The sequence below is a fragment of the Nansenia antarctica genome (assembly GCF_963989245.1).
Source record: "Nansenia antarctica genome assembly, chromosome: 4".
Classification (NCBI taxonomy): domain Eukaryota; kingdom Metazoa; phylum Chordata; class Actinopteri; order Argentiniformes; family Microstomatidae; genus Nansenia; species Nansenia antarctica.
This window is the reverse complement of record NC_137689.1, coordinates 43,578,717-43,719,798: the sequence shown is the minus strand read 5'-3', so window position 1 is coordinate 43,719,798 and position 141,082 is coordinate 43,578,717. Positions and strand designations below refer to the sequence as shown.

The following is a 141,082-nucleotide window of genomic DNA, read 5'->3' as shown; positions in this document are numbered from 1 at the left end:
CACATCCAGTATTGACTTCCTCCAGAGTATTGTGATAGCCCACGGCGTACTTCCTGACAGTTTGACCGATGGAAATCTCTAATTTCCTCTCCACGCGTAATGGTAGCTCCAGCATTTCTTGAGTAATAGCCCCATTCATATTCTCACTTTCTGTTTTAAATAACAACATAATATGATTACTAGAATCTCATGCCAAAAACCTTTAAATGGAATAGTCTGTGTACTATTTTATGATCAACACAATGCCAAAGCACAGTTGTCAAGTTTATTGCGTTAAGTAATGGAAGATAACCCGGCTGCTACAATGGCTGCAGTACAGGCTTGGCAGAGCATCACCAGAGAAGATACCCAGCGCTCTGGCAGAGCATCACCAGAGAAGACACCCAGCACCTGGCAGAGCATCACCAGAGAAGATACCCAGCACCTGGCAGAGCATCACCAGAGAAGACACCCAGCACCTGGCAGAGCATCACCAGAGAAGATACCCAGCACCTGGCAGAGCATCACCAGAGAAGATACCCAGCACCTGGCAGAGCATCACCAGAGAAGATACCCAGCAACTGGCAGAGCATCACCAGAGAAGATACCCAGCACCTGGCAGAGCATCACCAGAGAAGATACCCAGCACCTGGCAGAGCATCACCAGAGAAGATACCCAGCACCTGGCAGAGCATCACCAGAGAAGATACCCAGCACCTGGCAGAGCATCACCAGAGAAGATACCCAGCACCTGGCAGAGCATCACCAGAGAAGACACCCAGCACCTGAGCTGGTGACTGGAGGGTTGCTGGCATCATAAGGTGCCTACTGCTGCCGATGTGCCCTTGAGCAAGGCACTTAACCCTTAATTACTCTAGGGTCACCGACTAGGGCTGACCCTGTACCTATACCTAAAAATACCACATTCCAACTATCGATTGACAAGTTGATTGAAAATAAATCATTTTTTCCCCTTTTTGTTTTCTAGGCCTATGCTGTTTTTTCTAGGCCTATGTTGTCAGTATAGAGACTGTGCAGTTTTGTTTTCTAGGCCTACGTTGTCAGTATAGAGACTGTGCAGTTTGGTGTCCTCTGGTGCGCTCTGGTGACACTGGTGATAGAGAAAGGTCTGCTGCTTCCGTAGAACATCTGGGACTTGTCACCAGATGGCCGGGAGCCCGCGGGATGGGCAGACAGACACCATACATAGAAGGGCCGGGGGCAAAGGTTGGGGGACTCTCACTCTCATCAATTAACAAACACTTCTGTCTGCTTGTCATTTAAAGCTGCCATAAAAGATTAAAGCTGCCATAAAACCCAGGTTCGGGAGCGTCATTATGAAACTCCCAAACGGTCAATTATGATGACATATGAGTCCGGGAGGTGAGAGATGAGAGCTCACGTCAGCTTTAGGGGAGGATAAAACCAGACGAATCAAAGATTGACGACTACGTATTTTAGAAAAGTGAAGTTACAGGAAATGCCGGGTTAAGAGACACCCCTGACAGCTGTGACGACGGAACCGTAGTGGCATTCCACATGGCACTGGGCCCTGGACCACGGGACAGGATGGTAAGACAGCTGTCGGAGAAACACACTCACCCTCGACTGACACACTCACTCGATGGGGCTAACTCATTCACATCTTCTCAATATTTCTGGATACAAATCACTACTGACGTTCCCTTTCGGTCGACACATTTCACACACGATTCCAATCATTTCAAGAAGCTTAAGGAGCTAACATAGAAAACAGTTGTGTTTTTGCATGCCAGCCCAACAGAAACCTTGTGGTTCTACTGCGGTCGTTGCAGTGTTCCTAGTAACCTGACCACTTGTTTCTCTGGGGAGCTCCAGGCCTGCCCCTGTGCCAGAGCTGGCCCTGTCTGTCGAGTAAATGGCTGGACCGCTGGACCGCACGGTCAACAGGGGAGACCGCGGTGTCGTCTCTGCATGACGTTGTCGAAGGGGGAGGGGGGGGTGGGGGGGGTCATTCACAGTGCTCTATGTCTTCATTCCCACGGAAATAAGAAACTTGAGCCCTGAATACGCTGCATCCGTTTCCCTCTGCAGCGATGTTCTTCACATGGCAACACAGCGACACTGGGTTGGACTGGTTTGTCCTCATAGCTGCATCATGAGACATGTAAACCCTCGTACCCGTAAGCTACAGTAACGCTCTATATTCAGTGCATTGCCATCATACACCATATACCATATATACAGTATACTGTATATATATATACATACGTACATGAGTCCTGGCTCCTGCTTGAAGCAGAGGCGCCAGATGCAAAAATTGAATGGCTTTCCGTGACAAAGAACAATGGGAACACAGTCAGGGGGACTTCAACCTTGCTCCTCCATCAGTGAGTCTCTGATCCCTCCAGCAGATGTCCAAGATGGCTTTACCTCTGTTCCAGTCGTGAAATTAAACATTGGGATTGAGGTTCGACTGCTACCGTTCATCTGAAATCTCATATGAAAACTCAGCAATTTGTTCACCCAAATTTCAGGCTGTGTTCACCGCCCCCAAAGGACCTCATTTACTATTCATTTTTCGATCTCACTTCATTTCCAGTAACCCGGCCACTGAGGGCTCAAGAGGTCAGAAAGAGAGAGAGAGAGATGGGGAGGGGGTGGGGGTGTTGGGGGGGGGGGGGGATTCCAGGAAAACGAACTGTGCTGGAGAGAAAGTTGGACCGCCATAACCCGTGACACATTCTTCTCTGGCTGTGAAGAACCAAGCAGGCAAACAACAGGAGGAATCCCATACAAGTCAGACACTGTCTGTATTAGCCCGGACACAGGATACTGATGAGAGTGTTGGAATGGGGACTTCTTCTTCTGTTTATTATCTTGAACATGATCGATGAGAAAGACATCCAACATTTGATCTTATCGTGTATTCACCCACTCGTGCGGCATGCGTTAACTGTGTAATCCGATTTGGTAATCGTTCAAGCGAAATATTTAGAGCAAGGAGCTGTGCTGTGTGAGATAGGCTGGGGACCAGGTTACATTGACAGCAACAACATGACAATACTAAATGTCTAGCATTTACTGTTCAACTTTCTCTATAATAGATACAAGTAGAGTTCATTTACTGTACGTTTGTTCCGCTCAGGCCTTCATAGTTGCCGTAAAAACACCCGTTCATACATGTGTCCACATTATCTGTGTCTGTAACACACTCTCCTCCTCCTCCTCCTCCTCCTTCTCTTATCTTCTCATAGAACATGACTCACACATATTCAAACAGCTCACAGAAACACAACAGATCCCATCAATCTAATACACACATTCCATTTCTACATAATCTTCACTGTGAGTCATATAGAATCATACTCCTGAGTAGGCGATACACAGCAGAATCTTAACGGCAGGTGAGTCCCATTCCAGGTTACATCATCCTTGGCAGAGGTCGGTATAGATTTCCTGATCTGACGTTGAGAGATGGTGATACTGATTACAACAAGAGTCATTACCTTACCCTAACAATTGATTGTCTGCCACGTTTAATCTTTCCAATGGAACGAATTAAACTCAAGCAACACATTGATGTTTTATGAACGATACTGTCAGTTACAGGAAGCTGCTTTCTGCTTGACTGCTCCCACATGTTTATCTGCCTTTGAGTATTTCGTCAAAAAACACCAATATTGTCCGATAAATATCTGATTGTGTCCGTCAGTAGAAACCGGGTTAGAAAACCAAAGCCAAGTGTTCACTCTTCTGAGGAACGTGTGTGTGTGTGTGTGTGTGTGTGTGTGTTAACCTCCCACTTGCTTCAACAGGAAAAGGAATGATTGTGATTAAATGACGGCACTTTATCATTATTTATGGGATGTGTCCGGTTATCCATAGTTAATGTGGTGTGATTCTACAACTGTCTCTCTCACCCTCTTCCACTACGCACTTACCCCCAATACAATAAGAATCAAAAGAAGAGATTTGGTGAGGCCGCATTCTCATTTTATGCACCCAGATTGTGGAATGCACTGCCAGTTTACATTAGGGATGCAACTTCAGCAATATGTTCAAGTCAAGACTAAAAACCCATCTTTTTAATATTGCCTTTAAATGACTAAATAATTAAATTATGATTATATAACGATTGGAGCACTTTCAGCTGCAACGTTTGCAAGAAAAGTGCTATACAAATAAAAGTTATTATTATTATGATTATTATGATTATGATGATGATGATGATTCTGATTCTGATTCATTTATTTATTCAAGGGACAGTGCATATTAATAAAACAAAATAAATTGTAAATACGCCAGAGTTAGCCCGAAAGCTAGTTTTCATCCGCAGTCCCTATGCCATGATGTTTTATACGGCTCCCTGGAGGAAAAAAGTACATTTAAAAGATAAAATATAGGTAGACCTAGGCACAAAAAAGTAGACAGGACAAGCATTTAGCTTAAGGGCATAACATAGGGGGTTAAAAGAGCATACATTAATCATAGGCGGTTAAAAGGAGGGTACATATAAGCAGAGGGTTAAAAGAGCATACATTAATCATAGGCGGTTAAAAGGAGGGTACATATTCGGTAAGCAGACTAAAAGCAAGCAACATATACGCACGGTAAGCAGACTAAAAACAAGCACACAGACTGTACAGGTAAGACATGTTAGGCGGTACACAGACAGGCGGTACACATGACATACAGGTATAGGACAGGACATTTCAATGTTGGCAGGTGTGTGTGTTGATCATCCACTGTTTTAGGTGCTTTCTAAATGATTTAAAGGTGCCTAATTTTTTGAGATGCCCTGGAATCAGGTTCCATTCTCGTGACCCTCTAACTGACCAGGCAGACTGACTAAAGGCACTCCTCCTAAACGGGATGGTGCAGTCCCCTCTGGTGACACCCCTTGTGGTGCGTGCTGTACTTCCTGGTCTAGAGATGAAGGTGTTAAGTGGTGGTGGGGCTAAATTGTGGATGGTTTTATAGACAAGGCAGAGGTTTGTGTAGGTTTTCAGATTGTCCCAGCTTAGAATGTTGTGTTAGAATGTTGTGTTTCTTCAGTATGATGATGATGATGATGATTATTATTATTATTATTATTATTATTATTATTATTATATGTTCACATCTCTCTAATAATTGTTAGTTTCATCTGTTGAAGTTTCATGTGTTGAAGTTCAGTGGCTGCCTGAGGAGGTCATCAGTAGGCTGAGGGTCTGAGGAGGAGGTCATCAGTAGGCTGAGGGTCTGAGGAGGAGGTCATCAGTAGGCTGAGGGTCTGAGGAGGAGGTCATCAGTAGGCTGAGGAGGTCATCAGTAGGCTGAGGGTCTGAGGAGGAGGTCATCAGTAGGCTGAGGAGGTCATCAGTAGGCTGAGGAGGTCATCAGTAGGCTGAGGAGGTCATCAGTAGGCTGAGGGTCTGAGGAGGAGGTCATCAGTAGGCTGAGGAGGTCATCAGTAGGCTGATGTGAGGGCTATATGAGGGTCTGAACCTGCTGACGGTCCTTTGACTCGTCTCAGTTGGGCCATACTATTGCGTCGGTTCTGCCGCCTCCTATATCTGTGACTGCACTTCAGTGTGTGTGTGTGTGTGTGTGTGTGTGTGTGTGTGTGTGTGTGTATGTGTTGAAGAAGCATACAGACAATGAGTTATACTGTACATACTGTAGGTACATGGTGTTTTTATAGGTACAACATGTTTTTATAACTTTATGAATCACGTTCATGTACACCGCTTTTGTCAGTGAGAAATGGCACTTCTGATTTTTGGCTTTGTATATAGGTACTGACAGGACTGTCCCACAATCACCTGACAGATATATATATATATCTTTTTTCTTTCTGTCTTTCATCTTTTATACCGTAGCGTACTTGAATAAGCCGTTCTGATTGGCTCTGCTGTGTCTCAGTAGACACAGAAGAAGAGCATGAGTTCTGGATATCAGAGGTCATAACCCTAACCCTACATACGTACATACATAATAGTCATATTAATACTAGTGTTTTTTCCACATATGGTATGGTGGGTATAGAGTAAAAACCATGTTTGTATTTAAATCTACATCTACATCTTATAAATCTGATAAACTGCTGTGAGGTTTACATTGTGTATCTGTTGAATATGCAACTGAATACCTCCCATAGCATACCGCTATGTAGTGTGTGTGTGTGTGTGTGTGTGTGTGTGTGTGTGTGTGTGTGTGTGTGTGTGTGTGTGTGTGTGTGTGCGTGCGTGTCCTTTTAGATAATGCATCTTTCCTGTTTAATTAAATAATGTCTTGCAAATTAAAATGCTAAAAAGATACGATCAACTATCAAGGTCTCAAACCTGGCTGAAAACCTTTTTGCAGATTAAATACTGAAAAAACAACTATGCGGCAAGATATAGAACCTGAATGTGTAGTCCTAAATCACTTCTTTTTCTTTCTTTTTTTTACATTGATGGTGTCAGAAAGTCACAGTAAGTCCTGATGTACTGTCACCACAAGTTACCTACTGTACTGTATATCATTATATATATATACTGTACTGTATATCATTACAAACAGAGACAAATAGTGATCTTGCTGGGGAATGAAAATAACCTTGAAATGCAAATCTAGGAAATGCAAATCATGCTGAAATCTGCTAACATCAAAACAACTCTATCGCCATCTATAAACCTGTTCTGGTTCCAGACAACTGCATTTACCTCATCACTATCTCCATCACTCAACTTATGATGATATTGACAGTCGTTTCCTTTCGAGCGCAATGAACCACTAGCACAGACGATTGTGTCAATCATCATTTCCTGCATCGTTTCCTTGACCGATCGATTAATCTGTTTACGACCCTTGGAGAGGGACATTCTTTCCACAGCAGATACTTGACAGGAACATTCCCCCAACAAACTCAAGGGGGCCCTATCACTGGGTGGCCGTGGGCCTGCATTTATTTATGCGAACACACAATTGGGAGATCAGACACTTGACACTTGACACAGGGGACGTTGCCATGAGAAACTGGACTTTCCGTTTCATGCCCTTCAACCGCACACAGCCTGTGAACTCTGAAACCAGAACTGCAGAGAACACATAGATAGCATGCTGACATGTGGTGATCTCATGTCCCGTTCACACATTTGACGTATGATGATGCCAGTGTGAACTGTGTGCTGATAAGGTTCCAGAGCGACCGTGATTAGTGACAGGTGCACTGGGAAGACCGGAGAGGAGATGAACTAGGAGATGATATGGGGTCAGCCAAGCTCCAAAACTTGCAAAACTATCTACATAATTTACCTTGCTGGAAAACACACAAACACAAAATGTAAAAAAACAAAAAACGAACTGTTGTTGTATTCAAATCAAACCAATCAAATCAAATGTTAACGGTACACTTACACAATATACAGGATACCAATTTGCAGCAATGTCATAATAATACCAAAATGAGGGAACGATAATAAAAGCAAAACAGTGGACAATTCAGTGTCATGTGGAAAGTGTCTGTGAGTGCATGGTTGTGCAATGTCTTGGAGTGGGGGTGGGTGGGGGGGGGCTGAGGTAGTGTCAGTTGAAGGGGGGTGTGGGGGGGCTGAGGTAGAAAAGGGCATTCCTGTCACCTACCGTAGGTGACCACATGATTAACATAACGCCTGACACTGCATTCGGCATCGCCCTCGTTTGCCCGCCAGCTAAAAGGCACTATGGACTTAAGGAAGTGGACTGTGAAGGATGGTTGAGATGGACACACTGATAAGCAGTGACATCGTTAGGCCTGGGCATCCAGGGCTCCAGCCCCCAATGTTTTAGGAATAGTCCCAGAGATCCTGGGGGGGGGGGAAACTGTCTGTATCTACCGCATCTCCATCCATTTAGCGCATCGCCACCGATTTTGCGCAAGCTACAACCCGTCAATCAAAAACTCTGCTACCTAAACTCTGAACATGGACTGGGCTAAGCCCTGGATGTTTCTAGATCCTAACAACACCTCTGCTGACAAGCCGTCCTAGCAGTTGGGCTACGTTCCCCGAAATTGCATCATGAGATGGAATGAAGGACCAAGAGCTTACGTGTTGAATGAAGGACCAAGAGCTTACGTGTTGAAATCCTGCTGTGACGGAGCAGGAAAGCACACTGCTCCTGCAGCCAGCTCTGGACACGCGTGAAGGAGAAGGAGTGGTGTGCTGTGAGAAGGAGTGCTGTGCTGTGCACTAAGCCGTGCGAGCACCAGCATCCATTTGTTTTCATTAATGGGACATTTGTGTTTGGAGTCTCGCTTTCTGATCCGTTCTAAGGAAGATTAATGATGTTTTCTTTCTGCACCCTGACCTTACACCGCTGCCCCAACAGTGAACCGATGGAGGGTTATGTTCCTGTCAACACACACACACACACACACACACACACACACACACACACACACACATACAGATGGAGGGTTAGCGTTCCTCTCAACTCAAACTGACACTCTCTCGAAAAGCAGTTCTGACACACAGGAAACTGGCAGCGTACTCGGCCCTACTCAAACAGGAAGTGCTTTGTTCAAATATTTCATCACTCCTCTGCAGGCCCCAACGGCCCCTGGCATAGCACAAAATACACACACACACACACACAGCCTGCATGGTTGAAATATTTGGTTGGTTGGTTACAAACAAAGAGTTAGTGAATTTAAAAAAAAATATACAATAATGTGTTTGTGTACGTTCCGGTCCTCAGAGGTAATGGAAAGCAGGATGACGGGGACAGAGAACCAGAGAACCGCCACAGGCCCTTTAAGGATCCCCACTGCAGGTCCAGTGGCGTGTGGTACATCAACACACATTGCTGCTTGAGCAATGTTTCACTTTGGTCCCAAAGTCAATGATTTCTGTTTCACTTTTCTTGCAAAGCGCAGTAAAAGTCTGAAAGAAAGATGAGCAGAGAGCGAATTTGTCTCCTTGCCTGCTCTCTGTGTCTCTCTGTCTCTCCCTTTCTCTCTCTCTTTCTCTCTCTGTTCTATATCGTTATAGAATGGTTTGGGATTCTATTATTTACCACTGTTCATGATCAGGAAACTGTTAAAGAGTGAATGAATTAGTCCCAATGGCATTTATGTCCTTGTCACCTCTCTGACTTTCCAAAGAATTGTAATTTTTTATTTTTAAATGCCAGTTTTCCATCTTTTAGTGGGTTTTTAGAAAGATGCATCTGTGGCGGGAGGTGTTCTGAGAGGATGTGAGGCCTAGCGCCAGCCCAGAGGAAACTCACCTGTGAAGACAGGAAATGAGGTCGCCGTGTGATGGAGGGAGCAGAACATTCCCTCCCACTCACGGCAAACATAGCTTCACCTTCAACCTACACACACACACACACATGCACACACACGCACACACACACACACACACACGTGCACACACACGCACACACACATGCACGCTCCTGCACACACACACACACGCGCACACGCGCGCATGCGCACAAACACACGCACGCACACACACACACACTCATACACACACACACACACACGCATGCACGCACGCTCCTGCACACACACACACACACGCACGCACGTGCACACACACACACACACACACGCACGAGCGCACACACACACACACACACACGCACACGCACACGCACGAGCACACACACACACACACACACACACGCACACACACACACACACACACACAAATCTTCTCTATGGCTACATCATTATTTCCCAGTGGACTCCTGACATCTTCAACATGTGCAACAAATAATAAGGTTAATAACCAACGTTGGTTTCAGGTTTCACACATATTTTCATATTTTCCTGGTGACATTTAGAAAAGGCAGTGTTCTCATTCAGTAAGACATCATTTGAGTAAATGTGGTGTATATGTCAAGGAAAATGGCTACCTCAAGATTATTAATAGCCAATTTCTTGGTTGAGTGACAGTACACTTGGAAATATTTCCAATTATATTTCATTCCTTATGCCTCTATGCAAATTGATAATGGTGAATAGTGAATATGTTTTATGTTTAATGGGATGGCTTTTATATGACCTCATTTACTGTAAGATAATTGTACTTTGTACAAAAAATGTATATAGACTGACTTGAAGTGTAATGATAGTAATAGGGTAAGCTCTCATATATAAATCATGGTCACGTTCAACTGCTACTTTAGCATCAGATCAGCAGTTTAGGTTCAAGTTCAAATGAATGATAAAATGGCTACCAGCTAAAGAGCAAGGCACTTAACCCCTATGGCTGACCCTGTGCCTATAGAGCAAAAAACACATTTTGTAATAATGATAATAATAATAATACCTTTTTAATAATTTGTTTATTTGTATAGCGCTTTTCCTGCAAACGTTGCAGCTCAAAGTGCTCCAATCATTATATAATCATCATTTAATTATTTCGTCATTTAAAGGCAATATTAAAAAGGTTAATGCAATGACTGCAATAAGGTTGAATCTAATCTAATCTACACCAAAGACTGGTAGACATCCATTTAGATGAAAACTTACAAACACATTGTAATGATTGTAATGAGTAACCGCATGTTATAATCTAAAAACATGTATTGGATTACTCTCTTAAACAGTTCAGAGCAGCAGAGTGGTTACCTGGAGAGAACACAGCCCTCATGTCTGTGTTGGTGGATAATGACGGTGTGGAACAGACATGTGCCTGAAGCGAAGAGAAACAACATTCATGAAATCGCAACAATTATTTTTTTGACGAGACACTTTTTACTTGTTTATTTGGACAATGGAGTAACTGTATCCTTGTAGGTGGCTGTTTTGTCATTTTTGTTTTGATGTATCCTGTTAGTCTGCCCCTGGGGATAGAGGTGAGGGATAGTGCCAAAATGGAAACAACAGCTCAATGGCAAGACAGGTGTGTGTGTGTGTTTGAGAAAGATATATAGGGAGAGAGAGAGCAAGAGAGAGATAGAGAGAGAGAGGAGGGAGTGGGTAGGGGGTAGGCGGTGGCAATATGTTCTCTCTGCCATCTTTGTGGTTCAAAAAGATTTTTTAATGAAGTTTGATATTGCTTTTATCTACCTACAAAGCTAATACAGGTTACTGACATGCACAACAGCGTCTGTCTAACGCAGAGAGAGGTGACTTCCGCAGGTCAGCACACGTACTTCACACACACAGTGTCACATCCAAACACTCACATCCTAGATCACATGCACACGTACACACACACACACACACACACACACACAGTCAGACACACAGACAGACAGACAGACAGACACACACACACACACACACACACACACACACACACACAGCAGTAATTGACAGTTGCAGTTGAATTTGATGTGCATCTTTCTTCAGAGCACATCTAATTTTGAGGAATGCAAGAGAGGACAGGTACAGAGGAGGTATGTATGAATGAATGGTCTTTATTGTCATTGATATAGTACAGGTACCAAACAACGAAATTTGGGAGGGGGGGCTCCCCTGGTGCTAGGAGAAAAAAAAAGGGAAAAAAAGAAGGGAAAGGAGCTGGTTTACATAAATAAAGGCTATGTACACTATCCACTATACTATACTATACAAATAAAACACCTGTAGTACATGTAGAGAGGACAGGTACAGAGGGATGTAGAGAGGGGACAGGTACAGAGGAGGGATGTAGAGAGAGGACAGATACAGAGGGATGTAGAGAGAGGACAGGTACAGAGGGATGTAGAGAGAGGACAGGTACAGAGGGATGTAGAGAGAGGACAGGTACAGAGGGATGTAGAGAGAGGACAGGTACAGAGGGATGTATAGAGAGGACAGGTACAGAGGGATGTAGAGAGAGGACAGGTACAGAGGGATGTAGAGAGAGGACAGGTACAGAGAGATGTAGAGAGAGGACAGATACAGAGGGATGTAGAGAGAGGACAGATACAGAGGGATGTATAGAGGACAGGTACAGAGGGATGTAGAGAGAGGACAGGTACAGAGGGATGTAGAGAGAGGACAGGTACAGAGGGATGTAGAGAGAGGACAGGTACAGAGGGATGTAGAGAGAGGACAGATACAGAGGGATGTAGAGAGAGGACAGGTACAGAGGGATGTAGAGAGAGGACAGGTACAGAGGGATGTAGAGAGAGGACAGGTACAGAGGAGGGATGTAGAGAGAGGACAGGTACAGAGGGATGTAGAGAGAGGACAGGTACAGAGGGATGTAGAGAGAGGACAGGTACAGAGGGATGTAGAGAGAGGACAGGTACAGAGGAGGGATGTAGAGAGAGGACAGGTACAGAGGGATGTAGAGAGAGGACAGGTACAGAGGGATGTAGAGAGAGGACAGGTACAGAGGAGGGATGTAGAGAGAGGACAGGTACAGAGGGATGTAGAGAGAGGACAGGTACAGAGGGATGTAGAGAGAGGACAGATACAGAGGGATGTAGAGAGAGGACAGGTACAGAGGGATGTAGAGAGAAGACAGGTACAGAGGGATGTAGAGAGAGGACAGGTACAGAGGAGGGATGTAGAGAGAGGACAGGTACAGAGGGATGTAGAGAGAAGACAGATACAGATGGATGTAGAGAGAGGACAGGTACAGAGGGATGTAGAGAGAGGACAGGTACAGAGGGATGTAGAGAGAGGACAGGTACAGAGGGATGTAGAGAGAGGACAGGTACAGAGGGATGTAGAGAGAGGACAGGTACAGAGGACAGGTACAGAGGGATGTAGAGAGAGGACAGGTACAGAGGGATGTAGAGAGAGGACAGATACAGAGGGATGTATAGAGAAGACAGGTACAGAGGGATGTAGAGAGAGGACAGGTACAGAGGAGGGATGTAGAGAGAAGACAGATACAGAGGGATGTAGAGAGAGGACAGGTACAGAGGGATGTAGAGAGAGGACAGGTACAGAGGGATGTAGAGAGAGGACAGGTACAGAGGGATGTAGAGAGAGGACAGATACAGAGGGATGTATAGAGAAGACAGGTACAGAGGGATGTAGAGAGAGGACAGGTACAGAGGGATGTAGAGAGAGGACAGGTACAGAGGGATGTAGAGAGAGGACAGGTACAGAGGGATGTAGAGAGAGGACAGATACAGAGGGATGTAGAGAGAGGACAGGTACAGAGGAGGGATGTAGAGAGAGGACAGGTACAGAGGGATGTAGAGAGAGGACAGGTACAGAGGAGGGATGTAGAGAGAGGACAGGTACAGAGGGATGTAGAGAGAGGACAGGTACAGAGGGATGTAGAGAGAGGACAGATACAGAGGAGGGATGTAGAGAGAGGACAGATACAGAGGGATGTAGAGAGAGGACAGGTACAGAGGAGGGATGTAGAGAGAGGACAGATACAGAGGGATGTAGAGAGAGGACCGATACAGAGGGATGTACAGAGAGGACAGGTACAGAGGAGGGATGCAGAGAGAGGACAGGTACAGAGGGATGTATACCAGTGGAGGTCAGGGCACAGAGCTAGCTCTCTATTCCAATATTTCCAATATTTCCAAATTTTCTTTCTAAGTCCTGGATTGATAGTCTAACCGACGAGGGAGGAATGGAGGGATGGACCCAAGCCCTGAGGACGGTGCCAGCGCAGCGCAGCAATGTAAACACCGACCTGTCATGTTGTCAGCCCAGTGTCTGCTTCTGTACCGAGCCAGAGCCGCCCTCATGCCTGTAGTCTACTGAGCCATGTGGCCCAGCCTGGGCAGGGCCAGCCTTACAGGGATGTTACTGCCTGGGCAGGTTCAGCCTTACAGGGATGTTACTGCCTGGGCAGGGCCAGCCTTACAGGGATGTTACAGCCTGGGCAGGACCAGCCTTACAGGGATGTTACAGCCTGGGCAGGGCCAGTGTTACAGGGATGTTACAGCCTGGGCAGGGCCAGTGTTACAGGGATGTTCAGCACACACACACACACACACTCACACACACACACACACACACGCACACACGCACACACACACACACACACACACACACACACACACACACACACACACACAGACACACACAGAGAGACAGACACAGACACAGACACACACACACACACACACACACACACACACACACACACAAAACAGAGAAATGTGAGGGACATGTACTGTAGAACTTGTTGGTTGTTCTGAAAGCTGCCTGAGGGGCAATACTTTGCAATTGTTGAGACTTGTTCCTCTAAAGCTTATGTTAAAACCGCACATGAAAGCGATGAGCATAATTTCAGCTATAACTGTCTCCAAGTCATTGTGAGAGAACCAAATGTCCAAAACAATATGGCATGTATGTACACACACACACACACACACACACACACACACACACACACACACACACACACACACACACACACACACACTCTTAACAGAAAGAGGCCTACTTAATTGCAAACTTAAGCTAGATTTTGTTTCAGTCAATTGAATTTGAGTGCAATACATCTTGCTACTGAGCAGTACAGTAACTACTCCAATGTTTGTTGAATGTTGCAATACCTCCAAACAACCGTAACAGCCCACTCTTACACCTAAGTCTGTTTAATGACTTCTGACTGAGAAACATGAAACGCTATATTCTCCAACAGAATCAGTGAAAGGTTGGATGCCGATGCAGAGAGAAACAAGTAGCGCATCTTATCTTTTAACCGAACCGGAACCCTACTCAGCAATCCAGGATTTCCCTGCAAGTATGTGCTATTAGTGAGACGCACATGTACTATATTAGGCAATCTGCACCCTGTAAGGACATTGGATTTCATTTAAGGGGTTGAAAGACTTTGTATGATTGCCATAGTTCGCCTGCTGTTTGTTTGCTTCAGCTAATCGTGATGTTATGGTCAAATGCAAACAATTTTCTTCTGATTTATTTAAAAATGTGATCTTATTTTTAACTATGACGTACTGTACAAAGCAGTCCGATTTAGGGTATGAAAAACTAAATGTGTTCATCATCGATACTCTCTCACTTAGCCAACAATGCTAGGTCTTTGTTAGAGAGATCTATCACTGGACTTATGTAACGCCATGTCATAACGACCGTGGGTCTTCGTGGTAACTACAAGCATATGTCAAGGCTGTGATGACTTAGTAACAGTGAGAAGTCACTAAAAAAAGACTGTGACTTGGTTGAGTTATTGATCATGGTTGTTCGAGCGGGTTCTGATAAACACACCACAGAACCCTCACGTTTCAAAATGGCTGTCGCTGCTGTCGACCACTGTCCATATTGATGTATTTTCCAGAGAGTGGTCCCACTCCTGATCTGAATGGTAGGAATGTTTCCAGTGGCCCCGAAGCGGATTCACCTCCCACCCCAGAGCCTCACATCTGAGACCTGCCCCCCCCCCCGGCCCCCAGAGCCTCACTCCCTATTCAATGACATGGGAAGTATGTGTAGGAGGAGGTGGAAGCCCCCCCCCCCACACACACACACACACATGCGCGCGCACACACACACATGCGCGCGCACACACACACACACACACACAAACAAACGCACACACACACACCCACACACATGCGCGCACACACACACACAAACGTGCACACACACACACACACAGACACACACACACACACACACACACACACACACACCAATTGACCAATAGATGGAGAGAGTCTATTTTAAAAGTGCTTTGTAGCAGGTTCCAGGAGTGTGGAGCAGCAAATAAGAAGGCAGTGTTTCCATGTTCGGTACGCATGCAGGGGACCTTTAGTGTAAGCCAGTTATTTGATCGGGTGAGGTAAGGGCCGAGATTCTGACTTAACAGTGAATAAATATACTGTGGCAAATTTCCAAGAAGCGCCATATAAATAAACAGATACCAACGCCTATTACGCCTCATTTCCAGGGATGACCAACCAACCGTGTTATATCAAAGACAATGGTGAGTGTTTTAATTAGCACCCGTGACAAATCTAAGGGTAGAGTGAGTCAAGTGGCTTTAGCGTTGAAGACGCAGCATGTCTATAGATCACATCACCATAGTCCAAGACAGACAGGAAAGTTGCTTCCACAATTATTTTTCTGTACAACAAAGAAAAAATCAATATGATGTCCATGACATGTAGATATCAATATGATATCAACAGCATTTTTCACCTTTGATTCCCCTGTAGTATGACCATCACTTTATCACTTTATTACTTTAGTATTACTTACTTGATTTCTTTTACTTTACTCTATTACTGTGATTTTGTATCTTGCTCAAATGCCAATGTAGAAGAACCTAAGCCAATTTTTTTTTACTCTTGTGTACTTTTACATTGGGTGTACTTGCCGGCCTCGTCCCCCTCCACACCCCCTCCCGTCTGCCGACCAAACCACCCTCAAGACCACCAGGACCAAGCTCCGGACCTGAGGCCTTTTCAGCCTCCCAACATTTAAACATGCCCTCAAAACCCACCTCTTCAAGCTCGCCTTCACCAGTTAACCCTCTCCCCCTCCGCTTCCCATGTGTCCCCAGCACTACCTTAATTAGGCCCTTATACTTTATTTTTTTTATTTTTTTGTTTCTTTTTATTATTACTACTCGATCTTTTCAGTTTGTAAAGCATCTTTGAGTGTCTAGAAAAGCGCTATATAAGTGTAATGTATTATTATTATTATTATTATTATTATTACTATTATAATAAAAGATATCCACAGCTACAGTATGTGCCTCATCATTACCACATCCTGAAGGAGGATGCACCTTGCTTACAGCCCACAGTGTTTCTCCTGGGGGGCAAACAGAAGGAATTGGCCAATGAAAACATCTTCAAATTGTCCTGCTCATTGTTAAGTTGGCATCTCTCTTCCTTTCTTACATTTTCAGCGATGTGCAACGACGGCTGAACAGTGTTTTATGGATTAATTAATTTGAGTGATTGAAGGAATGCAGAATTGAGTGAGCATGTACAAATCGGGACTTGTCTGACAACTCCCTTCCATCTTGGACAGATTGAAAACAAGAGGGTCTTTATGGTTTTACAACCACGTCAAAGACTTGGCAATGAACACACACTCAAATTGTCACAATAAAAAGTGCCCTGTCACCACTCACACACACACACACACACACACGCACACACGCACGCACACACACACACACACACACACACACACACACACACACACACACACACACACATACACACACTGTTTTCTTTTAGTATTAGGTTTAGTGGCCCTTGGGGTAATCTCACTGGATCTGGGGAAATTACAAAACATTCTGTGGAAATTAATTTGAGGAAGGTGTAAATATCCTTCAACAGCGAACAGGATTGACTTTTTAATGTGTTTTCATTGGCTCTCTGGGGACAAATCAAACCAGCTCTGAGAAACCTAGGTCAATGTCCCAATCACATGACCAGAATCACAGTGACCAGCCCTGTGTCTAGGAGAGAGTGAGGGGGGGTTACTGCGGGAAAGCTCTCCAGGGACTAAAACAATTTCTCTGACTTTCCCAGGCTGGTATGACTTCTCCTAACATTTTCTTCCCTTACACATTTCTCCACTAATGCAACCCTTTCATGTGCTCGAACCAAGGTTAATCTGGCTCAGGAACTGTAGTAAGAATGATAATCATGGATCACATTTCAGACCGTAATGAAAGTAAACAAACATTCTTAACTTTCAGCGCTTTCCGCACACTTTCACGCACGTGTGACTTACATAAGTCATTGTTTACCATGGAAAGCCAGGCTGTGGCTCTTTCTAAGGATGAGGGATTACTGCCTGGGATGTGAGCCAAGCACCTGCTTGTTTTCCAGGTGCTGGGTATTGTCTTGTGTAGTTGTATACGAAGGGTATATATAGTCACATGATGCTGTCAGTCCTAGAGTAATAATAATATTTAGATGGAGGAATTACACACATAGCACACATATATAACATTCAATAGGGCCTTTCTTTCTTTTTTTTTTTTTTTTTTTTTTACATGTGAACAAATCACCCCTGAAAACAACCAGCACAGCCTCTCAGGGGTAGAATCTCGCCCTAAGACTGGCATTATTCAACCTGACTGTCAACAATGGCGACTGGCTGACGACTGATGTCCTCTCTAGGAACTGTCCGGACCTGTCTTAGCTGTCTGGGCAATATCTAGGTCTTTGATGATATTCCCATCCTGCATCTGGGAACACACAAACATCCTTTGAGGGAGGAATGCACCAGCAGTGCGTGGATGCCGAGCAGAGTCAGTGATTGAGTGTGGTTGGATTCTCCACCACGGCCATGGCCAGCATAGGGAACAATGACTCACGTAGACTCCGCCTCCATTCTTCTCTTTCTACTTAAATTGAGCTTCATTTCGTCTAAACCCTACTTCAATAGAACATCTTGCGGTAATTGTTAGCACCTGGTAGTCATCTGGAACAGCCACAAAGCATTGGTTGCTGTATAACGGTACACATAATGGTGGTTTAAATCAAATGCTTTTGGTCCTGATGAAAGTAAAAGCTCTGACCATTAGCCAGGTCACAAGGCTACGATTAGCCACATTAGATAGTCATCTACAATTTGATCACTTGGCACATTTGACACTAAGTTCATTAGTTTCCTCTACTTAGTTAGCCTTACCGTTTCTGATGAGACAGGAAGTCCAAGAGGCACAGGAAGAGATCACAGAGATGGAGAGGAATAGAGTGTGTGGTGTAGGACCCAGGAGCAGAGAAGAGACCAGACGAGGGAATGCAGATGAAAGGCAAATAGGCCACTTTACTAGTTATCCACAGGAACAAACTAAAGAAACACTAGAGAATAACAATAACCAGGAAAACTTGAGACAGAGGAACAAAAAGTATAAACTAAGGAACGCTTCAGGGGCTGGAGCCTGAACAGAAAATAGGGAAGGGTCCTAATCAGTAATGGGCAACACCTTTGAGCCAATAGTCTCTGGGGGCGTTCTCTGTCTTCCTCTAGTGACCAGATGGAATTGGGACAGTAACCTCCCCAGCCACGGGACCCGAGTGACCACCACGCAGTCGGTCGGTTTGGCGACCGCCGAATGGAGGTAACTCCGTGGCATCTTCCATCTCAGGAAGATGAGATCCCTCATCCCTCTTCTATCTCAAGAAGATGAGATCCCTCTTCCCTCGGCTGAAAAAGTTTGGCTCTTCTTCTTCTTCAGAGGCACAACCGAGAGCATCGTGACGGGATGCATCACTGCCTGGTACAGAACTGCACTGCCCAAAACCGTAAAGAGCTGCAAAGGGTAGTGCGGACAGCTGAGAAGATCAGTGAATGTGAACTTCCCTCCATCCATGACGCCTACTAGGACCGGTGTGTCAGAAAGGCCCCAACTGTTCGAGCTATTCCCGTCGGGGAAACGGTACCGGAGCCTTGGGGCTACAACTCAGAGGCTGCCAAACAGCTATTTCCCCCAAGCACTCAGGCTCCTGGTGAAATACACTGGAAGGATGCAAGGGACTGTCACCCACCCATCCAACCCCACGCGCACTGCGGAAATGAACATATGTTGTGTACCGTTGGACTGATTCACTGCCGTGCTGTATTGTGTTGTATTGAGTATCATTTCATCATGCTCTGCACAGCATTTTTGCACTTGAGGCCACTGTGAAATTACCACTTTACCAAAAGGCCACTTTGCTGGGGCTGGGGTTGGGGTTGGGGATCACGTTACTATAAGAGCTACATGGGCCATATAACCACCTTTGCTCAGGGAGCCGGTTTGTGGCTAAGGCTTAGGCTGTAAGTCAATGCAACTGGTCAGGGTCTCCTTTCGTCCTTACGGGCCTTGGCGTCCTCCCGACAGCTCCAGGCAGGTTGAATGTAAATGGCCGAGGCCTCCACAGTAGAGACAGCAGCCTCCACAGTAGAGACAGCAGCCTCCACAGTAGAGACAGCAACCTTCACAGTAGAGACAGCAGCCTCCACAGTAGAGACAGCAGCCTCCACAGTAGAGACAGCAGCCTCCACAGTAGAGACAGCAGCCTCCACAGTAGAGACAGCAGCCTCCACAGTAGAGACAGCAGCCTCCACAGTAGAGACAGCAGCCTCCACAGTAGAGACAGCAGCCTTCACAGTAGAGACAGCAGCCTCCACAGTAGAGACAGTAGCCTTCACAGTAGAGACAGCAGCCTCCACAGTAGAGACAGCAGCCTTCACAGTAGACAGCAGCCTTCGCTCATGCGCCAGTCTCCTTCCTTTCTCCGTGAGAAATGTAAGGTTTCACCTTCGCCAATTTACAAATAATGAGATAAATAAGGGGCTAGCTGGTTAAATTTGATTACCTTATTAACATTGCACTGTCAACATCCTTACGAATGTTCTCACAAGCATCTAAATATTGTCTTTCTTGCAGATGTTTTTACCGAAAACAATGGATTAAGTGAGCGTCGTCATATTTGGACAGTGAGTAACATCCTTTGAGCTTAAAAAACACAGAGACTTATACAACACTAAACAGTTTACAGCCGAATGGAAAATGACAGCACGGAAGCATGAACCCGATGAACGTCTTTCTCAAACCCTGTGTTCCCGTTTGAATCTGTGTGATACAAGGGACGGGGAGAAGGGAGGCGCATAGAATTCACAATCAACAACATTTATTTGTTTTCACAAATACACTCTTTTCACTTTTAAACTCTTTTCTTGGAACAGGGGCTAGTTCTCCTTATGACTCCACTATGGGTAGTTTGTTACATGGGACTTGTACTGGAGGTTTCATGTACTGGAGGTTTCATGTACTGGTGGTTTCATGTACTTTCTCAGCAGCAACAGAGATATTTGCGACCTTTGTGAACTTCCTCTTGCCTTCTTGTGTTTATGTGGTTTCTCTTTGACCTTGTAGATATATAGCAGACAGAAAATAAACAAATCTATATGTTCATATTTCTGTGAAGTAACGATTCTGAAAAGGCTAATCTTGTATATGTGTTGAAATGTTATCTAGACCCAGACATAAAGCAGCTTGTTTTTCACACTTTGAATGCTACTTCAAATGGGAATGTCTCATCTATTTACTCTACTTCTATGATCGAGACAAGAATGGGTTATGAGTAAAAAGTTCCTCTTCCTTTTTCAATCTTGCACTGTATGTTCAGTGTTTGATCTGAACTCGTTTTCACACCTCTTTCATGGTTCTACAGACCTCAAATGCGCAGTTCTACGTCAGCTGCTTAAACATAAACGCAAACACTTTTCATTATGACGGGCCATTGGTGTCATTGATTGACTCATATATGTAAATGTGTAGTTTTTTTCTGTCTGAGACACAACAAAAATAATCAACAGAGCTGATTTGCATATAAGGTGACAACAGCCGTCACAAATGGTCGTCATGTACAACAGTCTGAAGCTAAATGTAGAGACACAGGCTCCTGAACTTCTTGTTTTGTTTGCTTTCTCATGATACTGAGAAACCTACAGTCAGCATTTCCCTATTCTCTGGAACTTTTTACACTGTCATTTTTAAACATTGCTTAACCCATGGATTGCATATCTAAAAATATGAATTATCATATACATTACATCTATCAAAGTCGGTGATAGAGCACGTGAAATGATTAATGATTCCATGATGTTGACCATGTCCATGAATCAGAAAGGCCGCTGTTACAATGAACACTCTAGTTTGCTATTATGTGGATATGGTTCGGTAATGATTTTTGATGGCACTCTTACTCATTGCAAATGATAGTGAATCATGTGAGAGGTGTCTTGTAATGTTGCTGAGCTGGCATGTTCCAAGAGTGGAAATATAAGGGGCTGAGCTCTCCTCTGTACATACCTAAAGAGATGGATGATGGTGCCAGACTAGGAAACTCAAGGTTAACACTCACAGCCTTCAAGTCTAATGGAAATTCGACATTCAAAGCACAGCAGGCCTGGCACTCACAGCTACTTTGTGTGTGTGTGTGTGTGTGTGTGTGTGTGTGTGTGTGTGTGTGTGTGTGTGTGTGTGTGTGTGTGTGTGTGTGAGTGTGAGTGTGTGTGTGTGTGTGTGTGTGTGTGTGTGTGTGTGTGTGTGTGTGTGTGTGTGTGTGCTTTTCCACATACAGTATGTGGCATCTAGTGGGACTTCGGTGTAGTTCCTTCCCATCCCATCTGGGATCAAAGCTGTAATGACAAAAGAAGACAGTACATTTAAAATGATTGCCCACTGTTACCAACACACCACTTTTACGAAATACTACTATGTTCATAAAATAGAATTGGTTATACAATGACAATGACAAATACCTGAAGTGCTGGTGACTCACATCAAGGTGTCATCTCTCAGAACCTCTCACCTCGTCATTCTGTAACACAAATTTCAGGTCAGAGGTGTGGACACTTCTTATCTCTGGTGTAGGTTTTCCATAGACTCTGAGTGTACTGTACTTGTACTGTAAGAAGTAGGCTAGTGAAATCATTTCAATCCAGTATTATTCTACAGCAAATCTACAAATCAATGAATGAATAATTATTTTTGATTCCACACAACATTACCTGAATTACAAAAGCATTAACTTTTTCTATAATCTATTATATCTCTAACAAAGCTAGCTAGCTAGCTAACAAGCTAACACACTAAAATTGTGCATGAAACATACAGTATGTTGCATGTTTAGTAGGTCTGCAACAAATATATTTATTCATTATGTTTTATCTTTGACAACCTATTTCTTCCTCCCACCATCTTCTATTAGTTTTGTAGAGGGGTGGCATAGCCTAATTGTGTTGAGCAGTTTTAGTGGTTTGATAACTGATGCTAACAAAGGCGCTATCTACCTTGTTAACAAAACAACAAATAACTGTGTCTATCCTAAGTAAACAACACAAAATCCTAGCAAACAACACATATTCTCACTCACTAAAAGTTCCCGTTATGTATAGTCCAATATGAGTTCTTAATTGTCCACTGTCGAGATTTCTGCCTGCTTATGACATTCTGTTGATAGCATTAGCGAGAGCTTCAGCATCCATTTTGTAAACTTGTCAACAAACAGGTCCACACGCACATGGCTACTTACATACAGCTGGGGTGGGTGTGGCTACACATACTGCCACACTAATACCCCCCACCCGACTTTGCTAACTAAATGTAGGTATTTAGTGAATGTAAAACTATTGGTTATGATATCGAGTGGGTTCTTCATCGCTTCATTTGTCGTCCTATGCCAAAAACCGGAAAAATATTTTTTCACAACAAGACTTGTTTGGCTCGATTGCAAGGTTTCACAATTCCCGACATGAGGACTGTGGTATTATGTTAGTTAGAACATAATGATAATAAATATATGGTGTGACGCTTATGCTGTAGACCAATGGGAATGAGTTGGGGATAGAGGGGAGAGCACGCGCAGTGGGGAAGCTGCAGATTGGATTGAATGGTGGAACTGTATGGTTAATAAAGTACGAGATATATTTAGTTAACAGTTGTCTCACGCGTTTATATTACGAAACACGACATGGTGTCAGAAGTGCTGTTGAACTAAATCAGTACAGAGAAGATCTACCAGTGATGTGCCTAATCGACAGGCTGTATGAGCGATTCCACATTACATGGTGAAGGCGAGCTGGCTAGCGGACAAGAAGACGAGCAGCTGGCTAACGGTAACGTGCCGCATGAGGAAGAGGAAGCTAGCAGAATGGCTACTACAAATGCGACGTTCAACATTCGGCCGCTGGAGCCTTTTGATTTTTCTAAGCCGCTCGAGTGGACAAAGTGGATACGGAGATTTGAGAGGTTCCGACAGGCAAGCAATCTAGCCGCCAGCTCTGATGATAATCAGGTGAACACTTTGATTTATTGTATGGGAGATGAGGCCGACGATGTTTTGAGGGGTTTGAAACTCAGCAAGGGAGTGTCCTGCCAATGAGGTGAAGTGTCATTCCTGTGGAAAAATGGGTCACTACAAGCATGTGTGCCTTGCAGGTAAAGCTGTGCACGGTATTGTAGAAGAGGAGGAGGGCTGGTTCATTGGTTCTGTGACGTCAGATGCTGATCCATGGATCGTAGAAATAGAAGTGATGGGAAAACAGGTCACCTTCAAGCTCGATACTGGAGCCGATGTCACTGTTGTGTCACAGGCTGTTTTTGCTAACATGTTTTCTAACACACAGCCACCCATTCTCCACAAAGCAGAGAAACCTTTGTTTGGTCCAGGACGAATGCCGCTGGACGTGGCAGGGTTCACCAAGCTGCAGCTGGGGAGAGGAGGCAAGCAGACCACGGAGAAGGTCTATGTGGTGAATAACCTGAGCACGCCTTTGCTTGGGAGGCCAGCCATCGTAGCCCTGGGCTTACTCCTCCGTGTCAACAGCGTCGACATGGAGACCCTCAAGACGACCTACCCCAAGCTGTGCAGTGGCCTGGGTGAGGTACAACAAGCATACACCATAAAACTCAAACCGGGTGCTGTGCCATTTTCCTTGAAAACCCCCAGGAGGATTCCGCTGCCTATGATGGGGAAAGTCAGAGATGAGCTCCAGCGCATGGAGAACCTGGGTGTCATCAGCCGCGTGGAAGAGCCAACCGACTGGTGCGCCGCCATCGTGGTCGTCCCCAAAAAGGACGGTAAATCAGTGCGTCTATGTGTGGATCTGACCGGCTTGAACGAGTTTGTATGCAGGGAGAAGTACATTCTGCCGTCGATAGAGCAGAGCCTCGGGATGCTTGCCGGAGCAAAGGTGTTCAGTAAACTGGACGCAAACATGGGGTTTTGGCAGGTTCCACTTGCAGCAGAATCAGCCAAGTACACTACGTTCATCACCCCATTCGGAAGGTTTCATTTCAACCGCCTTCCTTTCAGAATTGCCTCAGCACCTGAACATTTTCAGTGCATGATGGCGGAGGTAACCGAGGGGCTGGAAGGTGTGATATGCCACATCGATGACCTGCTGGTGTGGGGGCGGGATCAGGAAGAGCATGATGCTCGACTCCACGCAGTACTGCAAAGGGTGGAAAGGGCCCACATCACCCTGAATATGGACAAATGTGAACTCTCAAAGAGTGAGGTGGTCTTCCTGGGCCAGATCGTCACGGCTACAGGGGTCTGCCCAGACCCGAGGAAGACGGAGGCCATCATGGAGATGAAGGAGCCCGCAAACGTCAGCGAGCTGCGAAGCTTTCTTGGAATGGTCAATCAACTGGGAAAATTCATTCCCCAGTTAGCAGAAAAAGACAAGCCGCTCCGTGACCTTCTCTCAAAAAGAAACAGCTGGGTCTGGGACGTGGCCCAGGTGACAGCATTCAGAACACTGAAGGAAGCCCTGTCCTCTCCTCCAGTGCTGGCGGTCTATGAGCAAAAGAGAGACACCAAAGTGTCAGCCGACGCATCCTCGTTCGGCTTGGGAGGTGTTCTGCTCCAGAGGTGGGGGGTTGAATGGAAGCCTGTGGCTTACGCGTCTCGGTCCCTCACTCCCACAGAACAACGATACGCACAGATTGAGAAGGAGGCCCTGGGCCTCACATGGGCCTGCGAACGGTTCCAGGATTTCCTCATAGGAAAACACTTCTGCCTGGAGACCGACCATAAACCCCTTCTCAGCTTACTGGGAGGCCAAGCCCTGGATCTTCTGCCGCCAAGAATCCAGCGTTTCAAGATACGGTTGATGCGCTACTCATACTCTATCGTGCACGTGCCAGGAAAATCACTCTGGACAGCAGACACGCTGTCGCGCTCCCCAGTGACAAGATCCAGGTCTACATATATGGAAAACCTGAGGAAGGAGCTAAATGCTGACAGTGTCTGCTCACGTGTTATGATGCTGTGCACAGAGGGATGGCCTGACCACGCAAGCCAGGAACCTGTGCTGAAGAGCTACTGGCGAGAGCAAGCTACGCTCACAGTGGAAGACGGTCTACTGCTGAAAGGCACACGACTGGTGATACCTTCAGTAATGAGGAACGACGTGCTGGCCAGACTACACGAAGGACACCAAGGTGTTGTGAAGTGCAAGGAGCGCGCCCGCCAGTCTGTGTGGTGGCCTGGACTCAGCCAACAGGTAAATGAAATGGTGCTCAATTGCAGGGCATGCATTCAGGACCGACAGAATCCCAGAGAACCTCTCATGCCGTCAGAGTCCCCTGAAAGACCATGGCAGAAGTTGGGGGCCGACCTGTTCGTCCTGGGAAAAGACACATACCTAATCGTCGTCGATTACTTCTCCCGGTATGTTGAGATTGCCCAATTGTCTCACACCAGGTCCACTGACATTATTGTACATCTGAAGTCCATGTTTGCCCGCCATGGCATCCCGGAGGTCCTGATGTCGGATAATGGGCCTCAGTTTTCTGGTCAAGCCTTCACCTCCTTTGCTGCTGCGTACGGGTTCAGACACATCACCAGCAGCCCAAGGTTTCCACAGAGTAATGGTGAAGCAGAAAGGGCAGTCCAGACTATGAAAAACCTCCTGAAAAAAGCGAGCGACCCCTACCTGGCTCTACTCGCCTACCGAGCCACACCCCTTCAGAGTGGGTACAGGCCAGCCCAGCTCCTCATGGGCCGACGTCTGCGCACCACGGTGCCAGTGCTGCCCTCTCGACTGGTCCCTACACTGCCGGACAGCGACGCGTTCGCGCAGAAAGAGGAGGTGAAAGGGAGGTCGGATGCGGTAAACTACAACCGGCGACACCGTGCAAGACCCCTCTGTGACCTGTCATCGGGAGAGCAGGTATGGGTCACGGATGCTAAGACGTCGGGAACTGTGCTCCGAAACCACTCTACTCCGAGGTCCTACCTGGTGGGCCTGCCCCAGGGGGTGGTGAGACGCAACCGACAGCATCTGATACCCCTACACACACCTACACAAGACAGGGGCTCCCCGCCGCAGCAACAAGCCCCGGAGCCGGCCCCAGATCCGACCCCTGGGCAGGCTCCCATGTCACCTGCAGTCGGAACACAGGCCCCACCTGCAGAGACTCCCACGCTCAGAACAAGGGGGGGGAGAGCAGTGGTTAAACCTAGGAGGTTTGACATGTAACTGAGAAATGTGGACAAGTGTTTTTATAAGTTGTTTACCCCCCAAATATGGGTAATGTTACTGTTGTATTTAAAGAAAAGTTATTCCATGTTATGTTGGATGGGGTCTAGTTTGAGCACTTTTAGTATGAATGAATGAATGAATGAATGGACTTTATTGTCATTGCTACAGTACAGGTACCAAACAACGACATTTAGGAGGGGTGGCTCCCCTGGTGTTAGGAAAGGAAAAAAAAAAAACACTTTTAAAAAAAATCACAAGAAGGGAAGGAGCTGGTTTACATAAATAAAGGCTATGTACACAATCCACTGTACTATACTGTACAGATAGTCGACTAGGGTTGTCATATTGCACAATAGTATTTTTTCACGTTATTTAAAGTGTCACAGTTTGCAGGCTTGAAATGTACATGTTTGTGCCTCAGCACTACACCTGATTTTTTCAGTCCAGCAGCTGCCATACAATCCGTCCAGACTGTCCAGGGCCCAGAACTTAGGTCTTTGCTGTGTTCAGGGCCTGGACGGCCCTGTGGTAGAAGCAGTTCTTCAGTCTGTTTGTCTTAGCGGCCAGGGTCCTGAACCTCCTTTTCGAGGGCAGCCTGGTAAAGTGTACGTGCCCAGGGTGGGTCGGGTCCCTGGAGATCTTTGAGGCCTTCCTGAGACAGCGTGTGTTGTACAGCTCTTCTAGTAGCCCTGTTAGTTTTGAGATTTATGGATCACAAACCGCTATAGTTATAACTTATGTTCAGGATTTACACAGGGACAGACCTTTACAACAAAAGAGGCAGAATAATCCTCTAAGGTCTGACGAGGCAAAGGCAGTCTACCCTTTGTCTCTAGAAAAGGGGAGATGTGGTATTATGTTAGTTAGAACATAATGGGGAAGCGGCAGATTGGATTGAATGGTGGAACTGTATGGTTAATAAAGTACGAGATATATTTAGTTAACAGTCTCACGCGTTTATATTACGAAACACGACAAGGACCTTTTAATGAAACGGTGTCACATATGGTATGGTATGGTGGACATACATGTTTGTATATACATCTACTTTTAGACTGATAAACTGCCGTGAGGTTTACATTGCAGTATCTGACATGTTTCTGCATACCACCGTGTGTGTGCGCGAGTGTGTGTGTGTGTGTGTGTGTGTGTGTGTGTGTGTGTGTGTGTGTGTGTCTGTGTGTCTGTGTGTCTGTGTGTGTCTCTTTGCCTGTGTTGTGGGGTAATGGCAATAATGCAACTTAATCAACAAATACAATAAACATGGACCATTGCTTAAAGCAACATTCGTTTTTGTAACCAGCTAAATTGTATGGATGGAGTGGAGAGTATAGCCTACACGTTAATAGAATGTTCACTTTTTTTTTTTTTTACTAACATGCACATCCAAAGTTCAGTCCATTACTTCATCACTAACTTCTACATCAAGACACTCTATTTGTGTTGAATGGTAATAATCGTCACTTAGCTACTGGAGACTAATGCCTCAGGTCTTAATGACCTCTCACTCTGCATAAACTCCATGACAGGCACTGTATTAACAAACTCAGCAGAGAAGTAGTATTGAATTACCACAGGTTTATGATTCCTATTAATGTCTCATTGCAAATCATTAAGGGGATAAATAATAGCGTCAATTGGAAGCAGATGTCCGGGGTTCAGAGCCCAGATGACCGTGGGGCTGCTGCCTGCCGTAGACTGCGGTTACAGTTTAGAAACACATCATTAGTATGCACCTTTCACTGCTGTGGAGAGAAGGAACCGCAAAAAAATGTGTTCCCTCTCATTTGATTAATGACCGAGATCAGGAGCTTGTGACATCACTGCAATTCAACAACAACAACAACAAAATCTGACTTATTGCGTGAACTTATGCCTTTTCAGACATAGTTGTCTGGGAAACCCGACTACAGCCAAGGAAAGTGGACAAAATAGCAGGAGAAGGTGAAGGAGCCCCTCATGGCGTCTATAAATTCACATTGTTATGACCTTCATATGATGTCTGTGATTAATATCTGGCCTTTCTCTGTGTTTCTCTTTAATGACGCACAGTGACATTGTAAACTTTGTTGACCGTTAAAGGTGTGGGCTGTGAGGAATGAGAGTGTGATAAGGACTCTAAACCTATTAATCAAAACGAATGGTTAGGTAGGCCTATGGGTAATACCAGAGTGGTCTCCATAATACACCCTGAAGCTAGACAACTAAATAAACCATAAAGCGGGCATATACAGTAGGTAGCCTATAAGGTTATTGTACGTCGATTCGTAAACAAGCAGACACAAACTAGGGATGCTATGATACACGTGCTTGGGGAGACATCTCACGGCCCTCTGACGTATGATTATCTGCTGCGTAAGGTAGGCTACAGCAGGAGTGCGGAGCTTTTGCTTCAAACTTACTGGTGGAGCGACGGAGGAGGAGTTGATCACCAGCCCCAAGAAGAAACTCCACTTGTCAGGGGACTGAACAGCGCTCTGAGTGTGCAGCAACACCAGAAGTCAAAACCTGAAGCTTGGCAATATTAATGTGGAAATTGCAACCTATCAACAACATATTCAAATACAGAAACGTTTATTGGAGTTGCTTCAAGAGCGTAAAGTTGGCAATGAAAATGGAAATTGGGGAAGTATGGATTTGCGCTTTTTTGGTGACTGCGCACAAACGGAGGGGGTAACCACATGCAAATTGACGGAAGGACACTTCTTTAGTGACAATTTCATTATTCAAAGACAGTGAGAGAATTAGTTACCGATATGAATAACGGCACAGTGACAGGTCAGCCTCGGGATCCCACTATTCCGGTCATTATGTTCATATTCGGAGTGGTTGGAAATGTCATCGCCATCGTGGTGCTGCGAAAGTCTCGAAAGGAACAGAAAGAGACCACCTTCTACACGTTGGTGTGCGGCCTGGCGGTGACCGACCTCTTGGGCACGCTGCTGGCGAGCCCCGTCACCATCGCCACCTATATGAAAGGGTCCTGGCCCGGGGGTGAACCCCTGTGTCAGTACTCCGGATTCATCCTCCTGTTCTTCTTCCTAGCCCAGCTCAGCATTATATTTGCCATGTCCATTGAGAGGTACCTGGCAATTAACCATGCGTATTTCTACAACCATTACGTTGACCAAAGACTTGCCGCGTTGACGCTTGTGGCCATCTACATTTCAAATGTCTTCTTTTGCGCGTTGCCCACCATGGGACTGGGAGAGGTGAAGCTTCAATTCCCGAAGACCTGGTGTTTCATTGACTGGCGGACTAACACGTCCACACACGCTGCGTTCTCTTACATGTACGCTGGGGTGAATTCGTTTCTTATCCTTTCCACCGTCATATGCAACGTGATGGTGTGCGGGGCTTTGATCATGATGCACAAACGGTTCATCCGCAGAACATCGCTTGGCACTGACCAGGGACGCATAGCGGACCTGAGGCGCAGACGGAGTTTTGGACGCCTGGCCGGCGCAGAGATCCAAATGGTCATTTTACTCATAGCAACCTCAGCTGTGGTTCTTATCTGCTCCATACCTTTAGTGGTAAGTTAACTAAAGAGGTATTGCTACAATTGACATGGTATGGCTTTGTGCAACATGATGGTTGTACTTGTCTTTATGCGCGCACAGAAACCTATATGGATTAATGGGTAAAAACACGTGTTCAAACATGCAGCTTTCAAAACCATCAATGTTTTCTTGCCTGTTTACGTTTAGGTTTTGGTGCACAGTAGGCCTATAGCTTACTGCGCTACACCTGCACGCGAGCTACACTTCCAAGGAACGCGCTGAACGATTCGGTTAATTAACTACCAATCGACAATTTTATTATGCTGTTATTACTGTGTCTCTGTCTCTCAGCCGCTTGTGTGCATAACTAATATTATATTAGGCACAATAGGCCCAGGTTATGATATGATATTCTACATTCAATTGTATTATATTATATTGTGTTATAGTATATCATATTATAGAAAGTGTAAACATGTAAAAAAATAAATACATAAATAAATAATAACAATAATAATAATAATAATAATACAGATACATTTCAAACGAGGGGTAGGCAACTTATCCAATGACCAGAGGTTATTGCAGATATCCCCAGCTTTGCGTTTGCGTTATTTGGTGTAACGGGTTTCTTTTAGTGTTGGTGGACTACATTTGAAAGCACTGTTTTATCGTCTATTTGAGACAAACAGAAATAATAAACATTTAACTTAAATGCAAAGTAGTTTATGGTATTACATTAGAGTACTAAATAACTAAGATAGAGACTAAAGAAAAGTTTCATTTGGATTCATAAGAACTGCAGTGTGTATAATTATAATAAGCCTTTATAATACTGATATCAAACGAGGTATACTTACCCAATGACAAGAGGTCATTGCAGATACCAATCCGCAACTTTGCGTTTGCGTTATTTGGTATAACGGGTTTTTTGAGTGTTGGTGGGCTACATTTGAAAGCACTTTTTTATCGTCTATTTGAGACAAACAACTGTGTGTGTGTGTGTGTGTGTGTGTGTGTGTGTGTGTGTGTGTGTGTGTGTGTGTGTGTGTGTGTGTGTGTGTGTGTGTGTTGCATGTGTATGTTACATGTATGTGTGTGTGTGTGTGTGTGTGTGTGTGTGTTGCATGTGTGTGTGTGTGTGTGTGTGTGTGTGTGTTGCATGTGTGTGTTGCATGTGTATGTGTGTGTGTGTGTGTGTGTGTGTGTGTGTGTGTGTGCGCGCGCGTGTGTGTGTGTGTGTGTGTGTGTGTGTGTATGCTCTCACCTAAACACCTTCAGATAGGCTATGCAAATGTGAAAATGCCATTAATGGTAGTGGTAGCACATACTGTCAGCATCGTTGCCAGGTAGAAATAAGTTTTAGCATAGCTAAAGAGCATCAGAACACTAAAAAAAAGTGTCAGACAAGAGTCAGACAATCTGGATTCTGCTGTTCATTAGCAGCCACAAATGACATTTACATTTACATTTTGGACATAGCAGACTATGCTGAGAGCTACTCAGTATATACTATAAATATACTATATACTATACAGCTGGTCATATAATTAGAATATCATCAAAAATTTGATTTATTTCAGTAATTCCATTCAAAAAGTGAAACTTGTCAAATGTATATATTCATTCCACACAGACTGATATATTTCAAGTGTTTATTGCTTTTAATTTTGATGATTATTACTGACAACTAATGAAAACCCCAAATTCAGTATCTCAGAAAATTAGAATATTGTGAAAAGGTTCAATATTGAAGACACCTGGTGCCACACTCTAATCAGCTAATTAACTCAAAACACCTGCAAACGCCTTTAAATGGTCCCTCAGTCCAGTTCTGTAGGCTACACAATCATGGGGAAGACTGCTGACCTGACAGTTGTCCAAAAGACGACCATTGACACCTTGCACAAGGAGGGCAAGACACAAAAGGTCATTGCTAAAGAGGCTGGCTGTTCACAGAGCTCTGTGTCCAAGCAAATTAATAGAGAGGCGAAGGGAAGGAAAATATGTGGTAGAAAACAGTGTACAAGCAATAGGGATAACTGCACCCTGGAGAGGATTGTGAAACAAAACCGATTCCAAAATGTGGGGGAGATTCACAAAGAGTGGACTGCAGCTGGAGTCAGTGCTTCAAGAACCACCACACACAGACGTATGCAAGACATGGGTTTCAGCTGTCGCATTCCTTGTGTCAAGCCACTCTTGAACAAGAGACAGCGTCAGAAGCGTCTCGCTTGGGCTAAAGACAAAAAGGACTGGACTGCTGCTGAGTGGTCCAAAGTTATGTTCTCTGATGAAAGTACATGTTGTATTTCCTTTGGAAATCAAGGTCCCAGGGTCTGGAGGAAGAGAGGAGAGGCACAGAATCCACGTTGCTTTAAGTCCAGTGTAACGTTTCCACCGTCAGTGATGGTTTGGGGTGCCATGTCATCTGCTGGTGTTGGTCCACTGTGTTTTCTGAGGTCCAGGGTCAACGCAGTCGTCTACCAGGAAGTTTTAGAGCACTTCATGCTTCCTGCTGCTGACCAACTTTATGGAGATGCAGATTTCATTTTCCAACAGGACTTGGCACCTGCACACAGTGCCAAAGCTACCAGTACCTGGTTTAAGGACCATGGTATCCCTGTTCTTAATTGGCCAGCAAACTCGCCTGACCATAGCGTGAAGAGGAAGATGCGATGCGCCAGACCCAACAATGCAGAGCTGAAGGCCACTATCAGAGCAACCTGGGCTCTCATATCACCTGAGCAGTGCCACAGACTGATGGACTCCATGCCACGCCGCATTGCTGCAGTAATTCAGGCAAAAGGAGCCCCAACTAAGTATTGAGTGCTGTACATGCTCATACTTTCCATGTTCATACTTTTTTTGGCCAACATTTTAAAAAAAAACTTGTTTTGTATTGGTCTTAAGTAATATTCTAATTTTCTGAGATACTGTATTTGGGATCTTCATTAGTTGTCAGTAATAATCATCAAAATTAAAAGAAATAAACATTTGAAATATCAGTCTGTGTGGAATGAATGTATACATTTGACAAGTTTCACTTTTTTTTTTTTTTTTTTTTTACATTTGTTTTTCAGATTTTATCCCTTTTTCACCCAATTTGGTAGCCAATTTAACCCAATCCAATTATCCCCTGCCTATTGCATGGGATCCGCCGCACGACCCCGTGGCCGGCAGTCCCAGAGGAGGGCGCCAGGCAGACTAGGCTGACTGGCTCCTCGAGCCCAGTACCGTTATTCCGGCACCCAGGGGGCGGTGTTGCGCGACGGATCCTAGTCCAGAAATACTCCTATACCCCCCTCGGAAGCGGCCGGCCAATATGCCGCTTCCCGTGTGCCTCGGCCATATCTGGATCTGGCGAGCCGGGATACGAACCCCGGCCCCGGTGGGCAGCATGCACTAGCGGCCAGTGCGTAGACCGCTACACCACCGCGGGGCCCAAGTTTCACTTTTTGAATGGAATTACTGAAATAAATCAACTTTTTGATGATATTCTAATTATATGACCAGCACCTGTATATACTATTAATGGGAGCTATAAAGGACCAGCAATGATGGAACATCCCATATACTTGAAAAAGCACACTAACAAAAAAGAAAATAAGAAATAAACTGAAAGACAGAAATTGGGAGAACCATGGGAGAAAAAAATCAGTGATTCGAAAAGAAAAACACTTCCCTTCCGTATTATATTTAAAGTTCAGTATCTGCCACCTTTAATCCATGTCCCTGACTGTGCTCTGGTTATTTTGGCAATATATATATATATATATATATATATATATATATATATATATATATATATATACAGTATATATATATATAATAACAGCAATGGCTGTTGATTGGACTTTAGACTTTGTCAATAAGGACATACTAGTAGAGGCTAGTAGTATGCTCCAATGCCCATGTTATGATATGCCAACATCACACCATGGTTCATAGCCCATATTGTATTGTACAATATTTTATATTGAAACAGTATCTTATATGTTCAGCATTAACCTCCTACAGTTATTGATGTTTGAGATTAAGTGCTCGAGGTGAATCCCTGTAAATATGTGAAAAAAGTAGATTTCAGGTCAACACCCTGTAGATGCTGTAACCAGCCATTTTGTTTTCCTTCCTCATCAGCTTCGAATATTTATGAACCAGCTGTACCGAACCCGGGTCATCAGCCGAGACCTACACGCTATCCGTATGGCGTCAGTCAACCCCATCCTGGACCCCTGGATCTACATCCTGCTGAGGAAGACCGTGATGCTGAAGCTGGTGGAGAAGATCAAGTGTCTGTTCTGCAGGATGGGCGGCCGGGGGCGTGGCCAAGGCCGGGGCCAGTTCCGCTGTGGCGACGGCCGTCACAACTCCTCCATCGTGTCCCGGGACTCCCCGTCGCTGGCCTCCCGCGAGCTGAGGGAGGTCATCAGCACCTCCCAGACCTTCCTCTACCTGCCTGAGAGCACTGGAGAGGCGTTCAGGCCAGGGGACCAGGGCAGACCCAGCCCCCAGACCGTAGAGCGCTCCCTGCTCCAAGACCTCCAGAGGGCGGGAGGCCTGGGCCTTCTGAGGGACCCTAAGCAGCAGGGCACCTTAGAGGTCAGGACGTCAGGGAGGCAGCATAGCCCGGCTGAGCCTCCACCTCTGAACCCCAAGGACCAGACACTACATGTGACCTTTACAGATGAGACCCTGAGTTTACAGGAGAAATGCATCTGATTAGACACACAGACTCAAGTTCTAGAGGAGAGATACTGTATAATAAGGACAACAGGCCTATGTGGGACTCAAAGGAAAAGTTTGTCTGAAAATGTGGTTGGACAATTCTGCAAACAGACTTGGTTAACTTGACTGGCAGCTGATATGAATGGCTTACCAGATATTTGTTGTGTTTTTCACAAAAGGAGGTAGTCAACCATTTTCCAACGTTAGCCAGTGTTGTGCTGTAGCCTCATGTCATGGTAGATTGTTCTACAGGATGGGATGGATTATATGAATCATACATCATAGGTCTATTCTTCATGTCACAGTGACAACAATGACAACACAACATACCAGTAGAATTAATACATCAATAGAATTAGATCTCATTACTTAACATTCATTTATTTTTTGTTATACACAAATATAGAAAATGATACATGGAGACAATAAGGAGATTTTGTTTGCACTTTTTCATAACTCAAAACCACTGCAAGGCCGTTAGAAGTAGATTGATCTAGCATGTCGACTTCAGCTTACCACTGGCCTACACAATACCATGATCATACTGTATATATTCTACAATGTGAACTGTGTCTCATAATGTTTCATTCATTTTAGAATGAAAAAGTATTTGTTTCTTCTCTGGGAGAAGGTCCAGTTAGTTTATACTCATTTAAAATTGTTACAAGGTGGATTGAAGTTGTGTACTGCTACATTTCAACAAACAATTGTATCATATTGGTTGACTTGGCAGCCGCACAATGAAGCCTGATGTAAACAAATCAAACAAGATTACTGAACATCTTAATCCAATGCATTTCACGGTCAGAGGCAGCCAGGACTGAGCTTTACTGTACGACATGGATGGTCAATATCTGAGAGGGTTTAATCATTGCTGTTGTCTTTCATTCGTGCATGCCCATTGCTTTAATTCCCCTAATTAAATGATATCATTGAAAATAAATGTGTTCCTGGGTGGGAAATATTTGTTGATGAAAGTGAAACTTTCCTTCGTTTATTTTCTGCTCAGTGTCCGCTGTGTTATATTCCCATCCTATCTTTGCTGTGGTGGCGACAGCTACTTTTATTACAAATCTTCGTTCCCACTACTACTTGTACAGTGGTGCTATACCTGTTGTACTGCAAATTTAGCTACGGAAATAAAAACCAAGCAACTATTCATAACAATGACATAACTATTCTATTCTCACATAGAGTAATACACTTCCGTACAGCATTCATCATCAGGTGGAGTATAACAGTACAGTGTGTGTTGCACCAACACACCACGGCTTTGAATGACATTGCATGATTAACCACATCATTAATATTATTAACCTTAATCCATTAGCCCTGCTATCACCGTGGGTTACCACACTGAGTATGGTGAGGTGGGTCTTTAGACGAGCCGACCTGAGCCAGGTCTGTGTAGATGGGTTATGGATCAGTACAGTCCACTAGCCAACAGCACTACTAGTTGTAGACAAATCAATGTGGATTTGCTGGAGGTAATCAGATGGAGGTCACAGATCCATCATATCAATTCAGCTGATTTATGGGAGAAAACGGTTCATTTTAGGATTTTTTAGTTTGCAGGTAAAATGTCTGGCACCACCCCACTGTACTATACATGCTAAGAGGTTTGACAATTTGCTCTGATGATTCATACTCTTAAGGCGAGTTTAGTCAGCAATTTTGGCTCAATCTTTTCCTGTGCTGTGAAGTGGAGACAGTAGGTTGTGTGATGGACAAACAATAAAAACGGGAACAAAGACCAATCAAACTTGCTACAGTGTTACTTACATTAATTAATTTATGTTCCTTTTACAGTTTTCATTTTAGCCAATTACATTGTTGCTTTATTTTAAAAGACAAAATATTAACAGCAGGGTCAATAATATTTTTATAACATTATATATTATATTATTATAAAAATATTACTTCTACCCGATAACCACATACAGTACAGTATGTGCGCTCATGGTCAAAACCCCTTATTCAACATTAACACCATAAATTGCGTCCAGACTTGTTTTGAGATAAGTGCCATTGTGTGTCAAGTATTTCAAATTATTCAGAGAGTTTTGGCAACATGTCTAAATGTTTGCGCTGTGAAATGTTGTCGAAACCTTGTAAAGAATAAGGTCTCTTTATGCCCGTGGTTGTAGTCTCCCATGGCTGTTTCTTCTGGGGCCTTCGTCATTCTTCTGGTGCTGATGACTAAAACACACTGCCTGTCAATGGCCAGTTAAGATGGCATGGGCGCTGCCAGGTCACCCATAGTTCTCCTTAACCAAGGACCATTTCTCTGTCTAATGATTCCTAATGACAAACTGTTTCGGAAGTCATAAAGCCTCGCTCTGAGACCAGTCATCTACTAACAAGGCATACAGTATGCACTCTCTGAGTCGGCTGTAAAGCTGTATATTTATATCAGGAGGGGGATGTGAGCAACTGTACAAATAACGATTCTAATAAATCACTAAATCCTCTCAGAAACGTGGCTCCTCTTTCACCGCCAATATTCCCCTACCTATCTGATGCTGCTTGTTTCAGTCACGCAAACCTCTTAAGTATCCCATGAAAACAATCTGCTATTAGAGGATGCCACTCAAATGCAATGACTGTTCAAGCTGCAGCCTTTCAGCATGGCCGCGTCTGACACAGCACGCATCTTTCACCGCTAGCATTCCTGACCAAAGTGAATATATTGTTTTAGCAGCGCGCCCCGTCCCCTACGGAGGGTCGCATGACACACCAACTCCCGATGCACTGCTGGAATTCTGGGAATACTCATGCAATATTATTTTCTGTGGCCGTTTGTTTCTCAGAGTAACAGTGGAGACCAAGTTCCCCAGCAGATAAGACACGACAGGAGTCATAAATAGAAATAGCACTCGCAACTGTAAATTGTATTAAAATGCAATTGAAAATGTTTTTTTTTTTTTACTGAGAGCATGACTGGGATAATTGAATCTACATTAAATCCGGAAAGATCTTTCCAGTCACATGTTCTGAACTTCTCATAAATTGTGACTGACTGACATATCCCAAAGAGAACAGCATCCTCGTTCCAGAAGAAGGATGAATTTAGACCTCTAATGGTGCCAAATACTCAAAATAACTATGCTATGCTCAGTCTTTGAAATGCCATAAGCAAAGAGAGAGAATCATTAACCGCCAAAAAACGATGAACACACAGACACTATGAACATACACATAAACCAAAACAACAGCATTAAATCCATCAGATCTGACCCCATCTCTCAGTTTTCATATTGTATGAACAAACAAAAAAAAACATAACTGCAAAAGAAAACAACATGCACAAAATGCACAAACAAAACCATAAAAGGGGGTGTTTCAGTTCCTAAATCCTTCCAGAGACCGTCTCACGGGCCCCGTGCTTTGACAAAGTGCTCCTTGGAGGGAGCGGCTGTGTCTCCGGGCCCCTCCTCTGCCAGTATCTCCTTGGTGTTCCCGTGTGCGTCCACCACCAGGGCCGACCTCTTCATCTCCTCGTAGCGTCTCTGTCTCTCGGCCACTGCCGTGCAGGCCTCCACCACCTCGTCTGACTCAAAGTCGTAGTCCTGCTGCAGCTCCGGGGCGTGGAGGACCTCCCGCTGGGCCTCTTCCTCCCTGAGGGTCCGGTCCTGCGCCGCTCGCCGCTGCTGCTGCAGCTTCTGGGCCCACGCCAAGTCCTCCGACCACAGGGGGCGCTCTGACGGACGCTGGTGAACAGCTATCTGGAAGGACTTCACCGCCTACGGGGCACAACGATGACAACGATTCGTCATGGAGCACATGGTTCATAACGAAAGTGACATGATAAATGGAGAAATTATATGACCAATTTACAGTACATTTTCACTGTTTTGTTTGGGTTAGCTTGACGGTCTGGTTGCTGTACATTTATAGAGAATAACCAGTCGAGGTGGTCAATCAAGGTGAATCACAGAGTTTGGGAGAAGTCCCTGGACACCTTTATATTGAAAAGGCATTGCCAATCTCTCTTTTATATTACTGACTGGGAAAAAATACAGTGCTCTCCATTGAAATCGAAGGACCCATTTATTCAACCCTTTAAATCAATAGATTTATCTCTGCTGGGTGTGATAACATTGATCACAGTGCCTGCCGAGAACTACAATAAAACAGCCCCAATGCAGCGACAGGGCCGTCTAAATGTTGAAGGTTAATACTGCAATGAGATCAATCTACTCTCTCCATTGTCTACATACAGAGGCAGCGGTCAGTAAAACCTTAGAATTGTCATCAAGTCAGAACTTACCTATGCCATCCTGGAGAGGAAGTGAACTGTACTAAACTGTGCAATCTCAGTCTTTCCTTGCAGAGTAATTTTTGCACAAATTTGAAAGAAAATTATTATATTATAATATATATATTATATATTAAAAGTCTAGTAAAAATACGTACTTCTATCGGCACTCAGAAAAATCTAATTCCCGCCACCATATAGGGCCGGTTTCAGAGACAAGGCTTAAGCCTAGTCCTGGACTAAATCACACTTTCAATGTAAAATCTCCACTGAAGATGTTTTTTAGTCTAGGATTAGGCTTAAGCCTTGTCTGTGAAACTGGCCCATAGAGATTTATTGTTTGATTATAGCAACAACATGGATCATCCAGTTGACCAGGCGTAAGTACATTGATTTAAACATTATAATAAAGCAGTGGAGGAGGACAGATCAAACCTCCCACAGTAATGGGATAATAAGTCAAATGTCAAGATGAGAATTATGCTGCCAGAGGAATTATTATGAAATTAATCTACCGCTAAACGCTGTTGATGATGATTGACGAGTTCACAAATTGCAGCTGATCATGACTGAAATGATCTGAATATCATTAGAGAAGCATTGCTGAATCCCTTCTAGCTATCTCCAACCAAAGACAAAATTAATAACTGAGAAATATGTTTTGTTCAGGTGATGAATTCAAACGCGCTTCTCGAGCTGGTTCACTATTGACCAAGAGCCAGCCTTTCCGTGTCATCGATCAACCAAAGGTGAAGCCGAGTGGCCTTGGGTCAGCCCGTTCACTGTGACAGACAGGATCCCCTTTTATCTGTTCTGATTCAGTGCGAGTAAGAAGCAGTGGAATATGCACAACTCAAGTCTATAAACCAAAAAAACGGAAAGGCTGGCTGCAGACGCCTCGAAAAAACACTTCTCCGACGTCTCCTCGTCGTGCACGAGGCAGAGGAACGCTAAGCACTTGACCAGTACCTGAGGGGCTCCTTCTATGATGGAGGAGTGCGTCTGCTAACTCACACTGAGACACTGGCTCGGGTTTCAGCTCTGGGAGAGCGGACCTCTGCTCAGCCCAACGGTCAACCCCAGGGCCAAGGAAGTGTCACACATCAAACAGGGAAGCATTTAATGAAAAGTAAAAAGGAGGCCTCGGTCATTTCCCCCCTCGGTCTTCTTCTCCAGAGTGCAGAGGAGACCGCGATGCGTTTCGCAGGGTACAGCGGTTTTTGTTTTTACGATCCTACCAGCACAGAGCGTCCTCGACCACACCCAAGCTCTTAAGGCACATATCCATCTTCCATGAGGGCCTTTCCCTAGTCCTCTGACACTCTGTCATCTCCTCAAATACAAGTGTTAAATGGGTACCTCTTATTAGGCACACATTCCTAGCTACTTACTCCTTGAAACTTACCGAGGTACACAACAAGAGCTAAGGGAGTAAAGACTGTGTCAACAAGTGCATCTGACAAGACTAAGAGTCAAGGTTGTGAGAAATTAACTCAAAAACAAGTCTAGACTCATCAATGGTTAGCATTTGCAGCACATTCGAAAGACAGACAAAGTTTAATCAAGGATGGATTTAAAACCCTCCACATCCCTTCCATTCCTCCCTCCAGCCGTGATTTCCCAAATGACGGAATTGTCCCTAAAGACTGATGGCCTGTTTTTGTAATGTAACCTATATCTAAAATGGGATTTATTACAGCTCCATGCCATTCAGGGTCAATGGGCGCACAAGCTGCACTACAATACCATCACATGGCAGTTGTCAGTGTTCTGCTGTAAGTCATTATTCATCATAGAAACCAGGGAAACCTGCACTGCTGAACTGTAACAGCTGAAAGAGAGAAGCAAACATGACAAAACAGCAAATGATTCATTTCACTTAGAGAGAGAGAGAGAGAGAGAGAGAGAGAAAGAGAAAGAGAGAGAGAGAGAGAGAGAGAGAGAGAGAGAGAGAACAGGGAAAGAGAAAAAGCCGACAGAGACCTGTGAGTGTGTGTGTGTGCGCGCGAGTGCGTGCGTGCGTGTGTGTGTGTGTGCACCCATCTGTGTGCAAACAGGCACTACTCAAACATGTCGATGCACACAGAGTCCTGAAACTCGACTGAACAAGACACTCTAAAAATAGACAGGCATTTATTTTTTTCAGTCCTCCTAATACCTATATTAGTTATGGATGTGTGTATATATTTGGCTTGCTCCAACTCAAGGAACTTTCAATGGTTGTTTAGGGTACACATCTGACAGCTCTCTCGCTCCGGGACATATTCATATGAGATGTGTTCACAGTGCCGTTAGCCATCAGGTTTCTGAACTCAGCCTGTTTTGTTTTTTTCCCTCCAAATGAGAGAACAGTCTACCAGGTTTCATACATACACACGTTCAGGCGTGTTCTGGGGCACTTTAAGTAATCTTCCATGCCCCCGGCGCACTTGGGTGTGCTTTAAAAGAGGCAATTTCTGTCAGAGGCAAGGAACTGGCTAAAGTTATAAATAAGGCTTCCACAGAAATGACTGACACATATTATTGTCTGTGAGGACAGGAGATGAGGTAGGGGCACGTCCTAACCTTCTTACCAACTTATAGTGGGCCAAGTCATTACATGATCAACAACATCGATCGACAGGAGATTCAGGCCAGAAAATGTCAAGCAGAGCCCTGGCGATACAGCATTTTATGGGGTCTTAAATCGCTAACAATTGTTTGTTTTGTTTTTCCAATTACTTCGACATTCCTGTCCCGAGGTGCTCCGATATATCTGTCGTGCTCTAATGTCAAATCATGATTTGTCAAGTTATGAGAAGTAACGTAGTAGTAGTAATGCAGAACACACGTGGTAGATGTTAAACACGTCAGTGTTAGAAGGTGCTCGTTCATACTGACCAGGTCCACCTCTCCCATGCTGAGCTGGGCGCGGCCGAGCGTCTGCCAGCCCTCCCACCACAGGGGGCGGAGCTTCACCGCCATCTCTGCTGCCTGCACTGCCGGGAACAGTTCCTGGAGGATGGTCAGCACCTGGGGTGGGGGGGGGTCACACAGAGGTTCAAGGGTCTCAGACCAACAGGGCCTCGTGCTTAATTCATATGAATTCATACAAAAAGCACAACACCAAATTTGTACGGAATCTTACAACCCGGATCATAAGAAAAGCTATGAAGGTGACTTCCTGTAGGTTAGGCAGGACTAGTTAAGCAGAAGCAAAAATAATTAGCGTAAACAAACCAAGGGGAAGGAGTTAGCAAACATAAGCAGAAGCAACAAGAACTCACGCCAACAAACAATGTGACTCCAACCTTGACTCCAACCATGACTCCAACCATGACTCCAACCATGACTCCAACCATGACTCCAACCTTGACTCCAACCTTGACTCCAACCTTGACTCCAACCTTGACTCCAACCTTGACTCCAACCTTGACTCCAACCTTGACTCCAACCTTGACTCCAACCTTGACTCCAACCTTGACTCCAACCTTGACTCCAACCTTGACTCCAACCTTGACTCCAACCATGACTCCAACATTGACTCCAACCTTGACTCCAACCATGACTCCAACCATGACTCCAACCATGACTCCAACCTTGACTCCAACCATGACTCCAACCTTGACTCCAACCTTGACTCCAACCATGACTCCAACCATGACTCCAACCATGATTCCAACCAACGACATTGAGATTGCAAGTCGAGGTGCTAATTACTCCACCACCCCACCAACCTCCTAATGAGGTTTTCTGCCTTTCCTATTGATGAACTGCCTGTAGAAATGGCCTCTTGCACGTCCGCATTCAAAGATACGACCTGGGTCGTAACATTTCATACGAATTCTGTGTTCTGCTTCTTGTATGAATTCATACAAATTAAGCATGAGATCCCCGTTGCTCGGACGACTGTAATGTTCTCCAGGGTCTGGAAAGAGGTCAAAACACAAACCAGATCTCTGTTCTCAATGGACAACCTACTGTACAGTCAACAGTAGAAGACAGTTTCCTGTTGTGTGTACGTGAATGTAACAAGCGGTCTTGGAAACACAGCAGCAAAATTAATCATTATTATTATTATTGCATAATTGCATTAGAATTAAAGATCATCATTAAACTGCATAATGACAAACGCTAGTCAACATCTTCGGCCGCTCAGAGTGATCTCAACTCTCCCAGTCGTGGATGAGGAACATTCGTCCTTTGAGCTTAGGAAGGTGGGAAATGTAATCACCACGATTGAAGGACTGATCTAGGATGTGTGCTTGCGTAGGTACGCGTGACGGAGGAGCCGTCCATGGATAGACATCCCCCGCCGTGGTGCCTTGGGAGCAGGCTTGTGACGGCACAGTGCAGCCTCACTGTCTCCTGGACGCGTCCGTCAGGTCCAAGCCAGGCCCAGGATCCTGTTAAAGGGTTTATTCAATTACAAATGATGGGGAGAGTTCTGGGCGGTCAAGGCCGTGATATGCAGGGACCTCCAGGGCTTCAGTTACTAATGTCCCCATCCGTCTCTGTCTCCACACAGCTGACCACGGCCGCTCCTCCACGCTACGGAGAGTAGACCCCTGGCTGAGGATAATGCACTCTACCGCTGTTTTCTTTTACCATCAGTGGTTATGTATCATGAATGCGAGATAGGCTTCCACACACAGTAGCTGATTCTCTGCAGCAAAATCTCTTTGGGATCACTGCTCTGTTCCTTTATTTGTACATTTTTAACTGTATCTCTACGACCAGCCACAGACAAAAGGTAAATATTAGCTACATTTCATGACAAATAAAGATCGTCCTTCAGCATTCAAGTCTGTACAAGCTTGATGGACACCAGACTGGTGATGATGGGCAGGGCTGCCATGGGAGGTTAGGCCAATCAAACGCATGCGGCTAGGTTTTTAAAGCGTGATTGACAGAGAGGCCAGACTACGAGCGTCATAGAGGAGCTGACTGAGTTAAAGAAGAGGAGGGTGATGTGAGGAACTGAATGGCGAATGTCACGCTGAATCCCAGTGATGTAGCCTGTCTCAGGAGAGCCACTGTCTCTCAGTGTGTTGTATACGTGGACCAAGTCCAACAGAGAGAGACTAATTGGAACATCATATTTTCTGCGCTCCAGACAGTGTTGACATGAAGCTCTTCATCCATAATGAAACACATCAAAATATGATTTAATGAGTGGAGGAAATGTCTCGGGAGCAGATCATACAAATGGTGTGTGTGTGTGTTTAAGTGTATTCGTGTGTACTTCCAAAATCATGACGAATGAAATTGAGGAGCCGCCAAAATACAGTGCGGTGCAGTGAGTGAAAAGAAACAAGCAAACATTCTTAACTCATTGACTGCCAAAGACGCCAATTGGCGTCTTATAGAATAGTAACGTTGACTGCCAAAGACTTATAGATTTATTTATTTTTTCCGCGGGGATCGCGTTATTGACATGTTCTACACCTAGCGAGTGAATTTCAGACTTGGGTGTAATGTATTTCGGTCCCAGATGGGGGCAGTAGTTCGATAAAAGCCTGGAGAAGGAAGTGGCTTGCTGTGGGTTGTAGTAATGGCGAAACGGATCAGGGTATGTGCCAAACGCGGCACGGAGCATTGCGGCGCGGAGCAGCGCGGCCATCGCGCGACTCTTCAAACAGTTCAGAGTCGGATGATACAGAAAAAGTGCAGAAAAAATAAAATTAAAAAAAAGTTCTGCAGAAAAAGCTCGTTTTCTCTGTTTATTGGTCAAAATCAGGTGTTTTTGCTGAAACCACCCTATGTTCTACGGCCGATTTCTAAACACTCAAAGAGTCTAGAAACAAACTTTCTTTTTCTGATGAAAGAAGAGAGTCTAAAGTTTTGGTAGATATGTTCAATGTTTATGTAGTCCGAAAAGTCAATATTTGGTGGGTCTTCAAAGTTCAGCGAAAATGCCCCAAAAGTCTGGCAGTGTGGAGCTCTCCGCTCTGAACATGGCTGGCAGTCAAAGAGTTAATATGTCAAATAAAAAATATTATAGAACTGTATAGTATATTAGTTTTTATTTTTATTTTTTATTTTTTAAAGAAGACGACACTCCCTGTGGAGAACAGGCTGCATGGCTTCAGCCGTATCGTTTTAATAGATAGACTAGTCTCTGTTGGCATCGATCAGAACACCTGCAAATGGTTTTCAAGCGAATACAACCAAATGTGTTGTGTTGTGCTGCTGACTCTATTCACTCACTTTTATGGACGTCACTAAAGGTGTACCGCAGGGTTCAATTCTAGGTCCTTCTAGGTACTCTTTACCTTGTATATGAATAACATTGTCTCGTTTAAAAAATGGCTATAAGTTGCACTTTTATGCTGATAGTCATTTATTCATCTGCTCCTACATTGGAAGGAGCGTTATCTATTTTATCCTTTGACTTGATCCAGCGCTCAACTTCGAGCTTAAATGGAGCTTAAAAACTTGTTTTAAATGGAGAAAAAACTAAATACCTTTTTTTTTTAGATCCCACTCTTTTACATAAATGGACTTGGCAGATCGGCGGTTCGAGCCCCGGCTGGCCACATGTCGGTGATGTGAGACATAACGGGATATCTGACACACACACTAGGGATGGACGGTTTTTCGGTTATACCGAAAACCGGGGTTTCTAAAAATAGAAACGTTTTTTTATCAAAACCGTCTGAAACCGTTTTTTTTATCAATCAATCAATCAAACTTTATTTATGTTCTATAGCACAAATCATGCATTGAATGTAACTCCAAGTGCAGTATTTACTAAACCACAATATAATAAAACAAGAGCTATACGGATCAAGAGTGTTTGTGCACAGCGCCACTGTGTGTGAAGGCGCTACTGAAAGTGATGACAGAACGCATGTCTCAGAAGATACGCGGTCACTTAGTGACGCAAAGGTAGTTCTGTATTTATCTCTATCTGTATTAGTACATTTATTTTGAAAGCTCTATTTTGACAGCTCTACCATGGGCACTTTTATTTTGATGGGGCATTCTTTGTTGATTGACTTACGACAGTTCAGGACGAGTCAGTCTCGCGGCATGTGGTTTTTATGAAAAGCTTTAAGTATGTTCACTGCATAATTCTATGTCTAATATTTCAGTGATTATTGAGCAGTATTCAAATATTTAAATACATTGAGCAGCAGCTGAAACTTTGTCTAAGAACCAAGATATTGAGAAAGCAGTTCATTCAATGAAAACGCTGTTCCAAGAGATGATCTTCCGTGCAGGCGTGCACCCTGGATCAGCGGAGCTGGTGTGTTAAGTGTTCATGTGTTTTCTTGTATGGTGTAGCTTACAAAAGTCTGCCTTTCCACTTATATTTGTGAAACTAAGTACCGGTAGCCTAAATGTGTTGCGACTGTGCTTACGGTGTTTTAATGGTGTTCGACATGAGTGTATTGTAGCAGTAGGGCTCAATTATTTGAAATTGGCGCTCTTTTTTTTTTTTTTTTTTTTTTTACATTTATTTTTCGGTTAACCGGAAAACCCCGGTTTTAGTCTTTGACGGTTTTTCGGTTTCAATAATTGGAAACCGTCCATCCCTAACACACACACACACACACACACACACGCACACGCACACGCACACGCACACACACACACGCACACACACACACCATTTACAGCAGAAATAAAATGTCTATCCCCTACTACTTGATAGCTTCAGATAAAGAGTTTCTACAATCTACAACTGCAACATGGTATTCTCTAACATCAGGTCCCTCAGGCCTAGCTCCTACCACTAGCCCTGCCTTCTGTGGAACAGCTCAAGTACACGTTTAACAAGAAGGGAACCCTCACAAGAAGTGCTGCTGTCGGTTTTGAGATTGTATCCTGAGACGCATTAGACACACTTTGTTTGTACGTTACCAGAACAGAGACAGAGAGAGAGAGAGAGAGAGAGAGAGAGAGAGAGAGAGAGAGAGAGAGAGAGAGTGAGAGAGAAAAAGGAGATCACAAAGAAAATCTCCTGACAGAAGCACAGGCAGAGGTGTTATCTGGCCCTATTGTAGTGTCCTGTACCTGGGACTTCATCTCGTACAGGAGAGGGTTGTCTGGAGTCAGCTGAATAGCCTCGTCCCATCTCTTAATGGCCTCCCAGTGCCTGCGGAGAACACACACACACACACACACACACACACACACACACACACAAAATGGCTGTCCATTATCACAGTCAGGAGTACACACACGCGAACACACACACACATGCATACAAGCGAACACGCACGCACGCACGCACACACGCACGCACACACGCACACAAAATGGCTGTTCATTATCACAGTCAGGAGTACACACACACATACAAGCGAACACACACACATACAAGCGAACACACACACATACAAGCGAGCAAGCACGCACACACGCACGCACGCACACACACACACACACACACACACAATCTGTGAGTATCTACTGTAGCTATATTCCGCCCTTACAAGAGATGGGAGAGTACCTACTGTACACGGGTAATGAAAAGAAGGCCATGGCAGCCATTAGCTATGCATTCAGAGTGTACAACGTTTACCCTTCACGTTGTCACGTTCTGTTCCTCTGTCCATCGGCATCACCTGAAGCCACTGTCAAATCCATCACTTTATTACTTTATCAATGTAGATGACTATCAATGTTACTTTTTTAACTTACTTCCGTTATTTATTATTATTGTGTTTTTGTATCTGAATGCTGCAATGTCAATGTTGAGGAACCAAAGCCAAAGATGTTTTACACCTGTGGACTTTCTGATTCTGACCTGCTTTCTACCACAGACAGTGTTGCCAGATGGGATTGTTTTCCAGCCTAACCAGTCTAAAAACCGCCTAGTATGATCATAAGTAGCCCAATTGGGCGGGAATACACACAATCTGGCAACACTCACCACAGAGCGTCATTTAAGCCCTTGGTACAGACTTCTGCCTATGAAAGGGAATCAGTCCTATAAGACCATCTGATGTCTGCTGATGTGACCCTTGGGCCAGACTTAGCTGGCCTTAGATGTTGTAACGCAACAGTCAACACCAACAGATAGCCTTCGCGGTATAGCCTTGTTGGCTGAACGCAAACACCGCCACTCGTGAACAGCTCGGGGGCTAATAAAGAAAATCAAATACAGTTATGAAATCAGACACTGCCCATATCATTGTCACTCATCTCAAGGAGGAAATTAAATGTATTAGGGTTGAGTCTAACCCAGGGCTCGAAAGTGCGACTGTTTTGGTCGCATTTGCGAGTGAATATATTTCTGTGCGACTTGGAAATACATTCAATCGCACCAGTGCGACTAAAAGACTGCTGAACTACTGTCATGCGCAGTCAAACGTATGTGTATAAGCGATGAGGGAATGAAAACAGTGAACAGAAACGCGTGTCGCAGAAATGCTTCACGCGAGTCCTATATGCGCTTAAAATGTGCATAATGGGTATATCGGATACCGCTCTCATAGTTCGTAGCGCTGTGTTTTGTTAGCCGCTAGCTGCTAGCAGTGTTTGCTTCCGGTTTCATTACAAAGAGGTTAACCCTATATGTGCCTGACGTCTAACATTCAAATGACTCTAGCTTCATCTTTTTTCGGATTTCAATGTATGACACATAATTTGAAAGCTTATGATCCGTAGTTCCAATCCACAACACGTCACATTTGAAAGTGTTTATGTATTTTTTTTACATTTGAAAGTGTTTTGTTTATATATATTTATATTATACAATTTACCAGTCATATTCTGGAATGTGTCTAAAAGTTCCATAAGTATAAGCAAAATAAAGTAACAGTTTGTAAATAAATAGTAGCATTTAAAATAAAATAAAAAACATGAACCGTGAACCGTGACCCAAAAACCGAGGTTCATACCGAACCGTGGGCCAACTGAAATTAATATTCTTACTTCCCCTTTACATTGTGTGAGTCTCCATTTTTATTACGGCCAAGAGCCGGTTATGATCATTTTGATATGTTATGATTATGATAATTTGTTGTCGTTGTTGACAAAAATTGCACAATTTTCATTGTGCTACTGAAATTCTTGGTGTGCTACTAAATTTTTCAACATGGTAGCACAGTGCTACCTGGGGAAAAGGTAAGCGTCAAGCCCTGGTCTAACCTCATCTAAATGGATTAGCCAACATAATAGAGAGGCTGGTGTGTGCTCAGTAGATGCCGTATGATATCGATAGATGGTTGTTTGTATAATGATGATGTCCATGATCGTTTGTAGAATGGTTTAAGAGGAGTCAGTTTAGGTACCTTTTATCTCAAGGTCTTTAGAGGTGATGATGATGATGTCATCCATGACACGCGTCTCAGAGAAGACTAGCGATCTGTTTGTTTCCCCCCCTGAAACAGTTCCTCTTTCCACCCAACCCTCTTTCCGCCTCTGCTCTGCACCTACTGTAGCTTGGCCGGCAGTCCTGGAGAGGCCGGGGAGAGAGACGCTCACCCAAACAGACCTGGGAGGTACCGTAGGATGAGCTCATCCTCACCGGAGCGGGTCCAGTGGATGCCGGCTACACACAGGCGGCTCAGTCCTGCCCCGCCCTTCCTGAGGGACGCCCGCCTGGGGTGGTGGCTTTAGTGGCTTGAATGTTCACTCAAGCAATCATGCTGTAAAAACATCGGCCAAACTTCAAAAGACACATGTATAATACTGGCCTACTCGTTAATATCTATTCATCCATTACACGTTGGCATCGGTGCATTTGAAGGGCTTTTCCCCTCTTGAAAAATCTCACTAAATAACCATGCTGAATCATTACTTAATGATGCATTGGCAGTCTGTGACAGTGTGTGTACCTGCCAGGACCCTGCCTTTCTGCCTGTATTTGCTTTTCCAAAAATGTCCAGGACGTTCCTGGGCATCTGCTATTTGCTGTGGGCGTCTGACCCTGTGGCTAGTGTGTGCGGCTCATTGGCTAACCTAGTAGTGCTAGCCTGGGAGCCACAAGCATTTCTCAGGGCCGAAAATCTACCTAAGCCAACGGAAGCCTTCATGCGCAAATAAGTTGAACGTGATTATTTCTCCTGTGTGACATTACAGCCTTGTCTGAGTTTGTTTGGGGGAGAACCTACCAAACCAACCTACGGACCTTCGGGGGCAGAGCTTTCAGTGTGGCAGCTCCCACCCTCTGGAACTCTCTCCCCACAGTGATCCGCAATGCCCCTACCCTGGACACTTTTAAATCAGCCCTCAAAACCCACCTGTGCTCTAAGGCCTTTGGCCCCTAGTCTAGTTTTGTCACTCTCGTTGTCTTTGTTTCTTTGCTTTGTTTTTCTGTTCTGTCTGTCTGACTGTCTGTCTATGAGATCTGTTAAGCATCCTTGGGTTTGAGAAAGGCGCTATATAAATCTAAGATATTATTATTATTATTATTAGCATTATTATTATTATTATTATTATTATTATTATTATTATAATGATGGGGATTTGTTTGAAACGTTGGGTTTTGTGAAGGTGAGTGTTGCCACTGGCTGGCTCATGTGCGTTTTCATGTTTCCACATTCACAAATGTACACAAATTTACAAACTAAACAATAGCTGCGCTTAAAAGACACCATTCTGAATTGTTGAAAGAGGGCTTCTGATAAGCATGTTTTCCTCCACACAAGTAACTACTGAAGAACGTCATTGCTAACTAGCCTATCTGCGACGCAGTGAACTAACTCGGATGGTGCGTTTTCTCTTTCTAAGCAGACAAGGGACAACATCCAGAACCACTGTGTGTTTGAGGATTAAGGATATGGAGTTTCCGTCCAGACCAGTAGACAGAAGATACATGACACGGTCCTCTGGTGTTGGCTAATAAGGTAGATAAGCTCAGATGAGTCTGATGAGCCCTCTACTCTGTCTGACACCTCGTCTCCTCTCTATGTCAATATTGGTTGACGATCACTTCAGTTAACACATCTGTACCAAAGCATTGTCCTCACAGGATGTTCATATATTTGTCATGAATGAGTCATCGTTTATGGACAAGGACATCCTGATGAACTTGTAAACCAGGCTCATAGAGCTTGGGGATTATCATAAACATAATGGACATTGACCCCGACGTGCATCACTATCAAGCTATGACAGATAACCTGTCTGTATCACACAACGGCTTTATCATCTAATTGGGCCAGTGTGGAAATGTTATCTGGGATTGACGATTGCAATAAACATGACAGTGTCCGATATCAGGGATGGGGATTTAGCCTGGACACCAAGGAGTTTAAACTCATTATTTTACAAAACGTTGTCTTTACTGAGAGGGTGGTGGTTTGCTGAAGGACTAACGTCTGATCTGAGGAACAGCACCCTAAAAGAGTTCAAGAAGTCATCCAGTGACAAATACACCACAGGACATCTGAAAGAGGAAGTGAGAGATGTGTGCTCAGCGAGGTGAGAGATCTTAAACAGGAAGACACACCTTCAAACAGACGACAACGACAACAACAACAACAACAACAACAACAACCACATAGTATTTAGAGATTCACTGATAACACTTTCTTTCAGACCGAGTACAAGGAGTTAGGCCCGAATTACACTGGATGTGAGCCTCATTTAGGTGCTCATTCTAGCAGGTTGTAGCAGCCCATTCTAACAGGTTGTAGCAGCCCATTCTAACAGGTTGTAGCAGCCATTCTAACAGGTTGTAGCAGCCATTCTAACAGGTTGTAGCAGCCCATTCTAACAGGTTGTAGCAGCCCATTCTAACAGGTTGTAGCAGCCATTCTAACAGGTTGTAGCAGCCATTCTAACAGGTTGTAGCAGCCCATTCTAACAGGTTGTAGCAGCCCATTCTAACAGGTTGTAGCAGCCCCACCGGCTGCGTGAGAGGCACTCAGAGAATAGAAGGCTTGCCTATTCAACGCGTGTTTTTCAGCGCAAGGCCGACGTGAAAATGATCTACCAGCAACATAGACTACAGTGTCTACATCTGTAAATATGTATATATATATATAGATATATTTTAAATCAACACTTGTTTCAAAGCAGCAACCCCACGTAGACTATAATTATGTTAACATCAGGTGAAGGGCAGTATTTTTCCAGTGATTTCTGCCTCTCGTGATATCTTAATTAAGTTAATGAAAGTGGTAAAGAGACAGAGGTGAAAGAGGGGGAAATAGGGACAGCAAGGCATCAAGACATCAATAGTTCTCAATAAGAGAAAACCTGAAAACCTGTAGAACAGAAAACCCGCTATTTGAGACACTGAGTACTCAATACTCAATCAGCATTACAGTTCTATCAATGACTTTGAAAACATGTTTTATTTTCATCAGCTGTTGCTCACTTTCTGACTGTAACAAATTAAATATGTGACAGGGTCTTTCGGTGTTTTTGTTGTTGTTTTTTTAACAGATTATGAAAGTCTGAAAATAGTTGAAGAAGATATGCTTATTTGAATATTAGTACGCTTCAAACCAAATACTGACGAAAATCGCTCTTAATCAAAACAGACTCGTTCATTCCTATCGCCATTATTATTATTATTAGTAGTAGTAGTATCTAGTGATCCTAAAACTGTTGTTTGTTATATGGAGTGGGCTCCCCAAAAAACTGAAATAATACAAATTCAATTTCGTTGCCATAAAGTGGTAGCGGGAGCGGATGTATCAGACTACTTTCACGAGTATATGACTACATCAGTACATGAGTACTGGTATTGGTAGAAACAAACTAGAAACAAGTTAGAACATGATGTCCCAGGAAAGAATGGACATGTTCTAAGGATGTTTTACCCCCAGAGTGACCCAACTTCAACAGATGAGCCAGACGCCAACATGGTCAGACTGTGTGTCTGTGTCACACTGTGTGTCTGTGTCCGTGTGTCTCTCTCTCTCACTCTCCCCCCCCCCCCCCCTCTCTCTCCCCCTCCCCCCCCCCCCCCCCCCCCTCTCCCCTCTCTCTCTCCCCCCTCCCCCCCCCTCTCTCTCCCCTCTCTCTCTCCCCCCCCTCCCCCTCAGTGTGTCACGATGCTGCATACATGGTTTAGACAGAACACCACCTGCCAGGGTGACAGGCTGCATGACCAGAGCAGTATGGGACACGGCCCACAGCTCCAACTGTTCATGTAGCCTTTGGCTCTGTGGCTCAGTCAGGGTTCCCCTGGCAGGCTGGCAGCAGCACAGAGGGGCTTCCATTCTATTTACAGTGAACGTGTGCAGCCTCTGGACGCTCCAGCTACACACACAAACTCACACCCATACACAGGGTTCCCACACCTTCTGAAACATCAAATTTAAGCACCTTTCAAGGACTTTCAAGGACTTTCAAGACTCGATTGCCTCAAATTCAAGGACCCAACACGGCATAGTTTGAGACTTTCAATGACCCATGTCTAAAACATGTCTAAAACATGATGCGGTATGGCAAGTACGGTAGCTAGAGGTATATACAGGACAGGGTAGTAGTAAGGTTGTAGTTGTACAGAACATACAGTATTACTAGTATGGACTCATGCTCTGATTCAGCATTTTAAGCGCATCTTAATTTATTCTAGAATTTCTGGTTCAGAGGGGCTTCCATTCTATTTACAGTGAACGTGTGCAGCCTCTGGACGCTCCAGCTACACACACAAACTCACACCCATACACAGGGTTCCCACACCTTCTGAAACATCAAATTTAAGCACCTTTCAAGGACTTTCAAGGACTTTCAAGACTCGATTGCCTCAAATTCAAGGACCCAACACGGCATAGTTTGAGACTTTCAATGACCCATGTCTATTTTAAAAAACTTTTAAGAACTTAATTTGTTTTTCTCAAATTCACAAACTTTCAAGGACTTCAAGGACCCGTAGGAACCCTGCATAGGTCTGACAGTGTCATTTATATTAGTTTTATATTAGTCTAATTTACAGTCTACATAATTATTGTTCTATTGCCCCTTTTGCCCCGATGTGTGTCAATGTGGTTAGAAGGGTGAAACCCGGGGGGTTTAGGTGGTGTAGTGGGTTAAGCGTCGACCACGTAAGCGCAGGGTTCCCGGTTCGATTCCGGCCGCGGACATGTCATCCCTCCTCTCTCTCTCACCCATCCTTCCTGTCTAAATCTCTATTGTATCTGTCAATAAAATAAAAATATGAGTGGGACTGTCCCACTCAGAAAAAAAGAATGACATCCGAGTCCAAACCAGGGGAGGCCAGCGTAGGTAGAAGAAGTCGGAGGGCGGGGTTCATTGTAATGCACGGAACGGAATGAGGAAAGTTATCAAACAGGTGTTTTTATAGCATTCCTGATTCCGTTCCGTGCGTTACAATGAACCCGTCCTCCGACTTCTACCTGCGCCGGCCTCCCCTGGTTCAGACACAGGCACACACACCCCTGTCCGCCACGCTGAGCCAGAGACACATCATTTCCTCAGCAGAATCCACTTAACTACTGACAAACTCAATTACACTTGGTCACCACTGGCAACATGTGGTGCCTAAAGTAGGGTGAGCACGGGGTGTGTGTACACGCTGACATGTCAATTATCATGTAAGAAGAGGCTAAATATGCGCAACCAAAGTGATATTGTTGTGTGTGTGTGTGTGTGTGTGTGTGCCACAGTATGCTAATGCTCACATCGCATCATAGTTTGTTCTAGCAGCAACTACTTTCTTACCACCATTATTGATTATTGACTCATTGAGTACTCTATATCTATTCTCTCAGGTTACTATTGGGAGTCTTTTCCTATTCCAAATAATTAACAATGAATTGAGCAGTAATTTGGATTCGCATTTAAACAAATCATCATGTCTGTATTCAACAGGATGTGACCTGCATTTCAACTGACAGCACAGCAGCAATGCAGGTCACTGTTTAGATTAGATTAGATTAGATTAAACTTTATTGCCATAACTCCAACACGGTAATCAAGTTCGCCAACGACACGACAGTGATTGGCCTGAGCACTGACGGCGACGAGACGGCCTACAGAAGTGAGGTCGACCACCTGGCTCAGTACAGCCAGGCCAATAACCTCGCTCTCAACGCCGACAAGACCAAATAGCTGCTGGTGGACTTCAGGAAGAAGAGGCAGGCACAAGACCCCATCACCATCAACGGGTCTGCTGTGGAGAGGGTCAACAGCATCAAGATCCTGGAGGTTCATATCAACAACGACCTCACCTGGGGTGAACACACCAACCAGGGGGTGAAAAAAGCACAACGTCGCCTCTTCCATCTCAGGCGGCTGAAAAAGTTCAGTTTAGGGCCTCAGATCCTAGGGGCCTTCTTCAGAGGCACAACCGAGAGCATCCTACACAAATAAGCTATATTATATGACTACTTGCACACTACCTGAGTCTTGAACACTACCTCACTACCTGACTACTTGAACTGTATCATATTGCATTTCATCTTATGGTACTCTGCACAGCATTTTGCACTATTGATTCCACTGTAGCATAACTTGTTCCGCTGTAGTACGACTACCATCACTTTATCACTTACTTTACTGTTACTTTATGAGTACTTACTTACTTAATGTCCTTTACTCTATTATTGTGATGTTGTATCTTGGTGCAATGCCAATGTTGAGGAACCTAAGCCAAAGAATTGTAGTCTTGTGTACTTACAATTCTGATTCTGATTCATTGCAGAGTACCAGACAACGAAATGCAGTTTAGCATCTAACCAGAAGTGCAAATAGTGATATAAAACATGATGCGGTATGGCAAGTACGGTAGCTAGAGGTATATACAGGACAGGGTAGTAGTAAGGTTGTAGTTGTACAGAACATACAGTATTACTAGTATGGACTCATGCTCTGATTCAGCATTTTAAGCGCATCTTAATTTATTCTAGAATTTCTGGTTCGTAATCAGTAACATCACACCTAAGGAAAATGTTGTAACAGAGAACCACCTCACTGACAAAGTGGTGTAGTAATTACTTCAACTTCCCTCAAGGCTAAACACTTCTGTGGTTCATTACAAAGAATGATTGATCATTCCTTTGGAATGAATAAAACGCTTATGAATATCTGCTGAAAAGTATTTTGAAACACTAACCAAGATAGTCTGGATATTACCTAATCGCTGGAACTTGGACAGGGTTTGATAGATGATATGAGGAATACATTATAATAATTATAAATGACAAAACATCAAGCCTCACACAACAGCATACAGGCCTACTGGCTGGAATAGGTGGAGAAAAATCATAGTTTGTTGGTTTAATATGGTAATTAGGTAGCCTATCGCTCTCCCCTATTTCTCTCTCACACACACACACACACTTACCATCACTGCTGCTAGTTATTATTATGTATTGTATGGCTCACTTTATCTTACACTTTATTGCCTTATTCTTATTTACACTTATGCCTAGTTCACGTATTGTAAGCATTTCATTGTCCAATTTAAATCCTGCATCCTGTGCATATGATCAATACACTTTGACTGGACTTGATCCTAGTGTGAAATGTGCACTGCTGACCAAATGGCTTGCACTGCATGTAAGCGTCAGAAAAGACGTCATTGCTCTGTTGACGGTAAACCCAGATAGCCCCCTGCACATCTAATCTTAGGGGAGATTAAAATCCTATTCAAGCCCACCTGGCCCAAAAGAGCAAGGGATCACAGACACAAAAGTCACACCTGGCTAAACCTTCATTTTATTGTTCAACAAATTCAATGTGCTATTCCCATCTAATTGGAGAACGCTAAAAAGGTTAATTAGAGCCACCAAAACAAGTGCCACTGGGAGAAAGTTCACGCGAGACTACTTGTATGAGAGGTAGCCGAGAGCCTGCTCTGTCCAAGAGCTCCCCCTTCTGGCCATTTTCTCACATGCATCAATGACCCATTCTCAAGAGAGGGTTCTGAATAGATTATTAGGCTTAATTCCAGAAGCTACCTTCTGACATTTGGAATAATTGCCTGTCATGTAAACAACAATGAGGGCCGATACAACTCACTCACCAGGGACAAGAGCGTTGATGAAGAACACAGTCCATTATCTCAATGGGCCTCAGACTGTGTTGCCCAGATCCTGTCCAAATGAGAACTCCATGACAGAAGCTCCACCAGGCCCTGGCAGCAGCCTTCACTGGGCCCTGCGTCACTTACAGGCACTCCTGCAGCATTTAACAGCTGTTCCAAATGTTGTTAGCCAGCTCTTAGCCAAACGGGATACCACTGACTAGAGAGTCTTTATGTGACAGAGATTTGTGTAATTATATAAATGCAAGTGAGTACATGACTAGTCTGTGATCCCCCCAAATCCTACAGGTAGCAACTGACCTCAATGTCCTCCTACTCCAATCATCCCGTCTCTTGTTAGTTTCCCCTCACCTGCCCTCCTCGGCCAGCAGCGCCCCCTCCTCCCTCAGCCTCTGGCCCTTGGCGGCGCAGTCTTCCAGCAGGACTTCCCGCCGCCTCTTGATGGCATGAAGCCAGTCCACCTCATCGCCCTCCTGGTCCCCGGGGCCGTCAGCAGTCACATCCTCTGCTGCCTCCTCGGCTTCAAACAGCTGCACCGCGGCCTTGGACACCTTGTCGCCGACCTTCCTCTTCCAACCAAACGACGCCATCCTGTAGGGAGCAACAGTGCGTGACGTTAGAATTATAAGGTTCTATCTCCATTTTTGGTCAAAATTGAGTTTTTTTACATAAGCTGATCCATTAGGTGTTTATTAATGCCTGTGTGGTGTTATTTTTAAAATGTTGACATTTTTGAGTTAGTAATTCATAAAATACAAAGGTTTCATCTCACAAAACATAATGGAATGTAAAAACTTAGACGCTCAATATCTCTGAACTACCCTAGACGGAGATAGAACCTTATCATTCTAAGCTCACGAGTGGGAGCCTTACTTCTAGCTCACACTGTCTGGAGACTTTTAACTTGAACGTTTGGAATGCTGTAGCTAGCTGTCAAGAAATATGTTTGTCCAAAACGTTACATGTGTTAGGTTTAGCTAGCTATACTTTACGTGGCACACTTTCACGTTGATCAAATACAGTTAACGTACTGCTCCCTGCTATAACCTGACAGGGATCATAGCATAGGGTTAACATACTAGCGCTAAGCTCTCATGGCTAACGTGGCTTGCGAGCAATGCTATGTTAGTTTAAACTCAACAACCGAACAAACAGGTAATTTCAGCAATACTACGAGTCAACTTATCGATAATAACAAGTTAAACGTCGCCCTGTGTTACTGCACACAGTGTGTGGCTGTTTCCACACGTGAACACTCACAGCAGCAGGAGTTGTTGTGTTTTTGCTGTTGTCAATGTTGACCTTTCAACTCTGCTTAACCCGGAAGCTCTTGATATTGTAAACACACATTTAAAGTAACAGTGAACATTTCTTGGCTCAACTTTTCCACTTCCTCAGGGGCCACATACTACAACAACAACAATAATAATAATAATAATAATAATAATAATAATAATACAAAATAATAAATATATATATATTTTTTATTATATATTATATATTATTGACCAGGATCTGACTGATTTTCCATACACTTTAAAGGGATAGTTAACTAGGTTTACAGCTTACAGTCAGATGGTTCCTTACCTTGAAAGTAGTCTATGGGTCAGTCACTACTAACTTCAGTTAACAAAAAAACTATGAGAGTGATAGGTGTTGAAATTAAACTGTAAAGAAAAACTCCATGCAACACTGCATATTTACAAAAATCATTGTTTAGGGATCATTAAACACAGTGAATTTTGCAAGGAAGCATACACTTTTTCATAGTTTCGGGATGTCATTATCACCATCAATCACCTGAATTATACAAAAGACAATTGTACTCCACTAGAAAACGTATAATAATAATAAGAAGAAGAAGAATTAAAATCAAGGAGAGAAAAAAAAGATAAAAGATAAAAAAAAGACATGGAAATTGATCAAAAAAGAATAACATAACACAAAACAGCAGCAACTACGAAACAGTAGTAATAGGACATGCAGCATACAAACAGGGAATAGTGAGTGGTAGTTTACAGTAAAGGAGAAGGGTCAGGTGTAGGCGTGTGTTTTGAGCACTTTTTGAAATGAATGCAGTGTGTCTGCATGTTCGATGTGCTGGGGGAGAGAGTTCCAGAGTCTGAGGGCGGCAAAGCTGCCCGTTGAGTTGGGTTGAGTTGAGTTGGGTTGGGTTGGGTTGAAGGGATGGAGAGAAGGATGGCTGAGGAGAAGCGAAGAGTGCGGGTAGGGGTGTATTTGTGTAGTAGATCGGAGAGGTAGGGGGCTGCAAGGGAGATGAAGGGCTTTGTATGTGAGCAGGAGGATCTGGAAATCACTACGGTATTGGAGCGGTAACCAGTGTAGTTGCATGAATGAATGAATGAATGGTCTTTATTGTCATTGCTATAGTACAGGTACCAAACAACGAAATTTAGGAGGGGTGGCTCCCCTGGTGTTAGGAAAGAAAAAAAACGGGGGAAAAAACACAAGAAGGGAAGGAGCTGGTTTACATAAATAAAGGCTATGTACACTATCCACCAGTGGTGTGCCGTCAGGGCCAGCAAGGCCTTCTCTGCTGGCCTAAACATCATCAGAATATACATTTTATTTTAATATATTTTTTCCACAAATATGTATTAATGATTCCCCATAGTCTATTCTCTTCATTTCATAGCTTTCCTCTTGGTTGCGCTGCTTCCAGTCTCCGATTGAGATTTGGAGGGCTGGCCTTTATGTTAGAGCTTTTATCCAATCAAAATGTGTTGCTAGGGGGCTCCAAAATCTGCCCGCCTGCACATTAAACGGTGCCGCGAATTCGACCTGTAACTTAACGTTGGAACGAGAAAACCTGTGGCGTACCTAGTAAACCTACGTAGATGCGAGCAAAAGCAACAACGGCGCCTGCTGTAAGGCTCAATGATGTCAGCACCCAGCACGTCTTTTGATTGGATACGCACTATTGATACGCACTATTGATATTCACTATTGAGATGCGTAACTATGCCGGTAGATGTGAAACTTTTGAAAGTGCGCAGGGAAACGGAGCTTTACAACGAAAGCTTTCGTTGACTGATCGATAATACTGATAATACGGAAACTACGTTGAGCTTCTTTCTTTTCTGGCTGAAAACAACCCAGATTTACATTACCACCTGTCCACAAACAAAGTGTTTACTGGGACGTCAGGCAAAATACAAAACGACCTGATTTTTGCTATTGCTGAAGTGATGGAGAAGAGATCAAAATGGAGATTAAAAAGGCACCCTTTGTCGCTATTATGGTGGACGAGACGACAGACGTGGGTAATGTAGCGATCTTAAAGATGTTAGTTTAACACTCTTCATTGTAAATGCGGATTTATTGATTAAAAATGCTTCGGAAATATTAATATAACTCTGTTGTACTTGTCTGACTATGTTAACATTGACTGCCAAAGACGCCAATTGGCGTCTTATAGAATAGTAACGTTGACTGCCAAAGACGCCAATTGGCGTCTTATAGATTTTTTTTTTTTTTTCGCGGGGATCGCGTTATTGACATGTTCTACACCTAGCGAGTGAATTTCAGACTTGGGTGTAATGTATTTCGGTCCCAGATGGGGGCAGTAGTTTGATAAAAGCCTGGAGAAGGAAGTGGCTTGCTGTGGGTTATAGTAATGGCGAAACGGATCAGGGTATGTGCCAAACACGGCGCGGAGCATTGCGGCGCGGAGCATTGCGGAGCATCGCGGAGCAGCGCGTCCATCGCGCGACTCTTCAAACAGTTCAGAGTCGGATGATACAGAAAAAGTGCAGGAAAAAAAAAAAAAAAAAAAACGTTCTGCAGAAAAAGCTCGTTTTCTCTGTCTATTGGTCAAAATCTGGTGTTTTTGCTGAAACCACCCTATGTTCTACGGCCGATTTCTAAACACTCAAAGAGGCTAGAAACAAACTTTCTTTTTCTGATGAAAGAAGAGAGTCTAAAGTTTTGGTAGATATGTTCAATGTTTATGTAGTCCGAAAAGTCAATATTTGGTGGGTCTTCAAAGTTCAGCGAAAATGCCCCAAAAGTCTGGCAGTGTGGAGCTCTCCGCTCTGAACATGGCTGGCAGTCAAAGAGTTAAGGTGATGCAATGCCCGGTTATACTGTGTTTCTGTCTAGTTTCTAGAGCCATGGCGTCATAACGATGGTATTAAGAGGTAGAATAATTCAGGTAGGAATGTGTCGGACATCACTGAAGGCCTAGGTGTGAAATGCACCGCCCGCCACTGCTATCCACTATACTATACTGTACAGATAGACGACTAGGGTTGTCATATTGCACATAGTGTTATTGCACATTCATTTAAAGTGTCGCAGTTTGCAGGCTTGAAATGTACATATTTGTGCCTCAGCACTACACCTGATTTTTTCAGTCCAGCAGCTGCCATCAATCCGTCCAGACTGTCCAGGGCCCAGAACCTAGGTCTTTGCTGTGTTCAGGGCCTGGATGGCCCTGGGGTAGAAGCTGTTCTTCAGTCTGTTTGTCCTTGCGGCCATGGTCCTGTACCGCCTTTTCGAGGGCAGCCGGGTAAAGTGTACGTACCCAGGGTGGGTTGGGTCTCTGGAGATCTTGGAGGCCTTCCTGAGACAGGGTGTGTTGTACAGCTCTTCCAGAGAGGGGAGGGGGGCGCCGGTGATCTTCTGGGCTGTTCTCACGACTCTCTGTAGCGCATTTCTCTCCGCGGTTGTGCAGCTGGAGAACCAGTTGCAGATGCCGTAGGTGAGGATGCTCTCCACTGCGCCGCGGTAGAAGGTCACCAGTATCTCCTGCTTGCTGTGTTCCTTCCTGAGGACTCTCAGGATGTAGAGCCGCTGTTGTGCCTTCTTGATGGTGGCTGTTGTGTTGTCCTTCCAGGACAGGTCCTCCTGCATGTGCACCCCCAGGAATCGGAGGGTTGAGACTCTCTCCACGCTCTCTCCGTCGATGAGCAGGGGCTGGATCTCGGACTTTTTCCTCCTGAAGTCCACGATGATTTCCTGGGTCTTTGACTTGTTCAGCAGCAGGTTGTTAACCTTGCACAGCTTGCTCAGTTGCTCTACCTCATCCCTGTACGCCGCCTCGTCCCCCCCCGAGATGCAGCCCACCACGGTGGTGTCGTCTGCAAACTTTACGATGGAGTTGCTGGGGTGGACGGGGGTGAAGTCGTAGGTGTAGAGGTTGTAGAGGATGGGGCTTAGCACGCAGCCCTGGGGGGACCCAGTGCTGAGTCTGAGGGCTGTGGAGGTGTGGGGGCCCACCCGCACCCTCTGGGGGCGGTCGGTCAGGAAGTCCTTGATCCATGCACATATAGAATGTGATAGACCCAGGTCTAGTAGTTTGGTCACTAGCCTGTCTGGAAGGATGGTGTTGAAGGCGGAGCTGAAGTCCACAAAGAGCAGTCTCGCGTAGCTGTTTCCCCTCTCCAGGTGGGATAGAGTGGCGTGGAGAGTCGTCGCGATGGCGTCCTCTGTGGACCTGTGGGCTCTGTAGGCGAACTGGTATGGATCCAGGTTGGGCGGGAGGCGTGTGAGTATGTGGGCCCGGACTAGTTTCTCGAAGCACTTCATGATGATTGGTGTGAGTGCCACCGGGCGGTAGTCGTTTAGGCAGCTCACCGTGCTTTTCTTCGGGACTGGGATGATAGTTGAGGTTTTCAGGCAGGGTGGGATGGTGGCCTGGGACAGGGACTGGTTGAAGATGTTGGTGAAAACCCCGGCCAGCTGGTCGGCGCAGTCCCTCAGCACCCGTCCCAGGACGCCATCCGGCCCCGAGGCTTTCCTGGGGTCCACCGCCTTCAGCACGCGTCTCACTTCATGCTCTGTGAGGGTGAGGCTGCTGAGAGCTGGAGAGAGTGGTGTTTGTGTTGTGGTTACCTCCGTTCGCCCCTCGTCGAACCGGGCGTAGAAGGAGTTCAGCTTTTCCGCCAGCAGGGGGTCGTCCTCTGCGGCTGTGAGCCTGTTGGCTCTGAAGTTTGTCATGTGCTGAACCCCCTGCCACATCCGCCTGGAGTCGTTGCTCAGGAGGCATTCCTCAATCTTCTCTCTGTGGTCTGCCTTGGCCTCTTTGATGCCGCGCTTTAGGTTAGCCCTGGTGGTGCTGTACAGCGGTGTGCCCTTCCCTGCTAAGAAGGCGTTGTCCCTCTCGTTGATCAGTTTTTGGACCTTCCCAGTCATCCATGGCTTCGTGTTGGGGTAGACCCGGACCCGTTTGTCCACGGTGACTGAGTTGGTGCAGTTCACTATGTGGTTCAGAACCGACGACATGAACTGTTCCAGGTCCTCATGCTCATATTCCTGCCATGAAGTGTGATTTAGGCAGATCTGCAGTGGAGCGGACCCTTCTGGCCAGGTTCTGACAGTCTTAGTGGTGATGGGAGCACTTTTCCTCATGGTAGTGTATGCTGGGATCAGGAGGATTGACACATGGTCATGAGAGTGGAGAGCATTGGAACACCCCATTGGAGACTGCGCTTCCATACCCCAGTAGAGCGGTGTGGCCACTGTGGAACATCACTCTGTGGCCCAATCCCGATTCTCTTTTTTTACCACTTCGGCTCGTTTTGGAGTCACTCGTTTTGGAGCCATAGCCGTAGTGGTTCCCCGGGGGAAATGGGACAACCCTTCACTAATACGTCATCCGTAGTGTAATGAATGGGTTAATTCATAGTCAGGACAGCGCATGCGCCTAAGAGAGAGTTCATGATATACCAGTAGGTGACTGACAGGTGTCGAGAGAACCGAAGTAAACTGGTTATACCTTTGTTGAACCCAGACTCAAGTGTCTTATTATTCTATGTCCAAGTGACATTACACGTAGTATCGTAGAAAAGCATTGACGCTCGCGATTCATTCACAACTTGAATGAACTTGAACGCTATCAATCGATCAAACAAGTCATCAAATAAAAAAGAACAATGCTTCATTATCAGACCATGACAGAATAAGCTCTAACCTGTATGAAACCTGTGCTCCTACCCTGCCAGTCTGCACTGATTTAGGACAACAGGCTGAACTTTAGTTACATTTACGGCGTCATATGCCATCAAAGGGAAACATGGAAAAATGCATGACTTACAGATTTAATTTTATGACGTTACGACAGGACGTTGTGACAGGAACGCTGGAGAAACATCCGCTGTCCACTGCACTAGTTAACTACATATATAATAGTACATAATAACAACTGCTCGGATTAGATTGCCAGTTGTTTTGGTATAATAACAACTATAGCGTCATATACCACCAAGGGGGGGAAATTCACGCCTATCATGCTGTCAAACACCACAGGTAATAATTTATTTCTAAATAAACATGATTGTACATCTCTGAAATGGAAATCGCGCTGTGCTTGACACTTCCATCCTGTGCTTGACACTTCCATCCTGTGCTTGACACTTCCAGCCTGTGACAAACGCGCAGATATGAGTGCTCCGGTCTGTCCTGCTGGCTCCGGTGTCCTGAGTGCGCTGGACTGTGAAACTTTCTATGTTAAGCATAGGCACAGCACCTCGACATAAAAGCGATTTATTTTGTTATGCTTGTTATAAAGAAAAGGTCTATAATGCATTGAAATCACATTAAATTATATAACCCATCAACAATATTACATAATAACAACTGCTCGGATAGGATTGCGGGTTGTTTTGGTTTAATACGTGCCATAGCTGTAAATAAAACATGGACATAGGTCATGCGCGTCTATCATGCACACATCAGCCTAACGTTAGATTATAGATAACTTCACATTAAATATGTCTATCATCATCCGCTGTCAAACGCCACAGGTAATCTTTTATTTCTAAACAGGAATGTACATCTCGATGTTAATCGCGCTCCTTATGGGATGGCTGTGCTTGACGCTTCCATGGGGCGCTGCATAGGCACAATATCGGCATAATAGCGATCTTTTTTTGTTATGCTTGTTGTAAAGAAAAGGTCTATAATGCATTGAAATGACATTAAACTAAGATAATACGATGGTTATCATATTTTTTCAAGTCTTTATTTACAAGTAATTCCAGAAAAAGTAAATGACATTTCAGGCTCGCTTCCGTATTACGAGAGCGAAAATAACATTTCTGTAGATGTTTCGCAATGCATGCCGGAAGGGAGTCTCATGGCTCCGAATCGAACGAGGGTCAAGATTTTCTCCAAACGGAGCCATGGAAAACCCCAACCCTAACCCTAAATGAGTAATGAATTGGGACGCCACTACGGCTACACGTGAACGCGCAAAACGGAGATTAGGGGTGAAAACAGAGCCGGAGTGGTGAGTTGGGATTCACCCTGTCTATCTAGGGATGTAGGGGGATGGTTCGTGGAATTCAACATCCAATGAAATTGTAAGCACATTCTTACATCGCTCTGTCCAGGTTCCAATCAAAGCCTATAGCCTCTTTTTGGTTTTAGACGATCTGAGAAACATGTTACCATTATATTGGCATTCTGAGGTGGAGACCCAAATAACAGACCCAATGTTCCTCGAACACAAAAGACAGAAACAAAATGATATTGAGCCTGAGAAAGCCTCCTTCAGTTAGAAGTTACCAATGGAGATGTCGAACAACAGTCTAAAAAACCAAAAAGCTTTACATTTTCACATTTCAAAACGGGTGTGCTTGCTTGTGATATCCGATTGGTGCTACGACCTTGTCAGTAATTTAATTTTGATCACCAACAGCCCGCCACTGTTGCTCGGTAACCATTGAACAAGTTGTGTTGAGTGTTGCGCATGCAGAGCACCAAGCCTGTCGTCGAGAGACTAATCACATCCAGATAGGCTAATCTGAACATTCCCAGACTTCTGAACGAGGCTTGACAACAACATGATTTGGAGGTGTCATGTTGTTGTCAAGCCTTGTTCAGATGTCTGGGAATGTTCAGATTAGCCTATCTGGATGTGATTAGTCTCTCGACGACAGGCTCGACTATTTATTTAGTGATAGAAGTCCAAAAATATGTGGCCAAATCACCTCAAAGTAACCTCCAAGTCAGTGGAGGAGTTGATTTGACCACCCGTTTTGCCAGTCGTTTGAAGACTACTGTCTTCAAAACAAAGCTTAATTGTTCAAGCACCTGGAAACTACATAACATTGTAAAACCATCACAAAACTGTGGAAGGCATGGGAGCTTGTGCAATTTAGCTGTTTATTAGGCAGTCGTGTGTACAAATGATTTTAAACACTGTCCATTGAAATTTATTGGTCATTCTAGTAGTAGGGTCCCTTTACACACCAAATAAAAAATAAAACAATGTTTCTTTAAAGCAGTTAAGACAGATACAACAACATAATTCTTCTGCAAATCCCCTCATTTTACACTCCCACTCAAAAGGAGAAAACCACTCACTACTTGTGCAACACACAACATCACAAACCACTTTTTCCAAACAATCCTCATAGTTCACCTTTTGCACAATTTGGACTTGCATCTGTCATTAAAAACTAAAAAGGTTTGTGGTCCAACTTTATACTTCAACGACCGTTTGGTCAAGAAAGAAATGTGACGTTGCGGTCACATATCCATTCATACTGTAAGATCATCAGACCACAACCAGCCCCACACAATATTGAGGATATCTCTTTTTACTGATATAAAACTGATCAACAGTACTGATAATGATAAGGCAGCCAACAAAATGACAGACACTATTTAAGACTGGTCAACAACAGACTTGTCTGGATGGGTATAATGACACTGAAGGAGGAAAACATTATAATCAATACCTAGTTTCAATAAAAATGTTAAATAAAACACCTTCCCCAGGGGCACATGACGATAGGGTAAATATGTAAACTTACATCCAGAGTCACCTTTTTAGGGAATGTGGGTAGCCAGAAACAGTTACAATTTCGAGCTACAAAATATTTTAGATTTATTTCCTTGTCCAGAGCCCTCAATTAGATTGGCATGTACAAACAGAATATGGGAAAATCCTGTTAAAGGGCATTTTACTCAGCCAACACATGCATTCAGATATAAGAATATATGTTCCCCTCTACCTTATGATTAATCTCTCCAATATTAATAAAACAAACAACGTTTGAAACAACCTTTCAATTCAGTATGTTAAAGTGTGTATGAGAACTCTATTTGTGACTGTCATGGTAAAGAACTCTTGCTTGAAGAGAGTGGGGATACATTTGTGAGGAGTGAGGGCAGACAATCAAGTGTATCAGAATAACCATGATTAGAGTTCAGAAAAACAAACAAATGACATTGATATTTTGAAAAAAAAGCAGGAAATGAATAAAATGTCATCCAGCAATATAGTCTTACATAAATGCAAAAAAATAATAATCTTTCAGTCCATAATCCTTATTTCAATAATCTACAATCCCCATTTAAAGCACTGATAAATATATCCAAATGCATTTTTTATTCTTTATATATAAAAATGTAGGGGACAGACAAATCCAAACAAACATATTTTTTCTTCTTTTTCTTTTTTTTTTACAATAATGACAAAACCATGAGTAATCTATTCTGTTAAAACGCAATTAAATTCACACTCCTTCTGACTCCTCTTTCCCCTGACGCGAGAGAAAGATAACAGGGTTCATTGCACTTCCTCTGAGTCAAATGGGCGTTGTTGGCATGACAACCATCATTATCGCCGCTGCAGTTCCCTGAAAGGTCTGCAACGGTTCTCAGAGCTCTTAAGTGAGAGCAGAGCAGCGAAGAGAAGAGAAAACTGTGCAAAAGTGCCTCCTGCATCGATCAACTCGGCCACCCAACCCCCCCCCCCTCCCCCCCCGAACCTGAACCTTTCTGCAGGCAAAAAACTTGCTTTGTTTTCTCTACTGAAAAAAAAAGGACAGCAATGCTCACTGAGTACAGTACAGCAAATTCAGTGTATCACTCAGGCTACTAGATGTAGGGGGGTGGGACATGATTCAAGGAAGGGGAATTGTCGGGCTAATAATAAATGATCATGAAAATGTAAAACCATCTCTAAAACATCATTCTGTCTGACTATAAAGTGGCTTGATAATTGTCTTTCACCTTGGCGTTAAGCCCTCCCCTCAGACAACCCCCCCCCCACACACACACACCACCGGCCTCACGTTCAACCTCCCAGTCAGACGACCCCCCCCCCCCTCACCATCGGCCTCACGTTCACCCTCCCAGTCAGCGGAGGGATGCGAACCTGCATCAGTGCCATGGAACAACCAGCCCATCCTCGGTGGGGATGAATTGAGCCATGAATCGGTTGCATGCTTATTGCTATAAAGACACTCAGAGAGAGAGAGAGAGAGAGAGAGAGAGAGCAAAAGGCTAATGACGGATGGCGAGGCTATCGTGCAAGTAGCTTGATGAGATTGGCGCACATCTCGAAGAACTCGATGGTGTGGCTGCCGGGCCGGGGGTATGTGGTGGCTGCCGGCGCCTGGTCCGCCCCCCCCGTGGAGTCCACAGAGGAGGTCAGGGAGGAGGCCAGGGAGCCCTCCGGGGCTTTGGTGGGTGGGGGGGGGGCGGCCGCCGCGTCCCCTTTGGCCTCGCTCCCCTCCGTGTCGGTCTTCAGGGCCGGGCGGGGGGCGGGGAGGTGGCCCACCGAGCCAGAGCGGTGAGGGGTGGCCGTGCCAGACTTAGCCTCTAACATGTCATCTGGAACACAGTGGGACACAGAGGACATGACACACAGGCATATGCTATATAAACATATAGAGGTGGGATGCCATTAAAGGAACGTATGCATCTAAATTAAATGCAAGGATAAACATAATTATGAAAATTACCACTTACGGCTTTAATATCATTGGTTGACGGGTGTTGGTTTAGTAAAAATTGCTTTAGCATTGGCTACTGTTTTTAGCTTTATTTTTTTGGTAGGTTCTTACTTTTGTTTTCCTTTATATATATTTTAAATTGGAACAGAAGACAACAATATTGTGTGTAATATGAAAAGTGATTGTCAGTAAGTTTTAATCTAATTTAATTAATTAAATATAATTAATCAAAATTAATCGCATAGCAATATTTGACACGAGGAGCAACAAGTTTTCAATTCAAATGGATTTGGTATACGAGTGAATCAATGAATAATACAAATAATAAATAAATAATAAACAGATCAACAGTTTAACATAAAGTCACAAGTGACATCTAAAATGGTACAACAAAAAAACAGTACCCTTCACAGTAACAACAAACCCGTTGGTCTCAGGATACCTCTAAGCCTGCTACTTCTTCTGCTTCTTCTCTTTCAGCCAGTTGCTGAGACAAACTAGCCTGTTGTGGTGTCCCACTGTACATAGACATGATTCCCTAGACCAGGGGTGGCCAACCCGCGGCTCGCGAGCCGCATGTGGCTCTTTGCCTGTCTGTGTGCGGCTCTTCAATCCATTCATTAAAAGTGCGTGGCTCACTCTCTGTGTCTCGATAGACATTGGTTGATTAAAAAAAAAAAAAAATCCCCAGAAAATGTAATCTGAATCACGTTGTGTCATGTTGGTGATTTTATCCACTCCACACAACGGTAACTCAAAATCCTCCCGGCTCCATCTCACCCCACCAGCCAGGCGATGTAGTGGAGCGCAGGGTTGCCAGACGGGATTTGACAATTTCCAGCCCAACCAGTCTAAAAGCTGCCAAATTCACCCGTCCAGTGTGACCAAAAGTAGCCCAATCTGGCAACACTGGAGCGGGACATCAGTTCCTCAATAAACAAGCCATGAGTAACGTTAATGTTAAAATCTTGTCCATGATTCTCGTTCATTCAGGTGGGTTAAACAAACTGTATAAACGCCATAATACTGTTGGTTCAAATGTAATATATTAATGAACAAGTTCATGTCATGTTCTGTCAAACATGTTCTAATGTTATTTTAGTGAAAAAACGGACCTAACGTCACCCGCGATTGTGAAGCTAACTCTAACAAGCTAGTTAGCGAACATTAAAGATTACAACAGCTAGTTTACGTATGTCAACAATGTCTCTATTCTCAATAATTTCAGTAATAATTGTACCAAATTGGGGCCAGTAAAACTAACTTGTGTGTAAGTTATATGTGTGTGCAAGCATGTTTTGATATTGTCAATTATACAACAGTTAGTTCCGACCAAGTAATTTGATTGGACAAGAGGCATTCCATGAGTTACGATATATAGTATAACAGCACTGGGACTTTTAACTATATGTAGCACTCCGCCGCACAGGTGTTAAATTACCGTTAATTAGACTACATTGTTACTAAGAAGACATTAGCCAATCAGCGCGCAAAGCAAAACTCTCCGTTTTTAAATCCTCAATTTTGGCCGCCATTGGCCAAAAGCTGTAATTTGGCTCTACAAGTGTTAATATATCATTTTATGAAGTTTTAATATGTTTTCAGGCGAGAAAGTAACCATATATATTCACAAAATGTATCCGGTTTATCAAAATAACCCGTTTATATATCTGATCTCGACGTTTTTTCCCCCACTTCTGTGGGAAACTTCGCTAGTTGAACAGTCCCGTTGAGGAACTATTTTTTCTTGACGGAGCCAAAATAAATGATTAAATAAACAAACAAATCATAATCTGTTGTCACTTATTACTGTTAACTAATAAATTGCGCTGTAGAACTGTTGTATAAAAGCAATATCACACTCGAGGTCGTGTGTTATCAGCACGGCTGACGACCGAATCACAGCCGTGCTGATATTCAGTATAACACACTCCCTCTCGTGTGATATTGCTTAATCGTCTCACTTCTAGTAGGTGAGCTGTAACAAAAATATGCCATGGAAAAAAAGGAAAATGAACATAGACCTTTTTTGGTCAAAGGGCAGCAGAGACAAGTACAGGGACACAGGTGAGGTCTCACAATACTAGTGTTTTAACAGTGCAGTTAATTTAGAGTTGAGAATAGCTAAATCTGTAATGTTTTGTTACTAAGGAGATTGAACCAGTCTGCCACTAGGAAAGATGTAGATTACCACCTACATACTGTAGTTGTCTCCTTTATTCATTACCATAAGTCAATTGTATAGAAACAACTCACCAAAATTGACTATTGCACAACTGATTTGGCTAAAAAAATCCACCAAGGGGGGGAAACCCCCCCACTCTGTACCTTGCCATACCTTGGCCTTTGCTGAAATGACAACACTGGTCTCATAGCCTATTGGAAATGTATTGCGTGTGTGTGTGTGAGTGAGAGCTTTTGTGAGCCCGCATGTATGATGTGGCTCTTTCTGGTACCCCAAATATTTTTTTGGGCTCTTAGTGTCCGACTGGTTGGCCACCCCTGCCCTAGACACTATAGGAGGAGGAACGGCTCCTTTAAGACAGAGAGTTGAGAGTTCAACCCATGGGCTTTCTGGGTAGTGTTGAGAGTTAGCAGTTCCTGTTTATACATGAGAGTGTTTTACGTTAAGCTATTGTTACCACTGCTACTGTGATCCCGCTGCTGTTCTGTTATTCTAAGTTGGGAAGTAAAACGACAGACTCGACGACCTGTCTACCGTCTCCTCGTTTCTCTTCACTCTCACATCGGTGACCCCGAACGTTGATAAAAATACTAAAAAGATAACGACGGAATAGTGCCGGTACTAGCTCCGGCTCACGTCTACTCACTCCCACACTGTTTACATTTTCAGAGCTCAAGGCTAACCTCTTTTTTTGCACTATGTTGTCTGCCAGGGAGAAAAGTCACTCACAAGGGACAGAAGTGGCAGGGCTGGCCAAATACCCCCAAAAATGTTAAAATGCGTTAAAAAAGTTAACGCGTTATTTTTTCTGTAGTTAATTAATAGAAATTAACGTCTTAAAGTCCCAGCCCTAATATATATATATATATGTTACGGTACATGTGGGAATACGGTACATGTGGGAAAACTAGGGTTAGGGTTAGGTGCTAGGGTGCTACGGTTAGGGGTAGGGTTAGGATTAGGGTTAGGGTTCGACATGCCAGCATGTACCGAGTCGACGTAGCACCTAACCCTAACCCTAGTTTTCCCACATGTACCGTATTCCCACATGTACCGTAACATATATACACTTACGATACACTTGTAAGCAGGGCGATTGTATTGCCACGTATTAACTGAGGAAAAAAAACACCTTTTAGGAATATTTTTCCAAGGCACTGTTTTTGACATACCGTCTATGCTACGAAAGTCGAGGAGGTAGGTCCTGCTGTCCACCTGATACAGCTGGAGGCTCATCTTGGTCTGCATGCCTGTGATTGGGTTCTTCCTCCGCACACGCAGGTAGTATGGGTTCACAACCTGCCAATCAAAACAACCGAATGATCCTGTCGAGGTGGGCCTAGTATGTTGTTGAATATAAAGCATTGAATAAAAAAAAAAAAAAAGATAGTGTGGCAGACCTGGGGGGTAGTCTCTAAAAGAAAACCCAGGCTTATTATTATTATAATAATATCTACATATCTAATTATAATCATTATAAGGCTAGATTTTCCATTAGCGACGTTGATGGAATACCCCCCTGGTCTTGGACCTGTAGAGCTCTCAGCACCAGGGACAGCGGCCACTCCGCCCGTGGGGCAGCGTCCTAGCAGGGAGATTACCATCCCTACGTGCGGCTGCCCCCGCCACAGGCGGTTAGCTCGCTAGCCCAACCCGCCGCACCTGTGCCTCTGGACTGGAAGCACAGATATGGAGAGGGACGATCAGGCGGAAGGGGAGAAGCTAGGAACCGAGTGCCATCGCGGCAGAGGGTGAGAGCCAGACTCCGGCGACCTTAACCTAACATGTTCTGTTTTGTCTCCTAGTCACGGCGGGGCGACTATAGAGTACCCTGGTCTCCCCTGGTCTCCCCTGGTCTTCCCCAGTCTTCTCCGGTCTCCCCTGGTCTCCCCTGGTCTTCCCTGGTCTTCCCCGGTCTCCCCCGGTCTCCCCTGGTCTCTGTGTCCTTCTCTAGCTTGGGTGTGTAATTTCCCCCTCGGTCAAGCTCAGTGGTTGCCACAATATAGCTCATTGTTTCCTGATTCTGTGGTTATCTAAAACGTGAATATCTTGGTCTGATCAAAATGTTTGGTCAGACACGATTTGTTTTTATTCACAACCAGGCAAACAACAAAAGCAATGAGTCCGGTGACCCACTTGTGGAGTCTAGAGGCCAAATTCACTGTTTACAGTGGACAGTTTGTTTACAACTGGATCTGGATTGCCTCACCATATCAATTTTACTACTGTGTCCAAAGGCAGACACACATAAATAGCTACATATCAGGGCAAGAAGGAAAAACTGGAAACTGAGCATTTCCCTCTGAAATCGCACCCTCTCAAAAGAGATAACAAACGACGTGAGTCAGCTGATATATTCCTCAAGTCTTGAGGTTGTATACTAAAAATAGCTCAAGGGCTGATGGAAAGGCAACATTCCATTACAAGTCAGGTAGAACTATGACTGAGTCGGTGCACACCATGCAGAAAAGGGAAAACGGTCAGGAAAAAACAACTAACCCAGTTAATGTTTACAGACAGGTTTTAACCCTTCACATTAATCGTCCAATCCCAAAACAACCTTTGTCCCCTACTCCTTGCTACCTCTGTATAGCACTTTATAGATCTGGGAGGACTGGGTGGCAAACTACCAGCCTACCATAAGACTCGGTTGAGTGAATACCATTTTGCTTATAACTTTTATGCCCCTTCAGCTCCTTATTCGACTTTCAATAAATGGATACAGATTCCTGGTCCTCCCCCCCCTCCCCCCCCCCCAACCCTGTCCTCACCTTCCACTCGTAGTCCAGCTGCTTCATGGCGCGGCACACCTCAGACATGATGTCGTTGGGCCTGCTCTGGCTGCGGATGCCCAGGTGCCACTTGGCCCTCCTCACACCCTGGTGCTTGGACTTCTGGGGGTTCAGCTCGTCCAACGTGTGGCGAGGCCTGGGAGGGGTCTCGGCCACCAGGAAGGGCGCCATGCGCTCTGGGTGGGGCTTGATGGCGGCGGCCACCGCGGAGGCCGACAGGTGCTGGTCGTCCAGGAAGGAGTCTGGCGGGCTGGACGCCAGGTAGAAGTCCTTGGCCTCGCTCATGATGCGGCGGTTGTCGATGATGAGGTGGTAGGCCACGGCCAGCGGGTCCTGGTGGTTGCGACTGTACAGCACCGTCAGGACCTCCTCCTCGGTGCACTCAAACTTGTCGCACACCTCCTTCAGGGCCTCGTCGTCAATCATGTTGTTGCTGTAGGAGGGGTCCTCCGGGAACAGGTACTTGGGGAGCTCCTCTTTGAACCATGCGTCTTCTCTGTGGGAAGGCCAGACAGAGTTCTTAACAGGCTGACAAGGACAAGACTCGTGGTTGGGCTCAATTCCATTCCAATTCTGGAGATACAAATTCTCTACTGTCAATTGCAGTTTTTTTTTTGCTGTTTGTTTTGATCTATTGAAATGGAGCTAACCCCAAACCCTGTCAATAATACAGTTGTGGGACCAACAAGATAATAACATAATGAGTTCAGAGTGCAGCACATTGTTAGATGAGGAATGCTCATATTTGAGTTGACCTCCAGTCCCTCACCGGATCTCTTTGATGGTGGCTCTCTTCATGGGATCCACCTGCAGCATGTGTTTGAGGAGGCTGATCACCGAGGGGTTCAGGTACTGGGGCGTGAAGAAGATCCCGTCGCAGATCTTCTTGAAGAGTGTTGGCACATGGTCGTCGTCGAAGGGGAGCGTCCCGCACAGGAGGGCGTACAGGATCACCCCGCTGCTCCAGATGTCCACCTCCGGACCAGCGTATAGCCTGGGAGCGGACGCCAAGGAGAAAATGACAAACACTTATTGACGATCAACCAAACGTTCAAGATTTGATACCTTTGACTGTGTGATTGGAAATACAGTGCAACAAAGAGGGCTATTAACAGTGTCCTTGAACCAAGGACCGGAAATCTCTTTTAAAACAGGATCTAAGCCAAAATGTGCAATGGAATGAATAGCCGTCGAAATAATGACCTATTTGTAAAGAGGTTTTTAGCACGTTTATAAACCTCTGACATGTTCAATGGTTGAGCAGAGATGAGGGGCATCTCACACTACCTTCCTAATAATATGCCATTTAGCTAACGTTTCTATCCAAGGCGACTTACACAGTTATATATGGTCCCAGCAGGAATCGATCCCGCAACCTAAGCATTGTTAGCACCATGATCTACCAACTGAGCCACAGATATTATATTATGTATTATGTGATATATATTACCTTCCTGAGATGACTTCAGGAGCAGCATAGTTTGGAGAACCGCAACTCGTCCGCAGAAACTCTCCATCCGACATCATGTTTGACAGCCCTAGAGACAGAGAGTGTATGGGCCATTACATTTGACAGCCCTAGAGAGAGAGTGTGTGTATGGATGGTTACATTTGACAGCCCTAGAGAGAGAGTGTGTATGGACGGTTACATCTGACAGCGCTAGAGAGAGAGTGTGTATGGACGGTTACATCTGACAGCGCTAGAGAGAGAGTGTGTATGAATGGTTACATCTGACAGCCCTAGAGAGAGAGTGTGTATGGAGGTTACATCTGACAGCCCTAGAGAGAGAGTGTGTATGGAGGTTACATCTGACAGCCCTAGAGAGAGAGTGTGTATGAATGGTTACATCTGACAGCCCTAGAGAGAGAGTGTGTATGGAGGTTACATCTGACAGCCCTAGAGAGAGAGTGTGTATGGAGGTTACATCTGACAGCCCTAGAGAGAGAGTGTGTATGGACGGTTACATTTTGGTGCAGTAGAAGAATTGCCACATCGTATGTTTTCCCTCCTTCCCACAGTCGACTGTCTCTGATTGAAAAATTGAGAACTCTTGTTCTTGCATTTTGACATTTAACAGACGTTTATCTAAGGTGCTTTACGGGTGACAAGTACATTTTGTGACAGGGTCTGGTGAAAAAGTCCCCTAGTAGGGCACGGTCATTTATCAGTCTCTTTTTTTTCCCCCCCCACAGATTATGAAAGTGCAGATTGTAAGCTTTCGAATGATGTGTCATATACCTCAAATGGAGAATTGGAGAAAATCGCTCTGAATCAAAACACTGCGATTGCAACCATCGAGTTGGTAGCTACCTAGCAGCTAAAAAGAAAACATTGCTATGTACTAACGTCTAACTGCATGTTCAGCACATCACAACATGCTGATAGAACATCAACATGTTAAAAACACATCATTAGATCACACAGTCCTTGCTTTTGAACACGTCCTAAAATGTACGTTTGTTTACAAGCCGCGTGTCTCTACCCAGTAGCCTACGAAGCAGGACGGCAGACGATACCGTTTTTTAAAGAAGCTTTTTGGTCGTTTGCGCAACTTCAGAATTGCCGACATGCGGACCTTTTCACCAGACCGTGTCACATTTGTCTAAAATAAGCGAATCATCTACAATCATCAGTCATCATAAGAAGAAAATCTATGCTAGTACCAAGTGCCATTGGCAATCACAATGCTAGAAGGCCAACTTGAACTGTGTCACCGATTGAATAATAGATAACTCTTGTTCTCTCCTTAACATGCCCCTGCTCATTCTGTTAAGCCTGGTTGCCAGCAACATCCTGTCTCCGCTGTCTCTTTATATCTCCGTGAACGTTTTGGCAGCTTTGTTTGGCTTAATAACCAGGTTCAAGACCGTATCGCGCTCTCATGCAAAACACCAGCTACCCATTCATTACAAGACTCCTCCACTAGAGTGTACATCATGCAGGAGGTTCCTGTTGGGTGTCCGGGTGACTCACCGAAGTCTGCGATCTTGGCGTTCATCTGTGCGTCCAGCAGGACGTTCTCAGGCTTGAGGTCGCGGTGCACCACCATATGTCTGTGGCAGTAGTCCACCGCAGAGATGATCTGCTGGAATAGACGCCGACTCTCCTTCTCGTCCAACTGTTACCATAAAAAAAACACACACACACATACACAAAAGTGTATTTCTTAACTTGTTTCATCTCATATATACAGTATATACAGTAACTATGGGAATTCTTCGACATCCATGTATGTAATGTGGAGAGGGATGGCCCTGAGAAGATGCAAGCTCTAACGTGCCTTTTGAACCCACCAATCCACCACCTCAGTCCCCTGTGGTAAGTACGGTAATTAACTGATTAGGATCCAGATGGATCCAAGCCTTGGCACAACAGACTACATGGAAACAATAGACTGAGAGGAAAAGGACTTACATAATACTGCGATTTGCACAAAGCCTGCATTTACCTCTGGTGGTAACACTGCCTGTCATCTTCTCAGTGTTGTTGCTTATTACCTTTCCATTTTTGCAGATGTAGTCAAAGAGCTCTCCTCCTGAGACGTACTCCATCACCATGAAGATATCTGTAGGGGTACTGATCACCTGGTACCTGAGTCCACAACACACAACAGTGTCAAACAAACAGCCCAGAGAAAACAGTATAAGTGTGTGTGTGTGTGTGTGTGTGTGTGTCCATGTTTTGGTCTTTTAAGTGATTTGGACCAGCAATGCAATGTTTTGAGCTATATTTCTGTTATACCACAGCAAAACAAAACAGCAAATTGTGTTCAAATCAAAAAGATTCAGGCCAAGAGAAGTTTTTGGAGGAGGTATCTACGCGTAAGTGATTCATTGATCTTGGACGCCAGCATCTCCCTAGCCGACCACTGGATAAAATAAAAACAGCTTAGGAGTTCCTACAGTTCTAAAACAGTGTCTTACAAAAAACAAGCCTACTACACTAAAAGCAACATGCTTCAACAAACTACATTTCTTCATTCCTGCGTACATTCAAGTCCCTTAAACAGTAGCTGGTATCTATCTCAAGTTGCAGCACAGGATCAGTCATTAAACAGGTGTGTACGTGGACGTGGACGGGGGGGTCTAGGCTAGGGATGCACCAAAATGAAAATTCTTGGCCGAGGCCGAATTTAAGGAAACACTTGGCCGAATACCGAATACCGAATACCGAATGTGTATCGGCAGTTTTTAATTTTATCATTGCATAAACTAAATACATTTTGCTTTTTATTCATGCTTCTCAAAGAAAGAAATTGAGATTGAAAAAAAAGAACTTTTATATATAACTTATTATAACTAATTATCGTGGGATTTAATCTCTACTGCTTTCCAGGGTTCAAGTTAATGATATTCATGATTTGTCTCTACATAGGCTTCAGAAAGTATTTAGACCCCTTCACTTTTTTCACATTTTTGAATAGATTTGCCATCAATCCACACACAGTACCCCATAATCTAAGTAAAAACGTTTTTTAATGTTTGCAAATGTATTAAAATGTAAATACAGAAATACCTCATGTACATAAGTATTCAGACCCTTTGTCACTCTTAAAATTAGGTCAAATGCTAAATGTCTTCAACAAGTCATTCAACAAGTTGAATTGAGTCCACCTGAGTGTAAGGATAATAGTTCATGTTATTTCAGAATGAATATCTTTTGTTTTTATAGTCTCTGGTTTGCATAGAAACCACCGCATGATACAGCTGCATGTCATAAACTCGTGTAGAACAGCTGGGAGTCTGAATATGTTTTCAACAAGGCAACAACTCTGCTTCTTCCGCTACGACTGCTAAGCTAACTAGCTAGATGAGTGTAAGGTTGCGTTCGTAAAGTCGCTCTGAGAGCGCTGGAGCGCACACTGGGCCCGACGTCATAGAGAAACCGAGTCATTTGATTGGACGAGAGGCATTCCACGAGTGCTGATCGGATTTCCTGAGTGAATTTACGAACGCAGCCAGTTTTGAAAGCGCGTCGCCTTGCGCCGCGCGCCTGTTGAGAGTTATATTTAATTGTATTGCGTCATCAAAACACGGCCACTATTCGGTGGTAAACATTCGGTGTTTTCACACATTCGGCCGAATACCGAATGTGCTTTATTTTGCGATATTCGGCCGAATACATTCGGTGGCCGAATGTTCGGTGCATCCCTAGTCTAGGCCTGTGTTGATGCAAGGCAAGCTACTGAAAAGTTTTAATCCTAACTCTAAAGTGAGTGGAGAATCGAAAAGAAGCAGCCAAGCCTATGTGAAGTTCAAAGTTGGATCTGTCCTACAGTCTCAAAACATCACAATCTTGTGAAACTATTTCAACTGGCCTCTGAGGACAAGACATCAGTGAACGAGCTGGGGAAAAGACAGCTTCCTCATTCTTGAGCAGCATTTAGAAATTGTGCTGTGCTTTAAAGAGTGAAGTGGAAACATTCTGGTTTATTCACAGGGGAATCAAATCCCAGGAAATGCCCCCAACCGTACAGTGATGTTCAGACAACTCACAGTAGAGGACTGCTTTAAAATGAGTTACGGGTGATTTAATCACAGCTAGAAGGATTTGTCATGAAGTGAATACCGACTAAAAACATTAGTTGACCCTTTATGACCATTTAGTTCAGAGAGGTCAACCATGAATCGGTTGAATTTACAGACAGGCTGCACTTTCTGACTTAACAGCGGTTAGGCTAAGTGAAGGACAGACAGGCAGAGAGAGGGAGGCCCAATCCCGATTCTCTTTTCTACCACTTCGGCTCGTTTTGGAGTCACTCGCTTTGGAGCCAAGGCCTCCGAACAGAGCCACAAGCCGCAGTGGTTCCCCTAAGAAATGGGACAACCCTTCACGACTGATACGTCATTCGCGTCATCGCGATTCATTCACAACTTGAATGAACTTGAAAGCTATCAATCGATCAAACAAGTAATCAAATAAAAAAGAACAATGCTTCATTATCAGACCATGACAGAATAAGCTCTAACCTGTATGAAACCTGTGCTCCTATGCTGCCGGTCTGCACTGATATAGGACAACAGTGCAACAACTTCGCGGCTGAACTTTAGTTACATTTACGGCGTCATATGCCATCAAAGGGAAACATGGAAAAATGCATGACTTACAGATTTATTTTTATGACGTTACGAAATCCGATGTGACAGGAACGCTGGAGAAACAGCCGCTGTCCACTGCATTAGTTAACTACGGTACATGTCCTTGATGAGTCTCCCGCTCACTGCCCTCCATCAAAAATGGCACATCCATCGATAATATTACATAATAACAACTGCTCGGATTAGATTGCCGGTTGTTTTGGTATAATAACAACTATAGCGTCATATACCACCAAGGGGGGGGAATTCGCGCCTATCATGCTGTCAAACACCACAGGTAATAATTTATTTCTAAATAAACATGATTGTACATCTCTGAAATGTAAATCGCGCACCGATGTATTTCTATCGGGAAGGCTGTGCTTAACACTTCCATGGGACTGACGTCGGGGCAGCGGAACACGGTGACTGTCAGCCTGTGACAAACGCGCAGATATGAGTGCTCCGGTGTCCTGCTGGCTCCGGTGTCCTGCCCGCTGTCCCGAGCGCGCGGACTGTGGAACTTTCTATGTTAAGCACCTCGGCATAACAGCGATTTTTTTGTTATGCTTGTTGTAAAGAAAAGGTCTATAATGCATTGAAATGACATTAGTAGGTGTCATATGCCATCAGACATGGAAATATGTCATATGCGCGACTGTCGGCCACAAATCAGCCTGTAACGTTAGACACAGCACCTCGACATAAAAGCGTTTTTTTGTTAAGCTTGTTATGAAGAGGTCTATAATGCATTGAAATGACATTAAACTAAGATAATACGATGGTTATCATAATTTTTAAAGTCTCTAATTACAAGTACAGAAAAAGTAAATGACATTTCAGGCTAGCTTCCGTGTTTACGAGAGCGAAAATAACATTTCTGTAGATGATTCGCAATGCATGTCAGAAGGGAGTCTCATGGCTCCGAATGGAACGTGGGTCCAGATGTTCTCCAAATGGAGCCATGGATAACCCTAGCACTAGCCCTAACACTCCATGTAAAATGAATTGGGACGCCACTACCCCTACACGTGAACGCGCAAAACGGAGCCGAAGGGGTGAAAACGGAGCCGGAGGGGTGAAAACGGAGCCGGAGGGGTGAATTGGGATTCACCCAGAGAGTGGGGGGGGTAAAGGAAAAAGAGAGGATCAGAGATAGCACGATAGATGTAATCTAAACACAATATTAAAACACTAAAATAACTCTGAGTGGCACTAATGTAGCAGTGGGGGGATTATGGAGCACCGGGCAGTGTAATCTAGGACTTACAGCTTAATTATATGGGGATGCCTGAAAAGCTTGAGGTTCTGTATCTCCCTGCGGATTTTGCCCACCACGTCCAGACTGCGGATCTTCTGTCTGTTCAGGATCTTCACAGCCACTTGGTGCTTGGTCAGCTCATGCTGGCCCACTACAGGAGAAAGGGCAAGAGTAAACAACATAGCCATAGCCTACTAATAGTAGCAAAACAGATACAATGAGTCAATAATATAATAATATATGCCATTTAGCTGACACTTTTAGCCAAAGCGACTTACATTGCAAAGTATGTATAACGTATGGTATGTATAATGTATGGTCCCAGGAGGAATCCGAACCCACTATGCTCTGCCAACTGAGCCACAGAGGACCACGTTCGGTTCCTTGTTTGACCAAACAAGTGACATTGCACAGGATGTACTATAACCTTGAAAGTACCATCATTCACCTCTGTCTCGACTTTGAACCAGAAGTACAAACATGCAAACTTGCAATGACAACAACGCATTACCATAACATACAGCCATGTAACGCACTAGAAGTGAAAATAAGGTGGTTGAGAGTCGGAGAATCAGAAGAAGATTGATCCCAAAGACAACAACTAGATAACAGAGTGAGTTGGAGGGGGGGAAGAGAGCAAATAGTTCCTATTGATTTAACTGTTATGTTGGTGGTGATGCATTAACCAAGCAGTCAGTCACCTAGAACGTAACGAGTCATTGGGTAAATTGTCCGGGTCATTATCTGCAGATAGCACTTTACGACTAGACCACTTGAAGAGGGGTCCAGTACAGTAGGACAGACAGTATTTTTACATTTTTAATTAATTTTGCCATTTAGCAGACGCTTTTAATCCAAAGCGATTTACAATTACGAATTACAGGGACATTCCCCCTGGAGTAACTGAGGGCTAAGTGCTTTACTCAAGGGCACACTAGTAGTGGTGTGGTTTCAGGTGGGATTTGAACTCACAACCTTCCGATCACAAGTAGGGATGGGACGATTATCGTGTTTATCGTTAATCGCGATAAAAACACCCGCGATAACTTTATCGTGGAGAATTTTAATTAGTTGAATAATCGTCATAATCTTTTTTTTGTTTTTTTTTTTACTTTTTTTTTAAAAATTATTTTTAAATGACTGGACTTTTTAAATAGGCACTACATTTTATAAACACTGCTTTGTCTGACTGGTGGTCCCCAGCTGATGACCCAGTTAGGCCCACATAGGTGTTCAGTGAGGTGTCACAGCACACCTGTTCTAAAGGCACTGTTGGAGGTGCGTCAGGCAGCAATGCCCAGCAGGAGTACCATCACCTGTATCATGATTTGATCTGTCTGTGACCTATGTGTTTTTTGTTGTTGTTGTTAATATTTTTATTGAGTTTCACAGAGACATGTACACAACAGGACATAACAACAACAACTAGTATCCGTGGGGGAGGTTATTGTCCCATTTATAGTAGAAAACTAGTTTTGCACTTTGTTATGCAGTACATTGTCCATAAACAATAACAGAAAATTTTCTTTCTCTTTTTTTTTACAAACAAAAAACAAAGACAAACAAAACAAAACAAAAACAAAAAAACAGGGGGGGAGGAGGCCATGTCACATATCAGAAATAAACAGAAAAGAAAATGACAACAAATGCCATAATATATGGGGGGATCACCCCCATCCTCCGTCCTCCATGGACAGCATCCATGTCTTACAGTCCTAAACACAGCGGCAGCACAACACCAGCACAGTAAATAATATTGTGACCCATACATTGTAGATCTGTTACACATTAGTCTTGTGTACTTTCTTGAGTGTAATCCACCAAACCTTTCATTACAATGGCAGCCAGTCTGGTACCAATATAATCTAAGAACGGAGACCAAATCTTATAGAATGTCTTTATCTTACACTTATGTCAGATATTCCATAGGAATCATATCAAAAATTACCTTGTGCCATCCAGCTATTGTAGGCGGTTTGCAGTCTATCCATTTCAGCAATATATTTTTCCTTGCACAAAAAGTGAGGATACACAGAAGTCTTTTGGAATGCATACTTTTAAGTTGTTTGTCTGGCAACCCAAACAATAGACACATGGGGTCCTTATCCAATGTAACATCTAGAATTAGATGAATTTTATCCACTATACCTTTCCAGTAATCATCTATATATCTACAAGTCCAAACACAATGAACAAAGCTCCCAACCTCGGTAATACACATTTCCGATTTGTTATGATCCATTTTATGTCTAAGTTGGGGAGTAATCTGCAAACGTTGTAGTAGTCTAAATTGCGTTTCCTTCGTCCTATTACAGATTGAGATGTCGTTTGCCGATTGCCATATTAGTGACCAAGTTGCTGCATCAGTATTAATGTTCAGGTCATTATTCCAGTCTTTGGGCGTAAATGCAGGTTTGCCTTTATCATATTTCGAAAGTGCTCTATACCCAAGCCCCAGAATGCCTCTCGTCTTTCCAGCAGAGACTGTCTCCTCCAGCGGAGAGGGTTGGTGACAGAGGCCAGTGTCTTTTTGGCTATTTAAAAAACTTCGTATCTGAAGGTATCTGAAAAACTCATTTCGTGGTAGGTCATATTTCTTACATAATTGGTCAAATGAAAGTAGTATTTCCGTATCATATAAATGTCCGATAGTAACCATCCCTTTGCTGTCCCACCGCTTGAAACCCCTATCCGTGGCACCAGGGGAGAAGTCTATGTTGCCCCAAACTGGCGAGAGGGAGGATGTAATAATCGTATGTTATAAATAAATAGTAATATAATTGAGATTTCTCACATGAGCCGCGCGCGAATATCCTCACAGAAATTTGTCTCGCGCGATTGTTCAGCCTGCATGGGTAACGTGACTGTCAAGTCAGCCTTGTCAGTCAGTCACTAACGTATGCTAGCCTTCTCACCATGGCTGCATCGGCCCCGTGTCCATTGCCTCACCTTTCCAGGGTTGCACGCAGGCTTCTATGCATACCTGCAACTAGTGTTCCTTCAGAGAGAGTGTTTAGTGCCAGTGGGCACATACTCACACCTCTCCGAGCACAGCTAAAGGCAGAAAAAGTGAACATTTTGTTGACATTTTTGCACTTTAACCTATCTTGAAGCTTTCAAGTCTCTAAGCCACAAGGCTAGCACTCAGTTTGATGACAGAAAAGTGTCAGTGTTCAAGTTTTGTTTGACAGTATTTTTTTCCTTTATTTATGCAGTGATACCTTATAATTTATCATTACCTTATTTAAGATTTTATTAAAGATTTTTATTTTTGTCAAGATGTTTTTAAAATGATGTTAATGTTATTAACATGATTCAATAAAAATACAACAAAATCTAAGTTAAAGTGATTACAGTGTGTTTTATTGGTATTATAAAAAAAAGTTTTTTTTTTTTTTTTTTTTAAATTCTCGCGATAATATCGTGGATCGCGATTATTTTGCCCACGATAATCGTGACATGACATTTTCTAATCGTCCCACCCCTAATCACAAGTCCAACTCACTATCCACTATCCACTAGACCACCACTACAGACCACCACTACAGTAAGTTCATAGTTGGTGGCTTAAAGGTAATTGAGGTCTCAAATACCATCAATAAAATAAGTTGGTATGCTTGGAGTTCAGTGAGAATTGGTTTGGGTTACTAGCCAAAGTTTGGGCGTAAGAATCAGAATCACCACATTTGAAAATGTGACAGGGAGCCTTATGACAAAAATAACAACTGACTAGCTGGATAGTCAACTGACTAGGTGGATAGTTAACTGACTAGCTGGATACTTAACTGACTAGATAGATAGTTAACTGACTAACTAGATAGTTAACTGACTAGCTCGATACTTAACTGACTTGATAAAAAGTTAACTGACTAGCTGGATACTTAACTGACTAGATAGATAGTTAACTGACTAGCTGGATACTTCACTTACTAGATACAGGATAGTTAGATGACTAGCTGGACACTTAACTGACTAGCTGGATAGTTAGCTGGATAGTTAGATGACTAGATACTTAAGTTTGGAATACACGTGAGACCAGAGATTGTGAGAGCTTATCATCCTTAGGTTTAGCTTCGCTTCCTGGTTAAGCTGTCAAAGTGAACTTCAACTTATTTGTGCAACAGCTGATGTTTAGCTACATGATAACAAACTCCCAGACTGAGCAACGTTTATACACAATATGCACACATATCTTGGCTATATTTCTATTCGCTACTTTGCAGCACACTCTTCACCACGACTGTTACACCCAGGAAGCTACACTCTTCACAACATCTGTTACACCCAGGGAGCTACACTCTTCACCACGTCTGTTACACCCAGGGAGCTACACTCTTCACCACGACTGTTACACCCAGGGAGCTACACTCTTCACTACATCTGTTACACCCAGGGAGCTACACTCTTCACTACATCTGTTACACCCAGGGAACTACACTCTTCACTACATCTGTTACACCCAGGGAGCTACACTCTTCACCACGTCTGTTACACCCAGGGAGCTACACTCTTCACTACATCTGTTACACCCAGGGAGCTACACTCTTCACTACATCTGTTACACCCAGGGAGCTACACTCTTCACTACATCTGTTACACCCAGGGAGCTACACTCTTCACTACATCTGTTACACCCAGGGAACTACACTCTTCACTACATCTGTTACACCCAGGGAACTACACTCTTCACCACGTCTGTTACACCCAGGGAGCTACACTCTTCACTACATCTGTTACACCCAGGGAGCTACACTCTTCACTACATCTGTTACACCCAGGGAGCTACACTCTTCACTACATCTGTTACACCCAGGGAGCTAGAGGGCTAGTTAGCCAACAAGTGTTAGCAGGCTAACTGCTGGTAGCAGGAAACCATCCCCATCCTCGTCTCGTGTCCCGCCCCAATTGTCGCCCCAAAAAAGCCACGACACTTACCTTTTACTTTTCCAAATGTTCCAACTCCAAGCGTGTCCCCAAGAATATAATGTCCAATCTTAACTCTGCCTTCATGTTTCTGTTTCTCCGTCGCCATCTTCCCGCAGTGGGCTTCCCGAGCGAGCTGCTGTCTGTCTGTCTGGGGCAGAGGGGGAGGAGCCCCGCCACCGCTGAGAGCCAATGAGGAGAAATACTTCCGGGGTTAGTGACGTGAGGTTTCAAAATAAAAGTCAAACATTTATGCCAGATGATTCGGATGAGAGATATCAAAGCCTCTGTCTAGAATCTCGCCCCAAAATGTCACAACGAGTCATACTGTATGCAGGGTGCGAAATAAGAGGGAGCTCGGGGAGCTATAGCTCCCCTAGTGGTGACAAGAGCTCCCCTGGAAACATGGTTTGTGAAATTTTGGGGGAGCTCTAAAATATTCCAAATTGCGATGGATTTATTCCAAGTTGTGATGGATTTTACCTGGTGTAATATGATTTGTAGAGGCATACAATCTATTTTGATGTTGGTATTAGGTATATGATATATTATAGCCTACATATAGGCCTTTATTGGCTACAACTATGCCTGACAGTAAAAGAGCGGGGTGCACTGACGCTGAACCCCTCATAATGATAAGTAGGTGGACAACGCGTGGTGCTGAAATAGCCGACATGCGGTGTGTGGTTTGAAAAAAGTAACGCCAGCTCAGTAAATAATTCAAACTTAATGTTTACTTATAGGCTATGTGACTGCACCACACATGTGAACAGTAACAAAGCAAATGCAGTTTAATTTTATGAAAAACATTGACAACTAAATCGGCGCAAAAAAAAAAAAAAAGCTGAATCCGCTTAGCCTATATGCTCTTGAAATGACAGAGCAAACACGCTACATTACTAGGGATAATAATTACAATGAGCCATTCATTAAAAATAGAACAAATAATATTAGGCTATTAAATCTCACTTAATGAGAAAACTGGCATCTCCCATCGGTCACTATTTGTTGGCTATCTGGTGATATGGACGTCTTTGAGTGTCTAGAAAAGCGCTATAAGTCTAATGTATTATTATTATTTATTATTATTATGGACGTCACTTTAACGTCCGGCAGTTATTATGGACGTCCGGCAGTTCTCAAGGTTTTTATGCACCAATCAATTCCTCTCGTGCGTCTTTATCACATTCATTGACGAAAAGGACGACTCGCATGGTGGAAGGGAACATTCATTGTGAGCACGGAAAATGTGAGTCTCACAACGGCTTTGCATTGATGAAACCAGGTAGGATGAACGCATAGTTCGCTGTCCATTCCTCTTTAAATGCCCTGTTTTCACCGTCAACTTTCCTCTTTACACCTTTGGAGAGTGACATTATGTTTCTCTTGCTAGCTAGCAGGTTAAATGTTTAGCTAACTTCACCCGGCACGCAAACAACCAACCCAATAATAATGTGACCATGTAAGTCTGGGAGGAGGGGGAATAATTATCAGAATGAAACTATGTTAAATAATTATTAGAATAAGTTAGGCTGCGCTACATCGTCAGTCCACACATTTATAATTCAAAACTATGGAAAAGGGTGAAACTACGTTTCAACGTTGTTGAGAATCACAACACAAACTCGCTAGTCAAGCCAAAATACAGCAGCGAAATGGATTGGACTGCTACCTAGTTAACTATAACACTACTTTACATTGTTACGTAGTTAACTAGAACACTACTGTCGTATATTTTTACACATATTAATAGCCTTCTTATATAACGTATATCTTACACATATAACACACATATATTAACGTATATTTTTACACATATTACATGTATATATATATATATACATACATATTATTACAGATGATCGCGGGGAGATTTGAGAATCAGTTGTCGCACATGCGCAGACACACACACACGAACATGCACGCCCCCAAGGGTATAGGCCAATCAGAGGCCTAGAAGGAAGGATCACGATTGGCCAAGAACATACTGTGATGTGATTGGCTGAGAGACCGCTATAAAACCAGGGAACACAGAGATCTAAGCCTGCTTCTGTCTTCCTCTGAACCCGTTGTGACTGTTTGTGTGTAAACCTGATCCTGTAATCTGAGGACCCGATCTTGTCTTTTTTGAATAAATACTCTTAACTTTGGCCAGGAGTTTTTACCTCATTTTTGATCACCAAACAGAGAAAAGAGACTACAAAGTGGCGAGCCTTATGGGAGAACAAAAAATAGCCAGCCGGTTTGCAACTCTTCAACAAGGGTGAGTTTTCTGCTGAATAACCTTTCTTTGTTGGCAAAATTGACTGTAAATCAGATGGGCTATATTTAAAGAATCTTGAAGTATATAACTGGGTAGAGGTTAGACAGAGAGAGCCGGGTTGTAAAACCTGTATTGGTAAAAACGTTTAATTGTACGATATTTTATCGTGTGTGTGGTATAATTGTAGTACAGCAGAGAATGAGCTGCTTGTAGGCTTGTTTTGGGAACAAGGTATTAGCATAAAAGCTGAGGGAAAGACGTTTTCCCAGCGGGCTAATAAATGTGTTTTGTATCAGAAAATAGTCTGATGGAGTGTAAAAGAATGAGAAGTCTTGGTTGATGTGTTTTGTAAGTAAGAGCTTAGTCCGTGTTTGTCAGGAGATAGCTCTATTCGATGGTGTGGAATCTGAATTCCTAGTTTGAAAGAGCATAGTCCGTGTTTGTGAGCAGAAAATAGCGCTATTTTAAAGATATACATTGTTAATTTACTTGAGAACACGGAGAAAAAACGTGGCTTTAGTAGAAAGGGCGCCATTTTTTCCTTTGTGTGAAAGCATGTCAGACACGTGGAGACAGGGCCTCTAGTTGAAAGGGCGCCATTTTTTCCTTTGTCTGAATGCATGTAGACACGTGGACACACAGAGCCTAGTAGAAAGCATACGCCATTTTAGGAGTATTTGAATAAGATTATCTTGGCAAATAATACGTTTAACTGCATTGGAAGATATTCTTGAAATTGCTGTGTCGTGGAAAATAATAATTATTGTGGAAAAGCAATGTTGTGTTGTGAAGATTAATCTTAGAGTCCACAGCGGTTTGGTAAGTAGAACAAAGGAGTGTTGGGTGGCCTCTTCCCCCCCCTTGACCTCCATTTTTTCAAATACACACGCGCGGGTTTGATAGATTTCAGTACTCATCTCTTAAAGATAACGATAAAACCATACACATAGACTAGTATTGATAAAGATAGAGATATAGTGAATTGATCTCGGGGTATTTCAAATAAGTTTAAAGGTACGGTTACTCGGAAAACAGGAGTTTACACGGGGCCAGCGCAGCCACATTTCACACACAGAGAGAGCACGCGGAGCGAATAGGCCTGCTTACAGAATATTGGTGAAAGAATCTAAAAGGGTAATGCATAGATTGATGTTGTGAATGACTGTTCAGTATTACATTGATTTAATTAATTACTTATCAGTTGAATTAATTATTCAGATCATTCATTTTCTGTTTCCCAAAACAATTGATTGATTCCATAAGTTTTAAATCAATGTATATGATGATATAGTGAATAATTCTAACTAATCATTCATTCCTTTCACTTAACAATTGATTTATGTATAGATTGTAAAAGTAAAAGATAGATTGTGAGTTTTAGGTAAGAGAGTCATTCTGTAAGACATTTTCAGTGTGCTGCCCTCTACTGGTCAGAACACGATAAAGACATTTTCAGTGTGGCGCCCTCTACTGGTCAGAACACGATAAAGACATTTTCAGTGTGGCGCCCTCTACTGGCCAGAACACGATAAGACATTTTTAATTATTTACTGCCATCTAGTGGACGAAACACGATAAGACATTTTTTTATTATTTACTGCCATCTAGTGGACGAAACACGATAAGACATTTTTTAATTGTTTACTGCCCTCTAGTGGACGAAACACGATAAGACATTTTTAATTGTTTACTGCCCTCCAGTGGACGGAATACGATAAGACACTTTGGAGCACTGGTCCTCCATCAGTGCATCCGTCTGAGGTCGATGAAATAGTCCTTTACAATAATAAATGGATGGTTACTTCAATTAATTTAAGTAATTACAAATTGATTGAATTAATTATTCAGATTATTTCATTTTCAGTTTTCACAAAACTTTGATCAATTGGTTTATAGTGGTCTAGGGATGACGTTTTCTTTCACAGGTTTACATCAATGAAGTGTAAATGACTAAGTCTAGTTGATTGTGCATTCCTTTCGAGTAGCAGGTCGATTTCTTTACAGATTGTAATTGATAATTGATCATTTTGTTCCTTTCAAATAACAAGTCGATTTCTTTACAGATTGTAATTAATAATTAATCATTTTATTCCTTCCAAATGACAAGTCGATTTCTTTACAGGTTGTAATTAATATTCGTGTTTTACATCTTTTTATTTGAAGTTAAGTTCTTTTTTCACAGTTCTTGATTAAAGAATAGCAGAACAGTTTCTATCTGAGGATTGATCAATCAAGGGGTTGTGGATCAGAAAGACTTAGAGCGTGACCTGCTTTTGTAATTTGATAATTGTGTTGAACAGCCTTTGTAGTTTAATAATTAAGTTGACCTGAACTATAATTAGTATTGATTGAGCAATTAAGTGACACACATTCATACATAATAAGGGAAAAAACATTTAGATTAAAACACACACACATAGATTACATTTAAGTCAATAATACACAATACCACTGAAACAATCCGTTGTTCTGGAGTTGTAGTGTTCTGTGTGGACAGTTGACACAGTTAAGAGTTGGACTAGCATCTGTTTAGCAGATACGGCAACAGAAGGTGGGTTGTAAGAAAAGTACACCTTATAGCATATTATCAGCATATTGAGCAGTATAAATCAATCAGCTTAACATGGGAGCCGCATCCACTAAAATTGTAACGGCTGTTACCACAGCTAGTGGAATATTGGCAACTTTATCCCCTGTGGCTATAGTGGAAAAAATGAATCCTCTTGTTAAAGAAATTAGCAAAATGTCAACGAAATGGAATATTCGTTGGGCAGACATTGAACAACCATGGCCAGAGGAAGGCACCTTTGACTTACAATTAATTGCAACATTGGAGATACTTATCAATGTACACAAGGCAAATCAGAAAGGGAAAAATAGGTCAGAGAAACGCAAGTTAGAATTAGACATCTTAGACCTCTTTAAGGTAGAGGGGCAGAAAGTAGCATTAGCTTGGAATGAGAAAACAGCTCACATGGATCCAGAAAAAAGAGATGAATTGGCCAAAGCAATGGAAGAGAAAGTGAACATTCCATTCTCACACACAGCTCCAATCTCCAGTCCTCCTCCCTATGCCAAGAGACTGGAGGACAATTCTCAGCGGATCTACCCTCAGGTCCCTGTCCTAAGTACGAGCGGAACCTTCACTATCCAAGATAAGGATGAAAATGTACTAGAGAGGGGAAGAGCGAGAGTGACCGTGGACTTCGAACCAGAGAACAGGTCAGGTGCCAAACAGAAAAAGAAGAAGGAGCCGAGGGGAAAAGGGGACGACAGGAGGGACAAGACGGATGACAGTGAAGATGGCAGTGGAGGTGATAGCAAAGATTCCAGTGATGACAGCAATGCACAAGGAGGCTACAGTGCTCCGATAAGAAAACTACTAGCCAGGGCCGAAGAGCAGGGAGGGAAAATACGCTATAAGAAGGGAAAAGAAGAAAATAGTTCTGAAGATGAGCAGAAGTCTCTGAAGGTAGGGAAGAGAAGAGAGAGCTTAAAGCAAAAGAAGAAGAAGCTGCAGGAAGACAGGGAGGAAGAGGAGGGAGAAAGGAGGGCAAGAAAACTCCATGCGAGAATCCTAAGAAACGAAGAAGACTACAGACAACAGCTGCAGGACCTAGACGTAGAGAGAGAAACGTATCGTCAATCTCGAGCGGCATCATCACCTGCATCCCGGTTGAACTCCCCAAGGTCCGGAGCGACACCAAGGCGGGACGTAAAAACGGAGCCACAAGTAAGCGATTATGAAACAGCACCGGAAGAAGAGGCAACTCAGGGGAACTTCCCAGTGCTGATTCGAGGTAACCAGATGGAATATCGTCCTTGGAATCATACAGATCTGTCAGAAGTGATAGAAAAACTCCCAGTCCTGGAAGATGGTGGCCACCCCTGGACGACGCAAGTCGACGTGAGATTGACAGGAACGCACGCTGCTATGGGAGACCTGAAAAGACTCTTAGCTACCATTACAGGATTGGACACCATGCAGGAAATATTGATGAAGGCGGGACTTCATAGATATATCGATACATCCGTTTATGACCCAGAGCTCTTCGCAGCAAACAGAGGCAAGCTGTGGAAGGCAATCAGAGAAACATACCCTACTCACATTCACCCAGACAATGTCATTGTGAAGCCACTGGGGGGAGATGAAAATCCCCGGGGGTTTGTTGCCCGTGTGCACTCTCAATGGAGAAGTGTGACAGGGAAGGATGCCGAAGATAACCCGTTAGAAAAAGCCATAATCAGGGAAAAGATTCAACAAGGTCTCCCTACCCCAGTTAAGAACAAGTTAGCAGAAGTGGTGGGGCTACGACACATGAGCAAGGCTGTTTATATAGACAACATAGCACACCAAGTAGAATTATTTAGAAAGAAGATTCAGACACAGAAGGCACAAGACGAGGACTCACTCAGAAAACTAACTCAAGTGCAATTGACAGAAGGCAAGAAAACCAGAGAGAGAGAGCAGACTATAGCCCTACAGGTCCCATCTCAGCCACAGCAACTGCAAATTGTCCCTCCCCAGTCATACCCACAGGGGCCACAAGGGGGGTATCCATACCCACAGGGGCCACCAGGGGTGCAAGTGGTTCCATACCAGCCACACAACCAGCCTGGCCAAGGACCACCACAAGAGGGATGGACCACAGCACCGAGGAAGATGCTAGGACCATGTTTCCTATGCGGCCAGTATGGACACTTAAAACGTACCTGCTTTAAGAAGAACCAGGGGGGCGCAGGGGGGAAACAAAAAGGAGGATATAGGCCCCCTGCTGCACCGGCTCCAGGAGTGGTGAACCCCTATGGAGGCCCAGCAGCTGCGCTATAGGGGTGCCCAGAAGATCCGAAAGGGGGGTGCCAGCTGGTGGTGACAAACAGGCCTGAAGATGAACCTACAATATGGGTGTCGGTCAACCAACGTCCATTAGAATTGATGGTGGACAGTGGAGCAGCCTACACCTGTCTGAAGCCTGAAGACGCCACGCACCTTCCTATGTCTGGGAAATATGTGAAGACAATCGGATTCGAGGGAATTAAACAGCTGATCCCTACCACTGAGCTTGTAAGCTTAGAGTACAAAGGACAGAGAGCAGATCTGTCAATACTTGTATCAGAACACACGCCAATAGGGCTACTAGGGAGAGATGCACTATGCCAATTAAATTGTACCGTGAAATGCACGCCTGACGGCTGTCAGGTGACAGTGCCACAAGAAAACAGACAGCTGTCTGTCATGATGGACAACAACGCATCTATGGTATATTGGGTGGGAGGGCTTAGCCCAGACCTAATGGAACCAGCAAGGATGTGGGACAATTATATCCTGGCACACATGGCAGAGGCCAGAAGGCCTACTGATCCATTGCATTGTACACTCCAGTATTTTAGAGAAGTTGCAGATGCAACCCCAGATGAGTGGCTGAAGCATCAGCCAAAACAGGTACAGCTTAGTACAAGTTGTATAATCCTAGGCCCTCAGGGAGTGGCTATGAAGATAAACAGTGACACTTATCTAGATCAGGAGCATAAGATTGAGGGTAGCATCCCTCATGTGACACTTATGATATCTGAACACTATAAACCGAAGCATTTAGGGGCAATGATGGCAGACTCAGAAAAAGCCAGATTTGTAACGACAAAAGAAAACCCTGCTATCTGGAGGAGCATTGATGGACAGTTCACAAAACTGATGATCTCTGCTCAAGGAATAGGACATCCGCAGACTGTGAAGCTAATGAACCAGCTAATCCTTCCTGTACAAGCTGACAGAGACCTCAGAGAAGAAATGATGCAGAATGTGCCAGCCGACCTGTGGGCAAAGAACAGTACAGACATTGGATTTGTGAAATCAGCTCGTCCATTGAGAGTTGAACTCATACCAGGTGCAAAACCCCCTTGGAAAAACCAATACCCATTGAAACAGGAAGCAATTGATGGAATTGAGCCACAGATCAAAGGACTGTTAGAGGCAGGAGTCCTGAAGATAACTCAATATCCGTTAAGCAATACACCTCTTCTGCCAGTGACGAAACCTGATGGTTCATATCGTCTGGTACATGACCTACGGGCTGTGAATGAGGTAGTTGTCAGCTATCCAGCTGAAGTTCCTGATCCTCATGTGCTGTTGACTCAGATTCCATCTACAGCCAAAGTGTTTACAGTGATTGATTTATGCGGGGCTTTCTTTTCCATACCTCTTAGTGTAGAAAGTCAAGGGTTATTTGGGTTTACCTACAAAGGTCAGCATTATCAATATACCAGAATGCCACAGGGGTACAAACACAGTCCTCATGTTTTTAATCAGGTCTTGAAGGAGGACTTAGACGGGTTAGAACAGATGATAAGTAGTACTGCCATTCAGTACATGGATGACATACTCCTTTGTGCCCCAGATGAAGAAACATGTCACAGGGATTCCGTTAAACTGTTAAAGGTTTTGGCGGAGAAGGGACACAAGGTGTCTAAAAAGAAGCTACAGTATTGTCAGGAAAAGGTAACTTACTTAGGACAATCCATTACACAGGGACATCGCAGCGTCACTAATGAACATTTGGAAGCTATTCAGAAGGCTCCAAAACCACGAACGGTTAGGGAAATGATGATGTTTTTGGGCATTACTGGGTATAGTTCAGCATGGGTGGAGGATTACACTAGACTAGTCGCTCCATTGAGGGGGATGATTAAGGAAACAGGTAGTGATAACCTCCAATCTTGCATTACTTGGACAAGGGAAGCTGATTTGGCGTTTGAGACAATTAAATACAAATTGCAAGAAGCGCCAGCTTTAGCGCTTCCAGATTATTCCAAAGAATTTGGATTGTATGTTTCTTCTTCAGCCGAGGGGAAGTATGCCTGCGCTGTTCTTACGCAACCAACAGGCATTGGACCTAGTCCACAGCCCATAGCCTATTATTCTGTCGCATATTCAGAGGTAGAAATGGGTTTCGCGCCATGCTACAGAGCAATGGCCGGGGCTTATCTTATGTACGAGAAGGCAACAACCTTAACAATGGGGTACCCAATTACCATTCTCTGCCACCACAGTCTAAGGAACCTCTTGAATCAAGGCAAGTACACTTTGACGATGCCTAGGATTAGGGATTATTACAGGATGTTGGAAAGGGAAGATGTAACATTACTAAGATGTAACACACTTAACCCAGCAGAGACCTTGCCAACCCCAGAAGATGGGGAACCACACGATTGTGTGAAGGAAGCTACGAGGTACTCTAAGCTTAGAGCAGATCTACTAGCTTTGCCTTTAAAGGAAGCTGACGTTGAGTATTGGACTGATGGATCTTGTTACCGGGTAGGAGAAAATTTACGTGCCGGGTATGCCATAGTCCGATCCCAAAATTCGGAGTTCATTGTGGAACAAGCCGAGGCTGTTCCTCAGCCTTGCTCAGCTCAGTTGGCTGAATTGATTGCCCTCACAGAAGCATGCAACTTGGGAACCGGACAAAGAGTGACAGTATACACCGACTCTGCCTATGCCCACAATGTGTGTCATTTACATGGAGCTGTATGGAAGGGACGGGGTTTTAAGAAAACTGATGGTTCGCCTATTCAGCACCACGCTCAAATCATGAAGCTGTTACAAGCCATGATGAAACCAAGGGAATTAGCCATAGTGAAGTGTGCCGCACACAGATCTGACTCATCACATGTCACACAAGGTAACAGGGCTGCAGATGATGCAGCCAAAGCTATTACAGGAGCAGACAAAGCAGGTAAAGTTCTGCTGGTCACACATGAAGCACAGTTACAGGGCATGGTCACGCTTGAGGATTTGTTGATGTTACAGAGTGAGGCAAATGCGCTAGACAAAAACCTATGGTTAACAAGGGGAGCTAGTCAGGATGACACAGGTCTATGGAGAAATCATGAGGGACTGGTTGTGGCACCCCCAGATTTATTAGGCATACTGATACAGGAAGCCCATGGATTAGCACATGTGTCCAGGGGGGAGGTAAGACGCAAGATCACCAAGGAATATGGTTTTTGGGCTCCATATTTGTTGGAGCAAATAGACCATATCCTTGGTCAATGTGTGGTCTGTTTGAAGAACAATATCAGACCTGGAATACCAGTGGGAACTGGGCATATCCCTACCCCAAACGGGCCAATGAAACATTTAGTGATTGACTATGTGGACATGATTCGTCCTGTTGCAGGATACAGGTACATGCTAGTTGTAGTAGACAGGTTCAGCAGATGGGTAGAAGCTTGCCCCACTCGAAGAAAGGATGCTCAGTCTGTAGCAAAGTTCCTATGCAGGGAAGTCATGCCTAGGTTTGGAATTCCAGATAGGATATCGTCAGACAATGGTAAGGAATTTGTGGATAAGACGGTAAAGCTTATACTACAAAAGTTGGGAATCAAGCAGAGACTTGGGTGTATTTACTCACCTCAAAGCCAGGGGATAGTAGAGAGGATGAACGGGGTCCTTAAGAACCGTCTTTCTAAAGTCTGTAAGCATACAGGTCTTAATTGGTTGGAAGGACTCCCTCTTGCATTGATGGCCTGTCGTTCCAGTGAGATTCGAGGGCTGCACTTGACTCCCCATGAACTGGTAATGGGGAGGATAATGACAGCTCCCTGTGCACGAACCAGTGGGAAAGGGCCAAGTTTGGCTCTCCTGGAGAGTGACATGAAAGCCTATGTACAGTACATGACTAACCGGCAAAAGAGTATCTCTTCTTATGTGCTCCACAAACAGGAACGTGAAGAGGAGGTGAACGCACAGGAGAGGAAGGACGCGTTGCAACCGGGTGACAAAGTATACGTGAAGGTCTACAGACGGAAGTGGCATGAGGCTCGACGGGAAGGACCATACGAGGTCGTTCGGTGCACTGGGACTGCCCTCCAAATCAAGGGGTCCCCCACCTGGTATCACGTTCATCACTGCATCAAGGCACCCAATGAGGACGATGAGGGAGAACCTCAGCAGGATGGTGAGGAGACCCCTGGGGACGAGGAAGTCCACAGCTTGGACATCCAGGCTGACGAAGATGTTGGTGAGTATCTGCGCCGTGATGCAGATGATGCCGGGGGCCTCGTCCCAGACCCTGTCCAGCCCAGAGATGAGTGGGCCAACGGAGACCGTGAAGGATCCAGTGACTGCGACACCCCTCTTGGGGGTTCTACCAAGCCTGGTGTTGCCCCTGTTGTCACCCCTTCCGACCCTGACAATGCTCCAGACGGAGATGTCAGCAACCCGGGCGGCTGCCCGGACCGAGGTACCATTGAGAGACACAGACCTGTCAGTGATACACCCCAACCAGACAGACCCCGTAAAACACCAAGGCCAATTAGGAGGAAACTCAAGCCATGCCGTTTCAGAGACTAATATACCCCTTAGTGTTCCTACCCCATTGACTTCTTTGGACAATGTTACACTTTACTCACACACTGTTATGCCTGGACGTCAGAGAAGAATGATCACAGCAGGTAGAGCTTTTGTTTGCCCACATTCACGTTGTACTGTTGATGATTGTTTGATCTATACCGCCGAAGCGAACGAGTGGTATTTATTGGATGCTACATATGTTACACTTAATCAACACTCAAGCAACACGCAAGAAACTCGTGTGACATTAACTAATGTTGACCAGGTGTTGAACTCGTATTGGTGTGCTAGACGTGATATCGGTGAACAGGTGTCTAGTAAATCCAACAATTTCAAGGACAAAGTTTGTAGGACCAAGCCTGACTTTCCACACCACTATAGGTTGGACTGTGAGAAATTTGTGCATAAATATGTTCATGTTGAGTTATCAGGAAAGGTTGAAAATGTTGCTGTGAAGGCTCCTACGAAGGCGATTGTAGTCGCTACTGACGATTATTTGTTGTATGATTCTAATCACCTGGGGACACGGTCCCACCCTAATTCTGCCACTAGTATCATGAAAGATTTTGCTTCAAAAATGAATTATTCTGATTGCTGGATTTGTCAACAGGTCCCTGTAAGTGCGTCTGCTCCTATGTTTTTCCCCATACCGTTAACTAAAGCAGAATGGCTTCATTATAATTGGCAGGGTTTAGCCCCATTTGTTTTACAGGGCAAGAACCAGAGCTCTTCTTGTCAGCCCAGCACGATTCTGGTTCCTTTAAATTCTTCCTATGCAGGTGTGGATATTGGTGTGTTGGAACGTCTGACAGCAGCGGTTAACAAACACCATAGGCCTAGCGGTGTGGGGAAGGTTATTATTGATAGGCTTACACATTTGTCACAACCAACAGGTCCGAAGAAGATATATATTATCCAAGCTATGTTCGCTCAATTAAATGGTACTGCATTGAGTCCTCATCTGTCATGTTCTGGGAGTGTGACTTCTACACGGTGGAGGGGTTCAGTTGTTATTTCTGGATTGAAATGTAAAGTTGTTGATTGTGCTATGGTGCCTCAAATGAAATTACATGATACCAATACTACCAGACGGCAGAAAGGCACCACGCAGCTTAAAGTCATGCCTCTCGTAAATATTACAACCTGTATTGACATTCAAGTACGGCCCAAGAGCAGCGCGGTTCGTCAGTTAGGGGCCGCGTCTTGTATAGGTGGAACCATGTTCTTGTATCCTGGTACGGAGCTTCAACTCCCGGAACATGTGTTTCTTGTGTGTGATAATGATGCATTCTCTAAGCTTCCTGCTTTGATTGAGGGTGTTTGTTATTTGGCTCATCTGATACCTTTGATTAGGAAAGTTACTCGGGAGGAGATGTCTGTACTTCACAAACAAGCAACCCATCGTAGTCGTAGGGCGTTGTCTACCGCTCAGAAGTTTTTTGGCCTAATATTCCCAAGTTATGGTGTCTACAACTCTCAGACTGAATTAAGTGCCCTATCATCCGTTCTTGAGAAACACATTAATGCTTCGGATGCTGTAGTGTCTGCCCTGGCCACTGAATTGACTGAAACTAAGAATGTAGCTCTCCAAAATAGAATGGCTTTGGACATTATTTTGGCCAGTCAGGGTGGTACTTGTGCTTTGATAGGCGGTGAATGCTGCAGTTATATTTCGGATTCTGATAACGCTTTGTATGATTTTCATGAATCTAACAAGAAGGGTGTAGAGGATTTACATAAAGAACACGGTTGGAATATGTTAGATTTCTTTGATTCTGCTTTTTCAGGTATTGGTAATATGATCAGGTCCGTCGCTATTATTTTTGTTGTCATTATCATCTGTATTATGTTACTTGGTATTTTAATCAAATGTTGTGGAAAGTGTATTTCTGATGTTCCTATTAATGCTTTAATGTTGACCAACATAGCTGATGAGCAAAAGCTGGATTCTGTTTTGCTTTCTGATTTTGTTTCCTCCTTTGATGATTTGTTTATTAAGTGATGTTTTATGATTATTTGCTTCGATTACTGTTTGTTTCTTTCTATATCATGTGATTGATGTCAGTTGAGAAGTGATGTGGTGGTTATGCAAAGATAGGAAAGCGGTTCTGTTCCTAGCACAACGAAGAAAACACTCTTGACTGGGAAAGGATATCAATCTGAGACAGCGGTAAAGGCTGTTCTCCAACTGGGTTCATGTGCTAGTAACCTCTGTCCCTGGCGCTTCAAGGACAAAGAAAACATCGGTCGTTGGAAGTTTCTATATTAATTTGTGCATGATGGACTGTGTTTAGTTTAATTGTGATTGTTATTTTCAAGATTCTTTTTATTATTGGTTGGTTTCTATTTTTTGCATGATGTCTTTGGGTTCTTAATAGTTATTTTTTATTTTTTTATTTTTTATATTTTTTTTTTTTATATTTTCTTAGCTGTGATATGTGAGGTTTGTGTTTTTGTTTTGGTTTATGTGATCATTTATTTTCGGAACACCCTCTGGGTGGTCCGAGGGGGGATGTGTCGTATATTTTTACACATATTAATAGCCTTCTTATATAACGTATATCTTACACATATAACACACATATATTAACGTATATTTTTACACATATTACATGTATATATATATATATACATACATATTATTACAGATGATCGCGGGGAGATTTGAGAATCAGTTGTCGCACATGCGCAGACACACACACACGAACATGCACGCCCCCAAGGGTATAGGCCAATCAGAGGCCTAGAAGGAAGGATCACGATTGGCCAAGAACATACTGTGATGTGATTGGCTGAGAGACCGCTATAAAACCAGGGAACACAGAGATCTAAGCCTGCTTCTGTCTTCCTCTGAACCCGTTGTGACTGTTTGTGTGTAAACCTGATCCTGTAATCTGAGGACCCGATCTTGTCTTTTTTGAATAAATACTCTTAACTTTGGCCAGGAGTTTTTACCTCATTTTTGATCACCAAACAGAGAAAAGAGACTACACTACTTTACATTGTTAGCAGGCTCACAAAACAAGCCGTGTTAGTTGACTAGCGATGTGTCATTGATTTTCGAGCGGAAATGTGTTCACATTTGTGACTGCTCCTGGTGTTTCTGGACACCTCTCGGAAATGAGAAAGACGTCAAATTCGTCTTTAAAGTTTTTTTTTTTTTTTCAGATTTTCGTTTTTTTAGCTAACATTCAACTCGAAGATGTGAAGTACCCACTCGTTATTTTTCCGAACAGTTTTACGTTCATTAAATAAGTGTAATCTATAACACAATGACTTCGTTTCTTGTTGTTTGATGGGGATTCATTATCTTTGATGGGGATTTTCTGTGCTTAGTGATTTCCGGTGTAGCAACTTTCAAATACTCATGTCGTCTTCAATTTGTTTCCGATTTCAATGTATGATGCATCATTTGAAAGCTTACAATCTGTAGTTTAAGCACATGTAAAAGACTGAAAAATGATTTCGCCTACAGGTAGCCCTTTTCATTGGGCTGTGTCACATTTTTCGAAAGAAAAGTCAAAGCATTAGAACGTAGAACGGAAAATCGCACGCGCGCTTTGCGCACGGAAAGCCACCGGCCCAGATTTGGCCTGATTTTTTTTTTCCGTCAGGAGATTTTTTGTTTGTTGCTTTAATCCCTGGGCTCCCCCGCACACCGTGATTTAATTCGCACACTGACTGTATGTAAGATACAATATAAACAAACGTTTTTGGTTCTGTCATGGTCTTTCAAGTGTGCGATCTCTGTTATATATTTTTATGCTAACCCTAACCCAGCAGCTTGACAAGGCTGTACAGCTGCTCACAGGACTGTCACCTTTTTGGTTGCCACCAATATAACAATATGAAGATAAGCAAAGTGATTAACTCTGCATGACTTTAGATACCCAGGAACAAATCATAAAGGTCTTAACGAGGTAGTTCACTATTTTACACCTTATAGTCAGATGGTTCCTAACATTGAAAGTATTGTGTGGGCCAGGAGAAAAAAAAGAATAATTAAATATCCATTATTATATTCAGCTATCACTGGCATTATAACCCTTTTAACATGTCCCATTAGTTAGAGTTCTAGTGTTGATCATGCATGTAGTGCTCTACATCGGCACAGAAAGGCGCACAGAAAGGCGCACAAATCATAAATCAGTATCAACCAGATCTGTCAGAAGGCACCTCGATGTGTGGGGGGGCATCACTAGACCCAGACCCAGACCCAGACCCAGACCCAGACCCAGACCCAGACCCAGACCCAGACCCAAACCCAGACCCAGACCCAGACCCAGACCCAGACCCAGGCCAATGCCCAGTAGACGTCCTCCCCTGGGGTTCACCTGCTGAGGGAGTGCCTGATGTTCATCCACTGGCTCTTGCTGAAACACTCCAACCTCTCAGAGCACTTATCACACACTCCAGCAGCACAATTAACAGGGTTGCTGACATAAAATAAAATAAAAATGCAATGAAAATAAAGATACAATTACAGAATCAAAAATATTAATCAATATTTGTCACAAGTCATCAACATCAGATATCAAATAGGGACAATATGAATCAGCCAAAAAATATCTACAGCCAGATGCACCAAGTCATTTAGAATTCCTTTAAATGCATCCAGTGAGACCAGCTCCCAAAGATTCAGGAAATTTGGCAACTGATTCCAAGCAGAGGGAGCAGCATACTTAAACACCCTTTTCCCCCAAATCATCAGAGACATACTTTTCTGAAGAATATAGATCTGTAGGTAAGATGGAAGCAGACCAAGAATAGCCTCATAAATGTAAATATGCCAATGGTTGGACAAGGCAGGAAATGTGTGTTGGAAACATTTAAATCAGGAATGTTGATATATACGTATAATGAATAGGACCGATCCCTGGGGCAAACCCTAAGGGAGCTAGAAGTGACACCTTCTGCCTGCATAGACTGAGATCTGCCTGATAGATAATTTGAGCCAGCAGATAGTTTGTTCTGACAGACCTACACTGATAAGTTTTTTTGCTTCAATACTGCATGATCCACAGGATCCACAGTATCAAAAGCCTTAGATATGCACGATGTTTCTTGTTGTCTAAAGATTCAATGAAATCATTTACTACTTTTAGGACCACTGTTGTGCTGTTTTTTCCTAAAACCTGATTGAAAATCAGATAAGATATTGTTAGTAGATAAGAACTCCTTCACTCCTTCCTTAACCAGTCCAGAACAGACAATTTGGAGATTGGCCTGTAATTGTTTAAGACTGTCGAGTCACACTCTTTCAACAGGAAGAACAAAGGCAGATTTCCATATAAGAAGAATTTCATTAGTGTCCAGGGAGAGATTTAAAAAGATGTGTCAAAGGTGGTGCAGTAAAAATCAACTGCTAGCTTTAGAAAGTAAAGTAAGTGTGTCTCAGTCCTGTACTGTTTGATCAATTACCACCTATTACTTCTCAGTGACTAATCTTCTCTCTTGTTCTTATAGTCCTGGTTGTCTAATCATGGTTGTTCCCTCTGCTTTAAAGAGGAATGGCTTTGGTCCAGGGGGCCAATGCTGAAATCATATTGGAATGCATAAAAAAGACAGAAATTCACAACTTAAAATAAACCCAATTTATTTATTTTTTGATCTGCTGAAGAAAGGGAAGAGTGTGTGTGTGTGTGTGTGTGTGTGTGTGTGTGTGTGTGTGTGTGGAGGGCAGGGGGGTTGGAGAGTGTGTGTCATGTGTGTGGAAGGGGGAGGGTGTTGTGTGGTGCAGAGGGTGTATGTTGGTGTGTGTGCGTGTGTGTGTGTGTGTGTGTGTGAGTGTGTGTGCGTGTGTGTGGAGGGCAGGGGGGTTGGAGAGTGTATGGGGGGTGTTGTGTGGTGCGCAGGGTGTATGTTGGTGTGTGTATGTGTGTGTGAGTGTCATTTAAGTGCCATTGTTGTGCACATGCTTGCGTGCTCTCCTCCTTTACTTGCTGGGCTGGCTACTGCGGGAGCGTTTGGCTGAGCTGCTGTTATCTCCTGCTTCACTCTGGCTGGCTGCTCTTTTGCGCTTCCTGCTGCCAGTCTGGGGGGGGGTTGGGGGCTCTACCATGGGCTATCAGCCTCGCCCGCATCTTCCCTGGGAGCATTTTGAGGGTCTTGATGACCCATTTAGGCCTGGGAAACTGGTGCCTTCTCTTTATAGCGGGGGGACTCTCGACCAGCCCCTGCCCTGTCAAGTTGCAGGAAAGACTGCCTGGCACCTGACTGGCACTGCCCTCTCCGTGTCTCTGCTGCAGAGCATTCTGGGACAGACCTGGGCACTGTGTGACCTGCTGGGATAGCTGGGGACAAGATCCAGTCTTCTGACCTCTAACCCTCCTCATGAGCAGACTGTTTTTCCTGAGAAGGCTGAGGTCTTTCGGTGTCTGCAACAAGCTGCTGCGAATGTTTTATCAGTCGGTGGTTGCCAGCGTTCTGTTCTTCGCCGTGGCCTGCTGGGGTGGAAACATCTGTGCCAGGGATGCTGCGAAGCTAAACAAACTGGTGAAGAAGGCCAGCTCTGTGGTGGGGACCGGGCTGGACAGCCTAGAGGTGGTGGCAGAACAGAGGATGGGGAAAAAACTGGTGGCCATGCTGGCCAATCCCTCCCACCCGATGTACTGCGAGCTGGCGGGGATGAGGAGCAAGTTCAGCCACAGATTTGTTCTCCCCCGTCAAAGTACAAAAAGATTTGGACAGTCCTTTGTTCCAGCTGCACTCCGACTCTACAACCAGGCCCTGCAGGGTGGGGGAGACCTGGAGCTGGAACTTTGGAACTTGGAACTTTTTACTTATTGAGCCTGCACTGTTTTATGTATTTTATTGAATGTTTTCTGTCTGCCCTAACTAAGCTGTTTGACAACTAAATTTCCCCATTGGGGACAATAAAGGTTTTCAATCAATCAATCAATCAATGATCAACCTGATGGCAGTGGGGTTGTTGGGGTCCACAACCTGGATAGACTCCCACTGGACCACTGGCTTGTTGGCCTTAGATGAGCGGTGCACATCAGGGTAGTTCTGGTCAGGAGTGAAAAGAGGCAGAGCTGTGGTTGGTCTGTTCCCTTTGGAGACCAGGGACTTGTCCGCTGGGCCGCTGCTGCCCTGAAGACCAGGTTTCTTCTTTGACTTGTGCTTTCTTCTTATCTGAAAGTGATGAAAGATTGTTATTAATTAACATGCAGACAAGGAAGAAGCAAATTACCCAACTTCAAATTAATTTGGATTTAGGAGCAACAATATCAACTTTGGGGCATTTTTATTTTCTGTCTATTAAGACCAATTAGGCTTTCCATCAATTTTGACATTTACATGTTTCTAGGCTATTTTTCTTAACAATAACTGTAGACAACTTGTTAAGATTATTATGATACAAAAATGTTACTCACCCTTTTCATTGTAGATATTCCTTTGTGTTTGCTTATAAGTTCATATAGATTCAAGTGTGTGAATAAAAGTTGCAGTTTTAGATGTAATCCGTAGAAAACAACAAAGCAATAGGTCTGATTCTAAATGTATTGGTGCATATCCAAAGATTCTGGAACTCATCGTCATAATAGATGACATATGGAACAGTGCCTCATGAATATCCATGGTAGCGAGCACCTGATTTCTAAATAATAATAATAATAATAATAATAATAATAATAATTATTATTTTTATTATTATAATTATAAAAATAATAATTATTTATTTGTATAGCACTTTTCCTGCAAACGTTGCAGCTGATGAATGTAAAGAAACAAATAAACATACCTAAAATTCAAGTTGACAGCAGTCAATACTGTCTGAAATAACAGGCTCAATATTTGATTGATAATGTAGCCATGTGACAGAAGAAAACAATAAAATAAAATATTTTTATTTTTATTTTTTATTTTTTTTAAATGCATAGGAGTCGTGATCTATACATTCGTCATGTCATGAGTAATGTTAAAATCCATAATTAATCAGACAGGGAAAATAAGTGTAGCGAAGGTGATTTGGAATGACGCGGTGATCACTTCCCGCTACAATTTGTCACGTTCCGTCCTTGTGGCTTTAATGGTGTTTTGATTGATTGATTGAAAACTTTATTAGAAGATTTGCAGAAGTAGGTACATGAAAGTACATATTACATACAAGGTCAACTAACAGGATAAAAACCCAAGAAAGCCACTGGCTTATTTCAATTGGGGTCCTTGAGTCTCAATTCATCGTTACATGTAAGACAGACAAAAAACTAGTACTATCTACAAGATAATACAGACAAATAACTAGTACTATCTACAAGATAAACATACATCCAACATGGGAAGAACAATACAACAAAACATAAGGTATGTACAGCGGGTAGGACAGGTGGGGACATACACCACAGGTGGGGGCGGGGGACAAAACACAAAGTATGTACAGTGGGTAGTTCGGGCAGGGGGACAGACATATAATATGTACAATGGGTAGTTCGGGCGGGGGGACAAAACAACAAGTATGTACAGTGTGTGGTCATGGTGGGGGGGGGGGGGGGGGGTACAAAAACACCAGTAGATTTAGGCGGGGGGGAGGGGGGGGGGGCGACATAATAACATTGCGTTTGCTCAGAGTGTAGACCAGGTAGGGGGGTGGGACAAAAGAACTAGTATGTGCAGAGGGTATTTCGGGTGGGGGGGGGGGGGGGAGACATAACAACAAAACAACAAGAATATATAGAGGGTAGTCCAGGTGGGGGTGTAGTCTTTTAATTTGATTTTTGATTTAGAGGGTCCAGTTACGGATTGCAGCCTCCTGTAAATGTTTTTTGAGAGTGGTTTTGAAGGTGGGCAGTGTTTTGCACTCCTTTAAGATTATAGGAAGGGCGTTCCACATTTTTACTGCATAGTTTGCAAACGAGTTTAACCCCTTGTTTGTGGTGCAATGCGGTTGAACGTGGTTCGTGGAGCTTCCTCTGGTATTGTATGTGTGGACGTTGTTCACTTTTTGGAAGTATGTTGACAGGTACTTGGGTGTCTTTGTAGTGTAGCGTATCTTGAAGACCAGGCCCAGTGCAAGCTGCTGCACTCTGTCAACTACTCGTAGCCAATCAAGGCTCAAAAAATGAGCAGCGGTTAGATGTGTCCTAGGGTTGAGGCCTAGCAGAAGCCTAACCAGTTTATTTTGGGCTGTCTGGAGTCTTGTTTTTAGGGCCTTTGTGGTTCTATAGTACCATGATGTTACGGCATAGTCGAAGTGACATTGAATGAGAGCTCCTGATAGGGTCCTCAGTGTGTTTTTACTGACAAGTGAGGATATCCTGTACAAGAATCTAGTTCTATGGTTAACTTTTTTGATTACTTTTGCTGCCATTTTATCTCCGGAAAGATTTGCCTCTAAGATGGAGCCCAGGTATGTAATATCCTCTTTTCTTGTGATAGTAATGTTACCCACTTTTATATTGTAATGTGATTCATTTCCCTGCCCGTTACCTTGTTTTCGCAAGGTCTCTAAAAGGTGTTTTAAGGAGGCTGGCAGCAAAGCCACAACATAGTTTCACAAACAAGGACAGGACCTGAACTACCTCGCTTTGGCGTGCGCCAAGAATGGTGCGGCATGCGCGCTATTAGACACCCTCCATTTCATTTTTGGGCCAGGATATACAACAATGTTTTATTCATGTTTTACACGAGATAAAACTACTGTCGCAACTTTCAAGGTACCTCTATATGTGATATTATAAGGCTATTTCAGATATTCCACCTCAAAACGAATACTAGGCTACCAGTGTCGTTTTTTACATTAGGGGCTGTGCCCCACCAGGTGGCGCTGTGGTGCAAGATGCTGGTTACATCTGAACGTTGTGGCAACATGTATTTTATATTTAATACAAAATAGTGATTCAATGGTGAAATTGGTGTGTATAAATATAATAAAGTTGACTAACAATCGTGTTAGTGTGTTCTGCCCCAATGAATTCTGCCTAGCAACAGGTGGCAAAAAAATATTTAATTAATTATATTAAACACTAATGACATTAACATGGCCTGATGTGACAGGAAATAATCACAAAACAATTCAGTTGATTACATTTATATTTTTGGCATTTAGCAGATGCCTTATTCTAAAGCGACTTACAATTGATACATATTGATCTACTGTACGTCTGTCGCTAATGCTAGCTAGCTAACAATGAATCGCGTCGATGATTTGTTGACCATCAGTTTGGAAGAGAAGTTGGAGATAAAATGTTTTGGGCCACACAGACCAGAAGACTTGGTCCTGCTTCAGGCTGGGGATAAAATGGACTGACTTATATAGCGCCTTATTCCAAAGCGCTTTACAATGGCCTCTCATTCACCCTTTCACACAGACACCAATGGCGGCAAGCTACCATGCAAGGTGCCGGCCCGCTCATCGGGAGCAATTTGGGGTTCAGTTTCTTGCCCAAGGACACTTCGACATGTGGCCAGCCAGGGCTCGACCGCTGATCTGCCAACCTTGCGATCATTAGACGCCGGCTCTACCTCCTGCGCCACAGTCGCCCCTTTATAATATATAATATTATATAAAGGGATTAAGTGACCCATATGTTCAAACACAAATGGTTTGACAAAAAGAGATGGCTAACTGATAGCACCTCGAAACATGCAGTGTTCTGTTTCCCATGCACACTTTTTTGGTGGAGACTCTGTTTGGGCATCGGCTGGTTTTAAGAGTTTTAAGACATAAATTCATCCTGATATAGCTTCTTTTATACTTCTGCACATTAGATACTGTACATAAACTACCTGTACTATCTACCTAACTGTACATAGCTCATAACTGTATACAGCCCATAATTGTATATACCTCTAAACTGATGTTTACAATACAACCTCTGCACATACTGTGTATTGCATAGTTACCTATCACTATCATTCTTGTTCTATTTATATCATGCCCTTATATCACTATTTGCACTTTTGGTTGGATGCTTAACTGCATTTTTTGTAGTATTTGTACTCTCCGATGACAATAAAGTTGAATCTAATCTAATGTAATCTAATCTAAAAACACAATGGGCTAATATCCCAGATCCAGATTAATCATAGTCATAGACTACTACAGACCATGTTTGTCCAGAACTAGACTTAATCTAGGACTGGGAACCTCCCCCAAGGTCTTGGCTTAGCCAGTCAAATAAGTTCTGACTAGAAGTACTTCCCCTTTTCTTTCCCCTCTTTCTCTAATAAATCAAATAAAATGTTATTGGTCATGTACATCGCAGACAGCCGTAAGAGATATAGTGAAATGCTTTTGGGATCTAACTCCTCGTACAATAACAGTCAATAAATCAATAAATCAACAATACAATAATAAAGTAGTAATAAAGCAATGGCACTGGTAGTGTAAAAGGCTGCAGTGTAGTATCAGCAGGAAATCATCATTATTATGTTATAATAATACAATGACACAGAAGACACTCAAATCTATATTGCTGTGTCTCCTGATGACACAAGCCCTATTGATGCCCTCTATAAGTGTATTTTAGACATTAATGCTTGCTGGCTCAGAACTTCCTCAGCTCAACCAGGACAAAACAGAGGTACTCGTCATTGGGTGGCAGAGAGTGTGGATATCTTTAAAAGAAAGCTTAAAACACACACTTTTAGCCTGGCTTTTATCTAGTGTTTATCTCAACTTGCACTTTTACTCTTTATTATCTCTATTTCTTGTTTTATTCCTGTTTTTATTGTGTTGTATTTTATCGATTTCTTATCTCCTATTTCTTGTTTTATTGTGTTGTATTTTATTGACACATTTTCATGTTCCTTTTTTAACCTACTATAGTTTTTATGTACAGCACTTGGAGTTACATTCATTGTATGACTTGTGCTATAAATAAAGTTTGATTTGTTTAATTTGAGTGTGTAGTTTACCTCAGTGTGTAAAGGCCCCTTGTTTCTGATGTTTCATAGACCTCATCCCATGACGGAAGTGATCAAACGAGTCCTGACCAGCCTCTTGGTAAGGAGGGGGTGGTCCAGGCTGTGGTCCTGCTTGGTGTGGGTTGTCCTCTGTAGCCTGGCTGAACAGGTACGAGCAGCATTTGGCTGTACAAACAGACGAAACATCGAAAACAGGCATTGCAGAATAACTTTTCAGAAGTAAGTGGCAATTTTATTGTATTTTAATGTAAGTTAGTGAACGTAAAATATCGCTTCAGACTATCCTGAAAATGTAATGTAATGTATTTCCTATGCTCATGAGTTTATACACGCCAGCTAGCCTAAATTAGCTAGATCTATTAAGCCATATTTATGCTGCTATCTTAAAGCACTGGTTGCACCATTCAGATACATGCCAGAAGTAATTTTGAGATGGCCTTGTTTTTGTCAAAGGTTCCACAAATATCCTGGACTAAGGAAAGCTTGGGCCATAGCTGTCAGACAGAAGGATTTTGAGCCTATATGATACTACAGTTCTCTGTAGCTGCCATTTCAAGGCAAATGATTTTGACAGAACTGTGCAAATTGTGCATGTGAAGGAATGTGTGATCCCTTCAGTTTTTGCATCCTATCTAGACCATCTGAACAAGGTTAGTGTATTTTCAAGTCGAAAGATTATAGTGTTCTTTGTGGTAAACAGTGTTAATATATAGTGGAAACTGATTGGACTGATGAGCATACAAAGGATCTCTTTTCTCCTAAATTTCGTTGTTTGGTACCTACATTTCGTTGTTTGGTACCTGTACTATAGCAATGACAATAAAGACCATTCATTCATTCACTCCTCATTCTCCTGGACTTGAAAGCAGCATTTGACACGGTGGATCACATTATCCTCCTAGAGCGCCTCCACACCACCATTGGACTCTCAGACTCTGCACTGAAGTGGTTTCAGTCCTATCTTTCTAGCAGGACTGAATACATCTCACTGGGAGGATGCAAGTCCAGACTGCTCCCTGTTACCTGTGGTGTTCCACAGGGGTCGGTTCTCGACCCCATCCTCTTCATCACCTACATGCTCCCCCTCGGTCATTTCATCAGCAGACATGAGATGTCTTTCTATTGTTATGCTGATGACACACAGCTCTACATCAAACCTGCCCCAAGCCCCTCTGCAGCTATGTCATGTCTCACCACCTGTCTTGAGGAGATAAAGGCATGGATGAACAACAACTTCCTTCAGTTAAACAGCAACAAATCCGAAGCTCTTCTTGTTGGCACCCCACACCAGGTTCAGTCTTCGCCCATATCCCAGCTCACCTTTGACGGTCAAGTCATCCCATTCTCCTCCTCAGTTACAATTCTGGGGGTTAGGTTTGACCCTCACCTGACCTTCAGTGATAGAAAACACCTGTGCACAACCTCCTTCTATCATCTCAGAAATATTTCCAAACTCCGTCCCACTCTAACCCACATAACTACTGCAATGTGCTCTTCATCGGTATTCCTGGCAAGAGCATACAGAAGCTGCAATAGATACAGGGTTAGGGTTAGGACCAGTGCTGCCAGGATCCTGATGAGAGTCTGAAAATACGAGCACATAACCCCCATTCTCACTCACTACACTGGCTCCCTGTCTCATGCAGGGGTAGTGGTGGTCTAGTGGATAGTGAGTTGGACTTGTGATCGGAAGGTTGTGAGTTCAAATCCCGCCCGAAACCACACCACTACTAGTGTGTCCTTGAATAAGGCACTTAGCCCTCAGTTACTCCAGGGGGAATGTCCCTGTAATTTGTAATTGTAAGTCGCTTTGGATTAAAAGCGTCTGCTAAATGGCAAAAAAAAAAGAAAAAAAAAAGTTGACTACAGTCCTGCTTCTCACCCACAAATGCATCAAAGGACATGCACCTCCCTATCTACAAGAACTCATCACTCCACAAATCTCCACCCGCACCCTAAGATCTTCAAACAGCTTGCTCCTCCGGGTCCCCAATACCAGACTCCGCACGATGGGGGACCAAGCCTTCTGCTCGGCTGCGCCGCGGCTGTGGAACAGCCTTCCTAGCCATTCTTTTGAATGAAAAGTGCAATACAAATAAAATGGATTATTATTGTTATATAAACCTGATATTGAAAGTAAATGTCCCTTTTAGATTTGTCTAATATTGATTTCTTACTTTATTTGAAGTTGCCCAACAAAGCCAAGTCAACTATGACATCAACACAAGCTGGTGAGGACAGGGATGATCATGTACCTGTGTCTGAATCTCCTGAACTGCTGAACTCATCAACCTCGGTAAGTGTAACAAAGCAGTTCCGCTGCACTTTTGCAACATACTTAGTGTTGTGTTGTATAGCGCTTACCCAACAAATAATATATTATGAATATTTACATATTATAAGTAGGCCTATTTACATTGCCACTATGTAAATTGCCTATTTACATTGCCACTATTAAATCAAATACTATTTTAATTTGATTTATTTTAAATTGTTAAAGGTACTTCTCCGTGAATGGCTTCATCATTAACATTGACACCTTAACCTTGATGATTCCAGAGCTTTTTCAGTCACAGCGTTATAATAATAATAATAATAATAATAATAATAATAATACATTAGACTTATATAGCACTTTTCTAGACACTCAAAGACGCTTTACAAACAGAAATGATCGAGTAAAAAGAAACAAAAATAAATAAATAAAAGAAAGTATAGCCGGGGTCTAATTAATTTTTTGATTACTAAATCTAAATCTAAGTGTCTTTGTAGGACAATCTACTCTGTATACTGCAAGTATATCTAGATTCCAGGCGGAGAAGTGTTGAACAAGCAACGCCAGCGTCCTCTCTCGACCGGCATTTTTTTTAAAATTGAAAAGTCTTAGGAGTATGATCAATGTAATGTTAGCTAGCTACCTAGCTACCTGTAGTCTGCACATACCGCTTCAGCCAGGACCATTTAGAGCTCCTGTTCAATTCCATCAGGGCATCAGGTAAGAATTACTGTATACACTATGCTACGTTATAACTAAAAGGGATAAGGGAAATACTTTATTAGATGATACTATACAGAACTGTAATATGTCACTTAATTACAGGTGGGTGGAACAACAATCCGAGGTTGGTTCAGTTCCAGAGCATTTTCCACCGTCTAATGGTCGGCTGTGGGGTTTCTCCAGGGAACACTGGCAATGTGATGGCCCAAGATAAGACGAACTCCTTGTCTGCTGTGGACATGTGACCTGTAGTGCTGGCTGATGACTCTGACACTGCCTCCTCTCCATTTGAGGACGTCCGTAGTGTGATACTGGACCACCGTTACCTGTCAACTCACTTTGAGGGTCTGACGAAGAATGCATTGGTGTATATAGGGGGATTTGTTGTTAAACAGGTGATGACGCAGCTTTCATGCAACGTGTGCTGAAACAGTTTAGTGTCTGATGTGTACCAGCATCATTTTCGGACTGTTGACTGTTGACTGTTGACTTTGAAAAACAAGGTCTGATGGGTCTGATGATTCCATCCGTAGGTTGGTACTGTCAAGGTGATCCACTAAGCAGAGCGCTGTATTTGACAAACCACAAACATTTCATCAGCAGCTCATCAACGCAGCATGTCCCTTGTCAACCACACGGTCCGGTCCGACCTCAGTTCAGAGGATGTTCAATCTTGGTGACCATATTGAAACTCAGGACGGCATTGACAATCATCACTTTTACCCTGTCATTAGTTGTCGGCAACCTCCACAAGTTGAAGCAGTACCACATTGCCAAACTTCACACTCTGTAATTGTAAAGTAATAATCCGGGTGCTTAAGGAAGAGCAATCGAGCGCTGATTGACCTAACTCCTTTTCGGCCAATCAGCACCTTTCATTAACGTACCCAATGAAGTTTAAAGAACGCACTCCCAGTGTTGCCAACTTGGCGACTTTGTCCCTATATCTGGCGACTTTCCAGAGCCCATTGGGAAATAACACACGGTTGTCATGTGTTTATTGGAGCACTTTGAGCTTTGAAGTTATTATGATTATGATTATGATGACGATGATTATTATTACTGCCTCTGTACCAGCAAGTTGCCACCAGCAGATGGCACTGTTTCAAATGTCACAAAAAGGTGTTATGCAGACAAGAGAACTGTTAGACACTATCCTATCCATATTGTAATGTCCAATGTGAAACTAATGCATAGAAAGTAGAAGTGAGTAGGTTCAATTGTATTTAATCTGTGAGGTATTATAATAGTACCAGTAGATGTCACTGTTTACAGAGAAGAGATAAGAGTGCTGTGGAGGGAGGGAGGGAGAGAGGGAGAGAGAGAGAGAGAGAGAGAGAGAGAGAGAGAGAGAGAGAGAGAGAGAGAGAGAGAGAGAGAGAGAGAGAGAGAGAGAGAGAGAGAGGAGGAGGGGGGGCGTAGAATAAAGATCACTTCTTTTCCTTCCTGGGACTAGTACGCAGGAAGAAAAACAACAGTCTTTGCTACTACCTACTAGCATCTATGAAGGAACTACCTACTAGCATCTATGAAGGAACTACCTACTAGCATCTATGAAGGAACTACCTACTAGCATCTATGAAGGAACGCAGTCAGGGGGGAGTCAGGAGCACATGTGGACTGGCAAAAATGAGAATTCAATCCCCACCAATTGCTCATCCTAAACCCAAGATAATAATAATAATAATAATAATAACTTTGTATAGTGCCTTTCCTGCAAACGTTGCAGCTCAAAGTGCTCCAATCATTATATAATCATAATTTAATTATTTAGTCATTTAAAGGCACTATTAAAAAGATGGGTTTTTAGTCTTATTGAACAGATTTGCTGAGGTTGCATCCCTAATGTAAACTGGCAGTGCATTCCACAATCTGGGTGCATAAAATGAGAATGCAGCCTCACCAAATCTCTTCTTTTGTACATGTGGTACACAGAGAAAACCAGCATCAGAAGACCTGAGAGCTCTATTGGGCTGACATGAGTGATGATCCATATCATCCCACATCCTGGTTGTGTCACAACATTTTGATCAAGAATGGATGGTGCTGAAACTACAGATATGAATATGAAGCAATGCGAAATTCAAGGCATACATTGTAAGAATGAGGGAGCCATTGTGTTCCATTGTATTAGCGGAAGGACTTCTATTTTCTCTGCTGCTGCCTCCCTGACGTGTGATTACGCTTTGAAGCTCATTAGCACCAAGCCCTAGATTAGCCCTAGAGGAGACCTCAGAGAGAAAGAGATAGAACTAGAAGTCATGTGGAGAACCTGGATGTTATGGCCTGAGACTTTGGAACGGCTTGCCGGAGGACTTGAGGATGGCAGAGAGTGTGGATATCTTTAAAAAAGAGTTTATCTCAACTTGCACCTTTACTCCTATTTCTTATCTCCTATTTCTTGTTTTATTGTGTTGTATTTGATCTATTTCTTATCTCCTACCTCGTTTTATTTTTATGTTCGGCACTTGGAGTTGTTTGCATTCAATGTATGACTCACGCTATATGAATAACGTTTTTGATTGATTGATTGATGTTGCTTGCACACCACATAGCAGGGCATCTGACAGGGAGTCAGCCAGAGTATACCAGGCTACAAGCAGACAGGCACCACAGAGTATACCAGGCTACAAGCAGACAGGCACCACAGAGTATACCAGGCTACAAGCAGACAGGCACCACAGAGTATACCAGGCTACAAGCAGACAGAGAATCAGCCAGAGTATACCAGGCTACACGCAGACAGGCACCACTGATGTTTGAAAGGGTTTGAAGCATTTCATCTACACCAGATGATTAGTCTAGACCCCCACACCTTCAGATGAAACACATGAAGCCGTATCAGTGAAAAGCCTGTGATGAACTGACTCAAACACCAAGAAGCCAGCTGTAGGCTACACAGCACACGTGTGCTAGTCATGCTAATCTATATGTGCTTGTTGAAGTTTGGCCTTTTGGAGAACTGATTTTAACTGATTGTATTTAATGAGTATGTATTTAAGCCTGGTACACACATAAAGATCATCTGGCCAATTCTGGCCCGATTTCCCCCCCTTCCGACCAAGGACAGCAAACGGCCGATTATCGGATGGCTCTAAAGATTATCTTACAAGATTATCCTGTGGTGTGAGGTGTGTTAAGAGTCAATTTCTCCTGACAATCTGCTCGGAAAATGGTCAGGGCCGACGATCGTAAATATTAAACGTAATCTAGAGCCATCCGATAATCGGATGTTTGCTGTCCTTGGTCGGAAGGGGGGAAATCGCCCAAACCCAATCAGATTATCTTTATGTGTGTACCGGGCTTAAATACATACTCATTAAATACAATACGAACTCAGTCAGGGCTTTCTCCACCGTGGTTGAACCAGCCCCTGGCATTCCTTTGCATGGGTGCATTGATGGAGTTGTGATTATCATTTTAATTGCAGAAAGTGCTTATGGTGCGTCAGGGTCCCACCAGACCTGCTAGTTAGTGTGCTCATTAGCGTCCTCCCTCTGTATTGTCTAATCCTCCTCCACAACCTCCCTATTCCGAACACACACACACACACACAGTGATGTTCTCTTATGCGACTGCAAGGCATCCGAAATGTCCCACTAAAACGCCCTTGCATCCATCTGTGCATACAGTAGCCTAAGGTCTCTGGGCACACACCACTGAAAAAAACCCTCATCATTCATTTGTGAACATGCTGTATGTATGGAACTGGCCGTAGAGAGGAGGGTGTTGAGATGAGACTGAGTGGTAATCCGTGGTGGTATTTACCCAAGTGTAGTGTTTGGGTAAATACGCGTTTAGTGTGTGTGATTTTGTGTGTGTGTGTGTGTGTGTGTGTGTGTAACTGTGTATGTGAAATGGGGACACAGCTTCTTGTCCTTCCATTGATCTTTGCTGGTGGCCCAGAAAGGCTCTCACTGCTGTTGTTTTCTCCATGCTGCCTCTCACACTGACAGCCTTCGTGTCCTGAGGCCATGGCTTCTACAGGAGTCAGGAGACCTCAGGCTTCCACTGTAGATACAGAGCTCCATCCTTCAAATGAAGGAATTAAATTCTGTACACACATGCTAACAGTATTACAGTGCCTGCGTATAATGCTATTAAATCATTCATTTTGCTATACCATGACCCTAATTACAATAAGCCAATGCTAGAAAAGAGGCTATTAAATACACTGTACAAGAAATGATACTGTAACATGTGCATAATACAGTGCCTTTGGAAACTATTCAGACCCTTTCACTTTTTCCAAATTTTTCATTCTGGGGTATTGTGTGGATTCTTTTCATTAAATTCACAACAAAACACAACAAAATGTGGAAAAAGTGAAGGTGTCTGAATACTTTCCGAAGGCACTGTATTATCTATCTATCTAACTATCTAGTATATATCCTTCTAACTTGTAGCAGTTACGCCACTGATGAAAACTCAAGCCTTTAATGTAGAATTAAACCAGAGACTTGAGTAAAGTGTTTGAACAGGGCTTTACTCTGTCATCAACTGTAGTTCACTGTAACAAATCAAATCACCAAAAGGACACATTCTGCCAGTGTAACAGTACAAACTTTAATTCCTTTGGTGTTTGAAAAAAACAAAAACAAAAAACATGTGCATTTGACAGGTGATTAAACTAACACTAAAAGACCACCACTACTGAAAATACTGATAACAAATTAACATAAATGACACTGTATGAAAAATACTGCTATGAAATAAGCCAATACTACAGCTAGTCAGCTACCATTTCATATTCCATCTTTAGAAGTGAGTTAAAGGAAAACAGGAATGAAAAGAACAACAATGCTGAGGCACAGATGACAGAAGGGAGATGAACCTGGGCTGGGGGGGGGGGGGGGGGGGCAGGTTAAAGGAACATGTGAAATGAATGAGGACACCAAATAGATATGAACCAATTAGAAAAGTGCAACAAGACAATGGTAAGACATGACGAGAGTATGATTTAGAAAAAAGAAAAAAATTCATGTAAAAAGGGAAAAGATCAACAAAAATGTGAATGTTACGCAGATGAGATTGGCTCAATTAGAAGGGGCTAGACATCGCATCAATACGGAGACCCCGGGTTGAGTCCCCCCTAAACGCTCCGAGCACTAGGAGGAGATCATGGTTAGTCTACGGTCTTACCTCAGTCTTACCCCAGTCAGACAGGGAGATGTGGGACACTGGCAGGAACGGTGTCTCTTTTACATCACACCAGAAATACACAGCAATAAACATGATCTAAGACTTAACCGATAAACAAAACACCTTTGTATTATAGTTATCTTCCCAAATACCGTATAACATGATCCAAAATGGTACGCTTCAGGAGGGAGTCGCCTGAAAACCCCAATACTCCCCCTCCAGGCCTTCACCTGCCTGTCTGCATGACTTCTACCCACATGGTCAGGCACTTGGAAAGAACGGGACTTCACACTAACACACTGGGAATCTTTAGAGTACTGTACTTGTGCCTTAAAACCAAATCACAACACCACACAATATGATGTGCCACGTTTCAGAGAAGTGGACCCGTCTAGTTTCCCTCCCTGCTGCTTCAGGTTGGGGGGGGGGGGGGGCGAGCCTTTGAGGCGCTGGGCAGAACCACTGACCTACAAACGGCCTTCTGGAACAAACAACCACTGATGATGTCATCCATATCAGCGGACCTGTGCGGTGCCTTAGTGTGGCTGTTCCTCTCAGATGTGGAGGGCGTGTGTGTGTGTGTGTGTGTGTGTTTGAAGCCACATCCCACAGGCCATAAACTACTACCCCCCCCAGCACCCCCACACATCCTAATCCCAACTCCATCCTACCTATACTCTGGAGGAATGGGGGCGGGCCTTGATCTTAACTGAGACAGTGACGGAGCCTAACATGACATTAACAACTGTGTGACTGTGAAAGGTCTCTCTCTCTCCTTGTGCTTCATCAACAGCATACTACTTCTTACACAATGAAAATATGAAATCTAAAATAGTAAAGTGGGACATTTTCAGGGAGGGGAGGAGAATGAGATGAGGCAGATCAGGGGAAGGTAGGCTAAAGAGGAAGATGAGGGACTTGGGTTTCCCTTAAACGGGTCAAAGGAAAAAAAGGAAAAAGCAGTTTTCCCTTAAAGCTTAACCACAAACCCTCACTACAGTTCTACCTAACCCATTAAGCTGATTACATTAGTCAGACTACCGATGCTACATTAAACTCAGGAATAAAAACAGGACCACTTCATAGCAGGTGAGTTGTCAACTCAACCCTTCCCAGTAACACACTACACTTTCACATACACTCAGGATTTGACTAAATGGTCTAAACATTTTTTTTCTTTCTTCATAATTCACAAAACGACTCAATTCCACGGTTATCGCAAGGGTTATGTAGTGTCAACGCTAATTAAAAATACTTAATTTCTCACTATCATCAATATAAATATATACATGTATGTTTTTCCATAAAAAAAGCTAATCTGCCTTAATTTTTTTCACAGCAAATATATATATATAATATATATATATATATATATATATATATATATATATATATATATATATATATATATATATATATATATATAAAGAGATCCTTCCTCGTCTTCTTCTTCCACACATTTCAACGGAGGAGACCCCGGGCTCTCAGACGTAGGAGCTTGTGTTAACGGCCTGAGACGGGGGGGCTCTTGATAAGGCTATGTACACGTGTCCATGGAGAGGTCCCTACGCCCCCTTCACAAGTCTACAGGCTGCCTCCTCCCTGGGTCTACGGCAGGCTGGAGATGTCCCGTTTGGGGGGGTGACCGTCCGGCTTACAGGGAGCGGCGGTGGCGCCGTTAGCCTTGTCCTCGAAGATCATCACCCTGGAGGGAGGGACACACACACACACACACGTTAGAAGACAGCATGTACAGTACCATACACACACACACACACGTTAGAAGACAGCATGTACAGTACCAAACACACACACACACAAATGTTAGAAGACAGCATGTACAGTACCACACACACACGTTAGAAGACAGCATGTACAGTACCACACACACACACACACATTAGAAGACAGCATGTACAGTACCAAACACACACACACACACACACACACACGTTAGAAGACAGCATGTACAGTACCACACACACACGTTAGAAGACAGCATGTTCAGTACCAAACACACACACACAAACACACACACACATTAGAAGACAGCATGTACAGTACCATGCACACACGTTAGAAGACAGCATGTACAGTACCACACACACACGTTAGAAGACAGCATGTACAGGACCATACACACACACGTTAGAAGACAGCATGTACAGTACCATGCACACACGTTAGAAGACAGCATGTACAGTACCATGCATGCACACACGTTAGAAGACAGCATGTACAGTACCACACACACACACACGTTAGAAGACAGTATGTACAGTACCATACACACACACATACACATGTTACAAGACAGTACAGTACCATACACACACACACACATTAGAAAACAGGATGTACAGTACCATACACACACACACACACACACGTTAGGAGACAGCATGTACAGTACCATACACACACACACGTTAGAAGACAGCATGTACAGTACCATACACACACACACAACACACACACACACACACACACGTTAGAAGACAGGATGTCTTGAAGCAGTCACTGTATGCCACCACACACACACAGCAGAGAGAGAGAAGGTGAGGGAGAGAGAGAGAGAGGTGAGGAGAGAGAGAGAGAGAAGGTGAGGGAGAGAGAGAGAGAGAGAAGGTGAGGGAGAGAGAGAGAAGGTGAGGGAGAGAGAGAATGTGAGGGGGAGAGAGAGAGCAGGTGAGGGAGAGAGAGAGAATGTGAGGGAGAAAGAGAGAAGGTGAGGGAGAGAGAGGTGAGGAAGAGAGAGAGAGAGAAGGTGAGGGAGAGAGAGAGAGAGAGAGAATGTGAGGGAGAGAGAGAATGTGAGGGAGAAAGAGAGAAGGTGAGGGAGAGAGAGAGAATGTGAGGGAGAAAGAGAGAAGGTGAGGGAGAGAGAGGTGAGGAAGAGAGAGAGAGAGAGAAGGTGAGGGAGAGAGAGAGGTGAGGGAGAGAGAGAGAAGGTGAGGGAGAGAGAGAGAAGGTGAGGGAGAGAGAGAGAAGGTGAGGGAGAGAGAATGAGAAGGTGAGGGAGAGAGAGAGAGAGAAGGTGAAGGTGAGGGAGAGAGAGGTGAGGGAGAGAGAGAAGGTGAGGGAGAGAGAGAGAAGGTGAGGGAGAGAGAGAGAAGGTGAGGGAGAGAGAGAGAAGGTGAGGGAGAGAGAATGAGAAGGTGAGGGAGAGAGAGAGAGAGAGAAGGTGAAGGTGAGGGAGAGAGAGAGGTGAGGGAGAGAGAGAAGGTGAGGGAGAGAGAATGAGAAGGTGAGGGAGAGAGAGAGAGAAGGTGAAGGTGAGGGATATATATATATATAGAGAGAGAGAGAGAGAGAGAGAGAGAGAGAGAGAGAGAGAGAGAGAGAGAGAGAGAGAGAGAGAGAGAGAGAGAGAGAGAGGTGAGGGAGAGAGAGAGGTGAGGGAGACAGACAGGTCTATTCAGAGCGAACCAGTGTCTTTACTTTCCTCTTTAAGGTTAACCATCGCAAAGCTCCAGTAAGCCCTTAAGGAGCGCTGATCCCCATGGAGACCAACTCAAACGCAGGTGCATACAGTCCCTCCCTGGAAACCCGCTCCCATTCTGTTCCTGACTACATTACCCAGAGGTCCAGGGTCCAGGGCCCAATCAGCTTCTGCTGTCTCTCTCTGACCCGTGGGTAGCACTGTATGCTTTTAGGTGAACCTTCTGACAGCACAGCAGCGCCACGTTTTTGGACTACGTTGGCGGGTTTATAGGGTTGGCTGCTTTCCATAAGCAGAACAGAGAGGTTTCTCCTCGTTTACATTTTCCTGCATTTAGCAGACACCTTTATCCAAAGTGACTTACAACAAATACACGTCTTAGCATCTAATCCAGCATCTAATTCAGTCATCGCAAGACAAGTCATCTGGGCCAGGGGCCGTTGTCAGTCATAATGCATTTTTGTTGTTGTTGTTAATATACTGTAGAGAAACTGAAAAGGGGGGATGGAGAGGTCTCAGGAGGGACAGCTACGGTGTAGCCTGAAGAGATGGAGGTCTTCAGTCAACGGTGGAAGACAGGGAGAGACTCTGCAGTCCTGACAGCGGTGGGGAGCTCGTTCCACCAGTGGGGCGCCAGGACAGTGAGAAGCCTGTCTGTGTGTGTGTTTAAACACCTGACTCAATGGTCCACACAATGTTTCCTCAAAGAAAGATGGGGAAGAAGGTTTACTCCACATCTGTAGCGTGGGGAATGGAAACCAAGACCATGCAGGGATGCCAACACAACTATACTAAATATACAGCTCGTTGGTGAACACAGCCTAAGTTAACTTATCTAGCCCGCTAGCTAACGCTATAACGCTGAACTGCTAGAACCTGCTGAAAACCTTGAGGTCCAGTTAAGCTAACTAGCCTAATAGCTTACGTTAATATAGACTCGGTATAGCTAAGAGAAGCTACTCTGACACGGAATACAATAACGTTAGAAAAAAAGAAAGAAGAAAAACTACAGAGCTAGTATTGACGGTCCAATCAAACTGCGCTCAACAGAGTAACGTTACCGGTTCACAGCAAGTCCTGACCCCTGACGCGCAATCCATTCAGCTGTAGGAATACAGTATACTGTAGGAGGATCAATGACGTGACGTGTACATTTTGTGTCCGAATGTAATATTTTCTAAAATTAACTATTAATATATATACATTATGTTAACTAACACTATTTGCTCTCCTTTATTGAATACACAAAGAGTTTATGGTGATCTTTTTACAAATTCAGGCACTTTCAGCTCTTTAAAGGGTTGAAAAGTCATTCAGTACAACCATCCGAACACAAATGCAACCAGCTAATGTGAAATTAAAATATCTAAAATTATATAAAAAAGTATTATATAAACATTCTGGCATAATTTTACAATGGTTTATAACAATATACTGCAAAATGGTTAAGGATTTATAAGTAGAAATGTTTGCTTTCCTCAAATCACTTTTGTCACAAAAAAAATATTTCACTGATATCACGACGACAGCCTCTCTTTTCAATTGCACAGACAACCTTCTAAAGAAACTAAAATTGAAGCTAAGCTTTTTCTTTAGAAACAAGTTTTGTTTCTCAGCTGCTGCAAGAAAACGTCTGGTTGCTGCCACCTTTCTGCCTCTCTTGGACTACGGTGATGTCTTGTACATGAATGCCTCTGCTACCTCTCCAACATCTGGATGCAGTTTACCATGGCGTGTTAAGATTCATAACAGGCTGTAAACCCCTTATGCATCACTGTGTGCTTATGCATCACTGTGTGCTATACTCTCTGGTTAACTGGTCATCTCTCTCTATTTGCAGCCCCTTCCTCTTGGAATTCATTACAGCAGAGTCTGAAACTGTCTCAGCTGATCCCTCTTTCCAGTTTCAAGCTCTTGCTGAGAGACATACAGTGCGAGTCCATGATTTGTTCTTGCTATTAAGTTGACCCTCCCTTTTGCCCATTACTGACCCCTCCCTGTCCCTAGATCTTTAGCTGTCTAGTTTTAGGTTTTTGTAGTTTTAATTTAGTTTTAGATTATCTTAGACTGTTTTAGACTATGTAGTTTTAGTTTACTTTTAGTCTATATTGACGGAAAGTTTAGATTATCTTAGACTATTTTAGACTAGTTTTAGTTTTAGACTATGTCGTTTTTAGTTTAGTTTTTAGACTATGTAGGCCATGTTTTGTATTGTATTTGTTTGTGGTGGATGTTGTATGCCTGTGAACAGGTCACACTTGAAAATGAGCCCTTGGGGCTCAATGTGTTTTTTACCTGTATAAATAAAGGTTAAATAAAACATAAATTAAAAAGAATCATTCGGAGCAACCAATTTCAAGGCACCATTTTGAATCAAATCAACTGATAATCATCATGTGACAGGATATGACATCATTAAGACCCCTGCAGCAGACCCTCTGAGTGAGAAGAAAAGTAGCCAGCTCTCTCAAATGTTTGATAAATGCACTTTTCCGCTCCCTGTTATGAATGTCCTCAAATATCACATAATTCGGTACAACCACTAAAACCCACTGAAAATGTTGAAATATTTTAGAAAGATATATTTAATATGAATTCTTATATTGCTAAGTTCAAGCTCAAGGTCAAGTTCTCACGATAAACATTCGGTACAACCAGAAATCTGGTTAAATATAAATATAATGGTTGTACCGAATGATGACAATCTATGTTAGTCCTATTTGCACATCTTTGGGTAAAATATATTATTAATGGAAAATGTGTTATACATCATTTAACTTTAACTTTTTGCACTTCTGAAAACCTTATCCGTCATTGACCCAGGAATAGTTATGGAGATTCGTCTATCACCCCCGCCCCCCCCCACTCGTCGGATCCCAAAAATTCACAAGTCACCCAAATTGACGTGAAAAAAGCGGAAAAGCACCGAAAAGCGTTGTTTGCATCCCGTGAGAAACGTTACGGTCTGTTTAACTACTGGGTCTGAACCTCGGACAGACAACATGGCTGTTTGTGAGTGTTACTGTGTGTGTGTGTGTTTGTATGTGCATGTGTTGGCCCTGTTGTGTGTTTAGTCTGAGCTGGCACTCACATGGCAAGCCCAGGAAACAAAAGGCCTCTCTACTTGGCCTGACAAACCGGCCATTCGGGGTGACGGACCCAAATGATTTCCCTGTAATTACGGCGGAATCAATTGTCCCTCTGCCAAATACTCTGAATAACAGTACTATAGCTTCTGTTCTATGTCCTCAACCCCCCCCCCCCCCCTCCGCTCTTCTCTCTCTCCGACTCTCCCTCTGTCCAGGGAGAAGAACGACAGAATACAAAAGAGTCGTTGTAGATGAACTTGGAAGATGGCCAAACTGATGCATGCATTAAAAAGGCTGAAGTGGGCAAGGTTTTGAAAAGGGAGGGGGTTCTCGAATCACTCAGACAGATAAAAAGGCAGTAGCATTTACAATGAATCTAATTCACTCTGAATGGAAGGGAATTATGGCATCTGTGTCAAGTCAGAGCCTTCTCTTCAGGCTACACCTTAACCGTCCCTCCTGAAACCTCCCCATCGCCCTGTTTAATTTCTCTATGGTATACAACGCGTTCGGAAAGGATTCAGACCCCTTCACAACCAAACTACTGTGATGGACAAGTCATCTGGGAACGGGGGGGGGGGGGCAAACTGGCAGCCTTGTTGTGAGGTGTGAAAACAGGGTGAAAGAGTTGGACAGGCTAGGTCTGGAAATAATAAATTAATACATTCAAAGTATTTGCCATCAATCCACAAACAAATACCCCAGAATGACAAAGTGAAAACACATTATTATTATTATTTTTTTAATGTCTGTTAAAGTTGAAATACAAGCAATACCCCATGTATGTAAGTATTCCGACCCTTTGCTATGACACGCTTAAAATGAGCTAAAATGCTAAAATGTCATCAACAAATGACTCAATGAATTCAATTGAGTCCATCTTAATGCAATAGACCTATTGCTAAGCAACGCTACAGAAAACTTGGGACAAACAACTCGCTAATAGCTTCTAGACTAAATATTCTTGTCATCTTTAAAAAACATGTCTATTACTTACTTGTAAATCAGAAATTTGAACTCCCGCCATTGTAAGTCATTGAATGTCATTAAATCACGGTTGGTCAGTCAGTCACTGTCAGTGAAGAATTTGAGCGAGCGTTGTTTGTTTGTCCGAGGTTTCAAAGGGGCCGTGGCTTAGCGATAGGTCTATTCTATTGTAATTAATGCAATGTAATTGTGGAAGGACTATCTTTGTTTTCATGTGTCATTGGAAACGGTCTGAACACTTATGTACATGAGGTATTTCTGTATTTCACTTTTAAGACATTAACTGAAATTTAGAAAGAATAACTTTTTCTAAAAAAATTACTCATTCTGGGGTATAGTGTGTGGATTGATGGCAAATTATTTTAAATTGAGGTTATAACACAACATATATATATCAGATATATATCCTTCTTCTAGCATTATGACTGCCAACGGCCCCTGGCCTGAGCAGAGGTGACATCTCTCATGATGACTGGTAGGTAAGATGATTCACGTATAGACACATGTTGTTGTAAGTGTCAGACACATGTTGTTGTTGTAAGTGTCTAATAGACATGTTGTTGTAAGTGTCTTATAGACACATGTTCTTGTTGTAAGTGTCTTATAGACACATGTGTTGTTGTAGGCCTCTTTGGGTAAAGGTCTGCTGAATGACAAACATGGAAATGGAAGTGGCATGACGGCCCACCGGTGAGCTTTCAGGTTTCTGATTTTTCTCAGATAATCCACCCATATTCTAATCCACCCATATTCTAATCCACCCATAGAACTATCCCTACAGATAATCCACCCATATTCTAATCCACCCATAGAACTATCCCTACAGATAATACACCCATATTATAATACAACCATATTAGATATAATATTAGGGATGCACGATATGTATTTTTTTCCAACCGATACCGATACCGATGTTTACCCGCTTCTCGTGGCCGATAACCGATATGATAACCGATATGAGAACAGATATAATTTCACAGTTGATAACCTGTAGTTCATGCACACCTGAAGGTAAGAAAGGCTATGTAGTGAGCAAAGATTGATGATTTAATATTCCATAGTGATCTCACCAAATCTAACTTACATCACTATTGTTAACACAACAAAGAGAACACTTCTGACTCTTCAAATGTTCATTTATTTTTTCCTCTAACAAACAGAATCTGTTATAGACAGTGCACAATGCTTTTTTTAGCCAAGATCTGGCCAAAAAAGTGTCAAAAATAAAGTGCATCTTGTCTACCCCTGTAAATTGAAAATGCATAAATAAAATATCAAAAAATAAATAAATAAAGTGCATCAGTCAATACAAAAATAAAGACTTTTAAAGAACCAAAAGTTTTATAGAACTTTTACAGAAACTAGTGCCAAATGGCTGCTTAGTCTGCAGATAAACAGAATGACACAAGGCACATAGTAGGCTACACTAGTATGCTTAATAAAGCAACTGAAAAGAATACTTTAGAATTTCTTATGTAGGCTGTTGGCATTTGGACTCTTGGGAACACATAGATACATATATTAGATCATCTAATATATGTATCTATGTGTTCCCAAGAGTCCAAAACTTATCTGGCTTACGCTAGTATCGATCAGACTATGGATGTGTGTGGCGACTATCATACAGAGCAGGCAGGCACACGTCTGCAAAATAGCGGCGGCTTGGGAGTGCATACCTGGGCTCTAAATGTGAAATTAGCTGGCGAAATCCTTTATCTTCTACTACAGAGAAAGGCTGGTCGTCGAGGGCCATAAACTCCATAATTTTTTCATTGATTGCTTGAGCCTTTGAGCTGTCTCGAGTAAACTTCCTGCAGTTTTCAAATGCGTGTTCAATAGGCACAGCTGCTTTTTTTTTCGCGGCTAGGCTACCTTCTGCTACTAGTGCTTGATATTCCTTCCATACAGCGTGCTTGCAATGGTGAATCTTAAGGTGACTTATGAGATTCGTTGTGTTGTAACTCGTAGACCTTTGCCCTCCTCTCCGAACTTTTGTCGAACATGTATTGCAAATTGCAAACGCACTATCTGCCTCAGAAACTCTGAAGAATGTCCACACCGGGGAAGACATGTTTCGCTCTCGTCTCTACACTGCGTGGCTGTACGCAGCAGCATGAGCGCGTCAACCGGAACCAGAAATATTTCCGGCTTCATATTATCGGCTCTATATCGGCTAAAATTTTATAAAACCGATAAATATTTAATAACATTAATTTCCCATTATCGGGCCGATAAATATCGGTGCCGATAATATCGTGCATCCCTATATAATATACCCATAGAACTATCCCTACAGATAATACACCCATATTATAATACAACCATAGAACTATCTCTACAGATAATACACCCATATTATAATACAACCACAGTGTTTCCCCTACCATTGCCTTGGGGGGGCGGGCCGCACCCAACCCGAATCTGGCGAGTGGCAAGCATAGGCTCGTTGGTAACATTAGTCCGCAAGTAGTATCGCATAGCCAAACCTATCTCCACACTTCGTTTCGCACTGTGCCGCGCTGGAGAATAATCCAAGATTGTGCGTGAGTGTGTGCGCACGACACGAGAGAGTTTTTGCCCACAGCAATCCAAAATTCAATTATAATTATGTTATAAATTGATATGGATCAATGTATACCTCTTATTAGATTATAAATACTCTATGTAATATATACTCTTATGAGGCGGCTTAATGTACAAGTTAGTACACCCCTGGACATGACGCTGGTATGTCGCAGGGTCTTACCCCCACGGTCCATGCCACGGTCCATGCCACCCCCCCAAGGCAGCAAACCTAGGGGAAACACTGAACCATATTACAATACAAGCATATTACAAATGGTAAATGGACTGCACTTATAGGGCCTTTATCCAAAGCGCTTTACAACTGCCTCTCATTCACCCATTCACACACACATTCACCCACCAATGGCAGCAAGGTAGCATGCAAGGCAGCATGCAAGGCAGCATGCAAGGCAGCATGCAAGGCAGCATGCAAGGCAGCATGCAAGGCGCCGGCCCGCTCACTGGGAGCAATTTGGGGTTCAGTGTCTTGCCCAAGGGCACTTCGACATGTGGCCAGCCGGGGCTTGAAACGCCGATCTGACGACCTTGCGATCATTAGACAGCGGCTCTACCTCCTGAGACCCAGCAGGGCCGGGCTGCAGCCCACCATCCTTCTGTAGTTTAAGTGGGGCGACTCCCATCGCTTCTGTTCAGCACAGTCCATTCTGCTGGCCACGCTGCCTGCCTCCATCACCACCTCTGGTCCTGGTACCACTCTCTAACCTCTACAACACCTGCATCATTATCATCATCATCATCATCATCATCACCAGACAGGTCCTCTACTACTCCCTAACCTCTACAACACCTGCATCATCATCATCATCATCATCATCATCACCAGACAGGTCTTCAACTACTCCCTAACCACTACAACACCTGCCTCATCATCACCTCCTCTACTACTCCCTAACCACTACAACACCTGCCTCATCATCACCTCCGCCCGCCGTGTCCTAGCATGAACCCGGTGACGTCAACTCAATCTGAACCCTTCTGAACCTTCTGAATCTGAACCCTTCTCCCTGCAGGTAACAATCTGAACCCTTCTCCCTGCAGGTAACAATCTGAACCCTTCTCCCTGCAGGTAACAATCTGAACCCTTCTCCCTGCAGGTAACAATCTGAACCCTTCTCCCTGCAGGTAACAAAGGTTCAACACAACATTCACAACACATCTGGCTACACACAATCAGGTTATCAGGTTAAATTAAGAGAGTGAGGAGAGGGGGCAAGAAGAAGAGAGAGAAGACTGAAGAAAGAGAGGAGAGAGAGAGAGAGAGGGGGGGGGGGAGAAAAGTTAAGTTTTTTTATCCGACGATTAGTGTGTTTTGGGATTATGAGGGGATTTGTCTGGCTAAGGGTCTGGGGAGGCTGACATGCTATAGCAACCACACAGAGCAGCACCTCAGCTCTCAGCCCAGGCACTCTGGAGCAGGTTTAAAGGGCTTACACGCGCTAAACTAACCCCCTTAGAAAACGCCACCGAGCCTCTCTCCCACATTTCCTTGTCCTCTCTTGACTGGCGGCTATTTCGCGGCACTACGGTGTCGTTGAACTCGAGTTTGTGTCGCTTGCTGGGTTTTTGGGGAGTTTTGGGAAGCGCATCGCCGTGATCTGCCATATGTCCAAGCTCGTGTCGTTGACGGGCTTTGTTACCATGGAGACAAAATGCCCCGTGGTGAGTGGTGACATCACCGGTCATCCCCGACCTCGTGCTTATGGATCACAACTGGCTGACACAGCAGACGATGATGGGCTCAAGTACACACACACAAACGTAGACAGACAGACAGACACACACACACACAGACACACACACACACACACACACACACACACACACACACACAGACACACTCACAGCTTGAGCACGGCCGAGCGCTTCCCCAGCATCATCTTGACGAAGTCTCTGTAGTTGATGGTGCTGCTGCTGCCCTCTGTCACCTCAGCGATCATCTTCTTCATCTCCAGGTGGGTCTTAGGAACTCCCAGCTTCTCCATCATCCTCTTCATCCCCATCATGTCTGAGACCCGGGAACAGTCAGTCAAACACACCAGGAGCAGTCAGTCAAACACACCAGGAGCAGTCAGTCAGACACACCCAGGAACAGTCAGTCAGACACACCCAGGAACAGTCAGTCAGACACACCCAGGAACAGTCAGTCAGACACACCCAGGAACAGTCAGTCAGACACACCCAGGAACAGTCAGTCAAGCACACCCAGGAACAGTCAGTCAGACACACCCAGGAACAGTCAGTCAGACACACCCAGGAACAGTCAGTCAGACACACCCAGGAACAGTCAGTCAGACACACCCAGGAGCAGTCAGTCAGACACACCCAGGAACAGTCAGTCAGACACACCCAGGAGCAGTCAGTCAGACACCCAGGAACAGTCAGTCAGACACACCCAGGAACAGTCAGTCAGACACACCCAGGAACAGTCAGTCAGACACACCCAGGAACAGTCAGTCAGACACACCCAGGAACAGTCAGTCAAACACACCCAGGGACTGTCAGACACACCCACATTAAAAACTATTGCACATCCTCACACAAACTCACTAACAAAACAAAACTAACTCATTAAGGCACAATCCCATTTCTCATTTTTACCTCTGCCCCTCGTTTTGGAGTGCCACTCGCTTAAAACAGTGTCGTAACGTTAAGATAGCTAGCTAGAGACACCGGCATACTAACGATTTTATACAAGGAAGAATAACTACACTCGTGGTTTTCTTCCTCATCGCTTGTGCGTTCCGCTAAGCTATCTTGCCGACGATTCGCAAGGCATTCTGGGAGATTTCGACACTCTTTATTTTTCTTTAACCCCTTGGTTTGGAGTGTGCATCTGAAACTAAAATGCAGGGCCGAGGGGTTGAATTGGGATCGGGCCTTTACTGTCCGTCTCCTGCTTAGCGCCCTGCCGGTGTGACATACTATCACCTTTCCACTGACTGACACACACCATACCCCGTACTGACAACACACTGCAGTCTTAACTACAGCGTAGCATATAGCATGTCACAACACTAGAGCCTAACACACTTCAGCTCTGTAGAGTCTAGGGTTACCGACAGGTTACGACGGCAACACCAAACTTGTTTTGACTGAGGTAGCGCTGAGCGCCTGGTGGTCCAGGGTGGGCCGCTGGGCTACTTACCGATCTCTCCGTGCTCGTTCAGGTCAAACTCGGTATATTTGTCTGCAAAACAAAAATCAACGACAAATTCCACGTTTAGTTTACTCAGGTTGTTTACAGCTGACTCCAGGGAAGGGAGACTCACTGACACCCAACAGACACGTAAAGAACACTTCCCACCGACCCCACCCCATACACCGACATCTCGTAAGCAAGCATTCACGCCCGCACGCACGCGCACACGAGCACACGCGCACACACGCACACACCCCCCCCCAGCAGGTGTGTATAGCAGCGGCAGGCCAGGGTCAGAGACAGGCTAGCTGACAAGGCAAGCAGGAGAGAGGGGAGGTAAGAGACAATCAAATGAGACCGCCTGTGGTCATAGCAACCAAACCACTGTGACTTGCCAAGTCATCTGGGAAGAGGGGGGGGGGGTCCCCAGCCTGGATTTACAACAGACAACTAAGCTTTTTAAAATACAATCTGGACAAGCCAAACTGGCAGCCTTGTTGTGAGGTGTGAGCTGGGGTGAAAGAGCTGGACAGGCTAGGTCTGGAGCTGGAAAATAACATTGGGATCTCAAAGGTCGATAACAATAATATCAGTAGATTTCAAAACTGGCACAGTGCAGTTCGCTACTCTCTGATAAGCTGGGGAGCAATAATTGCTCTCTGGAATGGCTTCAGAGAGAGAGAGAGAGAGAGAGAGAGAGAGAGAGAGAGTTCTGGGACTCTCACAATCACAAGCAGAGCCACCTATTAGACTAAACCAAATTATAAGAAAAATAAAATAAAATTACCTGACACATTGGCAAGAATCAACCAAAAACCAGAGCAAATTGGAATGCTATTTGGCCCTAAACCGAGAATACAGAGTGGCAGAATACCTGAGTACTGTGACAGACCCATGTACAGACTCAGTGAACACAGCCTCGCCATTGAGAAAGGCGGACACAGGCAGATCTGGCGCCCAAGAAAGGACAGACTGTGCACCCACTGCACACTAAACCAGGTGGAAACAGAGCTGCACTTTTTAACTACCTGCCAACTGTACAAGGACATCAGGGACACGTACTTCCCACTGATCACCAACACCCAAGGAGACTTTGAGGACTTGACCAATGTCGAAAGGCTACCATATCTGCTGGGTGAGGTACAGCAATGTGCAAACACAGCAGCAAGATTTGTTAGCTGCTGTGATAGAAAAAGGGCATCAAATGGGATAAAACTTTAAATAAGTTGAATAATTTATTTATTCTAGTATAATTGTATGTACATTACATTATTTTTGTTTTTTTATCTTCACACTTACTTTGGCAATGTAAATGTATGTATCCCATGCCAATAAAGCCCTTTAAAAAATAATAATAATAACATTTTTGACACAGAGAGACAGACAGAGAGACAGACAGAGACACAGAGAGAGACAGAGAGAGAGAGAGAGTGAGAGAGAGAGACCATGAGCTGTTGGAATTGTGTCAGTGTGTGAACTCTGGGGGGCGGGACAATGCTGATCCTGTTCATGAACTTTGGGAGCGGATTGGGCCTCTACCCACACAGAGCCCTGCCTGAGCCCGGGTCTGAGTGGTCCGTCTTGTCCTGGAGCCGCCTGTCACTCCTCCACCCTGGACTGATGACCTCACCTCCGCACCGTGCCAACAACTGGCCTCCTCCTCCCGGCCTGCACCAGGCTCCTACATTCCTCTGTGTTCTCGTGTTCCAAAGGTGAGCTGAGCAAGTGATCTTAGACCTCTCTCCTCCTCCTCCTCCTCCTCCTCCCCCTGTCTCTCCTCCTCCACCCCCTTTCACCCCGTCCTCTCCTCCTCCTCCTCCTCTCGGATGTCCTCAGTGTGTGCAGATAAGCAAAGACAGACACATGCACATTGTCTGTCTTTCTCTCTCTCTCCCCCCTGTAGGTCAGCAGTGTTGCTCTGACACACGTGTGTGTGAGTCACACAGCCACGCTCCAGGCCCTGGGGGGGTGTGGGCCCTACACTGAGAGAGAGAGTGGGATGCTTCCAGACAAGGCCGCTGCCCCATTCATTCCTAAAACAACAACATTTCAGGAGCGATAGTAACCTGCTGCGCTGCTTTCACTCCGGTAAATACCTTCAAACAAGTTAGCTCACAACAGTTCTTAGAGGCTATTGCTTCTAGAACTTATTGTGAGTTAGCCGTTACAGTAGAATCCACTATGAGTAACCCTAACCCTAAGTTATATAAGGCGTAGGCGGGATAAAGAAATGTTGGAGTGAGTAAATAGTTCTTTATGTGTAACACGACTATTCTGCTCTGCTCAACAAGACAAGTGAGAGTTAAAGCAGACAGGAAGGCAGCTCTGAAACACAGAGACCAGTCAGCAGTGGGGGAGGGGGGGCACCCCAGGGGTCAAAGTTCAGGGGTCACGGAGAGCATGACACCAGTGGGAGATGCGGAGGAGGAAGCAGAAAGACAGCCGTCCTCTCAGAGACCACATGGGACCTGTCTGTTTACCAACCACTTCCTGTACCGACCAATAGGACAGCGGCACTAGGAACGCATGTAGGGCTCCTATGATAGGTTTATAATCCGTCTGAGAACTCTCACACACACACACACACACACGACAGTAATATCAGAGGAATCTTTGTAGAATCAGAGTCTTTGTAGGTAATCTCCCATTCTCCGTTCTGTGGTTTTGGCCATAATCTGCTCCTGGTTGCTGTGTTATTCTACTCCCTAAAACCACATGTTCTCCCAAAGCCCCGCTGCATATTAGGAAAAACAAGAAGAGGGACCGTGCACATTCCTGCAAGGCCACTGTGGACCAGGCCTCGCAACCTACTTCTGAATCAGGCCACAGCCAGAGACATCCACGCTCAGAAACACGCACGCATCAACATAGGGATGAAAACACACATACATGAAGTAGTAGACACCATGCAAACACATAACTGTTGACAGACATGAGAATGGAAATAATATGGTATTTACATAATCACAAACGCATCAGCATTATGGTACCACCATCCCACCCTGGGTACGAACACTTTGCTCGGCTGCCCTCGGACAGGCGGTTCAGGACCATGTTCGCAAGGACAAACAGACTGAAGCTCAGCTTCTACCCCAGGGCCATTCAGGCCCTGAACACAGCAAAGACCTAGGTTCTAGGCCCTGGACAATCTAGACAATTTGATGGCAGCTACTAGATTGAAATCAAGTGCAATACTGAAACACAACTGTGAACATTTCGAACCTGCAAACTGCGACACTTTAAATGAATGTGCAATAACACTATGTGCAATATGACAACCCTCGGGTACATAAGGTTCAGAGATAGGAAATGTTAGAATAGGTATAGCATAGCATAGAGTACAGCACAGTGTTTTATTTGTATAGTATAGTATAGTGGATAGTGTACATAGCCTTTATTTATGTAAACCAGCTCTTTTCCCTTCTTGTTTTTAGTTTTTTTTTCCTAGCACCAGGGGAGCCCCCCCTCCCAAATTTCGTTGTTTGGTACCTGTACTATATCAATGACAATAAAGACCATTCATTCATTCACATTCCCTGAGGCAAACCTCAAACATTCTCTAACACACACAGGCACACACGGGCACACTCACACACACACACACACACACACACACACACACACACACACACACACACACACACACACACACACACACGGACACACACACAGACACACACACACACACACACACACACACACACACACACACACACACACACACTCATACGTATCCCTCTTTGTCTCTCTGTGCTGAAGAGTGGAAACTAATAAGAAGGATTGTGGACAGGTCTTCCAGGGAGCATTCTTACTTTTAAAGGCATCCAATTTATCCGGCAAGTCCTCCTCATCCCGGTATTTCTGATCTTCCATGAATTCCTACAGAGGAGAGGAAAGAGGAAAACAAAGGTTGGAAGCCCATCAGAGAACCCCACCCCCCCCTCCCCAACACCCCCCCTTCCTTAAAACACATGGTGTCTACTGTCTACACGCCTGTGAGTCCTTCAGAGAAAGTTAGACAAAACCCCCTCTACTCAGCAGCTAGTTTCAACAGCCAAAGCTTGGTGCAACAACAAGTTTCAGTATAGTATTTGACAGAGGTTTCAGGTCATGTTCTTACATGAAAATCCGAATCATGACCAGGAGCAAGTGGATGAGATTGCAACATTGTTGCATAAATTATTTCTCTGATTTTCTCACAGACCTTTATGTAAACAAAGTAACATACGTCATTGAAGCAATCAAAGCACGCAATCGAAGCAACAGACGTGGTAGTTGATTGGTCAGAAAATTTTTAAATTGCCTGTTCGTCCCGCTCTTATCCAGATCAACACACATGCGCTGTTGTTTTCCTATGGACAGCCTCGAGCAGCGTTCTCACCAAAAGCGAAGCGAAGCAAAGTGATGCATGCGTTGTTTCTAACCGGAGCGAAACCACCCTTTTCAAGTAGTGTTGTTCCGATACCGATACTAGTATCGGCATGGCCACCGATACGCACAAAAATGCTGGTATCGGTATCGGCGCGTACTAACAAATAATAACACCCGATACCAAACTCTTGTTCAAACGCAGCACGTTGCGTTTTTCTTAGCTTGTCTGCTATAGTAGCCTGACACAGCCTTCCTAACACAGACATGCCCAGACATGCCCAGGCATGCGCCTCTGCTGGAACGCTATTGGCCCAGAGCAGCTGCTCTCAACCAATGGCGTGGCAGCTTTTCACTATCGCGGAAAAACAAACACGCATGCTGAAAAACAAACACGCCCTGAGTACCAACCAGTGGGCTTTACTTGAAAAAGTAAACATCGTCCTGGCTCCATTCGAGGAGATTACGAAATAAATCAGCTTTAGCACCTCCATCGCGTCTGAAGTCGCCCCCACGGTGGTGGTACTGAAGCGACTGTTGACCCGAGAGACCGAGGAGGACAGCGGGATAAAAACAATGAAAGCAACCCTACTAGCGGCTGTCGACAAAAGGTTCCAGACCGTCGAGGAGGAGCCCCACTACTACTACGACTGTTTTATATCTTAAAGTTATTTTGTTTGTAAATGTTCACTTGCTGTTGCACTACTACTACGACTGTTTTATATCTTAAAGTTATTTTGTTTGTAATTGTTTACTTGCTGTTGCACTACTACTACGACTGTTTTATATCTTAAAGTTATTTTGTTTGTAAATGTTCACTTGCTGTTGCACTACTACTACGACTGTTTTATATCTTAAATGGCTATTGCACTGATTGGCATCTGTGAGAGCCACATTTCAGGTTTTATAAGGGGTTGATTTTCTTGTCACCATACCAGGTAGACAATAAAAAAAAGTTCTATAGCATTCACTCTCTGTTGGTATTTTTTCCTGTTTTACAAAGGTTTTGAGCAGTGCCAGACTAAGTGTTAGCAATAATTTTACATCGAGGTGAGTATGCGGCTCAAAAAACAAGTTTTTTTGTTTTGTTTTTTCAAACGCCGTGGTATCGGATCGGTACTCGGTATCGGCAAGTACTGCACGGTCAGGTATCGGGATCGGGATCAAAAAATGGTATCGGAACAACACTATTTTCAAGCGGAGCATGCATCGTTTGTTTGCTCCGGGAGTGACTTCGAATGCACGTTCTCACAGCTCCAAACGACGCAGAGCAAATAGAATTTTATCCAAAACTCAGATTCCAAGTGAAGCAAATGTTCTAGTGAGAACACATCCTCAGTATAGTATCTGACAGAGGTTTCTAGGGCATCAGAAACTTGAGCTGAACTACAATCAAGAGATGGAGAGATGGAGAAAAAGACAAAAAATGTTCTTCTTCTCAATAATACAGAATGGCACACTTCCACCAGGTTAGAGCAGGAGGAGACTGGCACACTTCCACCAGGGTATAGAGTAGGAGGAGACTGTATAGAACGGCACACTTCCACCAGGGTAGAGCAGGAGGAGACAGTATAGATGGCACACTTCCACCAGGGTAGAGTAGGAGGAGACAGTATAGACTGGCACACTTCCACCAGGGTAGAGTAGGAGGAGACTGTATAGACTGGCACACTTCCACCAGGGTAGAGCAGGAGGAGACTGCAAACGAATCCTAATGAAAAGATAACGGAGCAATCTGCCACAGGAGACAGATCCTTTTACGGTTCTAGGAGTCGTACATGATATGACTGTGCTATCGGGCTCGTTAAAACAACTGGATCAAATCACCGTACTCCCGATACCTGAGTCAGTAACGGACAACTTTCTGCAACGTGACACAGGTGTCGTCGAGGGAGAGAGGGGAAGTCAGAGAGTGTGTGTGTGTGTGTGTGGGGGGGTGTATGTGTGGGATGTGATATGAGAATCAGCATTACAGCTCTCTCTCTCTCTCTCTCTCTCTCTCTCTCTCTCTCAAGGACAACATGATTCCATGGGTCTGACTCATCAGTGCAACACCCACAGAAAAAAAAATAGTCCATTCCTCCCTCTCTCCCTCACACAGCCTATTATAAGGCAATCTCTGATAATGGCTGCCTATAAAAAAAAGTAGGCCTCAAAATGGAGGTCAAATAAAGGGTGTATTCAGACGAAAATGGAATCAGTGAAGGAATCATCAGTGATGGAATCATCCTCTGTTCATCCGCTGGAAAAAAACAACTCCTTTCACTGATGAGAAACCCAGCATCAGCTGACTGCTGTAGTGGTAGTGATGTGCTCTGACTAACAGCCCGCATTCAACCCCCGAGGCAATCATTAGTGTAGTAGTGATGACAATGGCCCCGTGCATTTAACACAAGCAAAAATGCCAATAATAGGATTTCATATTTAAAATAGATCAGGTATATTCTTGACTTGTTTATTTGCCTTGAATTGTCCGTTTACACAGGCCTCCTGTGTGCGGTAGAATTGCGTTCATTGCAGACAAGTCTGCATGGCAGGAGTATTGTTCAGAAAAGCTCAGAAGCCCTGATGGTGCTGACTGCCCCGTGACCTGGTTTTCTCAGCCCTTCTAGAGCGCACTTGACAGGCTGCCCACTGTGAGGGAGGGAGGGAGGGAGAGAGAGAGAGAGGTAGAGAGAGAGGTAGAGAGAGAGGTAGAGAGAGAGAGAGAGCGAGAGAGAGCTAGAGAGAGAGAGCTAGAGAGAGAGAGAGCTAGAGAGAGAGAGAGAGCTAGAGAGAGAGCTAGAGAGATAGAGAGAGAGCTAGAGAGAGAGCTAGAGAGACAGAGAAAGAGGGAGAGGTAGAGAGAGAGAAAGAGAGATAGAGAGAGAAAGAGACAGAGAGAAAGAGGGGGGGAGAGAGAGAGAGAGACAGAGAAAGAGACAGAGAGAAAGAGGGAGGGAGAGAGAGCTAGCTGCAGCTCCAAAGCCACACCTATTCAGCCCTCTCTCTCTCTGTTCCAGCCCCCTCTCTCTCTCTCTCTCTCTCTCTCTCTCTCTCTCTCTCTCTCTCTCTCTCTGTCTCTGTCTCTGTTCCAGCCCTCTCTCTCTCTCTCTCTCTCTCTCTCTCTCTCTCTCTCTCTCTCTCTCTCTCTCTCTCTCTCTCTCTCTCTAACCCTGTTCCAGCCCTCTCCCTCTCTCTCTGTTCAAGCCCTCTCCCTCTCTCTCTCTGTTCCAGCCCTCTCCCTCTCTCTCTCTCTGTTCCAGCCCTCTCCCTCTCTCTCTCTCTGTTCCAGCCCTCTCTCTCTCTGTTCCAGCCCTCTCTCTCTCTCTCTCTCTCTCTCTAACCCCGAAACAAAGGGCTCATTCACGCGGCCGCACAGACACCTGTTTCCCGTCTAAACGCCAAGGGATAACAGTCTCCAGGAGGAGAGACAGAAGGACCGACCGGCATCGTAGGCTTATGTTGCAGACATGCGGTCTAAAACAAAGGAGTAACAGCAGAATAGGCTAAAACAGCTCATCTGTTAGGGCACTAGGTTTGACACCGATCCATTATTGCTAGAGCAAGAGACTCCCTGACCAGGGTTGCCAGATGGGATCGACAATTTCCAGCCTAACCAGTCTAAAAACCGCTAAATCCACCGAAAAAACCCAGCCCATCTGGCAACCCTGTCCCTGACCCCCAAGACACAACCGCGAGGATAGACAGGCGTGCAACAGGTGTCTACCACCGCCTCCCTCACGATAAGAAACGCAAACATAACCGGCTCGTTTGAATGACTTAGCCAACAAGGTCTACAAGCAGCAACCTTTTGAATGTGAATGAAGAAACCAGGCACACCCACTCAGTATTCAGACCCAGCACAACCTCGTTGACTCTGCCAGTAGATGGACCAGCCAGGGGGTCAAGGCCAGGGGTCAAGGCCAAGGAACGGCTACACATTACTCCCGTTTAAACGTCTATCTGATGAATGGACGTCAAACTGAAACAATATGTTTCATTCACCTCCCACCCGAGATAACCACCTACCTTATTTATTTCTTCACATCTCTCCCGTTGTTGGGCTTTTAATACTCCAAAGGCTTTCCCTCCTGCAAGAGGAACACAGCTCGTTAGCCTCATTGACCAGAATCTGTCTATAGAAGAGAAGAGATAGCTAGAGTCTATCTTCCATCCTCTGTGAAGGTAGCTTAGCCACCTAGCATTCCACTGGGCCGGTCGACACTTTGAAGAAGACAGCCAACGTTACCATGAACATACGCCCCCCACTCCCCCCAAAAACATGTCCCTCCTAGTTATTTAGAATTACCTTGCAGATTCTGGTTCGTAGGCATTGTGGAATATATTTGTGATCCGGAATGATAAAGAAGGATAACCGACGGACTGGGAGGTTGCAGCAGTGTTGTTCCCTCCGACAGTGTGGGTCAAGCTCACAGCGAGGTTGCGTTCGTCAATTCGCTCTGGAAATCTGATCAGCACTCATGGAATGCCTCTCGTCCAATCAAATTACTCGGTCACTCTATGACGTTGACTCCAGTGTGCGCTCCGGCGCTCTCAGGGCTAATTTTACGAACGCAGCCCCAAAGTGATGCTCTTCGGCTCGCCAGGAATGTTAGCAACTCTCGGCCACCCCCATGTGGCGAATGAGAGTACTGCTCAATAATGTGCACAATACATTTTCATTTGTTTCAAGAAAATCTATGGAAATGACCTTGAAAGTGTCAAGAAGTTGTGCAAGAGGTGTCAAGAGGTTGTGCATCGGCCAGATTTTCCACATACCACCAAAATGTAATTCAACTAGTAGTTAAAATAAAAGTATATAAATAAAAGTATAGAAGTATACAATATATAATAATACAAATAGGGTAACTGTCCCAGAACACTGAACATGTGATCCAAAATTCAAAATAAACGGAATAAATGAAACAATGTATAGTTTTTATTGGTATAAGGCACTACAATCATTGGGTTGCTTTTCATTCTAAAACCTCCATTTGATACTGTGGCCTATATAAACACAACTACTAGTGTATGGGCCCAAAAGGGCAGAGAACAGCATCACCATGTGGCCAACAGAAGATATTGCATATCAGTTACACACACACACACACACACACACACACACACACACACGCACGCACGCACGCACGCACGCGCACACACACACACACACACACACACACACACACACACACACACGCACACGCACACACACACTCATGGCAAATAAACCTGGCAATAATATATATCTTGATTAAGTCATGTCAACATTGTGAAATCTTACTTCCAACCTTATTTTGGAAATCATCCGAAACAGAACATCAATCAGGTTCTATTTGTCACCAGGTGAAATGTCATTACTGGACCATTACTTGACCAAATTGTGCATGAGTCATGACAAGGCTCCCACATGGTGGCAGTTTTCCACAGTTGACAGAAGCTCAGTGGAGAGAAGACCCTTTTACAGGCTGTGAGCTGGCCTGTATAACGGGGAAAGGTGCTGAACCTAACAGGTAATATACAGAGGCAGATCACAGTTTGACACGGCTATGAATGGTGTAACACAATAACATCAATACTTATTCTTTTTCAGGGCAGCGTTGAACTAAAAGGCCAAGTGGTTGTCTAAATGCAGTGTGCCATGCTTACAATATGATTATCTGCTTTTGTATAATAGTTTTATTGTACTTTTAGTTTGTCTTTCTACAGT

At 44.0% G+C, this 141,082-nt stretch overlaps 4 protein-coding genes across 4 annotated transcripts; 1 reads left to right on the top strand and 3 right to left on the bottom strand.

The window, feature by feature from the left end:
- Positions 1-29,565: 29,565 nt before the first annotated feature.
- Positions 29,566-35,042, top strand: ptger4b (prostaglandin E receptor 4 (subtype EP4) b; the record flags this gene model as incomplete). The annotated part of the gene is made up of 2 exons (XM_080530246.1): positions 29,566-30,345; positions 34,453-35,042. The coding sequence occupies 2 exons, from the start codon at positions 29,566-29,568 to the stop codon at positions 35,032-35,034; spliced, it is 1,362 nt and encodes a 453-aa protein (XP_080386372.1). The 3' UTR covers positions 35,035-35,042.
- A 422-nt stretch (positions 35,043-35,464) lies between these two features.
- ttc33 (tetratricopeptide repeat domain 33) lies at positions 35,465-58,489 on the bottom strand. The gene is made up of 5 exons (XM_080530408.1): positions 58,461-58,489; positions 57,552-57,791; positions 47,300-47,381; positions 42,179-42,310; positions 35,465-38,783 (listed from the first exon to the last, which is right to left on the bottom strand). Exons 2-5 carry the CDS (start codon positions 57,788-57,790, stop codon positions 38,412-38,414), a joined length of 825 nt encoding a protein of 274 aa, XP_080386534.1. The 5' UTR covers position 57,791; positions 58,461-58,489; the 3' UTR covers positions 35,465-38,411.
- Positions 58,490-68,246: 9,757 nt separating this feature from the next.
- Positions 68,247-86,274, bottom strand: prkaa1 (protein kinase, AMP-activated, alpha 1 catalytic subunit). The gene is made up of 9 exons (XM_080528142.1): positions 86,163-86,274; positions 81,237-81,378; positions 77,387-77,480; positions 76,863-77,007; positions 75,339-75,426; positions 74,658-74,882; positions 73,868-74,384; positions 72,269-72,395; positions 68,247-68,789 (listed from the first exon to the last, which is right to left on the bottom strand). The coding sequence occupies exons 1-9, from the start codon at positions 86,257-86,259 to the stop codon at positions 68,479-68,481; spliced, it is 1,746 nt and encodes a 581-aa protein (XP_080384268.1). The 5' UTR covers positions 86,260-86,274; the 3' UTR covers positions 68,247-68,478.
- Positions 86,275-119,343: 33,069 nt separating this feature from the next.
- On the bottom strand, positions 119,344-139,789 carry aif1l (allograft inflammatory factor 1-like). The gene is made up of 6 exons (XM_080530352.1): positions 139,682-139,789; positions 139,402-139,463; positions 134,835-134,901; positions 131,029-131,070; positions 129,726-129,888; positions 119,344-119,481 (listed from the first exon to the last, which is right to left on the bottom strand). The coding sequence occupies exons 1-6, from the start codon at positions 139,704-139,706 to the stop codon at positions 119,385-119,387; spliced, it is 456 nt and encodes a 151-aa protein (XP_080386478.1). The 5' UTR covers positions 139,707-139,789; the 3' UTR covers positions 119,344-119,384.
- Positions 139,790-141,082: the final 1,293 nt, after the last annotated feature.

Bases quoted from the DNA above. Each gene is read 5' to 3' on its own strand.
- prkaa1 (XM_080528142.1), bottom strand. From the start codon at position 86,259: ATGGCGACGGAGAAACAGAAACATGAAGGCAGAGTTAAGATTGGACAT. The intron at 72,396-73,867 runs GTGAGGACAGGG...TTTGATTGGCAG, and splicing joins AGCTGGACTACGAGTGGAAG to GTTGTGAACCCATACTACCT. The intron at 68,790-72,268 runs GTATGTCAAAAA...ACTGTGTTCCAG, and splicing joins CGACTTTCGTAGCATAGACG to ATGACATGTTAGAGGCTAAG.
- ttc33 (XM_080530408.1), bottom strand. From the start codon at position 57,790: ATGGCGTCGTTTGGTTGGAAGAGGAAGGTCGGCGACAAGGTGTCCAAG. The intron at 47,382-57,551 runs GTGAGGGGAAAC...TGTTCTCCGCAG, and splicing joins CTGCTGGCCGAGGAGGGCAG to GCACTGGGAGGCCATTAAGA. The intron at 42,311-47,299 runs GTACAGGACACT...CCCCCACCCCAG, and splicing joins TGTACGAGATGAAGTCCCAG to GTGCTGACCATCCTCCAGGA.
- aif1l (XM_080530352.1), bottom strand. From the start codon at position 139,706: ATGCCTACGAACCAGAATCTGCAAG. The intron at 129,889-131,028 runs GTAAGTAGCCCA...CCCGGGTCTCAG, and splicing joins GAACGAGCACGGAGAGATCG to ACATGATGGGGATGAAGAGG. The intron at 119,482-129,725 runs GTGAGTGTGTCT...CCCTCCCTCCAG, and splicing joins CGCTCGGCCGTGCTCAAGCT to GGTGATGATCTTCGAGGACA.